Here is a 135450-nt window from a genome sequence, read left to right as displayed (position 1 = left end):
GGTGAGTCACACAGAGAGAGCTGCAGGTGAGACACACAGAGAGCTGCAGGTGAGACACACAGAGAGCTGCAGGTGAGACACACAGAGAGCTGCAGGTGAGACACACAGAGAGCTGCAGGTGAGACACAGAGAGCTGCAGGTGAGACACACAGAGAGAGCTGCAGGTGAGTCACACAGAGAGCTGCAGGTGAGTCACAGAGAGCTGCAGGTGAGACACACAGAGAGCTGCAGGTGAGTCACACAGAGAGAGCTGCAGGTGAGACACACAGAGAGCTGCAGGGTGAGACACACAGAGAGCTGCAGGGTGAGACACACAGAGAGAGCTGCAGGTGAGACACACAGAGAGCTGCAGGTGAGACACACAGAGAGCTGCAGGTGAGACACACAGAAGAGCTGCAGGTGAGACACACACAGAGAGCTGCAGGTGAGACCACACAGAGAGCTGCAGGTGAGACACACACGAGAGCTGCAGGTGAGTCACAGAGAGCTGCAGGTGAGACACACACAGAGAGCTGCAGGTGAGACACACAGAGAGAGCTGCAGGTGAGACACACAGAGAGCTGCAGGTGAGACACACAGAGAGCTGCAGGTGAGACACACAGAGAGCTGCAGGTGAGACACACAGAGAGAGCTGCAGGTGAGACACACAGAGAGCTGCAGGTGAGACACACAGAGAGCTGCAGGTGAGACACACAGAGAGCTGCAGGTGAGACACACAGAGAGCTGCAGGTGAGACACACAGAGAGCTGCAGGTGAGACACACACAGAGAGAGAGCTGCAGGTGAGACACACAGAGAGAGCTGCAGGTGAGACACACAGAGAGCTGCAGGTGAGACACACAGAGAGCTGCAGGTGAGACACAGAGAGAGAGCTGCAGGTGAGACCACAGAGAGCTGCAGGTGAGACACACAGAGAGAGCTGCAGGTGAGACACACAGAGAGCTGCAGGTGAGTCGCACAGAGAGCTGCAGGTGAGACACAGAGAGCTGCAGGTGAGTCGCACAGAGAGCTGCAGGTGAGACACACAGAGAGCTGCAGGTGAGACACACAGAGAGCTGCAGGTGAGACACACAGAGAGCTGCAGGTGAGTCACACAGAGAGCTGCAGGTGAGACACACAGAGAGCTGCAGGTGAGACACACAGAGAGCTGCAGGTGAGACACACAGAGAGCTGCAGGTGAGGCACACAGAGAGCTGCAGGTGAGACACACAGAGAGAGAGCTGCAGGTGAGACACAGAGAGAGAGCTGCAGGTGAGACACACAGAGAGCTGCAGGTGAGACACACAGAGAGCTGCAGGTGAGACACACAGAGAGAGAGCTGCAGGTGAGACACAGAGAGAGAGCTGCAGGTGAGACACACAGAGAGCTGCAGGTGAGACACACAGAGAGAGAGCTGCAGGTGAGACACACAGAGAGCTGCAGGTGAGACACACAGAGAGAGAGCTGCAGGTGAGACACACAGAGAGCTGCAGGTGAGACACAGAGAGAGAGCTGCAGGTGAGACACACAGAGAGCTGCAGGTGAGACACACAGAGAGCTGCAGGTGAGACACACAGAGAGAGAGCTGCAGGTGAGACACAGAGAGAGAGCTGCAGGTGAGACACAGAGAGAGCTGCAGGTGAGACACACAGAGAGCTGCAGGTGAGACACACAGAGAGCTGCAGGTGAGACACACAGAGAGCTGCAGGTGAGACACACAGAGAGAGAGCTGCAGGTGAGACACAGAGAGAGAGCTGCAGGTGAGACACACAGAGAGCTGCAGGTGAGACACACAGAGAGCTGCAGGTGAGTCACACAGAGAGAGCTGCAGGTGAGACACAGAGAGAGAGCTGCAGGTGAGACACACAGAGAGCTGCAGGTGAGACACAGAGAGAGCTGCAGGTGAGACACACAGAGAGAGAGCTGCAGGTGAGACACACAGAGAGCTGCAGGTGAGACACACAGAGAGAGAGCTGCAGGTGAGACACACAGAGAGAGCTGCAGGTGAGACACACAGAGAGAGCTGCAGGTGAGACACAGAGAGAGAGCTGCAGGTGAGACACAGAGAGAGAGCTGCAGGTGAGACACACAGAGAGCTGCAGGTGAGACACACAGAGAGCTGCAGGTGAGACACACAGAGAGAGCTGCAGGTGAGACACACAGAGAGCTGCAGGTGAGACACACAGAGAGCTGCAGGTGAGACACACAGAGAGCTGCAGGTGAGACACACAGAGAGCTGCAGGTGAGACACACAGAGAGCTGCAGGTGAGACACACAGAGAGCTGCAGGTGAGACACACAGAGAGCTGCAGGTGAGACACACAGAGAGCTGCAGGTGAGACACACAGAGAGCTGCAGGTGAGTCACAGAGAGCTGCAGGTGAGACACACAGAGAGCTGCAGGTGAGTCACACAGAGAGCTGCAGGTGAGTCACACAGAGAGCTGCAGGTGAGACACAGAGAGCTGCAGGTGAGACACACAGAGAGCTGCAGGTGAGACACACAGAGAGAGAGCTGCAGGTGAGACACAGAGAGAGCTGCAGGTGAGACACACAGAGAGAGCTGCAGGTGAGACACACAGAGAGCTGCAGGTGAGACACACACAGAGAGAGAGCTGCAGGTGAGACACACAGAGAGCTGCAGGTGAGACACACAGAGAGCTGCAGGTGAGACACACAGAGAGCTGCAGGTGAGACACACAGAGAGCTGCAGGTGAGGCGCACAGAGAGCTGCAGGTGAGACACACAGAGAGCTGCAGGTGAGACACACAGAGAGCTGCAGGTGAGACACACAGAGAGCTGCAGGTGAGACACACACAGAGAGAGAGCTGCAGGTGAGACACACAGAGAGCTGCAGGTGAGACACACAGAGAGCTGCAGGTGAGACACACAGAGAGCTGCAGGTGAGACACACAGAGAGCTGCAGGTGAGACACACAGAGAGCTGCAGGTGAGACACACAGAGAGCTGCAGGTGAGACACACAGAGAGCTGCAGGTGAGACACAGAGAGAGCTGCAGGTGAGGCGCACAGAGAGCTGCAGGTGAGACACACAGAGAGCTGCAGGTGAGACACACAGAGAGCTGCAGGTGAGACACACAGAGAGCTGCAGGTGAGACACACAGAGAGAGAGCTGCAGGTGAGACACAGAGAGAGCTGCAGGTGAGGCGCACAGAGAGCTGCAGGTGAGACACACAGAGAGCTGCAGGTGAGGCACACAGAGAGAGCTGCAGGTGAGACACAGAGAGCTGCAGGTGAGGCGCGATAGTGGAGGCAGAAGAACTCTCCCCCAGAGCTTTATCCACCCAATCAAACCACTGAAGTCAGCAGAGTTTAGGATCCAGAACATGAGCGAGGTGATGGATCCGTGATGCTGCTGTCGGTGAAAGACACGTCCAATATGAAACAACGTGGAGATAATCCTTCACTGTAAATATCCAACTCAAGGTCATGAACGGCTTCATTCACAATAAAGTTTATCCAAATGTTGGGAAACACAAAGCGAACGCTCCTCTGCTCAGGGACAGAAGGAAAGTCAAATTCCTGTTACTTTAGACCAGGGGTGCCCAAAGTGCCAGAGGGTGACCTACTTTTGCGCCGCATCTGGTCAATAACTCTCTCCCGTTCATTTTCAATGGCAAATATAAATGCAGTACACTTTTTGACCACGAGCGTCAAATTGGGGGCGCTGTTTCACTCCTTTCACAAAGTTAAGGAAACACTGTTCTGGTGTCTTGGTGTTTATCAATCACAGCGTCGTAGCATCAACTTTCCCATTTTTCCAACTTTTTTTTGCAAAAATCGTTGACATCTATGACTTATAAAATAATTTATGCTGAACTGACACTTTCAAAATGATCTAATCTGGCATTTTCTTTGACTTAAAGAAGTGAATGAGCTAAAGTCACTGCAGGTACAGGTGGTGCTGCTGTTTCCATTTTGCTCTATATTGCTACAATAATTGATTTTGTTCTACTAAAACTAGGCTTTTGTAGCATGTTTAACCCCTTAACTCCCACCTTAACCGAGCACATTTTCTCCAGTTTGGCTTTACCCCAATCCCAAAGCTTCTGGAAAAAAAAGCTGTGAAAATAGCAACAAAACTGAGACGAAAACAATGATGGAAATGTGACAAAAATGTGACAAAAAATGACAAAAATTTGATGAAAAATGGACCAAAAAATGACAAATAAGTTACAAAAATGAGTTGAATATCCAACAAAAAATGATGGAAAAAAAATCTGATGACATGAGAAAAAAGATCCTCTCGGTTCAGGCGGGAGTTAAGAGGTAAGTTGCATAGATAGAATTAAATGCAAATGTATACATATATATAAGAAAATAAAGTCACTTTTATTATTTGCAGTTATGTGTTTCACGCTTGACATCGCCGTGTTTGGCCCGCGACCCACAGGCACTTTTTCATTTTGGCCCTCGGAGACAAAAAGTTTGGGCCCCCCTGGTTTAAACCCATTGTCCAGAGACTAAAATTGCAACAAAAATTTTTTACAGAATGGGTTTTTTTTTTGTAGGTCGCAGGACCAAGTGGGTAAAACTCAAAAAATGGCTAAGCCCAAAAGCGGGAGCTGCCTTTGATTTCTCTTGAAGAGTTGGGCAAGTACAAAAAAGATGAATTAATTCAGTATGCTGAGTCGCACACAATTCCAATCGATAAAACTCAAAAGAAAGGTGAGCTGCAGGAAGTGATCGCTGCCTGGTCGGTGGGCCAGGTTCTCAGGGCGCGGTGGACGTTGAGGCTGCCGGCTCCACTGTGGAATAACCGGTCAGTAGCTCCGGGCTGGCCAGCTCCACTCCGAAAGCTGAGGAGCGGTTTCCAAGCCCTCCTCGGGCGGGAGGGGCTGTTGCTGAGGTTGGAGGACGGGAGGTTCCACCGTTCACCAGCTCTTTCTCCCCCGTCTCCTCCGGCTCGGTTAAGCCTCTTCTCGGCATCGAGTTACGCTTGGAACAGCTTCAAATGGAGGCCGCAGAGGAAGAGCAGGAGCGCAAGGCCCAACTGGAGTTACAACTAGACTTTAGGAAACTTGAAATTGAGGCCGAAACCAGTGTGAGAATTCGACGGCTTGAGCTGGAGGCCGAAAGTCGCCTCCTTCTCAACCCGCGGTCAGGTCTGCCTAAGCCCCGCCTTCCACCTCCCACAGGGCAAACTTCAGTCTGTTCATCAAAACATCTGACAAGTTTAGGAAACATCAAACCCAGACTAGACTCTGGACCAATAATAATATCATTAAAATAATTATGATGATAATTAGTTGTAAAGTTGACAGTGTTTTGTTCTTTGCAAACGAGTGGAAAAGCTGCTTTTATTTTTAGAAACAGTGAATGTTTAACCAGCTCAAGTTTTACAAAGCATTTTAAATACACAAACTAAACATCTGCTGTTTTCTTTCATTCAGTCGATCATTGTGAGTAATTATTCAATCTCAATATTCTTACTATGGGATTAGGTTAAAACTTGAATGGTTAAAATGCCTAATGTGAAAAATGAAGTTCTTACATTTGAACCACTGTGGAATCAGAAACAACAGTTTGACACTTGGATTCCTGTGACAGTGATTTTCTTTACAGTCCATTTATATATTGTTCAAAAACAGGTCTTATTTCTGAGATTCTGTGTCTTAAAAGTCTTTAAAGTCTTAAAAAGTCTTAAATGTGACTTAACTCTGCAGACCCTGGTCCGATCGTTCTCACCGTCTGATTTTCCCACCGTTTCTCGTTCCAGAATCTCAAATCCTGCATCGACGACTTGAACAATCTGCTGAGAATCGAACCGAAGAACGCGGCGGCGCTGAAGCTGCTCCAGGAAGTGCAGAAGAAGAAGTGACGCGGGAGCCGTCCAATCAGAGCGGCTCCTCACGGTCACACGGTCCGCTCTCTGACCCACGCCGCTGTCACGCAAAGGAAATGTTCGGTTTGACCTTTATTTAGACCATTTTTAACACGTTTCTGAGGCTTAACTTTCACTCCTTTGCAAAGGTCGTGGAAAGTTTAGGGAAGTTCTCAATCTGAGCGTTTAATCTGAAATCTGACCCTGAAGGTTGTGTCTGTTATACCGTACACACATATACGAGACGCTGCTGTGAAAGTATAGATTTAACATCTTTAAGCCCAGAATAAAGCACCTGTTTTCTATAAATGTTAGTCTTGTTCGTCATATTTGACCTAATGGGGCGTGTGGCTGATGAAATGTGAAAACACTGACACTGTTTTCAAGTACTTTATCACGTATTTGGTCTATGATCGGTGAATGAAAGGGTAGTACAGGGAAGTATTCTCCCCCCCCTCCATGTTCCTCCATGTCCTGATGTGTAGAAGCTCAGACCTGTTCATCACGACCGCCTCTGAAATCCTGCCCTGTCAGGAAGTGTTAACTCGGGTCTGAAGTGCCGTCATGCATGAGCTTAATACAGAAGCTGCAGTAACGCATTAGACCTGAGGGGGCAGCAGTGAGTATACAATGACTAACCTGCATCTGGCCCCTTTAATATTTCTTCAAAATTCTCTTGGGGCCAAAGGTTTTACACTGAAGCAGAGTTAATGTCGTCGACTAAAATCTTAAGTCTTAATAAGTTTGGATGATTTTAGTCGACAAAAATATCTGGACATTTTAGTCACAGTTTTAGTCTCATGAGAAACTTTTCATTTAGTTTTAGTCCAATTTTAGTCACACAAACATCAGGGACGGTCTGCTGTGAGTTTGTATAGATCTATGAGTCGGTTTGTCTAAAAATACAAATAATCCTAATCCCTTAACTCCCGCCTGAACCGAGCACAGTTTCTCCAGTTTGGCTTTACCCCAATCCAAAAGCTTCTGGAAAAAAAGGTGAGAAAATAGCGACAAAACAATGATGGAAATGTGAGAAAAAAGTGAGAAAACATTGACAAAAAGTGATGAAAAATTTATGAAAAAGTGGCAAAAATGTCACAAGGAATTGACGAAAAAAAAGACAAAAATGTGACAAAAAAAATCAAAATTTTGACAGAAAAATGTCAAAAATGTGACAAAAATGTGACAAAAAATTTATTAAAAATGGACGGAAAAAAAAAGACAAAAATGTGATAAATGACAAAGTTACACAAATGAGTTGAAAACCCAACAAAAAAATGTTGGAAGAAAAGAAGTGATGACGTGAGGAAAAAGCTCCTCTGGGTTCAGGTCAGATTCAGATTCAGATTCATTTATCGGCCATTTGCAGTTTGCACATTTTTTTCCAATGTGGTTTTTCAAAGAGCTCAAAGTGCGAGATGTAAAACAAGTAAAAAGACACAACATAAAAAACAGAACAAACAAACAATGCCACATTAAAAGGCGGGAGTTCAGAGGTTTAACCATTTCCCCTAAGCTTCATCTGTGTCCTGATATCTCACGTTTTCACAGCAGACTGTCCCTCCAGAGCAGAACATCTCGCACTGACCAAACCTTTAATGTTGTCCCTGGACTCACGGCATCAAAGCCAGTTCTTGTTTTCAGCGCCGGCTGTAGAATCAGTGGAACCGACACGATCCCAGACCGGTATCGTTTAAACGGTTTGGCCATAATCGTGTAACGCCAGCATTTGTAGAAAACGGTGCTTTACCGGAAAAATCAGTTTCGAGGGTTTAGACCGAAGACCGAACCGGAGAAAACGTGCTCGGTGGAAGAAGTTCTAACTGATTTTTTCACTTATTCAAAAACCAAAAGCATCGAAAATCCCCCAGAAACAATCTTTCTAATTAATATGTTGAGACAAAGAAACCCTGAACATTAACGACTCGTATCTGCAACAGCTCGGTCGTGTTTATGATGAACTTTAGGAAATATTCCACCTCAGGGATCTGCGTTCGGCCCTTTGCTCTTCAGCCTCTGTAACCGACACACTTTTAAAGGATCGACTCTGAACGGCTTTAATAGAAGTCACGATACATTCAAGTCCAAGAAACAGCAAATCCAGATATATTTTAAATCTAAGACATGGGAAAAGTTCACTCCTGCATCTGACGAATCCCTTAAACCCGCCGTGTCCGAGATCATCCGGGATTTGAGGCGAGATCTCGTGGGATTTGAGGCGAGATCTCGTGGGATTTGAGGCGAGATCTCGTGGGGTTTGAGGCGAGATCTCGTGTTATTTGAGGCGAGATCTTGTGTTATTTGAGGCGAGATCTTGTGTTATTTGAGGCGAGATCTTGTGTTATTTGAGGCGAGATCTCGTGTTATTTGAGGCGAGATCTCGTGGGATTTGAGGCGAGATCTCGTGTTCTTTGAGGCGAGATCTCGTGGGATTTGAGGCGAGATCTCGTGGGATTTGAGGCGAGATCTCGTGGGGTTTGAGGCGAGATCTCGTGGGGTTTGAGGCGAGATCTCGTGTTATTTGAGGCGAGATCTCGTGGGATTTGAGGCGAGATCTCGTGGGATTTGAGGCGAGATCTCGTGTTATTTGAGGCGAGATCTCGTGGGGTTTGAGGCGAGATCTCGTGGGATTTGAGGCGAGATCTCGTGGGATTTGAGGCGAGATCTCGTGTTATTTGCATTTCAGTGAAAGTTAAGCCAGTGTTTCATGGAGCCTTTTTCTCTGGTTAAAGTTTGATTTCGTGCATGTTTTCTAGCGTCTCCCATAAACGTGTTTTTTTTAAATACCTCTCTCAGAACCATCATGCTTTTATTTTGAAGGCTTGACGTCATTTCCCCTCGGTCTGTAAACGTTCACCCGCTCGCCGTCATAGGAGAAAATGGCCGCCTTCCTGTACAGAACGTCCTGCTCGGTGCCTCTGTCTTTGGACTTTCTTTGTTTTCATTTGGGCCACGACTAAAGAACCTCATGTTTTTATCTGTGTTTCACCGTGTTTGTTCAACCGTCCTGTTTTCAATGCAAATAAACATCTGGAAGAAACTCTGGCTTTTAGATTGTTTTGAATAGACTTTGTTCAAGGGTTTATAGAACCCTCGAACACCATCACTGACGCCGGGTGATTTTTACACCCGATAAAAAGTACAAAATCTATCCATACATGACACGTTTGAGCTGAGTTCTTTTATATTAAACTGTGTCATGTCTAATAAAAAGAAAAGTATTGTGTGGGGACCAGATCAAAATGCTCCAGAATCACTGGAAAATCAGGAATTTGGGAACAAATAAAATACTGAAGATGAAAACTTCCCCGTCCTGGAGCTGCCGCCGTAACGTGGTGGAGGGTTTGAGCCTGAATGATCCTGGAGCTCAGTGGTCGGGGCTTCGTGTCCCTGTAGGGTCTCCCATGGTGACGGGTCAGACGCCCCTTAGGAGAGCCCAACAGGCCCGGTTAGAACCACGAGGCCGTCCTTCCGTGGACCCACCACCTGCAGGGGGCGCCGCAGGGGCTGGTGCCATGTTTGCCCCCACGACCCGGAAACGTGGAAGAAGATGGATGGAAAGTTGTTTTTTGGTCCACCCGTTCCTGGGACATGATTGTTACTCCCTCACTGAGAGACCAGAGACGCCGAACTCTGCGACTGGAGCAAAGCTGTGGGTGAAGTCGGTAAAATAAATGTGGCCTGATTAAAGAACTAACCCGACCCGACCTTCTATCACTATCGCTGGGTGGAAATCCCCCAAACATGCGCCTGTAGGAAAAAGTGTGTTTTGGAGGAAAAACCCCCCCAGGCCGTCACAGATGTGAAAGACGAAGCTGAAGCTCAGAGACCACAGTCTCAACTCTGAGAGTTGATACGTCCCTGGTCTTTGTGCCCGTGGAGAGAAGAGCGAGGCATTAAAAACAGTGTGACCCACAGAGCACCTGAGGCACTGATAACACCAGACTGATCATATAAACGTCTGTGTCCATAGAGTCATTTTAACCATTTTGCATTCGCAGCGGCGGAGTGATCTGCTAGAAAATAGTTCCTCAAAATGCGCTCATTCATGTGATGCAGGTCAGTTATATTCCAAACATGACTCTATGGACACAGACATGTATATGGTCAGTCTGGTGTTATCAGTGCCTCAGGTGCTCTGTGGGTCACACTGTTTTTAATGCAGGCTAGCTGATACCATAGACATGCACTAGCCTCGCACTAGCCTAGCGCCACGAAACTCTTCAAACATAAGAACTGCATGAATTACAAAATAATAAATATCTCCAGAAATCAGCAACACTCTGGATAACGAGGAAATGAGGTCAAACATCCTGAAACATCCCTTTAAATATTTACTCACAGTGGAAACATTATTTTTTACTCAAGTGAGAGTCACAGATTCATCATTATAATGTTACTCAAGTACAACGTCTCACTTTCATTATGGGATCATTAACGAGCCGAGGCCGTTCAGAACTGATAAAACCTTTATTTCACTTAAATCGTCTCTTACATTTGTCCCGTTTGAACATGTCGTGGAGCGAGAGCCACTTTCACACAGACCGACTTCAATAACCAGGAGGAGGACGGCGTCGGGGAGTCTCTTTTTTTTTTCTCTTTTTTTTCTTCCCAAACAACTTTTTCGTTCGTTTTCTATGGGTGTCTGTTAGCTAAAGTCTAAATGTTCACAACCACGTGCGCGCTAAGCAAGAAAACCATCACATGAAGCTTTTTTTTTTTTTTGGGGGTGTTTTTTTTTTTTTTTTTTTTATGGTCCATTTTATGTGTTTTTTAAGTTATTTTAAGCAGAATACTGGTCAGTAAAAACAAAATGGTCGCTGATATACATATAGGTGCCACATTCACTACTGCATGGGGGGGGAAAAAAGCTTTGTTCGAAGAAAAAAACGTAGGACTTCGAGGAGTATTTTTTTTTTTGTAGGTTTTTTTCATTGTAAAACTTTTTAGTGCACGTGTTATTACGTCCCCAGCAAAAATGTAAGAAAGAAAACATAGAAAGACATGAGTCGTCTAAAACTAGAGTGGAATGTAAAATGGTTAAAATGGCAGAGGCGATTGTGACGCGGCTAATCGGGGTTAGCGGTTAGCATCGTCTTTAGCGATGGCGTTTCGAACCGGATTTTAGCGACGGCAAAACCAAGATTTGTTTTTTAGGCTGTGGATTTTTTTACACAGTGTAGCATCAGTACAGCTAATCACGAGCAGGGTTAGCGGTTAGCATCGCCGTTAGCATTAGCATTTTGAACCGGATTTCAGTTAAATTTGGCAACAAAACCAACAACTTTGGGCTGTGATTTTTTTACACAGTGTAACATCAGTACAGCTAATCATGAGCAGGGTTAGCGGTTAGCATTGTCTTTAGCATTAGCATTTTGAACCGGATTTCAATTAAATTTAGCGATCACAAAACCAAGATTTTTCTATTTAGGCGGTGGATTTTTACACAGTGTAACATCAGTAAAGTACAGAATTTCAACAGCTAATCATGAGCAGGGTTAGCGGTTAGCATCGTCGTTAGCATTAGCATTTTGAGCCGGATTTCAGTTAAATTTGGCGACAAAGCTACAGAACCAACTTCAGGTTGTGATTTATTTTACACAGCAAAACATCATCAGTAAAGTACGAATTGAGAATTTCAACAGCTAATCATGAGCAGGGTTAGCGGTTAGCATCGTCGTTAGCATTAGCATTTTGAACCGGATTTCAGTTAAATTTGGCGACAAAACCAACAACTTTGGGCTGTGATTTTTTTACACAGCAACACATCACTAGTCAAACATCATTAATTTCAACAGCTAATCATGAGCAGGGCTAGCGGTTAGCATTGTCATTAGCATTAGCATTTTGAACCGGATTTCAGTTAATTTTAGCGATCACAAAACCAAGATTTTTCTATTTAGGCTGTGGATTTTTTTACACAGTGTAACATCAGTAATATTTCACCAGCTAATCATGAGCAGGGTTAGCGGTTAGCATCGTCTTTAGCATTAGCATTTTCTGCCCTATTTCAATTAAATTTAGCAACATTTTTAGGCTGTGGATTTTTTCCACAGCAAAACATCATCACTAAAGCATATTTTCACATGATTACAGATTTAGAATTTAAACTGCCGATCATGAGCAGGGCTAGCGGTTAGCGTTTCCTTCAGCGCTAGCATCGGGAACTCGATATCAGTGAATCTTTTTGTGTTAGCGACAACAAAACCCTACATTTTGAGTGTTTTTACACAATATAATGTCATCTGTAAACTTCATTTTGACACAATTTAAAAATCAGTAAAAGTTGGTAAACAGCTAGTCATGAACAGGGTTAGCAGTTAGCATTGTCTTTAGCGTTAGCATGTCTAACCGGGCTTCTGTTGTCGTTTTTTGACAGCAACACCTACTTTTTAACACTGAATCACAAAATGTCATCAGTAAACTACATGTTGTCCTCTACTCTCTCGACCCGAGTGATCGACCATTTAAACTACATTAAGAACAAATGCTTTAAGCCTGGAGTTCACCCTCCGTTTTCTCACGTTTATTTGCAGTTAACTGACAGATTTTCAGAGACTTTGAGCCGAGTGTTTCACAATAAAGTCTTTATTTGAAGTGTGTTCGGGGTCAAACTAGTCACAAAACTGGCCTTTGTCCGAGTGTCCGGCGGCTCTGACCGAGTTCATTTAAACTTCGGGGGGAAATCAGGTCACGACAGATCCAGTTATTCTTGTTAAGAAGTCAATAATTATAAGGGAGGGAGGAGGGAGGTCATTGATTGAAACAAGGTATTGGCTAATAGTTTTGACGCTGTATCTCATAACATGGCGGCATCTTTTTTGAACAAATCCATTATTCCCTTTATATATCGTATAAGGAAAAGCTTTAAGGGTGTTTTTTTCCCCAGTCAGTTTAAATAATAACCAAACGCACCTGGACTTCCACTTCTGTCCACCGGGTTTTCATTTATTTTGCCGGTGCCGAGTCAAAAGCGAAACAGAGAGGGTTTATAGTGACACTCAAAATGGCCGCCGCTTCTTCCCGGTTCACGTTGGTTAGTGGTAGATGTTCTGCTCCGGAGGGACAGTCTGCTGTGAAAACGTGAGATATCATGACACAAATGAAGCTTAGGGGAAATGGTTTAACCTCTTAACTCCCGCCTGAACCCAGAGGAGCTTTTTCCTCACGTCATCACTTTTTTTCTTCCAACATTTTTTTGTTGGGTGTTCAACTCATTTTTGTCAATTTTTTGTCATTTTTAAATCACATTTTTGTCATTTTTTCGTCACTTTTTTCGTCCATTTTGAATCAATTTTTTGTCACATTTTTTGTCATTTTTTTTGTCACATTTTTGTCATTTTTCCGTCAATTTCTTGTGACATTTTTGTGACATTTTTGCCACTTTTTCATACATTTTTCCTTCACTTTTTTGTCAATGTTTTCGTCACTTTTTTCATCACATTTCCATCATTGTTTTGCTATTTTCACAGCTTTTTTTCCAGAAGCTTTTGGATTGGGGTAAAGTCAAACTGGAGAAAATGTGCTCGGTTCAGGTGGGAGTTAAGGATTAGGATTATTTGTATTTTCAGACAAACTGGCCGCAGACCGTCCCTCCGGAGCAGACGATCCAGCACTAACCATTCACGTTTTACTCGATTATTATTTCACTCGGAACTAACCGTGCACGTCGAGATTCAATTCATGGCGCCAACTCGGTCCCGTGACGGAGATTAACGAGGAACGTGAGTGTTTTATTCCCCCCCCGATATTAGCTTGGATTAAAGTCGCCGACGCCGCGGTTTTCCCAGATTCGCCGGCGTCACAATAGGCCTCGATGTACCTTCTGTATGAACCTCAGCACGTTATAAATACTTCTTTTTTTTTTTTGCATCAAAACATTAAAATTTGTGCCTTTTCGTCAGGTTTGAAATGTAGGAAAGAAAATTCACAGTGCTTGTTGAAAATAACCGGATAGTTTAATAATAATTTGTGGAATAAAATTGTTACACTAAGAAAAAAAAAAAAACTTAAAAGAGAAACAGGACAAGCTAAAAAAAAACAACGCTAGCTATGAAGGAGGAGGAGAAAAGTATGGCGGGAGAGGAGGGTCAAAAAGCCGAGAGAAGAGGAGGAACAGTTACAGATTTAAATAGGAATGTCGGGATTAAAATGGCGGATTTTGGGGGTTTTCTTCGTCGTCTTCTTTTCTTTTTTTTTTCTTACGTTTGCCTCGGGGGGATTGAACTCGAGGCGGGTTTAAAACGGTGCTGTGGATGCCGGAGGTTATACAGAAGGAGGGCATTGTGGGAAAATGTGCGTAAAGAGGGGGAGGGGCCGGGGCTGATGGCGAAAGTGTACAAAGAGGAGACAGGAAGTAGGGGCGTAGGACAGGAAGTAGGAAGAGCAGGAAGAAGGAAGGAAGGAAGGAGGAGGCAAAAGAGGAAGTGAAGGAAAAGGGGGAGGGGTCTAGTTCTCGCCGTCGCCGCCCTCGGTCTCGTCTGCCTGGTTTTCTGATGTCCACAGCTGGCGGGAAACAGAGAGAAGAGAACAGTGTGTGAGTAACAAAACAAAAGACGGTTTCCTTTGTGACACAAGTCGGGCTGCACGATTAACTTTAACTTCTGCGATGACCGAACCTCAAAATGCTGAGGTTTGTTCTTATACTTTTGTGAGTGACAGACATGTTGGCCAATCAGAATCATCGAGCCATCGCTGAGACGGCGGCCGATCAAAACCTACAAAATACAGCTGTGGAACATCGCAATAACGATATAACTGCGATGTTTCACTAAACTATTTCAACTTCAACACGACACGTTTCGTTCTGATCCAACACAAATGGAAGAACTAGTTTTTCAGCAAATTTAGTCAAAACAAGAATAAAAAAAACCACCACATCAGCAGGACTCGAATCCAAGTAAATTAGGAAATAATCTTCATATTGGCAAAACACGACACACACGATCCACACCTGCATTTAGAGGTTTCATTAGTGACTTTAATTTTAAGTTATGAAACTAAAAAAAGCAATAAGAGCTTCTAAGTCTAATACGACATTATAAATCAAAGATGTTTATATATTTCTTTACTTTATTGTTATTTCTTTGAGTTGATGTTGTGCCAATTAGTGTTATTTACTTATTATTTTGTACATTTCCTTTGATATTGTTTTGTGCCTCAGAGTTTGTTGTAAATGCTGAATAAGAAAAATAAAAACTAAATTAGGAAATGTTTAACTAACTATTTTTTATATTTTTAGAAATGTATAAATTCAGTCCATTCTTTGTCTGAATTTGTAAAATCTCATTCTACACATGAGGACATGGAGGAACATGAGGAAAATACTTAGTTTTAACTGTTTTAAACTCTGTATAGTCCCTTTAAATATGCATGTGCCATGTGTTTAATCGTTTTCTAAAATAATGAGCAATAAGCAGGTCTGAACCAGGACTAAAAGATACAGACACTATTTCATATCTCGATATTCATGCCAGATCTCTCGATATCGATACGAGACATATTTGAAAACCAAGCATTTTTCAGAAAAGTGCAGTTTTATTGATGAAAATCTGTATCGTTTATGTCTTGCTTTTCAGTTTTGATGTTTTGAATGTTCAAATCTCGATACGATAACGATCTCTCTTTCGGAATCTCAGTGTGAAGGACTGAGAAAAGCAGAGACTGGCAGCTTTGGTGATGTTGTAAATAATAAACAGACATTTTTCTGTTCAGGAGTAAAAACAAAACACAAGAAAAGTTCAATCAAATTCAATCAAAGTAAATATTAAGGGATTTATTAAAGGCTAAAAACAAATCCTCCACAGCAGTGTTAATGTTGACAACATATTTTAATTTAGTTTTTTACTTTTGACGAAAATGTGATTCGATTTTAGTCTAGTTTTAGTCTAAATTTGAGACTAATTGAGTGGACTTTGCATTGATAATATTGATTCTAATCATGTTTAATGTTGTTCCTCTGCTTCATGTTTCTGCTCCACATGAACAAAGCTCAGAGCTGATCCTTTAAACATGATCTGAGGCTCTTTCAGACGCTCAATACAAGTGTGGATGATTTTAGTCTCTCCTTTTCATTTTTATTTAGTCTGATTTTAGTCGACTCAAATATCTGGACATTTTAGTCACAGTTTTAGTCTCATGAGAAACTTTTACTTTAGTTTTAGTCCAATTTTAGTCACAAAAATATCACTTTGACTAAAATTAAGACTCAATGTTTCAGTCGAGGACATTAACAAACCCCCCACAGGCACATTAAAGGAGGCCCAGTATCTGCAGGCTCACTGATGGAGGCCCAGTATCTGCGGGCTCACTGATGGAGGCCCAGTATCTCCGGGCTCACTGATGGAGGCCCAGTATCTGCGGGCTCACTGATGGAGGCCCAGTATCTCCGGGCTCACTGATGGAGGCCCAGTATCTGCGGGCTCACTGATGGAGGCCCAGTATCTCCGGGCTCACTGATGGAGCCCCAGTATAAGCCTGTGTGGTGAAGCACTCACAGTGAGGTTGTCCCTTAGTAGCTGCATGATCAGCGTGCTGTCTTTGTACGAGTCCTCGTTCAAGGTGTCGAGCTCCGCGATGGCCTCGTCAAAAGCCTGCGGCGGAAACAACAGAGTTAAACCAAACCACTGAGCAGAGCTGTGGAAATAACAAGTATCCGTGTTGTTTTGTGCAGGAAAGTGTTGCAATACATCTCCACGTCTCCATCGCTCAGACACAGGGCGGACGTGGCTACGATCGTATCACCAACAAACCTCAGAACCGCTGCTCGTTCAGATTCACCAGGAAACACAAACCCCGACTTTGTTTGGTCAGTGAAACAAACGCTACAAATCAAATCAAAGCGACGTCACTTTGAGATAAAGTATTGGTCAAAGAGCAGCCGAGTAAACGACCTCATCACACATCCTGTACTGCAGTGGCTACTACATATATATCACATGTAACTTTAGGCTTATTCCCTTCATTATTACCATGAACTCCAGCAGGTTTTCCACATGCAGTATTTGTTTGGCTCGTCTGGGTGATTAAGGCGATTAAGAACATGTAAAAACACATAAAACTGAATGAAACCAGGCTGTAGTTTGAATGGGTAAAGCTGAGAGTTTTGCTTTGACTCTGTCGCTATAAGGGCTCAGGCTCTGCCCGAGTGCGGCTTCTCTCATTCAGAGAAAACCAGCCCTGAAGTTTTGTAGCGAGTGCGCATGCTCGGCCCGTTCTTCCACTTTTCCGCTCCAGCGTCTCGTAGGAGGAAAAACACCATATTTGGGTGAAAGCGTCATCACGGGGCCCCTTAGCAGGACACGTGGATGTCAAATCTGTCAATGTTTATGAATGAAAACCCGCGGGAAAGACGGCCTTTCTACTTCCGGGTCGCCCCCACCTCGCAGACAAAACATCATCAAATAAACATCAGCATTTTTATATCTGACATGAAAACTAAGATGTAAAGGAAGGAAAACAGATACAAATCTCCACTTCCACCACTGCGGGAAACATCAATACTTTCACCTAAAGTGTCTCGCCCTAAACAACTCATTGATTGATTTGATCTGCTTTCCTGTGTTTGTGATATCCCAGGGTTCCTTCACGCTTCAACGTTAAGACCTAAACCCACGTGTCCAGTACAGCCTTTTTCAGACCCTGTCACTGAACCTCTTCCACAGACTGTTCCGCGGTGTGTCCACCAGGGGGCGCTGTACCTGCTTGGCCAGGGTGCAGGCCTGCTCCGGGGAGTTGAGGATTTCGTAGTAGAAGACGGAGAAGTTGAGGGCCAGGCCGAGGCGGATGGGGTGCGTGGGCTGCATGTCCTTCTTACTGATGTCGAACGCTTCCTGGTAGGCTTTCTGAGAGTTCTCCACCGTCTCTGCACAAACACACACACACACACACACACAAACACACACACACACACGTCAGTCTGAGTCAGGACCACAGGGGGGCGCCAACACGTAAAGGCTGCTGTGAGAGAAGAGAGTTTTTATTTCATGTGCAGGGTTTACACAGGCAGAAGGGAGTCAAATGTAAAGCTTTTTAAACCCCAATACTATATTTTAATGATAAAGAAACACAGAAGAAAACAGCATATTTCATGTCTTAAAGAGGGGGTGTTCTGCTTTAAAGAGGGGGTGTTCTGCTTTGTTCAGTCCCATAGCACCAGTCTATATCACACTACAATGATGACAAACCTTCTGCTGGTCTGTAAATGCAGTAAATTAGAATAACTGCCTTGTATAAAATGAGACGAAAACAATGATGGAAATGTGACAAAAAAGTGGCGAAAAATTGAGGAAAAATTGAGGAAAAAATGACGGAATGTGACAAAAAAATTACAAAAAAATGACAAAACTGGGATAAAAATGTAACTAAAATAAAATAAAAAATTGACAAAAAATGACCAAAAAAATGGCAAAAATATGACAAAAAATGACAAAAAATTGATAAAAATTTGACAAAAAATTGACAAAAAAATACAAAAAAATGACAAAAAAATGACAAAACTGTGACAAAAATGGGACAAAAAATATATTAAAAATGTGACAAAAAAGACAAAAAAATGATAAAAATTTGACACAAATTTGACCAAAAAATGACAAAAAAATAACCAAAAAATGACAAAAATGGGATAAAAATGTAACCAAAAAATATTTAAAAAATTGACAAAAATGTGACAAGAAAGTAACAAAAATGAGTTGAATACCCAACAAAAAAATGATGGATAAAAAATCTGATGACGTGAGGAAAAAGATCCTCTCGGTTCAGGCGGGAGTAAAGAGATTAAAGAGGGGGTGTTCTGCTTTAAAGAGGGGGTGTTCTGCTTTAAAGAGGGGGTGTTCTGCTTTAAAGAGGGGGTGTTCTGCTTTAAAGAGGGGGTGTTCTGCTTTAAAGAGGGGGTGTTCTGCTTTAAAGAGGGGGTGTTCTGCTTTAAAGAGGGGGTGTTCTGCTTTAAAGAGGGCGTGTTCTGCTTTAAAGAGGGGGTGTTCTGCATTAAAGAGGGCGTGTTCTGCTTTAAAGAGGGGGTGTTCTGCTTTAAAGATGGGGTGTTCTGCTTTAAAGAGGGGGTGTTCTGCTTTAAAGAGGGGGTGTTCTGCTTTAAAGAGGGGGTGTTCTGCTTTAAAGAGGGGGTGTTCTGCTTTAAAGAGGGGGTGTTCTGCTTTAAAGATGGGGTGTTCTGCTTTAAAGAGGGGGTGTTCTGCTTTAAAGAGGGGGTGTTCTGCTTTTGTCAGTCCCATAGCACCAGTCTATATCTCACTACAATGATGACAAACCTTCTGTTGGTCTGTAAATGCAGTAAATTAGAATAACTGCCTTGTATAAAATGTCTCTCTCAAAATGGCTGTAGTGAATGTCTTGAAATTGGCCTCTGTCTCTTTAACCTCTTAACTCCCGCCTGAACCGAGAGGATCTTTTTCCGCACGTCATCAGATTTTTTTGCTGGTTATTCAACTCATTTGTGTAACAATTTAATCAAATTTTATCTTTTTCATTTTTAGTACATTTTTGTGATTTTTTTGTCACATTTCTGTCATTTTTTCTTAAATTTTTTGTCAATTTCTTGTGACATTGTTTGACATTTCAGCGCTAAAGTCTGCGCAACATCAGGCCCGTCATGTTCCAATGAATGTAGATTTATTTGCCAGTTTGAATCCACTTTTTAATGACATTTAAGGCCTGGATTCTGGACAAATTCACAATTGACTGACTTGTTTTTTAATGAGTTTATTTACAGGCAGCAGCACTAAGTCAACGGGAAAGTCCCACATTTCCTTTATTCAAAACTCAACTCAGAGCAAACCCGTCCTGAGACCATTAAGTGACTCTCACATTTCCTGTACTTTACTAACTTCGAATATTGTTTGTTGTATTTTCTGTATTTCTGCCACTGTCCTGTAGGAACATGTGTACATTAGCTTTGTAGCTTTAATCCGGCATGTGTTGTTTCAATGTTCATTAATGTGTCCCTGACAAACAGCAGGGCATTAAAAGTCAGTAAATTAACTGTGCCATAATCAAGGCCTGAACTGTCACTAAAACGCATTAACTTGGATTCAAACTGGCATTAAATAGAAATGTACATCAGTTTTTATATTCATTTATGCTAAATTATGACGCTCATCAATTTTATTCAGATTAAAGAAAATACCAAAATGATGGTCCAAAACATATTAAAGGGGCCAGATGCAAGTTTTATGCTCACTACTGCCACCGCAGGTCATACGTGTAACTGCAGCTTCTGTATTAAGACCTGAAGTAACACGTTTCTGACAGTGCAGGATTGTAGAGGCAGTCGTGGTGAACAGGTCTGAGCTCATTCTACACATGAGGACATGGAGGAACATGTAGGGGGAGGAAAATACTTAATTTGAACATGTTTAAACTCCGTATAGTCCCTTTAAGGTTGCAGTTCATGTTACTTTTGGTGAGCCGTCTTCCTGCTTTCATAAACCACCTTTAATCATGTCAAATGTAACTGTTTATAAATCATTACAGTAAAACAGTAAAACCAGTAAGTCCTCGTATACCCAGGATGTTGAAGCGATGACTAAACACCGCTCTGGAGTGACAGAAGATGGCCGCCTCTGCTCCGGCGTGGACACTCACCTTTCTTGGTGTCCCCTGACGCCACCTCTGACAGGTATCTGTAGTAGTCGCCCTTCATTTTGAGGTAGAACACCTTGCTCTCTGCAGCAGTGGCATTTTTGATGAGGTAACCGTCAAGCAGCTCCTGAAGAGAGGAGAGAAACCCGGAGGTTAGAGAAGATCTGGAACTACCACGGTTTACCAAAGAGAAACACCAGGACTAAAGAAAAAGAAGAAACCAAAACAAAACCAAAACAACCCTGAGACTCACGACCAGACCCAACACGTGTGGAGTCAGCAGATATTTACCACCACATCATTACTGCTCAAGGAAACCGGACCTCAGTCACTGTTAGGGACTGAACTAGGGCTGAAACAACTAATCCATTATTGAAATAGTTGTCAACTGTTTCAATAATCGATTTATCGTTTTCTAGTAAACACAGACTTAAGGGGAGACACTACAGGCAAAACTCAATTTTTTCAGTTTTCAGGTTTTGGACCAACTCTGTCTCTGAACATATAAACTTTCACACGGAAACAGAAAATATACCTAACCTTCACAATAACATGTCTAAATATTGCGCTGATTCAATGTTCCCCCATAGACTTATATGGGAGAACACAATTTCAAGGGCCTTTTTCTCCAAACACATGTTTCTGTCATTGTGGCGACACTATGTCCACGTCAGTCGGACCTAAAGACTTCACATTTTCCAGCCTTGGACTGAACAATATTTGGAAGATTTTTTCAGAGGGATTTTTTATAGTTTAATCCCTTAAGCCCCATTTATTGAGTTTTGAATGTCAAAAAATAAGGTGAAAATTACATTTTTACACATTTTCCACTAAAAAACAGCTTATTTTAAAACTAAAAAAGAAATCCTAAATCCCCTCTGAGAAAGTCTTGGAAACTCATTCATCAATAAAATGAAACCATACATTTGAATGTAGCTCTGTCCATTATTCAGATTTCGTCGCCGAATAGATGGGAAATTTGGGGCATTTTTAGGCATAAAACACCTTGTTCTTATATGAAAATAACAGAAACTTTCTCACATTTATGCCAGAGATCGACAGCAAACGTTTCACATTGATATACATTTTTTCCCTGCAGTGTCTCGCCTTAAAAAGAGCAAAAATTATTATTATTATTATTAATTTTTGATGGAAATCTACTTTGTTTTCCCCAGTTTGGGTCTTTAGTGTTTTGTACATTGAACATTTCATAATTGTCTGTCTGTGTCTCATCCAATCATGAAGCAGAATCAGCAGAAAGAGCCAAAAACACTCACGTTAAGTTTACTCCATCAACACGTCCTCAGGTGACGCCATTTTAGCTTCATGTGATTAAAAACAACGTTCATTCACCACTCACATTCAAGCGATTCATCCATTCATCGTAAACATAATCGTTAGAGTAATCGATTACCAAAATAATCTTTAGTTGCAGCCCTAGACTGAACTACGGAGGCACCGATCCGATCCTGGTACTGGATATCGGAGCCGATACTGGAGGAAACATGGTATCGATGCCAAATATCCGACACTCACCGTCTTCAAAACACAACTTTCACCAACTGCATGTACGTGGAGAGCCAAAGCAGTACAAGTACTCGCAGTAGCCCTAAGAAGTAGTAGTTAATAGGAGTAGAAGTAAAAGTAGTAGTAGTAGCAGTAGTAGAAAATAAGTAAAGTAAATAGTAGTTAATAAGAGTAGTGATACAAGTAGTAAGGGTGGCAGTTAGCGATAGCAGTAGTGGTAGTAGAAGTATACAACTAGTAGTTAATAGGAGCAGTAACAAGTAGTAGTGGTATAGGAGATATATGAGTAGTAGTTAATAGGAGTAGTAGTACATGCAGTAGTAGTATTAGTAGATACATGTACTGTAAGTAGTAATTAATAGGACTAGAAGAACATGTAGTAGTAGTAGTAGTAGCAGTGGTAGTATTTTAGTAGTAGTACATGCAGTAGTAGAAGCAGTAGTAGTAGAAATATAGGTGTGGTTGTAGTAGCAGTAGTAATTAATAGGAGTACTGTAGAAGCACATGCAGTGGCGGTAGTAGTGGTAGTAGATACATATACTGTAAGCAGTAATTAATAGGAGTAGAAGTACATGCAGTAGCAGTACAAGTCATGGTAGTGGTTAAATACATTCAGCCTGGTTTCCTCACATGTATGATGATATTCTCCACACGCAGTAGTGGTAGCAGTGGTAGTATCTTAGTAGTAGTACATGTAGTAGCAGTAGTAGCAGTAGTAGTAGTAGTAGTAGTAGCAGTAGCAGTAGTAGTAGTAGTAGATACATATACATGTATGATGATATTCTCCACACGCAGTAGTGGTAGCAGTGGTAGTATTTTAGTAGTAGTACATGCAGTAACAGTAGTAGTAGCAGTAGCAGTAGTAGTAGTAGTAGCAGTAGCAGTAGTAGTAGTAGTAGATACATATACATGTATGATGATATTCTCCACACGCAGTAGTGGTAGCAGTGGTAGTATTTTAGTAGTAGTACATGCAGTAGCAGTAGCAGTAGTAGTAGTAGTAGCAGTAGCAGTAGTAGTAGTAGTAGATACATATACATGTATGATGATATTCTCCACACACAGTAGTGGTAGCAGTGGTTGTATCTTAGTAGTAGTACATGCAGTAACAGTAGTAGTAGCAGTAGCAGTAGTAGCAGTAGATACATATACATGGATAATATTCTCCACACGCAGTAGTGGTAGCAGTGGTAGTATTTTAGTAGGAGTACATGCAGTAACAGTAGCAGTAGCAGTAGCAGTAGTAGTAGTAGTAGTAGTAGTAGCAGTAGTAGTAGTAGTACATGCAGTAACAGTAGTAGTAGCAGTAGCAGTAGTAGCAGTAGATACATATACATGGATAATATTCTCCACACGCAGTAGTGGTAGCAGTGGTAGTATTTTAGTAGGAGTACATGCAGTAACAGTAGCAGTAGCAGTAGCAGTAGTAGTAGTAGTAGTAGTAGTAGCAGTAGTAGTAGTAGTACATGCAGTAACAGTAGCAGTAGCAGTAGCAGTAGTAGTAGTAGTAGTAGTAGTAGCAGTAGTAGTAGTAGTACATGCAGTAACAGTAGCAGTAGCAGTAGCAGTAGTAGTAGTAGTAGTAGTAGTAGTAGATACATATACATGGATAATATTCTCCACACGCAGTAAAACAAATGTACTTTTGATCGCCCCACCCCTCCCCACTGTCCCTCTCTCTCTCGCTGCATCTGTTGCCGTAGTTTCAGCCTCCACTCTGTTTCCGTGGCAACAGCCTCCACCGACACACTCCTCCTCCTCCTCCTCCTCCTCCTTTATGCCCACCACACTGTACATGACAGATGAGCGGGGGATTCAGCCACCAGGGGGCGCAGGAGAGCGGAGTGAAGGCAGAGTTATACTGTAGGAGGAGGAGGAGGAGGAGTGCAGTATCGTTCACCAGCATGAAGAAGCCACGTGGTAACCTGCCCTGGGGCAATCTACAGTCACGCAGACACTTAACCCCTTAACTCCCACCTGAACCCAGCACATTTTCTCCAGCTTTACCCCAATCCAAAAGCTTCTGGAAAACAGTGTGAAAATAGCAACAAAACTGAGACGAAAACAAGGATGAAAATGTGAAAAAAGTGAGAAAACAAAAACTGTACAAAAAATGACAAAAATGGACAAAAATTTGATTAAAAAAATGAGAAAAAATTGACGAAAAAAAAGTGACAAAAAATTGACAAAAAAATGATAAGAATTTGACGAAAAAGTGACAAAAAAGTCACGAAAATGTGACAAAAATGAGACGACTGCCCGACAAAAAAAAGTGATGAAAAAAATCTGATGACGTGAGGAAAAAGATCAGTTTAGTTTTGTAGATCTTAGCTTTCAAATGAGGCGTTGAAAAGCTGAACTGGAGAAAATGCTCTGGGTTCAGGCGGGAGTTAAGAGGTTAAAGGTCAGAGAGAACTTCACGTGTGCTTCAGGTTGGCTGTTTGTTTGTGGTTGTTTAGATCTGCTTAAAAGCTTAAACCGACGACTGGACTGGGTTTGGTTGAGTTCAGGATGTTTCTTTTCACAGAAGCTTCTTCTTATGGTCAGACTCAACCAAAACCAGTCCAGTCGACGACAGATAGACTTCACCAGAATGAACACTTCCTGGACCAATCAGAGCCTTCAGGAAGATTTTCTTCAAAGTAAATTTGTCCTTGATTTGTGAAGCTAATTACAAAACAATCTGACTATGGGGCACGTTTTTTTAACATACTTTTTGAGGAGGAGCTCAGACCTGAGGAGGAGCTCAGACCTGAGGAGGAGCTCAGACCTGAGGAGGAGCTCAGACCTGAGGAGGAGCTCAGACCTGAGGAGGAGCTCAGGTCTGAGGAGGAGCTCAGGGCTGAGGAGGAGCTCAGACCTGAGGAGGAGCTCAGACCTGAGGAGGAGCTCAGACCTGAGGAGGAGCTCAGGGCTGAGGAGGAGCTCAGACCTGAGGAGGAGCTCAGACCTGAGGAGGAGCTCAGGTCTGAGGAGGAGCTCAGGGCTGAGGAGGAGCTCAGACCTGAGGAGGAGCTCAGGGCTGCAGAGAACGTTCATGTTTCTAAGAGCAGCTCAAGACCCGCCTTTTTAGCCCAGCCTTTAACTGACTAATCCATGTATTTAATCCTAATATATGAAATATGTCTATGGGAGGTTGTCCTAGGCGCATTGTTTTAGATGTTGTATCTGTAAAGCACTTTGTGAGACCTTTCGGTATGAAAAGTGCTTTATAAATAAAGTTTGATTGATTGATTGCCCCCCCTCATTGTTTCAGCGTTCAGAGTTTGGAGGCAGATGAGTGAGCTCCTCATACAGCAGCAGCAGCAGCAGCAGCAGCAGCAGCAGCAGTCGTAGTAGTAGCAATTAAAACATGATCCAAATGTTGGGAGAGAACGATGCAAAGCTGGAGTTGGGAGGCAGATAATGAGAGCTATTTCTGTTCTCACATGTGGGTCAAGGTCAGAGACTGGCTCACTGTCACTCGCCTCCATCTTTACTGCACAAACCTCTGAGCTCCATCCTGGGGCTCGTTCCTCCTCCTTACACGGGCTGTCACGACTCATGTAAACCCCCCCCATCACCCACACTGAGCAGCAGGTGGCGCTGCGCATGCGTTTCTCACCAACACGTCCTTGCAGATATCGTCCAGCTCCTTCTCGATCTTGAGGCGGTACTCGCGGGCCATCTGCTTCTTCTTCTCGTTCCCGGAGTCGGCCTTTCCCTCGATGCTGGAGATGACGCGCCAGGACGAGCGGCGGGCGCCGACCTGGAAGCAACGGCTCAGGTTAACCACGGACAGGAGAGGCAAACGGGAAACATTATGAGAGGCGCAACGGCTCAGGTTAACCACGGACAGGAGAGGCAAACGGGAAACATTATGAGAGGCGCAACGGCTCAGGTTAACCACGGACAGGAGAGGCAAACGGGAAACATTATGAGAGGCGCAACGGCTCAGGTTAACCACGGACAGGAGAGGCAAACGGGAAACATTATGAGAGGCTCAACGGCTCAGGTTAACCACGGACAGGAGAGGCAAACGGGAAACATTATGAGGAGCAACGGCTCAGGTTAACCACGGACAGGGGAGGCAAACGGGAAACATTATGAGAGGAGCAACGGCTCAGGTTAACCACGGACAGGAGAGGCAAACGGGAAACATTATGAGGAGCAACGGCTCAGGTTAACCACGGACAGGAGAGGCAAACGGGAAACATTATGAGGAGCAACGGCTCAGGTTAACCACGGACAGGGGAGGCAAACGGGAAACATTATGAGGAGCAACGGCTCAGGTTAACCACGGACAGGAGAGGCAAACGGGAAACGTTATGAGGAGCAACGGCTCAGGTTAACCACGGACAGGAGAGGCAAACGTTAGGAGAGGCTCAACGGCTCAGGTTAACCACGGACAGGAGAGGCAAACGGGAAACATTATGAGAGGAGCAACGGCTCAGGTTAACCACGGACAGGAGAGGCAAACGTTAGGAGAGGCTCAACGGCTCAGGTTAACCACGGACAGGAGAGGCAAACGGGAAACATTATGAGAGGAGCAACGGCTCAGGTTAACCACGGACAGGAGAGGCAAACGTTATGAGAGGCTCAGCGGCTCAGGTTAACCACGGACAGGAGAGGCAAACGTTATGAGAGGAGCAACGGCTCAGGTTAACCACGGACAGGAGAGGCAAACATTATGAGAGGCTCAACGGCTCAGGTTAACCACGGACAGGAGAGGCAAACGTTATGAGAGGAGCAACGGCTCAGGTTAACCACGGACAGGAGAGGCAAACATTATGAGAGGAGCAACGGCTCAGGTTAACCATGGACAGGAGAGGCAAACGGGAAACATTATGAGAGGAGCAACGGCTCAGGTTAACCATGGACAGGAGAGGCAAACGGGAAACATTATGAGAGGAGCAACGGCTCAGGTTAACCACGGACAGGAGAGGCAAACGGGAAACATTATGAGGAGCAACGGCTCAGGTTAACCACGGACAGGAGAGGCAAACGTTATGAGAGGCTCAGCATGAAGCAAACGTTACCTGCTTTAGAAACAGACTCAGAAACATTAATGACTCAGCAAAATCTGAAACTGCACGAAGGTTTAGAAATCCTGCTCCAGCTCCGTGTCTGACGAGGGAACTACGTTATAACGAGCTTTAAAGGGACGTTTCAGGGTTTTTGACATAGGGCCTCATGTCCTCGTTATCCAGAGTGTTTCTGGTACCTGGAGATTTTAGGCTACTGCTAGGCTAGTGCATGTCTATGGTATCAGCTAGCCTGCATTAAAAACAGTGTGACCCGCTCCACAGAGCACCTGAGGCAAATCACTGATACGTTTGTTAAGTGTGACGTCACGACTTCCGCTTCCGGGTGCTAGCATACCGGCTAATGTGCGAGAAAGAAAACTTTAAAAAAGTCTTTAATACAACCATCAATATTTCTGAAACTCAATTGGCACTCAGTCGGTGCTTCCGAGGTTAGCGCAGCTGCTGCGCCGTTAGCATTTATCTCTGCTAACCCGGAAGTACCGATTTTGGTAAATATGACTTTTATAGCAGCAGGTGCAGCATTTTTGGCTACTGGTTCTGATAAATAAGTCTGTTCAGTCACTCTCTGTTGAGGTTCAGAAATATTGATTGTGCTATTAAAGAGTTTCTCGCACATCTGCGAACATATAAATGTCTGTGTCCATAAAGTAATTTAAACCATTTTGCATTTGCAGCGGTGGAGTGATCTGCTAGAAAATAGTCCCTCAGGATGCGATCGTTCATGTGATGCAGGTCAGTTATATTCCAAACATGACTCTATGGACACAGACATGTATACGGTTAGTCTGGTGTTATCAGTGATTTGCCTCAGGTGCTCTGTGAGGCTAGCTGATACCATAGACTTGCACTAGCCTTGCATTAGCCTAGCACCACGAAACTCTTCAAACATAAGAACTGCATGAATTACAAAGAAATATCTCCATAAATCAGCAACACTCTGGATAACCAGGAAATGAGGCCCTATGTCAAACATCCTGAAACATCCCTTTAAAGCTAAATACACTGTACTGCAGGGGGAGGCAACGTCAGGCCCGGGGGGAAAGATGATTTTGAGAAACATTACGACACAAATCAGAAAGTACTTTAACAGTTTTAGGGTTAAATGGGAGGATTACTGTCAGTACACGCAATGAGGTCATACCTCTTAACTCCCGCCTGAACCGAGAGGATCTTTTTCCTCACGTCACCAGATTTTTTTACCATCATTTTTTTGTTGGATATTCAACTCATTTTTGGTCATTTTTTGTCACAGTTTTTTGTCCATTTTTTAATCAAAAATGTGTCATTTTTTGTAATTTTTTTGTCAATTTTTAGTCAATTTTTTGTCATTTTTTGGTCAATTTTTAGTCAATTTTTTGTTTTTTTTTGTCATTTTTCTGTCAATTTTTATTCAAATTTTTGTCATTTTTTGTCACATTTTTTGTCATTTTTTTCATTTTTTTATCAAATTTTTATCACATTTTTGTCAATTTCTTGTCCATTTTTTGTATGTACAACTCTGGCATTAGCAGAAAGTGCACTAGAAAAAATAATCATAATTTTAAGGAAGAAATGACAGAAACCTACTTGAATTAAGAGATTCAATCTAAGCTTCGAGTAGATTTGTTCTGGTCTTAGATCAGATAAAACATCTCATTGCCAAAGGAACAAGTCATTATTCTCTTAATTCAGATTATGTTGCATGATCTCAAGTGAAAAAGTGAATTAGTCTGATTTTGTGCTTGTTCCATTGGCATCAGCATTTGTGTCTCAACATCTTCAACATAAAGAACCCGTGTCTTTACTTTGGTCTGAAATTGGCGGCTTCGGCCTCTGTCTATTTACAATGAAAGTAATTGTCCCTCCCCCTGCTGCACTGCCTTTAGCGTTCCTATGGGAAACACATACATGCCTTTAGATCATGCACTCTTCCTTGACATGAATGCCATTTCGAGGGCACTTTTCTCCTCAAAGAATAGAATAGTTTGAGCTGAATTCTTAATTGCTGTGATGTTGTTTCTCTGTGAAATGTTGATTCCTCTGAACACGGGGTCGGTGCTTCTTCATTCTCCTTCTGAACACACGACTGCACGATGTAGATTTCACAGATAGAAACTGTTCAGAAAGCGTGGATGCAGATATGTCCACTTTAAGTCATAGTTCTGTTTGTCTCCGTCCTTTCAGAAGCTGCGTCTGCTCTGAGGAGTAAAACTTTATGATTCCTCAGGCCTGTGCGTATCATTAGTGTTTGACATGAGTGTATCCACAGCAGGGCAGATAAATATGTATATAAATATTAATATAAGACAAATTTGGGGGAGGTCACCAGATCATTTAGATAAAATAGCCATGTTTTCATTAGCGTATAATCTGATATTTTGTTGTTTTAACCCCTTAACTCCCACCTGAACCGAGCACATTTTCTCCAGTTTGGCTTTACCCCAATCCAGAAGCTTCTGGAAAAAAAGCAACAAAACTGAGTCAAAAACAATGATGGAAATGTGACAAAAAAAGGGACGGAAAATTGATGAAAAAGTGGCAAAAAGGTCACAAGAAATTGACAAAAATGGACAAAAAAATGACAAAAATTTGACTAAATGTGACAAAAAATGTGATAAAAATGTGACGAAAAAATGACCAAAAAAATGACCAAAAAAATGACAAAAATGTGACAAAAATTTGACAAAAATGTGATAAAAAAATGACCAAAAAATGACAAAAAAAATGACAAAAATGTGATAAAAATGTGACAAAAATGTGATAAAAATTTGACCAAAAAATGACAAAAATTTGACAAAAATGTGATAAAAATTTGACAAAAGAATGACCAAAAAATGACCAAAAAATGACAAAAAATTGATTAAAAAAAATTGACGAAAAAATGACAAAAAATTACAAAAATGTGATTAAAATGCCCAACAAAAGAACTATGTAAAAAAAATGTGCTGACGTGAGGAAAAAGATCCTCTCGGTTGAGGCGGGACTTAAGAGGTTCAGAATTATGTCGGTACTGTTTCTATTCCTCACGGTGTGACCCGGGCGGGGGTCACAAACCCCTTTACTGTTAAAATGGGGGTCGTGGCTCCAAAAGGCTGAGAACCACTGGTCTAAAGACACAGCGTCACCGGTTCCACAGTGGTTTCCGTGACCAGATCATAATCTTCAACTCGACCGAGGAACCTCTTTCTTTTTCAGGTCAGACTTCGGGACAAGGACGTGCAATTTGGATCCAAACAGTGGAAATGACATGTGATTAAGATGACTTTTCTGTGGCTGCGCCTAAACATTGGGAAAGACGTCCACAAACAAACGGGCCTTTCAGAACTCTCCTGGAAACGCACTGTTCCTGTGGGGTTTAGACACCAAGTGGTTCTCAACGGGCGGGGCGGGACACAGAGGTGGGTCGGAACTGAAGAAAAGTGAGTGTGCAGAAAAAATGAGTGTTTTCTGGGTGTTTTCTGTCAACATTGCAGCTTTTTTAGGTAATTCAAAGCTGATTTAACAGTTATTGGTGTGAAAAATGCAGTATTTTACTTTATATATGAGTAATCCCAGTCTTTGGGTGGTGGCTTTCGTCTCATGGTACACTGCAAAAAGTGCCCTCCTAAAAACAAGCAAAACAATCTTAAAATAAGACATTTTGTTTTGTTTTAATGAAAAGATTCTGCCAATGGGGTCAGTGTTTTTTTCTTGCTAAGAATTCTTGTTTCTAGAATATTTTTCTCTTCATAAAACAAGAAAGAAACACTAAATTTAAGCAAATAAACAGCTAGAATTAAGCAAAATGTCCTCAGAAAATGGAATATTTTAAGGAAAACATTCTTATTTAGTGAAACATTGTGGGTATTTTACTTAAATGTTGCTTGATTTAAGTAAAAGGTTCTAAATGACTCACATTTTTGAGCAAAATGTTGTTAATAAATACTAATATTTAAGGAAAGTATTGCTGCGCCCGGAGACCCGCCTCCATGAGGTGGAGCCAGGTTGATGGTCAGAATCACCTGCTGGAGGATTCACCTATTGTACATGTTTTTAGTGGCAGACACGGGGAGAACATGCTCCACACAGAAAGGCCCCGTCCTGGTGGGAATCGAACCCGGGACCTTTGAGCTGTGAAGCTGAGGCTCTAACCGCTGTGCCACCGAGCCGCCCACTTTAAAGAATGGAATTAGGGCTGCACGATTTTGAAGTGACTTGCGATATGCGATACGGCTGTGCAATATCGCGATAACGATATTATTGCGATGTTTCACCAAACACGATATGTTCCATTTTTTCAGCCAATTGTGTCAAAAGAAGACTTAAAAAACACCCAATCAGGACCAAAACAAGGGTTGCATTAAACAAAGCTAGTAAATGTTTAACTAAAACTGAACTTTTACACATGACTTCAGTGCATGAGTTTGAGTTTGCATAAAAAATGGGTCGATCTCAGTCAGATGAAGCTATGGTGACGTTGCGATATATTGTGGCTTCTCGCGATACAGATATTGCATCAGCTAATATCGCGATACGATATTTTTCGCGATATATTGTGCAGCCCTAAATGGAATGTTTTATCTCTCTGTGAGAAGCAGTTCTTACATTAAGAGTTGTTGATCTGAGTTTTTCTTTGTCTAAAACTGAAGAAGATTCAAAAAGTTTGTCTTTGTTACAAGAAAAATTATCATGTTTTTAGCAAATTTATCTGAACAAGAAATGACTAGATTTTATTTCCTAAAACAAGATTTTTTTTTCTCAAGAAAACTTTGCTCCACAAAACATTACTTTTTAGGGAAAAAATAAACTTATTTCTTAAAGACAGACATTTTTTACTTGCTTAGAATCCACTTTTTGCAGAGTAACTGTGGGTCCTGACGCCAAACCAATTGAGAACCACTGTACAAAATGATCCCCAACTGTTCTTTTAATTCGATATTTTAATGTTCACCTGTCAAAAGTTTGGAAACGCTTTGTTATGTACTGAAGCCCTGGCGTAAATCCAACCTGAAAGACTCATGTCAGCGTCACCGAGCTCCAGACACGGCCACGCCTCCCCCTCGGCCAATCAGAGCCTCACCTTCGTCAGAGCCAATCATCTCCCTCAGTGTTTAATTCTGAGATATTCAACCCTTTTGTGTCTCCTACATAACGCCATGTGTTCACTCATAGTTTCACGTCTTCAATAAGAATCACACAATGGAAACAGTGTTGAAAATAAAGAAAAGCGTTTCCAAACTTCTGACCATTTGCATTTTAATCTCGAGTGTGTGTTTAAACTGTGGTGTAGATTTGAAGCTTATCCTGACTTAGCATTTTTCATCTTCTCACACCTTTTATGAGGCCGTAAGAAAAGAGAAGACTGATCTGACCCTCTCACTCGTGCCTGATTTGCTCGGCGGCTCACGGACGTCCCTTAAAGAGCGCCACCCTGAGAACATTCCTGCCAAACGCTTCTTTTACAAAGTGAACAATTGTTTGCCTAACGTGCCCCGTTACTCTTTGGGAGAAAACAAACACTTTGCTATATTTGGAAACAGGCGACAGCTTTGTGGGCCAGTCCTCCGTGCGTTTGGATCCAGCCCACAGCGGGACGTCCAAAAGAAGAAGAACCGGATAATGAGAAGCATCGAATTACACATTTATTATCACATGACGAGACTCCTCCGCTGAACGCAGTTATGGAGAGACAAGAATGAGTGGATAACTAGAACATTTTGAGATTGACTGTGGAATCGTAGGCTAATAATGCAGAAATGGCAAAAATGGCATAAAAGTTGTGAAAAAATTCATAACTGCATAAGAGGGCTTTTATTCTGAAAATCCCTATTAAAGGAACAGGCCACCGTTTTTACATACTGAGATATGTTCTTCCCTAACCTTAGTCGAGTTAATATATCCCCGTCTGGTCTTTGTCCGTGCGCTCACACATACGCAGCCTCTCCCACATGTCACATAGCTCCAAAAAAGCTCACGATAGAAGCTACCAAGCTCTTCCACGTGTTCCCTATTTAAATAAAGTTACGTGAAGTGTTTTCATGCAAAGTATATTTACACAGAAATGTAACATGTGGATTTTATAAGCAGATAAAAAGGGGGACTATATTGTGAGGCGTAATGATACAGGAGCACAGCGTCCGCGTAGTAACTCCTAAAGGTTATTGACGGAAGTGAGCGGGGGGGAAGTCTTTAGGAGTTACTGCGCGGACGTTTTACTCCTCGTATCATTACGCCTCACAATATAGTTCCCCTTTTTATCTTATTATATCGTAACTTTATTTAAATAGGGAACACGTGGAAGAGCTTGGTAGCTTCTATCGTGAGCTTTTTCGGAGCTATATGACATGTGGGAGAGGCTGCGTATGTGTGAGCGCACGGACAAAGACCAGACGGGGATATATTAACTCGACTAAGGTTAGGTAAGAACATATCTCAGTGTGTAAAAACGGTGGCCTGTTCCTTTAAGTTGCATTATACTGCTTTTACTGTGAAAATCCCTATTAAGTTGCATAATAGTGTTGTAATTGCAAAAATCCCTATTTTGTTGCAGAAACTGTAAAAACTGTTGAAATTGCAGAAACTCTTAACATTGTATAAAGTCTTAACTTCGTATAAACTGTTTAAATCACTCACAGACTTCACTGTATCAGAAATCCTATTCAAATGAATGGCAGAATTCCCAAGCACAGAGAAAAAAAACTGGAAAACAGTAGAACTCGAATTTTTTTTCTGAAAACTGACAAGTTGTGGAACCTGAACCTGAAAAAGTTGCAGAAAAACCTCAATTTGTGGAAGCCCCATTATATGTCAATGGGAAAAATCGTCCAAATTCCCAAAAGTAATGGCAGGATTCTCTCCAACACGCGGAACGTTTTGATGTTTAACTTGTGGAAATCGCTGAAAGTCTGAAAGCTGCAGAAAATTTGGAAAAAAATATAATAATGGATAAAGAACGTGAAAACCAATTATTGACTGTGGAAGAACTCAATAATGAATGAAAGGTTGTGGTTAATTGTCCCCCATTTTAAAGACGGTTCACTGTAACCCCCCCCCCCATACTCCAGGACAGGTGTTTAATGACAGTAGACCCCACACAAACTCATGACTCTCTGATGTTAGTCCTCCAACAGTGTCCACACCCACCATCCCATCACCAGACCAGTCACCAGACCAGTGACCAGACCAGTGACCAGACCAGTCACCAGACCAGTGACCAGACCAGTCACCAGACCAGTCACCAGACCAGTCACCAGACCAGTCACTAGACCAGTCACCAGACCAGTCACCAGACCAGTCACCAGTACCAACCACAAGCACCAGTGACCAGACCAGTGACCAGACCAGTCACCAGTACCAACCACAAGCACCAGTGACCAGACCAGTGACCAGACCAGTCACCAGTACCAACCACAAGCACCAGTGACCAGACCAGTCACCAGACCAGTCACCAGACCAGTCACCAGACCAGTCACCAGACCAGTCACTAGACCAGTCACCAGACCAGTCACCAGACCAGTCACCAGACCAGTCACCAGACCAGTCACCAGACCAGTCACCAGACCAGTCACCAGACCAGTCACCAGACCAGTGACCAGACCAGTGACCAGACCAGTCACCAGTACCAACCACAAGCACCAGTGACCAGACCAGTCACCAGACCAGTCACCAGACCAGTCACCAGACCAGTCACCAGACCAGTCACCAGACCAGTCACCAGACCAGTCACCAGACCAGTGACCAGACCAGTGACCAGACCAGAGACCAGACCAGTCACCAGACCAGTGACCAGACCAGTGACCAGACCAGTGACCAGACCAGTGACCAGACCAGACCAGTCACCAGACCAGTCACCAGACCAGTGACCAGACCAGTGACCAGACCAGAGACCAGACCAGTCACCAGACCAGTGACCAGACCAGTGACCAGACCAGTGACCAGACCAGTGACCAGACCAGACCAGTCACCAGACCAGTCACCAGACCAGTCACCAGACCAGTCACCAGACCAGTCACCAGACCAGTCACCAGACCAGTCACTAGACCAGTCACCAGACCAGTCACCAGACCAGTCACTAGACCAGTCACCAGACCAGTCACCAGACCAGTCACCAGACCAGTCACCAGACCAGTGACCAGACCAGTCACCAGACCAGTGACCAGACCAGAGACCAGACCAGTCACCAGACCAGTCACCAGACCAGTGACCAGACCAGTGACCAGACCAGTGACCAGACCAGTGACCAGACCAGTGACCAGACCAGAGACCAGACCAGTCACCAGTACCAACCACAAGCACCAGTCACCAGACCAGTCACCAGACCAGTGACCAGACCAGTCACCAGACCAGTGACCAGACCAGTCACCAGTACCAACCACAAGCACCAGTGACCAGTCACCAGACCAGTCACCAGACCAGTCACCAGACCAGTGACCAGAACCAACCACAAGCACCAGTGACGTGGGACTTACTCTGCTCGCCGCTCCTCGTCTTCATCTGCTCAAAACAACAAGACAACGTTCAGAAGCGCCGGCAGTTCATTCTTTCCCCGGTTTCTTCCAACTACGTTTCTATGGTTAAAGAGTTTTGGCATTTCCGAGCTCTGACCAGGAAATAATGCGTGGAAGCAGCACCGACCCCGTAATTACGACCGGGAAACTCGAAGTGGAGGAGGAGCGTTTAAAGATGGCTGCCTGCTCAGTGACATGTAGCTCAGCAGAGAAAACAAACGTAAAGCTTCGGTGATCCGGCGAGTTTGGTGGATGTCGTCTCAAACATCTGCCTCAGTTACCGATTAAAGGGAAATATGAAACTAAGTGCTGAAATATCACTGGATTTACAACAATTATGATTTATAGCAGGGCTGGGGCACGATCCGATACGTGTTACCAACAGTGTTAATGTCGTCGACTGAAATATTTAGTCTTAATTAGGGCTGCGCAATTAATCGAAATTCGATGACGATTTCAATTACAATTACGATTTTGTCATTTTTTTAAGGATTTTTTGATGGATTTTTGTCATTTTTTTGATGGATTTTGTCATTTTTTTGATGGATTTTTGTCATTTTTTTGATGGATTTTGTCATTTTTTTGATGGATTTTGTCATTTTTTTGATGGATTTTTGTCATTTTTTTGTCATTTTTTTTTAATGGATTTTTGTCACTTTTTTGTCATTTTTTTGATGGATTTTTGTCATTTTTTTTAATGGATTTTTGTCTTTTTTTTTAATGGATTTTTGTCATTTTTTGATGGATTTTTGTCATTTTTTGATGGATTTTTGTCATTTTTTGATGGATTTTTGTCATTTTTTTGATGGATTTTTGTCATTTTTTTTAATGGATTTTTGTCTTTTTTTTTAATGGATTTTTGTCATTTTTTTGATGGATTTTTGTCATTTTTTTTAATGGATTTTTGTCATTTTTTGATGGATTTTTGTCATTTTTTGATGGATTTTTGTCATTTTTCTGATGGATTTTTTGATGAATTTTTGTCATTTTTTGATGGATTTTTGTCATTTTTTTGATGGATTTTTGTCACTTTTTTGATGGATTTTTGTCATTTTTCTGATGGATTTTTGTCATTTTTTGATGGATTTTTGTCATTTTTTGATGAATTTTTTGATGAATTTTTGTCATTTTTTTTGATGGATTTTTGTCTTTTTTTTGATGGATTTTTGTCATTTTTCTGATGGATTTTTTTAAAGGCAACAAATAATTGTTTGAATAATCGTGATTTCAATTATGACAAAAATAATCGTGATTATTATTTTTTCAATAATCGAGCAGCCCTAGTCTTAATTAATTAATATTAGTCTTAATTTTAGTCAAAGTGATATTTTTGTGACTAAAATTGGACTAAAACTAAATGCAAAGTTTCTCATGAGACTAAAACTGTGACTAAAATGTCCAGATATTTGAGTCGACTAAAATCAGACTAAATAAAAGTGAAAAGGAGAGACTAAAATCATCCAAACTTGTATTGAGCGTCTGAAAGAGCCTCAGATCATGTTTAAAGGATCAGCTCTGAGCTTTGTTCATGTGGAGCAGAAACATGAAGCAGAGGAACAACATTAAACATGATTAGAATCAATATTATCAATGCAAAGTCCACTCAATTAGTCTAACATTTAGTCGAGTAAAACTAGATTAAAATTGAAAAGTTTTTTTTGACTAAATCTCGACTAAAACTAAAATAAAACATGTCAAAAGTAACACTGGTTGCAACACAGTAAGTCGTGTGCTTACCTCAAAACTGAGATTAAAAGTTTATAAACCAAATGCCATTTCAGATTTATTCAAGTGTTGAGATTGAAAAGTGCATTAACACATAATACAGCCTCCAAAGACGAGTATTGAAAGTATCGCGATACTTGATAAAGTATCCATACTTGGTATTGCAGCAAAAATGGTCGCAATACGATACAATATTTTGTCCCAGCCCTGATAAATAACCAGCATTATTCTACCCTCATGTGAACAGTTCTAGTCTGACTTAAAGGAAGAGGCCACTGTTTTTACATACGGAGATATGTTCTTACCTTAGCTGAGAGGACTTCAGCGTCCGCACAGTAAAGTGAAGATATTACTGCGCGGATCGAAGTACTCCTGGTATTACTACGCCTTACAATATAGTTCCTTTGTATCCGCTGAGAACATCCACGTTGTTTAATGGTGTAACTATACTTTTGTAGTGTAAAACTCCACACACTGCAAAAAGTAATGAACTAGACCAGTATAAACATCTCAGTTTGAGCACAATAATCCACATTTTAGTTGTTGTGACTGGTTAAGAAGTTGTTGTGCATTTGTCCCAGATTATTTCACTTGTTCTGAGATGTTTCTGACTCGTTTCGATACATTTCGTTCTTATTTCAGGTCATTTTCTTTGCCAATGGGGAAAGAAAATTGGTCTTATCTCATTGGCAATTTTACTTTCTTATTTCAAGCGAGATTTACCCTAGAACTGGTGTGAAATGTCCTCAAACAAGCAAAGCAAACTCGGTCCGATCAGGAAAAGTGTCTGAATGAGTGAAAACCGCTCAAAACAAGAAACATTTCCTCAATTCAAGTCATTTAAGACAATGCTTGATATTTTGTAGTGATATTTAAATAGGGAAAATGTGGAAGAGCTCGGTAGCTTCTATCTTCACCTCATTAGGCTAAATGCTAACGCCGTCTGTGCTGTGTTTACGTGACTGAAGACCAGACAGGTACACATGAACTCATCTAAGCTCAGGTAAGAACAAATCTTAATATGTAAAAGCCTATTCCTTTAAAGCTCGTCCTGTATTTCTGACTCAATATTCCTATGAAGCATCTCTGTAAACTGGTTTTGTATCCGCCTCCTGAGCTCCGATGTCTCCGAGCTGAAACTGCAGCGCCGCAGCTCGGAGAAAACCTTTGATCCTGGGTGGATTTTTCCGACTTCCGACTGAACTGTTGCCTCAAACGTTTCCCCGTATTTTGAGACTCGGGCGCAGGTTTGTGTTGACATAATACAGGCGCAGGTGACGGGCGTGGCCTCCTGATTCACCCGGGACGGTCCCGGTTAAAGCCCTGTGTCCTGGCAGATTCCTCCTGAACTATTGTGTTGTTTGAAACCGACACGCCGGCTCCAGAGCGAGCTGACTGAGGGCGCATGAGCTTCTGCAAACAGAGACTCTTGTCCTTTGAGCACATTGTGATGCTCCTAAAACTGAGGGTGTTAATTAAATGTTGATGAAATGTTTGCCCCCTTTAAAGGAACAGGCCCTGGTTTTTCCACACTGAGATATGTTCTTACCTGAGCTGTGACGAGTTCTTTAGGACCTGTCTGATCTTCAGTCACGTAAACACAGCGCAGACGGCGTTAGCATTTAGCCTCTCCCTCTCTCCTCTATAGCTCCAAAACAGGTCAAGATAGAAGCTACCAAGCTCTTCCACGTTTCCCCTATTTAAATATGGTTACGTGAAGTGTTCCACTACAAAGTATAATTACACACACTTAAACAATGTGGATTTTCTAAGTGGATAAAAGGGGGAACTATATTGTAAGGCGTAATAATACCAGGAGTAGTTTGGCATCCGCACAGTAAAGTGAAGATTACTGTGCGGATTTCGAAAAATGTGTTTTTTGTCATTTTTTGTAATTTTTTTGTAATTTTTTAGTACATTTTTTGTCACTTTTTTGTCATTTTTTTGTAATTTTTTGTCACTTTTTTGTCATTTTTTTGTCATTTTTTTGTCATTTTTTTGTCATTTTTTGTCATTTTTTTGTCATTTTTTTGTCATTTTTTGTCATTTTTTTGTCATTTTTTTGTCATTTTTTGTCACTTTTTTGTCATTTTTTTGTCATTTTTTTGTCATTTTTTGTCATTTTTTGTTACTTTTTTGTCACTTTTTTGTCACTTTTTTGTCATTTTTTGTCATTTTTTGTCATTTTTTGTCATTTTTTGTCACTTTTTTGTCATTTTTTTGTCATTTTTTGTCATTTTTTGTCACTTTTTTGTCACTTTTTTGTCACTTTTTTGTCACTTTTTTGTCACTTTTTTGTCATTTTTTGTCATTTTTTGTCATTTTTTGTCATTTTTTGTCACTTTTTTGTCATTTTTTTGTCATTTTTTGTCATTTTTTGTCATTTTTTGTCACTTTTTTGTCACTTTTTTGTCATTTTTTGTCATTTTTTGTAATTTTTTGTCATTTTTTTGTAATTTTTTGTTACTTTTTTGTCACTTTTTTGTCCTTTTTTTGTCATTTTTTGTTACTTTTTTGTCACTTTTTTGTCACTTTTTTGTCACTTTTTTGTAATTTTTTGTTACTTTTGTCACTTTTTTGTCACTTTTTTGTAATTTTTTGTAATTTTTTGTAATTTTTTGTCACTTTTTTGTCACTTTTTTGTAATTTTTTGTTACTTTTTTGTTACTTTTTTGTCACTTTTTTGTAATTTTTTGTAATTTTTTGTAATTTTTTGTCATTTTTTGTCATTTTTTTGTCACTTTTTTGTAATTTTTTGTTACTTTTTTGTCACTTTTTTGTCACTTTTTTGTAATTTTTTTGTAATTTTTTGTAATTTTTTGTCATTTTTTGTCACTTTTTTGTCACTTTTTTGTAATTTTTTGTTACTTTTTTGTCACTTTTTTGTCACTTTTTTGTAATTTTTTTGTAATTTTTTGTAATTTTTTGTCATTTTTTGTCACTTTTTTGTAATTTTTTGTAATTTTTTGTCATTTTTTGTCATTTTTTTGTCATTTTTTTGTCATTTTTTGTCATTTTTTTTGTCATTTTTTTGTCATTTTTTTGTCATTTTTTGTTACTTTTTTGTCACTTTTTTGTCACTTTTTTGTCACTTTTTTGTCATTTTTTTTGTCATTTTTTTGTCATTTTTTTGTCATTTTTGGTTACTTTTTTGTCACTTTTTTGTCACTTTTTTGTCACTTTTTTGTAATTTTTTGTAATTTTTTGTTACTTTTGTCACTTTTTTGTCACTTTTTTGTCACTTTTTTGTAATTTTTTGTAATTTTTTGTCACTTTTTTGTCACTTTTTTGTAATTTTTTGTTACTTTTTTGTCACTTTTTTGTAATTTTTTGTAATTTTTTGTTACTTTTTTGTCACTTTTTTGTAATTTTTTGTAATTTTTTGTAATTTTTTTGTAATTTTTTGTCACTTTTTTGTCACTTTTTTGTCATTTTTTGTCATTTTTTGTCATTTTTTGTCATTTTTTGTAATTTTTTGTCACTTTTTTGTAATTTTTTTGTAATTTTTTTTAATTTTTTGTCACTTTTTTGTCACTTTTTTGTCATTTTTTTGTCATTTTTTGTCACTTTTTTGTCATTTTTTGTCATTTTTTGTAATTTTTTGTAATTTTTTGTCACTTTTTTGTAATTTTTAAGTAAATTTTTTGTCACTTTTTGTCTTTTTTTTTGTCATTTTTTGTCATTTTTTGTCATTTTTTTGTCCTTTTTTTGTCCTTTTTTTGTCATTTTTTGTTACTTTTTTGTCACTTTTTTGTCACTTTTTTGTCACTTTTTTGTAATTTTTTGTAATTTTTTGTTACTTTTGTCACTTTTTTGTCACTTTTTTGTAATTTTTTGTCACTTTTTGTTACTTTTTTGTCACTTTTTTGTCACTTTTTTGTCACTTTTTTGTAATTTTTTGTAATTTTTTGTTACTTTTGTCACTTTTTTGTCACTTTTTTGTAATTTTTTGTAATTTTTTGTTACTTTTTTGTCACTTTTTTGTAATTTTTTTGTCACTTTTTTGTAATTTTTTGTAATATTTTGTAATTTTTTGTTACTTTTGTCACTTTTTTGTCACTTTTTTGTCACTTTTTTGTAATTTTTTGTAATTTTTTGTCACTTTTTTGTCACTTTTTTGTAATTTTTTGTTACTTTTTTGTCACTTTTTTGTAATTTTTTGTAATTTTTTGTTACTTTTTTGTCACTTTTTTGTAATTTTTTGTAATTTTTTGTAATTTTTTTGTAATTTTTTGTCACTTTTTTGTCACTTTTTTGTCATTTTTTGTCATTTTTTGTCATTTTTTGTAATTTTTTGTAATTTTTTGTCACTTTTTTGTAATTTTTTTGTAATTTTTTTTAATTTTTTGTCACTTTTTTGTCACTTTTTTGTCATTTTTTTGTCATTTTTTGTCACTTTTTTGTCATTTTTTGTCATTTTTTGTAATTTTTTGTAATTTTTTGTCACTTTTTTGTAATTTTTAAGTAAATTTTTTGTCACTTTTTGTCTTTTTTTTTGTCATTTTTTGTCATTTTTTGTCATTTTTTTGTCCTTTTTTTGTCCTTTTTTTGTCATTTTTTGTTACTTTTTTGTCACTTTTTTGTCACTTTTTTGTCACTTTTTTGTAATTTTTTGTAATTTTTTGTTACTTTTGTCACTTTTTTGTCACTTTTTTGTAATTTTTTGTCACTTTTTGTTACTTTTTTGTCACTTTTTTGTCACTTTTTTGTCACTTTTTTGTAATTTTTTGTAATTTTTTGTTACTTTTGTCACTTTTTTGTCACTTTTTTGTAATTTTTTGTAATTTTTTGTTACTTTTTTGTCACTTTTTTGTAATTTTTTGTAATTTTTTGTTACTTTTTTGTAATTTTTTTGTAATTTTTTGTAATTTTTTGTCACTTTTTTGTCACTTTTTTGTCATTTTTTGTCACTTTTTTGTAATTTTTAAGTAAATTTTTTGTCTTTTTTTTTGTCATTTTTTTGTCATTTTTTGTCATTTTTTGTCACTTTTTTGTCATTTTTTTTGTCATTTTTTTTGTCATTTCTTGTCACTTTTTTGTCACTTTTTTGTAATTTTTTGTCACTTTTTTGTCACTTTTTTGTCATTTTTTTGTAATTTTTTGTCACTTTTTTGTCACTTTTTTGTCATTTTTTTTGTCATTTTTTGTCACTTTTTTGTCATTTTTTGTAATTTTTTTTAATTTTTTGTCAGCTTTTTTTGTAATTTGGCATCCGCACAGTAAAGTGAAGATTACTGCGCAGATTTCGAACTTCTATCTTGACCTGTTTTGGAGCTATAGAGGAGAGAGGGAGAGGCTAAATGCTAACGCCGTCTGCGCTGTGTTTACGTGACTGAAGATCAGACAGGTCCTAAAGAACTCGTCACAGCTCAGGTAAGAACATATCTCTGTTCCTTTAACAGCACCACTCTCGACACGTACCACGTTCTTGTAGGCGACCGACAGCAGGTTGCGCTCCTCGTTGCTCAGCTCGTTGTTCTGTTCGGTCACGGCCTTCATCGCGGCCGCCATGTCGTCGTAACGCTCGGCCTGCTCTGCCAGCTTGGCCTTCTGCACCAGGTCGCTCTTATCCATCTCGCCGCTAGAGGAGGACGACAGGAAGAACATGTGTTAGGACGACAGGAAGAACATGTGTTAGGACGACAGGGAGAACATGTGTTAGGACAACAGGAAGAACATGTGTTAGGACGACAGGAAGAACATGTGTTAGGACGACAGGGAGAACATGTGTTAGGACAACAGGAAGAACATGTGTTAGGACGACAGGAAGAACATGTGTTAGGACGACAGGGAGAACATGTGTTAGGACAGGGAGAACATGTGTGAGGACGACAGGGAGAACATGTGTTAGGACGACAGGGAGAACATGTGTTAGGACGACAGGGAGAACATGTGTTAGGACGACAGGGAGAACATGTGTTAGGACGACAGGGAGAACATGTGTTAGGACGACAGGAAGAACATGTGTTAGGACCAGTCATTTCAGAACGTCCTTTCACCACAAGATCGAGAGGAAAAAAAACACATTCTCATCTTTATTTCTCACACTGATGCCTCTTAACCCCCGGCTTTAACCGAGTGCGTTTCTCCAGTTTGCTCACAGCCTGTAGGCCATGGTAACGCCTCATTTGAAAGCTAATCTCATTTGAGCTGATCTAAATGGATCCTTTTCCTTAAAGATGTCGAAGTTTTTTTCATCGTTTGTTGGGTTTTCATCACATTTTCATCACGTTTTTGTTGCTCTTTAGATGCGTTTTCGTTGATCTTTTGTTGCGTTTTCGTCGTACATTTTTGTCACTTTTCCAGTGTTTTTTACCACGTTTTTGTTGCACTTAAATTGTGTTTATGTCACGCATTTCTGTCACGTTTTTGTTGCTCTTTAGATGCGTTTTCGTCAAGCATTTTTTCACGTTTCTGTCTCTCTCTTTTTGTCTGACATTTTGTCATGTTTTTGTCACGTTTTCATCGATCTTTTGTTGCGTTTTTGTCGTACATTTTTGTCACTTTTCCAGTGTTTTTTACCACGTTTTTGTTGCTCTTAAATTGTGTTTATGTCACGCATTTCTGTCACGTTTTTGTTGCTCTTTAGATGCGTTTTCGTTGATCTTTTGTCACACATTTTGTCATGATTTTGTTGCGTTTTCATCTGGCATTTTTGTCACTTTTTGGGCACGTTCTCCTCGATCTTTTGTCACGTTTTTGTTGCGTTTTTGTCGTACATTTTGTCACTTTTTCTGTGTTTTTAACCACATTTTTGTTGCTCTTAAATTGTGTTTATGTCACACATTTGCTTCACTTTGTCATTGTTTTTGTCACATTTTTGTTGCTCTTAAAAGGGGCTAGACGCAAGTTAGCCATTTTATACTCGCTACTGCCACCTCAGGTCATATGTGTAACTGCAGCTTCTATATTAAGCTCGTGACGTCACCTTTCTGAGCGACAGTGCAGGATTTCAGAGGCAGTTGTGGTGAACAGGTCTGAGCTCATTCTACACATTAGGACATGGAGGAACATGTAGGAAAATACTTAATTTCGCGTTTTCGTCTCGCATTTCTGTCTCTTTTCCAGCGCTTTCTGTCACGTTCTCGTTGCTCTTTTGTTGCATTTTTATTCTCGTTTTCGTCTCATACATACAGTAAGTAATCGTAAGCAACACGTGTACTTTAAAGTGCGTCCTATGACCAGTCGAGTCTTTTTGGAGCTTTGGTCAAGTAAGTCAAGTTCCGTAAACTGCGACTCGAGTCTCTCACCTCTGCTGATCGGGATCATTCAAGTATCAGTATCGTCAACCAAGTATAGGCCGAAAATCTGCATCATGATATATATTAAAATATCACCATAACGATATATTAAACTATATCATCGACAACAGATGAACTACTTCAAAATCCCAGCCTTACTGGGAAGATTAATTCAGTGAAATAGTTTTCAAGGAGTTGGAGCCGTTCTTCAATGGGTCAAAAACAACAACATGATTCTGAACGTCTCCAAAACTAGATGTCGCTTATTGGGAGTAAACACAAACTAAACAGTAAAACTCAGCTAATACTGAGAACTGAGAGCTCCATGTTGGAACAAGTGCTGCAGATGAAACTTCTGGGAGTCACAGTGGATCATGTGATCGGTAAAGTGGGTAAAGCTGGAGCTGTGGTCAGAAGGTGCTCGTATTACAGAACTCCAGCTGTTAAAAAACTAGTAGTTCAGTCTTTTGTGTTATCACATCTGGAATATTGCTCCGTTATATGGTCCGCTGCAAATAAAACTGCAAGGCTTCAGGTGGTTCAGAACAGAGCCCGCCTGGTGATCAGGTGTCCGGACTCCACCAGTGTTCTACCTTAAACTGGCCGTTGCTCCAAAATCTAAAGAAAATAATTTTGACTGGCAACCCTATGGCACTATTTGAAAACATTAAATATGTGAAGCAGAAACTCTGATTCCACGCGGCGCTCGCGGTGACGACGTGGCGATAAATGGACCTAGAACAAGTCGCTGCTAAAAACGGTTGAATCTAGATCGTCGTGATTGTGGAAGAAGCTGCCTGTGAATCTGAGAGATTCATCCAATTTACATGTTTTCAAAAACACACTAAAATCTGTGGTCTGGTTTCAGTCATTATATCTGGTCCTGTGTTACTGTTGTGCCTTGTTTTAATGAATGTTATTTTATTGTAAATGCTTTTTAATCCTGGACCCCACAAAGACTAGCAACCATTGAAAATATCAGGCATTGTCTTAAATGACTTGAATTGAGGAAATGTTTCTTGTTTTGAGCGGTTTTCTCTCATTTAGACACTTTTCCTGATCGGACCGAGTTTGCTTTGCTTGTTTGAGGACATTTCAGGCCAGTTCTAGGGTAAATCTCGCTTGAAATAAGAAAGTAAAGTTGCCAATGAGATAAGACCAATGGCAAATGGGGAAAGAACATTTTTGTCATTTTTTTGTTATTTTTTGTATTTTTTTTTGTCAGTTTTTTGTAATTTTTTCGTCAAATTTTCCATCACATTTTTGTCATTTTTTTGTCATTTTTTCGTCCATTTTTTATCAATTTTTTTGTCACATTTTTGTCATTTTTTGTATTTTTTTTTTCAGTTTTTTGTCATTTTTTCGTCAATTTTTCATCATTTTTTTGTATTTTTTTTGTCATATTTTTGTCAAATTTCAATGAGTTGAATTGAGGAAATGTTTCTTGTTTTGAGCGGTTTTCACTCATTTAGACACTTTTCCTGATCGGACCGAGTTTGCTTTGCTTGTTTGAGGACATTTCAGACCAGTTCTAGGGTAAATCTCGCTTGAAATAAGAAAGTAAAACTGCCAATGAGATAAGAACAATTTTCTTTCCCCTTTGGCAAAGAAAATGACCTGAAATAAGGACGAAATGTATCGAAACGAGTCAGAAACATCTCAGAACAAGTGAAATAATCTGGGACAAATGCCCAACAACTTCTTAACTCATCAGAACAACTAAAATCTGGATTATTGTGCTCAAACTGAGATGTTTATACTGATGTAGTTAGTTACTTTTTGCAGTGAACCAATAACCAATAAACAATTTTCTCTAATGGCGCACTAACATATCAAAAAATGATATAACGATACACGATACGATACGGCCCCCCCCTCCAACCAAGCATCATTACAGCCCCGGTATTAGAAGTGAACAGTACGCAGCTCGTTCATAGACATTCATGGAGGCGATCGTGTTGGCTTTAATCAGGCAATCACCGCCGCTGATCCGGGACTGGGATTATTTTCTGGACAATTTGTGCTGGATTTGGGATCGAGGACTAAAACCTAATTTCAGTCGTCAGCGTGTCGGGACGTCTGGACTCCGCCCCCACACATGACGAGCGTTTAATCCACGGGAAGAGGAGGGAAAAGCACCACGTCTGTCATCAATAATGTGTAAAGTTTGCCTCATTTCCTTTTACTTCAGGGTTTATTCAGGCAGAAACAAGATCATCTGATGCTTTTGAAGGCCCATATACTGTCATTTAATGCAGTGGTTCTCAACCTTTCAGAGCCGCGACCCCCATTATAACAGTTCATTAGGATTGTGACCCCCACCCGGGTCAGACCATGGGGACTTTAACCCCTTAACTCCCGCCTGAACCCAGCACAGTTTCTCCAGTTTGGCTTTACCCCAATCCAAAAGCTTCTGGAAAAAAGGTGAGAAAATAGCGACAAAACTGAGACGAAAACAATGATGGAAATGTGACCAAAAAATAACAAAATAAAAAAAAAAAAGACAAAAAATAACGAAAAAATGACCCAAAAAAATGACAAAAATTTGATAAAATGTGACAAAAATTGACAAAAAAATTGATGAAAAAGTTACAAAAATGAGTTGAATACCCAACTAAAAAATGAAAAAAATACAAAAAAATTACAAAAAAATAAAATAAAAAATGAAAAAATGGGAAAAAAAAAAAAAAAAAAAGACAAAAAAAATAAAAAAATATGAAAAAATTACTAAAAAAATTACAAAAAAAATGAAAAAAAATGAAAAAAAATTGAAAAAAAATGACAAAAAATGAAAAAATGACAAAAAAATGACAAAAAATAAATAAAACATTACAAAATTACAAAAAAATGACCAAAAAAATGACCAAAAAAATGACAAAAAAATGACAAAAAATTGACAAAATGTGACAAAAAATTATGAAAAATTATGAAAAAGTTACAAAAATGAGTTGAATACCCACAAAAAAATGATGGAAAACACATCTGGTGACGTGAGGAAAAAGATCCTCTGGGTTCAGGTGGGAGTTAAGAGGTTAACCTGTACAACTCGTAAAAGACAAAGAAAAAACAACGGCTGAAACAAAAATGAATTAAATTTAGAACAAATAACGCCCCCCCTGGTAAAACAGCATGTTTGCTACGACACCATAATAATAACATTCAAACATATATGTTATCTATATGCTCTGGCGACCCCCCCACATTTGTCTCGCGACCCCCACGTTGAGAAGCCCTGATTTAATGCCACAAACGCAGAGAGAAAGTCAGTTTGAGGCTAATTTGTTGCTTTTTAATGACGTTTAAGGCCTTACAAAAATGAGTTGAATACCCAACAAAAAAATGACAAAAAAAAGAAAAAAAAATGACAAAAAAAAATGACCAAAAAAAAAATTAAATAAAAAAAAAGACAAAATGTGACAAAAAAAATGACAAAAATTTGATTAAAAAAAGGACAAAAAAAAGACAAAATGTGACACAAAATGACAAAAAATGAGTGGAAAACCCAACAAAAAAAAACAAATGTGATAGAAAAAGAAAGATCCTCTGGGTTCAGGCAGGAGTTAAGAGGTTAAACTATACAACTCTTAAAAGTCAAAGTAAAAACAATGGCTAAAACAAAAATGACCTACATTTAGAACAAATAACGGCACCCTGGTAAAACAGCATGTTTGCTACGACACCATAATAATAACATTAAAACATATATTTTATCTATGTGCTCTGGCGACCCCCCAAATTTGTCTCGGAGAAAAAGTCTGTTTGAGGCTAATGTGTTGCTTTTTAAAGACGTTTAAAGGCCTTGACCTCCTACCAGGGTATTGTCGCTCACTAACTCAAACATAAATGATAGAAAATGCATCAGTGAGATCTGCATAACGTCGTTTAAAGGCCTTGACCTCCTACCAGGGTACTGTCGCTCACTAACTCAAACATACATGATAGAAAACGCATCAGTGAGATCTGCATGATGTCGTTTAAGGCCTTGACCTCCTACCAGGGTATTGTCGCTCACTAACTCAAACATAAATGATAGAAAACGCATCACTGAGATCTGCATGATGTCGTTTAAGGCCTTGACCTCCTACCAGGGTATTGTCGCTCACTAACTCAAACATAAATGATAAACGCATCAGTGAGATCTGCATGATGCCGTTTAAGGCCTTGACCTCCTACCAGGGTACTGTCGCTCACTAACTCAAACATACATGATAGAAAACGCATCAGTGAGATCTGCATGATGTCGTTTAAGGCCTTGACCTCCTACCAGGGTATTGTCGCTCACTAACTCAAACATAAATGATAAACGCATCAGTGAGATCTGCATGATGTCGTTTAAGGCCTTGACCTCCTACCAGGGTATTGTCGCTCACTAACTCAAACATAAATGATAAACGCATCAGTGAGATCTGCATGATGCCGTTTAAGGCCTTGACCTCCTACCGGGGTATTGTCGCTCACTAACTCAAACATAAATGATAGAAAATGCATCAGTGAGATCTGCATGATGCCGTTTAAGGCCTTGACCTCCTACCAGGGTATTGTCGCTCACTAACTCAAACATAAATGATAGAAAACGCATCAGTGAGATCTGCATGATGTCGTTTAAAGCCCGTCTCCGTGCCGATCGCTCCCTGCATTATTCACGAGCGGGCTTAATGTAAAAGCGCTGTACGTGGGAGTAGGTGGAGCGCCCGGTTTAGCTGCTCTTTAGTGGAGCGTGGCAGATCTAAATGAGTGCGAGGCAGTGTCCTACTTAAACCTCACAGATTCATCTGGAGCTGCGAACCCCGGGGGCCGGAGCCGGAGCCAGGTCGCTTCACTCAAACGGACAGCGTTTCGGAGACTATTACGGGGATTTGCATGTTATATTTACCATGCTGTGTTTGCATGTTGGGTAGAGTCGCAGATAAAGGTTTTTTAATGGACGCAATTCACTACAGTTTATGAGGAAAATGTGCCGGCGAATCGTGATCTGCTCATCGTCTGCTGATGTATCACAATACCTTTTTCCCATGATACAGATACTTACATAAAGTATCGATACTTTCAATTCTTTTCTGAAATATGGTGAGTTAAAAGGATGAACAAATCAGAACAGTCCTTGTCGATGCATTAAAGGGATATTTCAGGATGTTTGACACAGGGCCTCACTTCCTCGTTATCCAGAGTGTTGCTGGATTATGGAGATGTTTTTTTTGTAATTCATGCAGTTCTTATATTTTATTTATAAGAGTTTCGTGGCGCTAGGCTAATGCTAGGCTAATGCATGTCTATGGTAATAGCAGTATCTTGAGCCCCTTCCCAAAACGACAGCAGCACATAATACAAAACCATCTGCCTCTGAAGGCCTTTCCAAGTCTATCGCGTTATGTTTGGAAATCTAAAAGACACAAGGAGCACAAATGGACGAAAAAGTGACAAGAATTTGACCATAAAAAATGTGAATAATTTGACGAAAAAGTGACAAAAAAGTCACGAAACTTTGACAAAAATGAGTCGACTGCCCGACAAAAAAAGTGATGGAAAAAAATCTGCCATGAGGAAAAAGATCCATTTAGTTTTGTAGGTCTTTCAGATGAGGCGTTACACTGGCCGACAGGATTTGGGTAAAGCTGAACTGGAGAAAATGCTCTGGGTTCAGGCGGAGGTTAAGAGGTTAATAAACAGTATTTAAGCACAGGAACAGTACTTTGGGGGTACATTTTGTCCCTCAGCGCCCCCTAACTAAACTATCTCCCCACGGCTCTGCTGCCTTTACATCACTCCAGTACGTGGTGTATCATTGAGGAAAACTCCCGTAATCACACCGGCAGAACTGAACCCAGCGCCGTCAGAGGAAGAGTCTGCTCTCGCCGCACATTTAGACCAGGCTTTTTATTTGTATTATTCATGAGTTTACAGAGTGTGTTACATAATGCACTCGCCTTTGTAAATGAGAGGGAAAAAAGGTCAGTGATTAGATGACGGCGGTTTGAGTTTTTAAAGGCTGAAATCTGAATACGCTGATCTACTGCAGGGATCCACTAGGGGGTCGCGAGACTAATGTGGGGGGTCGCCAGAGCATATAGAGAAAATATATGTTTTAATGTTATTATTATGGTGTCGTAGCAAACATGCTTTTACCAGGGGGCCGTTATTTGTTCTAAATTTAGTTCATTTTTGTTTTTCTTTGTTTTTTCTTTGGTTTTTCAGAGTTGTATAGTTTAACCTCTTAACTCCCGCCTGAACCCAGAGGAGCTTTTTCCTCACGTCATCACATTTGTTTTCCATCATTTTTTGTTGGGTATTTTTGTAACTTTTTCATCATTTTTTTCATCATTTTTTGTCACATTTTTGTTAATTTTTTGTAATTTTTTGTTCACATTTTTATCAAATTTTTGTAATTTTTTGGTCACATTTTTTTTCATTTTTTTGTCAATTTTTATCAATTTTTAGTCATTTTTTGGTCACATTTTTGTCAATTTTTTGTAATTTTTTGGTCACATTTTTTTTCATTTTTTCGTCATTTTTTATCAAATTTTTGTCATTTTTTTGTCACATTTTTATCAAATTTTTGTGATTTTTTGGTCACATTTTTTTTCATTTTTTCGTCATTTTTTATCAAATTTTTGTCATTTTTTTGTCTCATTTTTGTCAATTTTTTGTAATTTTTGTGTCACATTTTTTTTCATTTTTTCGTCACATTTTTATCCCATTTTTGTCATTTTTTCGTCATTTTTTGTCAATTTCTTGTGACATTTTGCCACTTTTTCATCAATTTTTCGTCACTTTTTTCTCACATTTCCATCATTGTTTTCGTCTCAGTTCTGTCGCTATTTTCTCCCCTTTTTTCACAGAAGCTTTTGGATTGGGGTAAAGCCAAACTGGAGAAACTGTGCTCGGTTCAGGCGGGAGTTAAGGGGTTAATGTCCCTGTTTTTCCCACGGTCTGACCCGGGTGGGGGTCACGATCCTTATTAACTGTTATAATGGGGGTCGCGACTCTAAAGGGTTGAGAACCACCGATCTAATGTATCAGCTAATGGAGCCACTTTCAGGCACATTTTAATTGCTATTACGTATAACACATCAGTTTGTTTGCCGGGTATGAAGATTCTTTTTTCACATCGTCTTTAAAGTATGTTTTTGCTCCGTCTGTGCGAGGCCGAGCGCAGTGTTTGAACAGGCCTTAGGAGGATTTGAAGTGTTTTTCTGCTGGAGTTCGGGGAGGTGTCAGTGGGATTTGGGCGGGTTTTAGAAGGATTTGCTCAGGTATCCTCCACAGGCGCCGACACCTGGCTCTGCTCCCCGAGTCGTCCTCAGATCTATTTCTGAACGCACGGAGGAAGGAAGCAGCTTTTTGTACCCAATTAGAACCATTTCCAAACGTCCCCCACACGGCGGCAGGTTTAATGATCGTTTAAGGCCACAAACACGGAGAAAAACTTCATTTCGTAACATTTGTAAACATCCAAACAAACAGAGGAATGATATTCAAAACCAAAGGGAAGCTTCGGAGCCAGAGATTGTGTAAAATTTCATTCAAACTTGCAGCGGAATTTGTTTAAGACGATAGTTTTTGAAGAATGTGTGCAGTAAAAATAGTGATATATATTATAGAGGCTTTTTAATCACTTTTAAGTCCTTAATTTGTGCATAATGTTCTCTATCTATCAACATTATTACACTTTTCAATATTAATCAAGCAAAAGCACATAACAAAACGCAGACGTGAGCAGATAAATGTCCTCAAGTAAGTGCGACTTTGCTTAAAAAGTATGTTATTTGAACTTGGCTCTAAATTGAATTTATTTGCATTCGGATCATTTATTTGAGATTAAATGACCAACAAACATTGTTCAACTAAAAAAGGGCACAAAAAACACTTTTCAACTTTTATCCTAATTAATAATTAATAATTTCAAGCCTTTTTTTTCTGTTTTTTTTCCCTTTTTTTTCTCCATTTCCCAATTTGTCTTTTTTTTTGTTCAACTTTCCCCAATTACTCCCCCTCTTAATTATTATTTTTTTCACTTTTTTTTTTATTTTTCCCCTTTTTTTTCTTCTTTTTTTTTTCAAATTTCCCCATTTCCCAATTTGCCTTTTTTTCTCCATCATTTTATTTTTATTTTCCCCCAATTACTCCCCCTCTTAATTTGTTTTATTTTTTAATTTTCCACTTTTTTTTTTATTTTTCACCTTTTTTTTCTCCGTTATTTTCCATGTCTTTTTTTTTTTCAAATTTCCCCATTTCCCAATTTGCCTATTTTTCCATTTTTTTTTTTTTTATTTCTCTCTATTTTTTTTTTACTTTTCTTCCAATTATTCCCCATTTTTCCCCCAATGGTTTTTCTTATCTATTTATTTAATTATTAGTATTTGTTTTATTTATTTACAGAACATATTTCATTATTCTGTAAAAGAAAACTCACGTGACAAAGAACTGCTGGAATAAAAACTCTCAAAACTACAAATATATTGAGAATCGATGCTTTAGAAAATATAACTGTGACTCATTTAGCTGGAAAACATCTTTTGTAGCTTTGCTTACGGCACACGTTCCTTGTGGGGTTTTTTTTTTCGAGACAAAGCCGCGAGATTCGGTCCTTCATCGAGATCTTGCATGGATGATGGGAGAGTGTGACCACCGCCCACAGCCTCCTCCAACACACAGATCCTCAGTGGGGCTGAGATCTGGACCACCCTTTCTGAGCCGGATGAATCACGGCACCGCCAACGAGCCGTTCCCATAAACTACATTCCTGAACGTGCTCGTCAGCGCCCGTGCTCTCCGAAGTCATCGCCGCTTTGATCCCGCCCTCTCGCCCTCACAGCCCGAGCGGGACAGGATGACACGCTTTAGCACAGTCGCTCAAATACCGGAGCCCCGTGTTGCAGAGGCAAACTGAAGAACCACAGGATGAGCTCTCATTCTTAATAACCATCCATCACAAAGCAAGTAAGAGAAAACTCAACTGAAAACCCTTGTATAAAATGAGACGAAAACAATGATGGAAATGTGACAAAAAAGTGACGAAAAATTGATGAAAAATTGAGGAAAAAATGAGGAAAAGTTGAGGAAAAAATGACAAAATTTGACAAAAAATGACAAAAAAAATGACAAAAATGTGACAAGAAAGTAACAAAGATGACTTGAACACCCAACAAAAAAATGATGGGAAAAAAACCTGATGACGTGAGGAAAAAGATCCTCTCGGTTCAGGCGGGAGTTAAGAGGTTAAAGAGGGGGTGTCCTGCTTTAAAGAGGGGGTGTTCTGCTTTAAAGAGGGGGTGTTCTGCTTTAAAGAGGGGGTGTTCTGCTTTAAAGAGGGGGTGTTCTGCTTTAAAGAGGGGGTGTTCTGCTTTAAAGAGGGGGTGTTCTGCTTTAAAGAGGGGGTGTTCTGCTTTAAAGAGGGGGTGTTCTGCTTTTGTCAGTCCCATAGCACCAGTCTATATCTCACTACAATGATGACAAACCTTCTGTTGGTCTGTAAATGCAGTAAATTAGAATAACTGCCTTGTATTAAATGTCTCTCTCAAAATGGCTGTAGTGAATGTCTTGAAATAGGCCTCTGTCTCTTTAAGAACCTCTGAGCCTTTAGACACGCCCCCTCCACACGCTGTCTGTGGCATCAGTGGGGAGGGGGTTCTGCTGAGGAGCAGTGGTTGGTTACTCGGCTGGTGACCAAAGCTCGGAGGCGTCTCCAGGAGGTGGGGGCGTTCCTAGGAGGACTCAGGCAAACCTGTCCCTAAAATGGCCGCCATCAGAGTTTTTACAGATTACTCAGAAATACGTGAATGTGCCAAGGCAACACTTCAGCCATGTTTTTAATGAGGGAGTGACAGAATAACAGGATGGAAAGCTTGAAAAAGTCCATTTAACATAACACCCCCTTTAAAAGGAACAGGCCACCGTTTTTAAATACGGAGATATGTCCTTACTTCAGCTTAGACGAGTTGATGCGTAGCTGTCGAACATGCTAGCATTAGCCTCTCCTCGTCTCCTCTATGGACCCAAACCGGGGTGAAGTTAGGAGCGACCCAGCTCTTCCGTGTTTTCCCTCTTTAAATACGGCTACACGAGCGTTTACTCGATCCAAGGACTGTCACACAGAATTAACCATGTCAATTTTCTAAGCGGACATAAAGGGGAACTATACTGCAAGGCGTAGCAATATTACTACAATATAGTTCCCCTTTTGATCCGGTGAGAGTCGACATGGTTCATTTTGTGTGGCTGTCCTTGGATCGAGTCAACGCTCATGTAACCGTATTTAAAGAGGGAAAAAGCGGAAGCTGCTTCTAACTTCACCTCTGTTTGGATGCATAGATGAGAAGAGGAGAGGCTAACGGCTAATGTGCTAACGCCGTCTGTGCTCTGTTTACGTGAAGTTACACGATGCAAGCAGGGCTGAAGCAACTAATCGATTAATCGACGACTAATCGATTATTGAAATAGTTGACAACTATTTTAGTAATCGATTAATCGTTTTCGAGTTCACACAGACTCAAATAGAGTACAAATTACATGGAAATGTAGTATTTTTGATGAAAACCTGCTTTGTTTTTATAGTAAGTGTATGTAGTTCACTTTGTACATTGTAAATTTCATGAATATCTGTTTGTGTCTCATCCAATCAGAAGCAGAATCAGCACCAAGAGCCTCCAACAAACATTTACGTTACGTTTCCTCCATCAACACGTCCTCAAGCGGCTCCACTTTAGCTTCATGTGATAAAAAAATGGAAAAAAAATAATTTTCCTACACCTTTCACAGCCAAGCGACTAATCGATTAATCGTAAAAATAGTCGATGGATTAATTGATTACAAAATAATCGTTAGTTGCCGCCCTAGATGCAAGTCTAGTTACACAAATGTGGATTTTCTAAGCGGAAAACAAGGTGGAACTATATTGTGAGGCTTAATAACACCTGGAGTACTTCAACGTCCGCGCAGTAATATCCTCAAGTGTTATTACGGCGTACAGTATAGTTCCACCTTTTTATACACATAGAAAATCGGCATGTTTAATTGTGAACAGACAGAACATATCTCAGTATTTATAAACGGTGGCCTGTTCCTTTCAATGTGTACAGTTTATCCTCCAGGTAACTGTCTTTAGTGCTGTCTCTGGACCTAACAGACAGCGAAACTTTAAAGAATGACTCGATCACACCCAGAACTTTACCATCTTTCCCTAAATGTGTCTCTGAAGGCTCACCAGGTTGCCTATGCCTGTTTCCTTTACCCCACCACACCTTGCAGCTCCTCTCCTTCGCCAGCTCTGCTCAGATTGTCCTTCATAATCTGTGCTTTATAACCAGACTCTGAAAATGTGGCAGCACTTTGTGGAATGAGACGGTCAGTCCGAGCTTCTGTTCGCCTGGAGCCCGTCCAGCGTCGGCCTAATATAGTCATTTATCAGAGAAACGGAGCCGTTAGCTGGAAACCGCCTGAGAGCATTATTCTGTTTCTTAAATATCCAGGAGAAGACATGTTAGTGACTGTTAATTGGAGCTAATTTTGTGGGGAAAGGTTTAGCTGGCGCAGGGAAAGGCCGAGCAGAAAATCAATAAATCAATTTGCGATCTATCAACCTTTAGCCGTTTGCGCAGTGTAGCGTGGAATTAGCTCTAAATCCTGAAAGTATATTTTAAACAGCGTGGAATCAGTCATAGCAACACGTCACAGAACTGACTGAGGAAGACATGTTTTTACGCATGGCAACAGAAACATGTGGTCAGCTTTAGTCATGATTCCTGATTCAGTTCCTTTTGGTTTTGTTTTTGTCCCGACTGAGCAGATGTTTTAGGCCGACGTTTGTCACGATCCGATACATGAGCAGGGTTTGCCTTAAAGGACTATATTGTGAGGCGTAATAATACCAGGAGCAGTTCGGAATCCACGCAGTAATCTGAACTTTACTGTGCGGAGGCCAAACTACAAAAAAACACACAAAATGACAAAAAAACACACAAAAAATGACACAAAAAATGACAAAAAAATGACAAAAAAACACAAAAAATGACAAAAAAATGACAAAAAAACCCCACAAAAAATGACCAAAAAAAAACACAAAAAACACAAAAAAATGACAAAAAAACACACAAAAATGACAAAAAAATGACAAAAAAACCCCACAAAAAATGACCAAAAAAAAACACAAAAAACACAAAAAAATGACAAAAAAACACAAAAAATGACAAAAAAATGACAAAAAAACACACAAAAAATGACCAAAAAAACACACAAAAAACACAAAAAATTACAAAAAAATTGACAAAAAAACACAAAAAATGACAAAAAATAAACACAAAAAATGACCACAAAAAACACAAAAAAATGACAAAAAAATGACAAAAATACACAAAAAATGACAAAAAAATGACAAAAATACACAAAAAATGACCAAAAAAAAAACACAAAAAACACAAAAAAATGACAAAAAAAAAAACAAAATTACCAAAAAACCCGACAAAAAAAACCCGACAAAAAAAACCCGACAAAAAAATGACCAAAAAAATGACACAATTTTTTACAAAAAATGACAAAAAACACAAGTTCGAAATCCGCGCAGTAATCTTCACTTTACTGCGCGGACGCCAAACTACTCCTGGTATTATTACGCCTTACAATATAGTTCCCCTTTTATCCGCTTAGAAAATCCACATTGTTTAATTGTGTGTAATTATACTTTGTAGTGGAACACTTCACGTAACCATATTTAAATAGGGAAAACGTGGAAGAGCTTGGTAGCTTCTATCTTGACCTGTTTTGGAGCTATAGAGGAGAGAGGGAGAGGCTAAATGCTAACGCCGTCTGCGCTGTGTTTACGTGACTGAAGATCAGACAGGTCCTAAAGAACTCGTCACAGCTCAGGTAAGAACATATCTCAGTGTGGAGAAACGCTGGCCTGTTCCTTTAACATGTGCCATTATTTCGCATTTATTGAAGTGTTCAAATTGAAAAGAGCATTAAAGGAACAGGCCACAGTTTTTACACACTGAGATATGTTCTTACGTTAGACGAGTTGATGCGTAACTGTCGATGTTGTTGCATTTAGCCTCTCCCGGCAAAGCTCCAAACAGGGGTGATGTTAGAAGCTGCCAAGCTGGTCCACGTTCTCCTATTTAAATACAGTTACGTGAGAAGTTACACGATGCAAGTCTAGCTACACAAATGTGGATAACAAGGCGTCAAGCAGTGTTAATTTTGACAACATATTTTAGTTTTAGTCTTAGTCTTTTGACGAAAATGTAATTTGATTTTAGTTTAGTTTTAGTCGACTAAAATTGCAAGTAAATTGAGTGGACTTTGCATTGATAATATTGATTATAATCATGTTTAATGTTGCTCCACATGAACAAAGCTCAGAGCTGATCCTTTAAACATGATCTGAGGCTCTTTCAGACGCTCAATACAAGTTTGGATGATTTTAGTCTCTCCAAAAAAATGACAAAAAAATTGCCAAAAAAATGACAAAAAAAGACACACAAAAAAAAAAGACAAAAAAATTACAAAAATGTGACCAAAAAATGACTAAAAAAAGACAAAAAATGACAAAAAAATGACAAAAAAAATGACAAAAAAATTACAAAAAAAATTGCAAAAATGTGACAAAAAAATTACAAAAATGTGACAAAAAAATGACAAAAAAAGACAAAAAAAAAAAAAAATATGACAAAAAAATTACTAAAAATGTGACAAAAAAAGAAAATTTCATCCCCATTTTTACTCTAGTTTTAGTCGACTAAAATTGCAAGTAAATGTCAGACTAATTGAGTGGACTTTGCATTGATAATATTGATTCTAATCATGTTTAATGTTGTTCCTCTGCTTCATGTTTCTGCTCCACATGAACAAAGCTCAGAGCTGATCCTTTAAACATGATCTGAGGCTCTTTCAGACGCTCAATACAAGTTTGGATGATTTTAGTCTCTCCTTTTCATTTTTATTTAGTCTGATTTTAGTCGACTCAAATATCTGGACATTTTAGTCACAGTTTTAGTCTCATGAGGAACTTTTCATTTAGTTTTAGTCCAATTTTAGTCACAAAAATATCACTTTGACTCAAATTAAGACTAAATATTTCAGTCGACGACATTAACACCGGTGTCAAGTGTTTTTACGCCGTACGATATAGTTCACCTTTTTATCCACTTAGAAAATCGACATGTTTCATTGTGTGTAGACTTGGGTCATGTAAAGGCTCGTGGAACCGTGTTTAAAAAGGGAAAACATGGAACAGTTTGGTCGCTTCTAACTTCACCTCCGTTTGGAGCTACTGTACCTTTGCTGCGAGAGGCTAAATGCTAACAACATTTGACTGAGGGCACGCACAAACACCAGACAGTTACGCATCAACTCGTCTAAGCTCAGGTAAGAACACATCTCAGTATGGAACAACAGCCTTTTCCTTTAACACAAAACGTAACAAAGTGCTGAGTAGCTGTGTAACACTATATGTTTTAGGACTAGATGGTTATGGCAACATGACTGTACTCAGGAGAACCGGTTGTTTATGGAGTTTAGGGGAGTTTGGAAAAACGACAGACCAAGAAGGATTAAATAAAGAAAATATTAATCATGTGGACTTTAAACCACAAATAAAGTTCAGTTCAAATAATCAATAAGCAAAGAGCGACCAAGAAAATGTAGAGAATTGTAGTTCAAATGTTCAGTTTGTGATCCTTCGTTAAGGAAAACAAAGGCGTGTACTACGATACGTGGTATTAGCACAAGTATTACGAGCCGATATTTTGTCCCAATCCTACTATTGTAAAGAGCAGACCACACTAGGGCGGGAAAAACACTTTCCACATTTGTCCCTGTGCGGAAAACCTTACACAATGTTTGGGTGTCTTTGTAGAAGCGCTGACTCAAAACAAACTGGACTTTAGAAGAGCTTCTTTATCCACTCAATAAGATCTTTAGCAACGATCTGGGACAGCACTGCCCTATTGTGCAGGACAGGGAGGGAACGTGCACAGAAAACTCACGCTCAAAACTGCTCAAAGTATTTCTGTAATAAAGCGGCTTTAGCGACACACTCGTCGTCTGAGGACACAGAATGAAACAAACAAACGCACAAGAGGCGCAGGTGATTCACAGCCTGCGATCGTCGCTCCAGATACGATCTTTAATATCCTCCAGGACGCTGATAAAATACAATTTCCTATCCCACATTCATTTGTAACGTCTTAGAAGCTGGACCAGAGATAAGTTCTCATCAAAATCTGTCAGAATCTACATGTGGAGATTGTGACACAAGAAACTACGCTGTGAAGTTGAAGAGTAAATACTTAACCATAAAAGTCTGATGTTTTATGTGAAGCTAACTCTGCCCATTGACTAACATCAGGTAAGAACAATGTTATAAAAAGTAGAGTTATATCAATAGTGTTAAACAGGGACTGGAACTGAGAAACAGCCCTGGACTCTGACCAGCCTGGCCCAAATTAGTGTAAATGCGACACTTCCACAAATACATGTTTTAACCTCTGACCCCCCGACTAAACCAAATGCATTCTGTCCTCTTTTGAAAGCTAAGACCCACAAAACTGACCTTTTTCCTCGCGCTGCTGCTGTGTTGGGTCACCTTTTGCAGGTTTTTTTTCTTTCTTTTTTTTCATTTTTGTCACATTTTTGTTGAATTTTTGTCACATTTTTGTCACATTTTTGTCACATTTTTGTTGAGTTTTTGTTGAATTTTTGTCACATTTTTGTTGAGTTTTTGTAGAATTTTTGTCACAATTTTGTCGCATTTTTGTCGCATTTTTGTTGAATTTTTGTTACATTTTTGTCACATTTTTGTTGCATTTTTGTCACATTTTTGTCACATTTTTGTCACATTTTTGTCGCATTTTTGTCGCATTTTTGTTGCATTTTTGTTGAATTTTTGTCACATTTTTGTCACATTTTTATTGAATTTTTGTCACATTTTTGTCACATTTTTATTGAATTTTTGTCACATTTTTGTCACATTTTTGTCACATTTTTGTCACATTTTTGTCACATTTTTGTCACATTTTTATTGAATTTTTGTCACATTTTTGTTGAATTTTTGTTGAATTTTTGTCACATTTTTGTCACATTTTTGTCACATTTTTGTTGAATTTTTGTCACATTTTTGTCACATTTTTGTCACATTTTTGTCACATTTTTGTCACATTTTTGTTGAAATTTTGTTGAATTTTTGTCACATTTTTATTGAATTTTTGTCACATTTTTGTCACATTTTTGTCACATTTTTGTCACATTTTTGTTACATTTTTGTCATATTTTTGTTGAATTTTTGTCACATTTTTGTTGAATTTTTGTCACGTTTTTGTCACATTTTTGTCACATTTTTGTCGCATTTTTGTTGAATTTTTGTTACATTTTTGTCACATTTTTGTTGCATTTTTGTCACATTTTTGTCACATTTTTGTCACATTTTTGTCACATTTTTGTCACATTTTTGTCACATTTTTGTCACATTTTTGTCGCATTTTTGTTGCATTTTTGTCACATTTTTGTCACATTTTTGTCGCATTTTTGTTGCATTTTTGTTGCATTTTTGTTGCATTTTTGTTGCATTTTTGTCACATTTTTGTCACATTTTTGTCGCATTTTTGTCACATTTTTGTCACATTTTTATTGAATTTTTGTCACATTTTTGTCACATTTTTGTCACATTTTTGTCACATTTTTATTGAATTTTTGTCACATTTTTGTCACATTTTTGTCACATTTTTATAGAATTTTTGTCACATTTTTGTTGAATTTTTGTTGAATTTTTGTTGAATTTTTGTCACATTTTTGTCACATTTTTATTGAATTTTTGTCACATTTTTGTCACATTTTTGTCACATTTTTGTCACATTTTTATTGAATTTTTGTCACATTTTTGTCACATTTTTGTCACATTTTTATAGAATTTTTGTCACATTTTTGTTGAATTTTTGTTGAATTTTTGTTGAATTTTTGTTGGATTTTTGTCACATTTTTCTTGAATTTTTGTCACATTTTTGTCACATTTTTGTCACATTTTTGTCACATTTTTGTCACATTTTTGTCACATTTTTGTCACATTTTTGTCGCATTTTTGTCGCATTTTTGTCGAATTTTTGTTGAATTTTTGTCACATTTTTGTTGAATTTTTGTCACATTTTTGTCACATTTTTGTCACATTTTTGTCACATTTTTGTCGCATTTTTGTCGCATTTTTGTCACATTTTTAATCATTTTTTCTATCATTTTTTGTTGTGTTTTTCTCTTTCTCGCTATTTCGATGCTTTTCTTTTCAGCTTTTAGATTTGGGTAAAGCTCTGTTGAGGCGGGACCGGGGGCCCTCACAGCCAGTGGCCCTTCTGTGCTGTTCAGTCCGCCCCTGGTGTTAAATAAGTAACGTTCATCATGATAATAACAAGCACTTGCTTCACCTCATGAACTCTCCTTGGTTTGCATTGGACTACTAAATATTTGCATAGGGCGTACTTTCCCTAACTTACATTTAAACTATTCTGCACCGGACGTTGATCACATGACACTCCCTTCATTATTTGCTCTAAAAAAGGCCCGGCTACCAAACTTCCTCAGATAATGACTAACTCTTCCCTGTGGGCGGGATTGGGATAGACTTCCCTCAAAACTCCCGCAACTTCAAACCTCGTTTCAACCTAGTATATTTCTGGTTCAATATTTCCATATTATTGCATTTACACCAAGAGGAACATGTGGCCGACAGGAGAGTGCCGATATCTACAGGCATTACGTCACTGGAAAAGCACAGATAGGCAAATGGAGCCCAACGGTCCCGCCCTCCTCCCAGTTTTTTTTAACAATAAAGCATTTCAAGGCATGGTGACTACGAACTAACCAGCTGTGTGGTGACTAGGGCTGAAACAACTAATCGATAACTGAAATTAATCGTTTTCTAGCGAACACAGGCTAAAATAGAGCAAAAGTGACATGTCAGTTATGTGTTTTGGATGAAAACCTACTTTGTTTTTAAAGTGAGGGTCTGCAGTGTTTTGTACGTTGTAAATTTCATAAATATCTGTCTTTGTCTCGTCCAATCAGGAAGCAGAATCAGCACGAAGAGCCTCCTACAAACGTTTACTTTAAGTTTACTCCATCAACACGTCCTCAAGCGGCGCCACTTTAGCTCAAAAAAATCTAAAAAATACAATTTCCTGCACCTTTCTCAGCCAAGCGATTCATCGATTATCAAAATAATCGTTAGCTGCAGCCCTGACTGACAATCAAAACACACAATTTACATGATTTATTTGGTCATTTCTTCCCTGCTCACCACATTGTAAACTCTTCATAGCCAGTTTGATGCTTAGAAAAAAAAGTCTATGAAGATTTTCAATGGGATTTTCACGTCCAGCACTGGGAGAAGGCGGGATTGAGGAGCAACATAAAAAAAATGCGCTAAAAAGATTATGATTTGGATAATTTAATACGTTTATTAAAGTCCCACTGAGATTAAGGCGAGACACTGCAGGTGAACAGGAAACATGTATATTTACAGATATCAATTTGAAACTGTTGCTGTCGATCACTGGCATAAATGTGAGAAACAAATACATGGCAAGTTTTCTGTCATTTTATCTTTTCATATAAGAACAAGGTGTTTTATGCCCAAAAATGCCCCAAATTGATAGAGCTACATTCAAATGTATGGTTTCATTTATCGATGAATGAGTTACCAAGACTTTCTCAGAGGGGATTTAGGATTTCTTGTCTCGTTTTAAAATAAGCCGTTTTTCGCCTCATTTTTTGACATTCAAAACTCAATAAATGGGGCTTAAGGGATTAAATAATAAAAAATCCCTCTGAAAAAATCTTCCAAATCTTGTTCAGTCCAAGGCTGGAAAATGTGAAGTCTTTAGGTCCGACTGACGTGGACATAGTGTCGCCACAATGACAGAAACATGTGTTTGGAGAAAAAGGCCCTTGAAATTGTGTTCTCCCATATAAGTCTATGGGGGAACATTGAATCAGCGCAATATTTAAACATGTTATTGTGAAGATTAGGCATGTTTTCTGTTTCCGGGTGAAAGCTTATATGTTCAGAGACAGATTTGGCCCAAAACCTGAAGACTGAAAAAAATTGAGTTTTGCCTGTAGTGTCTCCCCTTAAGGTGGGAATCTATTGTACATGTTTTTAGTGGTAGGGGAAACCGGAGGAGCAGTTACCCGGAGGACGGGGGGGGGGGGGGGGGGGGGGGGGGGGGGGGGGGGGGGGACATGCAAACTCCACACAGAAAGGACCTTCTAGCTGTGAAGCACAAGCGCTAACCACTGCGCAACATGAATCTGTTCTTTCCTTTGCTACGTCTCTTTGGTTTTATTATCGTATAATTACTTTACTTACTGTCTAATTGACAAATAACTCACACATGAAAGCAAAATAAATACATGAGAGTGTGAGAACGCAGAGAACAGGCTCGTGAGTAGGAAATGTGTGAGTGTGGAGCTCACGCTGTGCTGCCATGGCAACCTGCAGCTACGCTTTCACATGGCATCGCACCTGCACCCCCCCACATTTACATATCTATAACGGCATTAATGACGCAAAAACACTGATGCATATTCTGTTTTGTTTCACTAAAATATACAGCCTAGATTGTACGTAGAGATTATAACGTCATGCTGAACGCCATCCTCGCAGGGACATCGTCGTTTTGGCTTAGCCCGTTTCTCCTCCATTTTCTTTGGCCGCACAACCTGCAGTCGCCTCGGGGCAAAGCGGAACAGGTGCACTTTCCCCGGCTCTCCATTCCCCTCTCATTACCCCCTCTCATTACCCCCTTCCAACACACGCACATACACCCACCCAGTGATCACGGACAGATTATTACCCAGAGCTAATGCGGCTAATGCTAGCTCCAACGGCCGCTGTCAGACCGCGAGCCTGCCCCTGCCGTCCCCTCCCCTCCCCTCCCGCTGAACCCCGTTAAACCACCTGCCTTTACAGCCCTTTAAACCCCCCCCCCTCTTTACGAGACAGGTGTTAGAATTACCCCACAACAACACGGTTAGTCATTCCTAGCCTCGCTTCGGTGCGAGGGTACGATCTCGTCAGGGGGGCAGATTCGGCCGCGACACCGGGCCGTTGGATTTGATATGATTTAGTCCGCTGCTAGCCGCTAAAGCTAACGGGCTCTGACCCAGTTCGACCGGAGTAAACCCGCGGCTTTGACTGGGGGGAAAAAACGCGTGACAAACGACCGAAACACGAACACACACGGACGTTTGTGAACACGCGCCGCCGTTACCGTCGAAGAATGACATTACAGCGGCGCGAATCCGAGGTTTGATGCGAAAGGAAGCGAGCGGGGGGAAATGGGGAGGGTCTGCTAGCTTCCATCTCCGCCATGACAGAGCCCAGCTAAGGACAACCGACATCATCCTGCAGCAGCCCGTTAAACCAACAACGAAGCCAAATGTGTCTTCCCACCGCGGTGTAGCGGAGGCACACGGACAATTATTAATCCAGTAATCTCTATTTTAGCTCGCAAAGCCAGTTTGAGTGGGAATATTAACCACGCTCGGGTTGATTTGAGGGCAGGAGCGCATCCACAGACAATGCAGTGCACCTATTTCGGGGCCCGTTATGTCAAAGGCAAGCGAGAAGAGCCCCCCAGTACTCACATATGAGAAAACATCCGCTTTTACTAGGATAAATCTCCGGTTATGATCTCTAGGAGTGGACTTTGTGTGACACTAGGCGTGTTTTCCGCATAATTGTGTGCAAAATTATAGCGTACATACATCGGGCATTGTCTTGAACGAGGATACTGCCATTTTGTCCCGATACATTTCTAGTAAAATCGCAGGGATGAGATAATTCCGAGCTGTCAAAATGGCCTGGCTTGCCTGAAACCCTGCCCTCCTCACGCGCCTGTCATCGCGCTCGCGGGGCAGCGGATTAGTCGGGGCCTTTTAAACGAACGAGGTGTGAATTACAAGCGTGATTAATCGTTGTAAGCGATGCTAAATCAGGCACCGTCGCCGCCGCAGCAGCATCGCGGACTCGCCCTGAAATCCTCTCTATCCATCCCACCCCAGCCCCGCGAACCACAATGGGGCTCCTCCGCCACCGCCGCCGCCGCCGCCGCCTTCCCCATCCGTGCGCTGCTGCAGTGGATGCGAGCGAGGGGGGGGAAGGCCGAGCCATCCCCGCTCCCCAGTCCCCGCACCCTCGCCCTGCAAACCCCGCGCGCCGTGACCGACATGAGAGCGTACACACCGGGGTGAGCTTACGTTTGGAGCGTCGAAGCGTCCGCGGTCTGTGCTGTGAGCGATGGGAGAGTTTATCCGGTCGTCCTCCGCTGCTCGCTCTGCTCCGCTGGGCTGGCTCGGGGTATTCAGGGCAGTACCACTTCCTCCGCCCGCTGCTCCTCGGACACTTCCGCTTCCTCCGAACACCCCCCCCCCCGCGGGAGGCGCTATAGTCCAGGCGTTTCGACCCCCGCGAGGATGTGGGGTTTAGGGAGGTTTACAGCGCGGGTTACGGGTTTGCGCCGGGATTCTTGTAAGGTTTATGCGGAGTTTGTGTGTAAGAGTTTGTTTGTGAAGTGAGCTGGGTTTTGTGGAGAACAGGATAAAGGGTGCAGTTCAGATGGCAGGTGCGGATCACCGTTTTCTTTTTAGATTTATTACACAAACATGTGCAGAGCCGTGGGAAGATGTTTTAGTTAGGGGGCGCTATTTATTAACCTCTTAACTCCCGCCATGTTTGTCAAATTTTCGTGACTTTTTCGTGACTTTTTCGTCATTTTTTAGTACATTTTTTGTCAAATTTTTGTCACTTTTTCCTCAATTTTTCGTCCATTTTTAGTTAAATTTTTCGTCACTTTTTTGTGAATTTTTCCTCCATTTTTCCTCCATTTTTCGTCACTTTTTTGTCACTTTTTCGTCACTTTTTTGTCACTTTTTCGTCAATTTTTCGTCACTTTTTTGTCACTTTTTCGTCAATTTTTCGTCACTTTTTTGTCAATTTTTCCTCCATTTTTCGTCACTTTTTTCTCACTTTTTTGTCAATTTTTTGTCACTTTTTTGTGAATTTTTCCTCCATTTTTCCTCCATTTTTCGTCACTTTTTTGTCACTTTTTCGTCAATTTTTTGTCACTTTTTCGTCAATTTTTCGTCACTTTTTTGTCACTTTTTCGTCAATTTTTCGTCACTTTTTTGTCAATTTTTCGTCACTTTTTTGTCACTTTTTCGTCAATTTTTCGTCACTTTTTTGTCAATTTTTCGTCACTTTTTTGTCACTTTTTCGTCAATTTTTTGTCACTTTTTTGTCACTTTTTCGTCAATTTTTCGTCACTTTTTTGTCACTTTTTTTGTCACTTTTTCGTCAATTTTTCGTCACTTTTTTGTCACTTTTTCGTCAATTTTTCGTCACTTTTTTGTCACTTTTTCGTCAATTTTTCGTCACTTTTTTGTCAATTTTTCCTCCATTTTTCGTCACTTTTTTCTCACTTTTTTGTCACTTTTTCGTCAATTTTTTGTCACTTTTTTGTCAATTTTTCGTCCATTTTTCGTCACTTTTTTCTCACTTTTTTGTCCATTTTTTCCTCAATTTTTCGTCAAATTTTTCTCACTTTTTTGTCACTTTTTCGTCCATTTTTCCTCAATTTTTCGTCAATGTTTTCTCACTTTTTCCACATTTCCATCCTCATTTTCGTCTCACTTTTGTTGCTATTTTCACCTTTTTCCCAGAAGCTTTTGGATTGGGGTAAAGCTGGAGAAAATGTGCTCGGTTCAGGTGGGAGTTAAGGGGTTAATATTGCCTGCGGTTCACAAACTATCCACCAGGGGGTGCTGCAGCGCCCTCAGCACCCTGGGTTCCCACGGCCTTGAACATTCGTAAACATAAAACACAATAATAATAAAATCTTGAATGTCGTCCTGGCCATTACAGCTGCTACACCTGATATACCGCATGTGTTTATCACAATATCATGAGCATCTGCGTGACGTGCACAGGCGTGTGGGCCAGCGTTTCCAGGGCGGGAGGCTTTAAATATGTGCAAATGAAACGGCACCGTTCCCGTTTGACCAGGGTGTAATATTACACCGCCATGCAAAATGATGTAGGACCTTTAACATGTACGTATGTGACCGGTGGACTTCTGCGTTGTGTAGTTTATGCAGTTTGTGATGTGTTAAGAAGCCACGAGACACAGCGGTAACTTTTGGAGGCAGTCTCCGTTTACTCTGGCGAAAATATATACAAAAATACAGTCAACATGTGCCGCTAACAAGATCCAGCCCAAACTCTTCCCAATATCAGATTTGCAAAGGGCTACAAAACAACATACCTGGCGAAAATATATACAAAAATACAGTCAACATGTGCCGCTAACAAGATCCAGCCCAAACTAAAGGAGAGAAGACAATGGACAATATTAGCATCTCCCCGCATTACTTCACATGAATAAATTAAAAACATCGGGGTATGGACGAAGCTCAATATCAAAGTAAATACAAATGAAATATGTTTCAAGAAGAAAATAAATGCAAAATACTGACAAAAGGACTCTTAAAACATAGGATTACAATAGATGACTGACCTCTTCCCAATATCAGATTTGCAAAGGGAAGAGGCAGGGGTCAAACCCCGAATATATATAAAGGGGCATCTCAAAAGTCAACGAAGAAGAAACAAAAACATAGAAGAAGTGGCTGGAGGACCAAGTCTGCACAGTGTATCAAATGCCAGGTATGGACAAAATTCAAGTAAACAAAAGGACAATTTTGTGTAATTATACCGTTATTACTTATGAACGGGTTACATTCACCCCCCTAGAATTACACAAAATACCAACAGCACATAACATTGGTTGCCAAAAGGAAGACAAAAAGTGGTGCCCTTTACACCACATGAAAACAACCATTCACAATGTGCATAACATGAGTACTACTGTATAGAATCCAGTAGCAAGTGGCTCAATACGAAGTTACCAGGTAATAACCAGGAAAATGTGGAGCCAAATTAAATAGTTATAACAGGAGAACGAACTCTGTCTGGGCCAAACAGAGATTCTATCTGAGTCATAGATTCAATCAATCTACAGACTGGCCTGACAATTCTTCCAAATCGGGTGGTAAGGTTGTGACCCAAATCAGTGGCCCGAGGGTCGTCAGGGGGATTGTCAGTCTCATCACAGGGGGCCAAGGGGGAATCAGCCAACTCAGCGGACGAATCACAGGACGTTACATCAGTTTCCATTCCGTCATCGGGTGACTGCTGCTGTACCCAGGATGTGGTGCGATCAACACTGGAGTCACTGACACTTGGAGGGGCACTGAGTAGAGCGGACTCAACTTCCCCATTGATCACAGATACTTCAGGCTCTTCTGGTGCAATGGCAAAGCTAGTGGCAGACTGGGCGTCAGCCACATCCATTGAAACATCCAATGGCAGGAAGTTGACCTGAAGGAGTAAGTTACGGTGCACGGTCTTTTCTCTGCCTGCTCGGTCCCTGATCTTGTAGATGTGCAGGTCTGGCTTAGAAGCGACAACATCGTAAACAACCGGCTCCCATTTGTCCGACAGCTTCCTTTTTCCTTTGACCCCTTTATTCGCCAACAGCACCCGATCTCCAACTGACAGAGGTAAGCCTTTGACGCGCTTATTGTACTGGTCAGACTGATGTTTCTGCTCAACAGCGCTGTTCCCATGAGCTAAGACCATGGCAGAATGAAGATCGTCCATGAGAGACTTGACATAGGCGTTGTAATCGCAAACAGAGTCATCATGGAGAACGTTTTTGAAGAGGAGATCGACAGGTAACCGAGGAACTCTCCCAAACATCAGGTAGAAGGGCGCGAATCCTGTCGTTTCATGCGCCGTACAGTTGTACGCAAACGTTAAGGACTGAATCATCTGTGGCCACTTCTGCTTTGTTCTTGGGGGTAAAGATCTCAACATGCTCCCCAGTGTCCTGTTGAACCTCTCCGTAACGCCATTGCCCATGGGGTGGTATGGAGTGGTATGAGACTTGATGACACCACCCATTTCCAACAACTCTGCCACCAACTCACTCTCAAAACTTGCACCCTGGTCGGAGTGGATGCGTTGGGGAAAGCCATAGATGCAGAAGAACCCCTCCCAGAGCTTCTTAGCCACAGTCTTTGCAGATTGGTCGCGACAAGGGAACGCATGCGCCATCTTAGTAAAATGGTCGGTGACCACAAGGACGTCCACTGACTTGTTGTTACCGTCCTCGGCAGACCAAAAGTCAATGCACACAAGCTCCAACGGCGCACAGGTCCTAATGCTCTCCAGTGGGGCTCTGGCGGATGGGTCAGGGGTCTTACTGAGAACACACCTTGGACACTGCCTCACATAGTTGCGCACATCCTTCTCCATATCATACCAGAAGAAACGTTGACGAGCCAACGATAGAGTGCGTGGCTGCCCTTGATGACCAGCGTTGTCATGGATGCCGGAGAGCACAGATGACTTGAGGGACTCTGGGACAACAAACTGGACACGTTTGTGCTTGGTCAAAGGGTCCTTCGTGACACGATACAGAATCCCGTCCAACATCGCCAGCCTATCCCACTGCTTCAAAATCCTTATGGTTTGCTGACTTTCATGGCCACGTTCACGCCTGGAAGGCCTTTGTTTCCTGTTCACATAGAAGGCAACCCTGGAGACCACAGCGTCACTCTCCTGGTGGGATTGGAGCTCAGGTTTGGACAACACAGTGGACAGGCAAGGTTCAGGCCCAACGACTGCACTAAGATTGTCAGCCAGAGAAGTGGCGCGGTGTCTGGATGCAACTTCCCAATCACTGGACGCTGACAGGACAGTGGAGACCTCATTCTCGGACATGGAGACATTGACGGCAGTGGAGAGCGGCGGATCGGTCAATGACTGAGGTTGGCAGGTCAGATGGAAAGCATCCTGCACTGAATCTTCCTTCACTTCACAAGCCTGCTTCAACAGATCAACGTAGGGCTCAGAAAGAAGACGTTCGGCCAATGGTCTGGCAAAAGGTTTCCTGCTCAATGCATCTGCAACAACGTTCAGCCTGCCAGGGACGTATTTGATGTCGAAATTATACGGAGCCAACTTTGAGACCCAGCGTTGTTCACAGGCATCCAGCTTCGGCTTGGTCAAGATGTACGTGAGTGGGTTATTATCAGTCCAAACGGTGAACTGATGACCTTTGAGCCAATGACTGAATTTGTCACAAGCTGCCCACTTAAGAGCCAGGAACTCAAGTCTGTGTGCAGGGTACTTAGCCTGGCTTCGGCTCAGAGACTTGCTGGCAAAAGCAACTGGCCTTGCCCTCACACCACCTGCAGGCACCTGAGAGAGGACAGCCCCAAGTCCGTCAGAGGAGGCATCAGTAGAAAGGATAAAAGGTTTATCAAAATCCGGGTGGGCCAGAACCACACATTCGAGGAGCGCCGTCTTTAGCTGTTCAAAGGCTCTCTCGCACTCAGGGGTCCAATCCTGAGGCGTTAACTGCCGGTATGTTCCAGGTCTTCCTCTGCCTTGACCACTCTTAATCCTCCTTTTCTGTCCCGCAGTTAAAGCATAAAGTGGCTTGGCAATACGGGAGCACGCCGGAATGAAGTGCTGGTAGAACAGGACCATGCCAAGGAAAGATCTGACCTTCTGCTGGGATGGAGTACGGCCATCAGATTCCATGAGGTCCTCTCTTTTAAACCCAGAGATGGCGCTCACCTTCTCCTGATCCACAGAGACACCGCTGGCACTCACAACATGTCCAAGGAATCTCACTGATCTCCTGAGAAAATGGCACTTCTTCTGTGAGAGCTTTAGGTTATTGGACCTTAACCGGGTGAAAACAACGCTGAGGCGCCTCAAAGACTCTTCCTCGGAGGGCGCAAACACCAACAAGTCATCCAAGTAGCATAGAAGGCTGGAGAAGTTCAGGTCACCGAATATGCTGAGCATCATGCGCATGAAGGAGGCAGGACTGTTGCAAAGGCCTTGGGGCAAGCGGTTGTACTCATACAGGCCAAGGGGTGTTGTAAAGGCCGTATAACGCCTGTCAGACTCATGGAGAGGGACGTTGTAGAACCCCGAGGTCAGATCCATGGTGTTAAAAAAAGCGTTCCCTCCAAGGGCAGCAAGGCAGTCCGACTGGTGGGGCAATGGATGGGCATCTTTAACAGTCCTTGCGTTAAGCCAGCGAAAGTCAGTACATATCCGCAAGTCTCCTGACTTCTTCCATACCAACACTAGAGGAGAGGCATATTCACTGATGGACTTGGTGATTATGCCCTTCATCTCCATCTCAGACAGAACTTCTCTCAGTTTCTGATAATGAGCAGGTGGTACTCTTCGGAAAGGCAGCCTGAAGGGACGGTCATCAGTAAGATGAATCCGATGGACAAACTCTTTTGCCTCCCCACAATCCAGACCATCCCTGGAGAACACATCCTGGAAACTCAACAACAGGTCAGCCAGCTTGTTCTTCCACATGTCCGACACTCCACAACCCTCCATGTCAATGTCACCAAGGCCACAGTCCTTCAGCATCTGCACGGGGTCAGGCTGGGTACCTTGAAGGCCAGAAGGGGCAGCGGGCGGGCACGCCTGGGTTTCACACAGACCCTGGGAGATGGGAAAATCTTCCAAGGCCACACAGGGGAACACATCGGCCAGCTTGGCATTGCGTCGCAGGGTAACGGCAGTTGGTGTGGGATTGAGGACCTTCATGGGGACCCAACGATCTCCCCACATCGGCGTTATCACTCGACCAACCAAGATGTTTTTAGGCGTAGAGCGTGCAGATGTGGGCTCCACAATGACGGTGCTTCCGGGTGACACAGGAGAAGAGGCCGGCAGTTTACCCCAAACTATGTATTCCTTCTGCGGCAGCAAAGTAACAGCCCGCTGCAGTCTCACTGTTCCAACCTTGTCAGGAACGTCTGGGCCCAGCCATCGCGAGGTGCAACACAACAACTGGAGGAACTGCTCATGGTCAGGGTTGGATGTACGGGAGGATATCATTTCCCAGAACTTCTCCTCAGATTTCATCTTCTGGATAATAGGACGGATCACATTTGTGCCAATAATAAACTCATCCCTCTGCCCGGGAACCAGGAACGTTGGCACCAGGAATTTGAAGCCATAGATCTCAATGTCCATCTCATAGATACATTTAGGTCGAGTGACAAGACCACCACAACCGACGAGAACCACCTGATCAGGGACAGGTTGCGGAGTTAAGACCACACCAGCAGCTCTCAACTTAGCTTCTGCTGAATCACTAAGTGTACATGACATGCTTCCTGAGTCCAGCATCCCTCTCAAAGACATCTGATGGCTCACCGACACAGGAGTATAAAACAGTTCACTGGCTCCTTCAATCTTTTGAGACCCAACCATAATTACAGTCTTGTCCTCAGGGTAACTTTTACAACAGCTGACATACACAGAGTGAGGATCAACTGGTATAGTGAGGGTATCTTTAACACGGCCTATGCTGCCCCTCTCATCACACAGGCTGTCTAGTTTAAAGCAACAGTAGAGGAGGGGGCGGTGGTCGCTGGCCTGGTTTGTGTACATTCATTTCTCATATGTCCAGACTCGAAACAGTTGAGACATAGCCGGTACAATCTACAATGCGAATGAGTGGTGTGCTCACTGGAACCACAAACTTGGCATGCTTGCTGCTGTGAACGTGGCTGTGGGCGCTGAGAGAACCGACCACGACCTGCTCCCAGTTGGTTGTTGGTTACTGAAGCAGTGCACAGAGAGAGGACCTTGTCAAACATGGCCGCCATTTGCAGGGCGACAGGTTCTTGTGTGGCGATACTGGAGGCTGCATGCGATGGAGAGACAATAGGCAGAGGGGTGGCAGGGGCTGAAGAGTGCGGCTGGGCTCCCGCTCCAGACAGCAGCTGTGAGGACCCATGGGCATTACCCGTCGGCAGAGTCTCACTTACTGAAGGTGAGCGCTCAGCAGAATTTGTTGTGGTAGATGGTAGAGACGACAAAGCACTGGCCACCATGTGAGTGTTAGCAGCTACACCCCTCACTTGTCTTACACGGCTGTCTAAGCGGCGCTGGACCTCAGCAGCGGTCCACTCCTCTGGAGCCTTCATTTGAAAAGACAGGGATAGAGCAGGGTCAGGACAGTGACTAACGAACATCATCACAACCTCAGCGCTGGGGTCCTCCACAGATTTACCACGTCTCCTGAGGTATTCATCCACAACATCGATAGATTTGTTTAAACGAATCCAATAGTCCATTGCATCCTCGCCAGCTCTCGGCACAGTATTGTAAAAGTCACTCATTGGCATGTTGGAGCATGTAAGCTCACTGAAGTGGCGCTTCAGGATGTCAAATACAGCAGCAATCAACTCACTTCCACTCAGGCCAGGGCAGCAGCGGACCGACACCTTTACCACATCACGAGCCTTGCCTGTCAGTCTGGACATGATCAGCTCATATTTTTCCCCAGCTGTCTCACAGTTAGCTCTTGACAGATAACACCTCATCATCCCCTCCCACTCTTGAATGGAGAAAGTGTCAGTGTGGTCGCCTCTGAAGAACGGTGGGGCTTTAGCCTCAGACTGCACCACAACTTTCAGCTGGGAAGACTCCAAGGGACTAGGGGACGCACCGTTAGTAGCAGACGGCTGGGTTTGGTAGAGCTGATGCTGTTGCATGGTTTTCAGACTGTCAGTAATACTCTCCCCTATTTGTTTCGCGAAATCAGTTAAGATACCACTGAGTGCAGCATGTGTTACAACACGTGTGGGGTCGGCATGCATATTAGCAACAGGAGTAGAAGTGGTGACAGGTGGAGTGAACACAGTCATATCAATCACAGTATCATCAACATTAAAGGCCATGCCACTCCCAATACAAGGTGGATTATTGGGGTCAAACATTTCAACAAGACACAAATAAAAGCAGTATATATATATTTTTTTCTTTTCTTTTTTTTTTTATTCCCTCTCCTTTTTAACCCAAACAAAAGAAAGTCCACTCCTAAAAGTGTCCCCTCCGAAGAACAGTCAATATACGCAAACCACTTGAACTCTACTGCCAGCCAAAACCTGACAGGTTGTACTCAGGGCGGCAATCGACGGCGACGAGGTGACGTCAGGGGCGCCAGCACGCAGCGCGCCGATGGTGCGAGGCGGGAGGGGCAGCAGGGCAGCAGACACACCGGGGAAGAGACGACAGCAGCACGGAGGACAGCCAGGGAACCGCTGAATGGCGATGTCACGGGTCGAACGGCACCAAGTGTGACCGGTGGACTTCTGCGTTGTGTAGTTTATGCAGTTTGTGATGTGTTAAGAAGCCACGAGACACAGCGGTCACTTTTGGAGGCAGTCTCCGTTTACTCTGGCGAAAATATATACAAAAATACAGTCAACATGTGCCGCTAACAAGATCCAGCCCAAACTCTTCCCAATATCAGATTTGCAAAGGGCTACAAAACAACATACCTGGCGAAAATATATACAAAAATACAGTCAACATGTGCCGCTAACAAGATCCAGCCCAAACTAAAGGAGAGAAGACAATGGACAATATTAGCATCTCCCCGCATTACTTCACATGAATAAATTAAAAACATCGGGGTATGGACGAAGCTCAATATCAAAGTAAATACAAATGAAATATGTTTCAAGAAGAAAATAAATGCAAAATACTGACAAAAGGACTCTTAAAACATAGGATTACAATAGATGACTGACCTCTTCCCAATATCAGATTTGCAAAGGGAAGAGGCAGGGGTCAAACCCCGAATATATATAAAGGGGCATCTCAAAAGTCAACGAAGAAGAAACAAAAACATAGAAGAAGTGGCTGGAGGACCAAGTCTGCACAGTGTATCAAATGCCAGGTATGGACAAAATTCAAGTAAACAAAAGGACAATTTTGTGTAATTATACCGTTATTACTTATGAACGGGTTACACGTAAAGCAAAGCAAAACCACCACAGAGCAGCAGGTCAGTCTGTGAGTGCCCAGAAGAGCCCGAGGGTCAGTCTGTGAGTGCCCAGTCTGTGAGTGAAGAGCCCGAGGGTCAGTCTGTGAGTGAAGAGCCCGAGGGTCAGTCTGTGAGTGCCCAGAAGAGCCCGAGGGTCAGTCTGTGAGTGAAGAGCCCGAGGGTCAGTCTGTGAGGGCCCAGAAGAGCCCGAGGGTCAGTCTGTGAGTGAAGAGCCCGAGGGTCAGTCTGTGAGTGAAGAGCCCGAGGGTCAGTCTGTGAGTGAAGAGCCCGAGGGTCAGTCAGTGAGGGCCCAGGAGAGCCCGAGGGTCAGTCTGTGAGTGAAGAGCCCGAGGGTCAGTCTGTGAGTGAAGAGCCCGAGGGTCAGTCTGTGAGTGAAGAGCCCGAGGGTCAGTCTGTGAGTGAAGAGCCCGAGGGTCAGTCAGTGAGGGCCCAGGAGAGCCCGAGGGTCAGTCTGTGAGGGCCCAGGAGAGCCCGAGGGTCAGTCTGTGAGGGGTCAGTCTGTGAGTGAAGAGCCCGAGGGTCAGTCTGTGAGGGCCCAGAAGAGCCCGAGGGTCAGTCTGTGAGGGCCCAGAAGAGCCCTTTTATTAAATCATTCTTATTATTAGACCATCATTAGCGAACCAGTGTTAATTGTGACAACATATTTCATTTTAGTTTTAATCTTTTGACTAAAATTTAATTTAATTTTAGTCAAAATTTAGTCGACTAAAATTAAGTAGAAGAAGAAAAAGACTAAAGACTAAATTCAAGACTAATTGAGTGGACTTTGCATTGATAATATTGATTCTAATCATGTTTAATGTTGTTCCTCTGCTTCATGTTTCTGCTCCACATGAACAAAGCTCAGAGCTGATCCTTTAAACATGATCTGAGGCTCTTTCAGACGCTCAATACAAGTTTGGATGATTTTAGTCTCTCCTTTTCACTTTTATTTAGTCTGATTTTAGTCGACTCAAATATCTGGACATTTTAGTCACAGTTTTAGTCTCATGAGAAACTTTTCATTTAGTTTTAGTCCAGTTTTAGTCACAAAAATATCACTTTGACTAAAATTAAGACTAAATATTTTAGTCGACGAAATCAACACTGTAGCGAACACACATAGAATCTGATCTCATGTTCAGAAATACAGAATAGTATAGTGTGCTTATAGAGTTTGGGAAATTCCACAGTTACCATGGAGATCCGCCATCTTTGCAGCTCTTAGCATACATTAGCATTGACTAGCATGAGCTAAAAACAGTATAAAGAGTGGAGAAGCCGTGGAACAGCTCCGTTACTGCTGAGGTACTGCTGGTAAATACATCACGGTGGTGTCCAAGTGTTTTAATGTGAACAAGAACTCCAGTGTTTTAACTGTTAAAATCTCCATTGGTTTCAGTACAATCGCTGCTAATCCCATAATGCTCAGCGATATGACGTCACCTTCCCCAACTCTCTGAGTGTGTGATGAAAAATGAGAAGCTTTATTGTGACAGGTTTGAGTTCTGCAGTTTGTTAATATAACTATTACCAGGCTCCTCCCCCTCCACAGTTCTAACAGTTCAAATCAAATATCAACTCTTACACACGACTGTAAACATTAGATTTTAACTTTAAAAACAGTCGTACCCGTGTTGTTTATTCTAGCTCATGGCTTAAAGTGTAAGACCTGCGAATCAGACCATTTATGTTTTGTTTTTTTCTCTACCTTTTGTATCTGAAGAAAGGGGCAGTTCTTCATCGTGCTCCTTTTCAATCATGGATATATAAAAAAAAAAAAAAAAAAATCATGTATAGTTGTTGAAATGTGAAAACATGTAACTAACATGACTGAAATACATAAATACATAAATACAGTTTGGTGGGACAGGTCATGATGTCGTAGTTTGTCACATGAATAAAAACAATAACGTTCCCTCCCTTTATTTTTAATCTCAAATGAATTACTTTTATTTTGTTTTAATATTATATTGAGATCATTGAAACATCTGTAAGGCGAGACGCTGCAGGTGAACAGGGGAAACATGTATATTTACAGATATCAATGTGAAGCTGTTGCTGTCGATCACTGGCATAAATGTGAGAAAAAATACATCTGTTATTTTATCTTTTCATATAAGAACAAGGTGTTTTATGCCTAAAAATGCCCCAAATTTCACATCTTTTCAGTGACGAAATGTGAATAACAGATAGAGCTACATTCAAATGTCTGGTTTCATTTTATTGATAAATGAGTTGCCAAGACTTTCTCAGAGCGGATTCAGGATTTCTTGTTTAGTTTTAAAATAAGCTGTTTTTTAGTGGAAAAAATATGTGTAAAAATGTAATTTTCGCCTCATTTTTTGACATTGAAAACTCAATAAATGGGGTTTAAGGGATTAAATAATAAAAAATCCCTCTGAAAAAATCTTCCAAATCTTGTTCAGTCCAAGGCTGGAAAATGTGACGTCTTTAGGTCCGACTGACGTGGACATAGTGTCGCCACAATGACAGAAACATGTGTTTGGAGAAAAAGGGCTTGAAATTGTGTTCTCCCATATAAGTCTATGGGGGAACATTGAATCAGCGCAATATTTAAACATGTTATTGTGAAGATTAGGCATATTTTCTGTTTCCGGGTGAAAGCTTGTATGTTCAGAGACAGATTTGGCCCAAAACCTGAAAACTGAAAAAATTGAGTTTTTCCTGTAGTGTCTCCCCTTAAGGATAATCAAATGTAAAGGATGTAAATGTAGAGCTTTTGTGTCGGAGGGAAAAGTTACAAAGCAAAACAGTTTTATTAAGAAGCGTAAATATATTGGATCCTAAGATCGTAGCATAAGTATAATTCTGCGAGGCTAACATGTTGTGAGGGTAAATATATGTCTGTTGCCCTAAGAGGTTGTTTTTTCTCTCCATTTTCTGTTCCCGTTAAACTGTAATCGCGTTCAGCGTCACGCGCAGCTCAGCTCTCAGGTCCCGCCCCGATCCAAACGCCTGGGCTTAAGACGAACCCGAAACCCCGCCCCTCCCCCCTACGCCCGTCTCCCGGGCAACCGAGGCAGGGGGTTTCCTAAGCACCTTGCGAGGGGCTTTGACGTAAGCACGACCATGGCAACCACTGCGGGGATGACGTCAGCCCGAGCGTCGCCCCGGCAACTGTCTCCAGGAGCACGAGGCGGCGGCGGAGTCAGCTGACGGCGCGTGGGCAACGCGGATTTTTGGACCAGAATGAAAAAGAGTGATTTTTTCTGTAATAATTAGAGGCTGAATGTGAGAAGAAACGGAGATGTTTGAATATTGTGATCATTAAAGTGTCGCGATGCTGAATGAAGCCATTTCCTCACGTACGTCCATTCAGAGCAGAGGGAGGATGTTTTAGTTAGGGGGCGCTGAGGGGCAACATGTACCCCCAAAATCCTGTTTATTAACCTCTTAACTCCCGCCTGAACCCAGAGCATTTTCTCCAGTTCAGCTTTACCCAAATCCTGTAGGCCAGTGTAACGCCTCATCTGAAAGACCTACAAAACTAAATGGATCTTTTTCCTCACGGCAGATTTTTTTTCATCACTTTTTTTGTCGGGCAGTCGACTCATTTTTGTCAAAGTTTCGTGACTTTTTTGTCACTTTTTCGTCAAATTATTCACATTTTTTTGTTAAATTCTTATCACTTTTTCGTCCATTTTTTTCGTAATTTTTTGTCAATTTTTTGTCAAATTTTTTAAAGTTTTCGTATTTTTTTTGTAAATTTTTAGTACATTTTTTGTAAAGTTTTTGTAATTTTTTTTCTCAATTTTTCGTCAAATTTTTGTCAATTTTTGTAATTTTTTTGTCACTTTTTCGTCCTTTTTTTCCGCAATTTTTTATCAAATTTTTCTCTTTTTTTTTCACATTTTCCTCCTTGTTTTCGTCTCAGTTTTGTTGCTATTTTCACACCTTTTTCCCAGAAGCTTTTGGATTGGGGTAAAGCTGGAGAAAATGTGCTCGGTTCAGGTGGGAGTTAAGGGGTTAATATTGCCTGCAGTTCACAAACTGTCCACCAGGGGAGTGCTGCAGCGCCCTCAGCACCCTGGGTTCCCACGGCCTTGGGTCCATTGAATAAATGCGAAAATCTTAACCCCTTAACCCTCAACCAAATCTAAAAGGTAAAACAAAACATCAATGAGCTCCACAGCCCCGCCCACTCCCGGTCACGTGTCGGGTCCGACATCAAAAATCACATGTATTTTTAGCATTGACTTTTCGAAAAAAAAAAGTAAATTATTAAGAGTTTAATGCAAGGCCCAGGGTGCTGAGGGCGCCGCAGCACTCCCCTGGTGGATAGTTTGTGAACTGCAGGCAATGTTAACCCCTTAACTCCCACCTGAACCGAGCACATTTTCTCCAGCTTTACCCCAATCCAAAAGCTTCTGGAGAAAAGGTGTGAAAATAGCGACAAAACTGAGACGAAAATGAGGATGGGAATGTGGAAAAAGTGAGAAAACATTGACGAGAAAGTGACAAAAAATTTGATGAAAAAATGCGAAAAAGAAGGACGAAAAAATGCGATAATTTTGACGAGAAAGTGACAAAAAATTTACCAAAAATTGAGAAAAAATGGAAAAAAAAAGTGACAAAAAATGTACAAAAATGTACAGAAATTTGATGAAAAATTTAGAAAAAATGGACGAAAAAGTGATATGAATTTGACCAAAAAAAGCGAATAATTTGATGAAAAAGTGACAAAAAAAGTGATGAATAAAAATCTGCCGTGAGGAAAAAGATCAGTTTAGTTTTGTAGGTCTTTCAGATGAGGCGTTACACTGGCCTACAGGATTTGGGTAAAGCTGAACTGGAGAAAATGCTCTCGGTTCAGGCGGGAGTTAAGAGGTTAATAAACTAAAACATCTTCCCACGGCTCTGGTTTAATGGCACGCAGCCGGGTAATCCGCGATGTGCTAACTATTGACACGCGGGTATTTTACAAGAAAGAAACAAACGATACTTGAAAATACGACAAAATTACTTTTATAATGTTGCAGTTTCTAATGTTTAAGACAAATCTTCAGTTCTGTGTGTTTCATGTCCGTGAGTGAAACGTCCAGATGCTCTGACAGTATCAGCGCTCACGTCTTTGTCTCTCATTAAAAACGAGTCATTCACAGCTGCTAAACTTTGTCTTGCATAATATTACGTCACTAAAGAGCAGACGACTCTTTCCTCAGACACTTTTATTACATTTAAACGCTCATGCTTCATGATTATTGACAAAACTTGTACTTTTTTTTGTTTTTAAAGCCTATATTTTCAACAGACAGATGTTTAAAGGCAAATTGTTTCAGCAGCTTCGTTATTTACTAATTACATGTAGAATAAACGGCCTGATTCAACAGTAACATTTATGAAATCCTGTTATTTGCTGAAAAAGCTGCGGAGCTCTGTGGCCATGAGGAGGAAAACAAAGCAAAAACGTTACAAAAGAGCGACACAAAACGTGCGGGAAAAGCAACAATAAAGCTACAAAAACATGACAAAAAATGCAACCAAAAAAATATTCAAAAGTGATAAAAAAAGAGATGAAGACACGACGAAAACGAGCCAACAATGTGACCACAAAGTTACGATCACTTTTGTAGGTCTTAGCTTTCAAATGAGGCGTAAGCTTTTAGATTTGGGTAAAGCCAAACCAGTAAGTTAGCAAGCGTTTGTGTTTTAAGCTGTGAAAAAGTGAGTACATCACAGTCTAGTGGTTGATTTTGTGCCATATCAGTGGTTCCCAAAGTGGGGGTCGCGAGGCTTTGGGTGGGGGGGATTTCAGGATGAAATAAAAAGAAGTCATGTAAAGTGTTTCCGGTCTTTTAGCTCAGGTTCACTTTGGTAATAGATTAGTCTTCTATGACCTGGTTTAGTCCCGGTTTAGTCCTGGTTTGGACCTGGTTTGGACCTGGTTTGGACCTGGTTTAGACCTGGTTTTGTCCTGGTTTAGACCTGGTTTAGACCTGGTTTGGACCTGGTTTGGACCTGGTTTGGACCTGGTTTAGACCTGGTTTAGACCCGGTTTAGTCCTGGTTTGGACCTGGTTTGGACCTGGTTTAGACCTGGTTTAGACCTGGTTTTGTCCTGGTTTAGTCCTGGTTTAGACCTGGTTTAGTCCTGGTTTAGACCTGGTTTAGTCCTGGTTTAGTCCTGGTTTAGACCTGGTTTAGTCCTGGTTTAGACCTGGTTTAGACCTGGTTTTGTCCTGGTTTGGACCTGGTTTAGACCTGGTTTAGTCCTGGTTTAGACCTGGTTTAGTCCTGGTTTAGTCCTGGTTTAGACCTGGTTTGGACCTGGTTTGGCCCTGGTTTAGTCCTGGTTTAGACCTGGTTTAGTCCTGGTTTAGTCCTGGTTTAGACCTGGTTTGGACCTGGTTTAGTCCTGGTTGAGACCTTTGGCTGGGCACGTGGAGCCTCATTCATAAACCTGCACTTCCTGGTTTTAGAGGAAGTCTATAAACGGACCGAGGCCTCACTTCCTCCTTTGGGACCAGGGTTTACTTTATTGCACCAAACACACCCACGAGTCAGATACTTTTACAAAACATAAATACCCAGCCCTCATAAGTACTCTCAGTATCTTGTTGTATTTACTTATTAGACTTCCTCATAACAATCCTCTGAGCTCTGGGATCTAAATCCACATCAGGGATACACTGGCCTGAACTGTTATAAAGAGGAAACATTATTTTGTTTGTGATGACATGTTTGGTCTTGTACAGAGAGATCCTGGACCCAGTGACTGATATTAATGATCTTTTTTTAAATTCATATTATTATTTTTTGCTACTTGTGAAAGTGTAATGCTGTAAATAGGAAAAACTGGCTCCTCCCCCTCGCTGGGTCCGATGACATCATCACATTCTAGAACCTGCAACCCAGCAACAGATACAGACGCATCTCTGGAATGGCCCATATATGGTCGTGTTTGAAAACAGTTTAAACGGGAAAACAAGTTGGAGAAAAATCTAAACTTTAATTATTCAAAAACTACTTCAACAAACGCTGAATTATGAATATAGTTTCTACTAAATAAAGATACAAAGACATGGGGAGGAGCAAAGTGGTTCAACAGCCCATAAATACATGAATAACGCCTGCTACATCTGCCGTTTTTTCACTTCTACTGAACAATCTGCTGTGAGAAAACATCCACATGGGCCCGATTTACACCTGACTTTATTTATGTGATAAATAAGTTGATATTCCACCAGAAAATGGCTAAAAAGAGGGAAAATTGTGTTTCTCTAAAGATTCTATTTTTCCCCTCGGCGAGGCCACGCCCCCTTCTATGACGAGATTCGTCTGTATCTGTACTACCTACTGATCAACATCTGGTTTACAGCACAACAGCTGGACATGAAAATTAACCCCTTCACCTCCACCTGCACATGTTCCCCTTGTTCTTTGGCTTTACCCAAATCTAAAAGCTTCAAAATCGTTCAAAATAGCGATGACGACGAGGATGAAAACGGAACAAAAATGTGCTGGAAAAGCAACAAAAAAGCGACAACAAAAAAAACGTGGCAATAAACATGAAAAAAATGATGAAATACCAACAAAAACATGACCAAAAATCGAAAAGACAGAAAAGAGACAAAAACACGACAGCAAAGCAAAGGTAAAAACCAGTGTTAATGTCGTCGACTAAAATATTTAGTCTTAATTTTAGTCAAAGTGATATTTTTGTGACTAAAATTGGACTAAAACTAAATTAAAAGTTTCTCATGAGACTAAAACTGTGACTAAAATGTCCAGATGTTTGAGTCGACTAAAATCAGACTAAATAAAAATGAAAAGGAGAGACTAAAATCATCCAAACTTGTATTGAGCGTCTGAAAGAGCCTCAGATCATGTTTAAAGGATCAGCTCTGAGCTTTGTTCATGTGGAGCAGAAACATGAAGCAGAGGAACAACATTAAACATTATTAGAATCAATATTATCAATGCAAAGTCCACTACATTAGTCTTCATTTTAGTCGACTAAAACTAGACTAAAATTGAAAGTTTTTTTTGACTAAATCTCGACTAAAATTAAATTACATTTTAGTCAAAAGACTAAAACTAAAAGTAAATCAAAATATGTCCAAATTAACACTGTCTCCCACATGAACAAACCAACCATTTGTGGCTCTTTCAAACTGTCAGTTGTGATGATATTTCAGTCAGTATCAGTCTCATAAATAAACTTTGAATATAGTTTGAGTCTGCAAAAAATGCCCTATTACCTAAAACTCAATATTTCAGTCAATGAAACAAACACTGTGTGAGACAGAGCTGAAGGTTTCACGGTGGTGCAGCGGTGAACCCTCGTTCTTCACAGCTGGAGGTCCCGGGTTCGATTCCCACCTGGACGGCCTTTCTGTGTGGAGTCTGCGCAGGCTTCCTGGGTCCGGTTTCCCCAACACTAAAAACAGCCTGGCTAAAGTGTTAGTATAAAGCAGTGGTTCTCAACCTTTCAGAGCCGCGACCCCCATTATAACAGTTCATTAGGATCGTGACCCCCACCCGGGTCAGACCATGGGAAAAACGGGGACATTAACCCCTTAACTCCCACCTGAACCCAGCACAGTTTCTCCAGTTTGGCTTTACCCCAATCCAAAAGCTTCGGGAAAAAAGGGGAGAAAATAGCGACAGAACAAGGTTGGAAATGTGACAAGAAGTGACAAGAATTTGATAAAAAATTGAAGAAAAAATGAAAAAAATGTGACAAAAAAATGACAAAAAATTGATTAAAAAATGAAAAAAATGTGACAAAAAATGTATGAAAAAGAGGCAGAAATGTCATAAGAAATTGACTAAAAAAATTACTAAAATATGACAAAAATGTTATAAAAAATTGACAAAAAAATGAAAAAAATGTGACAAAAAAATGACCAAAATGACATTTAAAAAATGACAAAAAATTGATAAAAAATTGAAGAAAAAATGAAAAAAATGTGAAAAAAATGTGACACAAAAATTACTAAAATTTGACAAAAAAATTATGAAAAAATCCGATGACGTGAGGAAAAAGATCCTCTGGGTTCAGGCGGGAGTTAAGAGGTTAAACTATACAACTCTTAAAAAACAAATAAAAAACAATGGCTAAAACAAAAATGAACTAAATTTAGAACAAATAACGGCCCCCTGGTAAAACAGCACGTTTGCTACGACACCCTAATAATAATATTAAAATACATATTTTATCTACATGCTCTGGCGACCCCCCACATTTGTCTCGCGACCCCCAGGTTGAGAAGCCCTGGTATAAAGTATAAAGTATAAAGTATAGCTTAACTGAACCTTCCATGTTGTTCACACTTGGAGAAAAGAAGTAAGTTTGGAAAACCCTGGTATAAAGACTCGAGACTAATCAGGAGAAACCGACTAAAGTGATATCACCTTTTCATCTTTCCTTCTTTATTTTTCTACCCCTGATTAAATGTTGTATGATGTGTATTTTTTTAAATATATATTCTGAAAGTTAATGGGAAAAATGAATGAGAGATTTAGCAGATTTTCAACCAACATCAGGTCATTTCAAATAATGTGCTCCGTTATTTACTTTTTTATTTAGTCGAGAGCAAGAAAGTGTTGCATTGTCAAGATCATGCAATTTCCCATCTGTGAGATCAATAAAGTATCTTATCTTATCTTATCTTATCTTATCTTATCTTATCTTATCTTATCTTATCTTATCTTATCTTATCTTATCTTATCTTATCTTATCTTATCTTATCTTATCTTATCTTATCTTATCTTATCTTATCTTATCTTATCATTCTCCACCAAGTGAGTAAATAAACTGTCCCAAATCAAGGGCAGAAAACATGAATCACTTCTCAAGAAAAAGGTAAAAACAACTCACACACGATGATTTTCCCACTGACTTTTTATTGTTTTGACCCCAGACTTTGCCGCTTCATCAACAACATTGAAAAGCTGTTTGTGAACTGAACGTTTCCGTCACAAAGTTAATGAATCAGAAGTGCCGTTAACCCCGATCCGAAGGTAAAATGACTGTGTGCAGCTGTTTGGACGAGCGTTTTCAGAGCAGGTTGGATTTTTTCACCACGACGGGGACGCTTTTCTTGATGTCCCTGAAGACGGAGCAGTTGAAGTCGGCCATCAGAGTCTTCTTTCCAGCTTTACGGGGGTAGAAACAAACCTTCACCCGAATCCTCCTCTTGGGACCGAGGTCTGGCAGGCTGAGAAACACCAGAGCAAAGGTGTCAGGGATTCAGCACGTTTTCTTTCAGATATACAGTCATGAGGTTGATCTTTAAGGCGAGACACTTTAAGTATTGATGTTTCCCGCAGTGGTGGAAGTGGAGATTTGTATCTGTTTTCCTCCCTTTACATCTTAGTTTTCATGTCAGATATAAAAATGATGATGTTTATTTGATGATGTTTTGTCTGCGAGGTGGGGGCGACCCGGAAGTAGAAAGGCCGTCTTTCCCGCGGGTTTTCATTCATAAATATTGACAGATTTGACATCCACGTGTCCTGCTAAGGGGCCCCGTGATGACGCTTTCACCCAAATATGGTGTTTTTCCTCCTACGAGACGCCGGAGCGGAAAAGTGGAAGAACGGGCCGAGCATGAGCACTCGCTACAAAACTTCAGGGCTGGTTTTCTCTGAATGAGAGAAGCCGCACTCGGGCAGAGCCTGAGCCCTTATAGAAGCTCCCACAGACTCCACACTTTACAGGCTGAGACACAACAACATTCTGAAGGTTTTTTCAGAGGGATTTTTTAATATCTAATTCCTAGCCTGATTTATTCAGCTTTGAAACCAAAAAAACAGGCGGAATTTGAGTTTTTACAGATTTTTTCACTGATGATTAGTTTATTGAAAAACTAAACAAAATATCCAAAATCCCTCTGAGAAAACCTTAGTTTCTAATATGTCAATAAAATAAAACCATAACATTTAATCAGGATCAATTCATTATTTTGATTTTCGTCTGCAATTTTGGCCATTTTAATGCTCAAAATGCCTTATTTTTATGTGAAAACATAAAATGACAGAAAAAATGCATCATATTTATATCTGTGATGTTCAGCAAAAGTTTCAAATTGACGTCTCTACATTTATGTTTTTTCCCTGTTCACCTGCAGCGTCTCGCCTTAATGACTACACTTTTGGCCAACCTCGAATGTTTTGTCCACTTGTTTACACGTTTGATGGTGACATGTGTTCGTGCTGGTGAATGTTTGTAAAATGTGAGTAAGATCCCAGCAGGTTCTGGTGGGAAAGTGCCCTGACCTGATTTCCTCCTCCTCCTTCATGAGCCCACTGCCCGACAGAGTGATGCTGCAGCTCTTCAGAGTCTCAGACACAGGGTTCGCGAAGGACATCTCCAGATACAACGGCTGTCGGACAAGCGCCTCCCCCAACACCTGCAACACAGACATCCAGCTCAGAGAAACTATCACACTGTAACATCCAGCTCAGAGAAACTGTCACACTGTCACAGGGTTTCAATGGGGAAATGTTTTCATTTAAACTCGGGTGTTACTTTATACAAACAGCTCTAATAATCTGATCATAATCTGATTTCTGAAGTTCCCAGATTGTTGACGTGTAAACTCATATAATCTGATTTCTTTCAGATCTGTCGAACACTAACCAGGAAATACACACAAGAGGCTAACTTAGAGTAAAGTATTTCTGATTTAAATGATATTAAAGAAGGTTTACTTCGCACATCTCTATGTTTTGAACAGGTGCGTAAGAGAAGGCAAAGAGGCCAAATGTAGAAAAGGAAAAATCTCTCACACACTGTGTACTTGCAACACCAGTGTTCTTTTATTAATGCAACGCTTGGGCCAGTGGCTTCGTCAGGCAAAATGTTTTTTGTGAATGAGAAGCCGTCCTTAAATAGGGTGTGGCCTGCTGCATCACAGGAAGCTGTCATAACGGCCTATGGCTAAACATAGGCAGCATACAACATCCAATCACAGAAAAAACAAAATTATATTTATGATTTAAATTATTTGATATAAAAAAAACACAAAGGTTGTCCATGAAATAAATCTATAATTAGAGAAAATACAATGAGTGGATTGGTTTAGGTGCACATAGAATATAAGATGACTGAGTTTGAACCCCAGCTCTTTGGGTTACTACATCATCAGTAAACGCCACGCGGGTACAGGGAGAGTGACTTTTTCTTTTTCTTGTAGCCTCCGTTCTTTTCACCATAGAACAGTTTTTTGATAATAATTCAAAACATGATGAATAACATTATATTGAAGGATGTGATCAACTTCCCTGGTGCAGTGGTTTAAAGTTTTATCATGAGCTGCACCTCTCCACTGGGGGGCGCCATCGCTGTTTTTCTGAACTCAGACCATGTTGTAATTACAAGTTTGGGCCACAGTTTTCTAAGCATCATTTACAGTCGCCTAAAAACTCAATATTACATGCGCTGGATCTGCTCGTTTGTTAATCTTACCGACACCTAAGTTTGTGTAGAAAATACAAGTATTGAAAGTAGAAACACAAAGCAGTTTGAATAAGTTGCCTATAATGGAAAACAAGACAAACATTGGACCTGAACTCTCCTCTACGGCAACACAACAGGAACAAACCTTTGTCCTCGTCATGAGCTTTGACAGAACTACAGAAGACCTACAAAACTAAACTGATCTTTTTCCTCACAGCACATTTTTTTTCAGCACTTTTTTTGTTGGGCAGTCGTCACTTTTTTGTCAAATTTTTGTGACTTTTTTGTGACTTTTTCGTCAAATTCTTATCATTTTTTTGTCAAATTTTTGTCAATTTTTGTAATTTTTTGTAATTTTTTTGTCACTTTTTCATCACATTTTCGTTATATTTTTGCCAATTTTTTATCAGTTTTTTGTCCATTTTTTGTCAAATTTTTGTCTCTTTTTTGTCAATGTTTTCTCACTTTTTTCACATTTTCATCCTTGTTTTCGTCTCAGTTTTGTTGCTATTTTCACACCTTTTTCCCAGAAGCTTTTGGATTGGGGTAAAGCTGGAGAAAATGTGCTCGGTTCAGGTGGGAGTTAAGGAGTTAATATTGCCTGCCGTTCACAAACTATCCACCAGGGGGTGCTGCAGCGCCCTCAGCACCCTGGGTTCCCACGGCCTTGCTCTGGAGTTAAGGCTCTTAAAAAGCACAAAACACACATGGCCAAATTTACTTTTACTTTGGTGCATTTGTAGAAAGTTAGTGGAGTTGAAAGTATTATATATTTCTCTTTCAAATGTCGTGGGTAATAAGTTCTCAACACAAAGTAAAGTAAAGCACGGATCCACAGAAGCTGCTAAAGTAGACTTCCACGTTGTGACTGATATCTCTCGGGTCGCACCTGAGTATAAGTCGCTGCCAAACTATGAAAAAAAGTGCCACTTATAGTCCGGAAAATACGGCAAGAACAAACTCATATTAATCAGCAGTTAGTTCAAAATAAAACTTAAACACGCCTAAATTCAATGGCTTCTTCTTCTACAATTGTAACAAAATACTTTTCAGTTTCATCTTCTTTTTGACCTGAAATCATTCCTACGACCCCGTACTTATGTGTGGACCCCGTAACCCTGGTTAGGAAACAGGGGCCGGACTGAGACTGAAAACCAGCCCTGGACTCTGGTCGGCCTGGTCCAAATCAGCGTAAATGTGACACTTCCACAAATACATGTGAACCTCTGACCCCCCGCCTTCACCCAGAGCATTTTCTCCAGTTCGGCTTTACCCAAATCTAAAAGCTTCTTGACTGGAGAGCAACACTGTGACGCCTCATTTGAAGCTCAAATCTAGAAAAGTGATGGTAACTTTTTGTCACGTTGTCGCTGCATTTTTGTTGCTGTTTCATTACTTTTCTGTGGCTTTTTGGCCTGTTTTCGTCACTTTTTCGTCACTTTTTTGTTGCTTTTCCAGCACTTCTTTTAACCCCCCACCTAAACCGAGCACATTTTCTCCAGTTTGGCTTTACCCCAATCCAAAAGCTTCTGGAAAATAGCAACAAAACTGAGACGAAAACAATGATGGAAATGTGACAAAAAAGTGACGAAAAATTGATGAAAAAGTGGCAAAAATGTCACAAAAATGACCCAAAAAAAATGACAAAAAAATTACAAAAATCTGACTAATTTGATAAAAATTTGACCAAAAAATAAAAAAAAAATAAAAAAAATAAAAATCACAAAAATGTGATAAAAATTTGACAAAAAAATGACAAAAATGTGGCAAAAAAAATGAATGCCAAAAATGAGTTGAATACCCGACAAAAAAATGATGGAAAAAAAATGTGATGACGTGAGGAAAAAGATCCTCTGGGTTCAGGCGGGAGTTAAGAGGTTAAGCTTTTAGATTTGGGTAAAGCTGGGTTTCGCCCGGGGGTGAGGGTCAGGGACAGTGAGAGCCAGTCCTTCTGTGCTCTTCCAGAATACAGGACATGTGGCCAGTCCGCCCCTGTTAGGAAACACTGTCTCACACTAAAAACTACATTTCTCCATTGCTTAACTCTAACTGGGGCGGGTTTGCTGATGCTCCATGAGGTCATGAGGCGCGTGATCTTTCCCGGGAGGTGCAGGAGGCTTCACCTCAGGCACAAACACAGACTCACCTTGACCTTGAAGGGCGGGTCCTCCAGCACCACGTCGTCCTCCGCCAGATACTTCTCCTTGTTGTCGCCGGTGTCTTTGACGATGGCGGTGACCTTCATCACATCATTGTCCAGCATCTTCGGCCAGTACTTGCTGAAGGGCACGAGCACCGGGACACGCAGGTCTGCACGGGACAGACAAGAGGAGGTCAAAGCTCAGTATAGAAGCTGAAGGTACGCGTAAGACCTGAGGTGGCAGTAGTGAGTATGAAAAAGACGTGGGAAAAGAGCCGACCTGATACTGAGGTAGATTGTTATCGACACCATTTTCCCCCAAAAAAACATAGTGACATTTTGCAGTTTCAACAAGCTCTATTTTACCCCCGACATCCTGTCATGTATGTTATGTCCTCTGTCTTACGTCTGACACTTGTTCCGAGTTTCTGAATGTTCTTCATTTTATGGACTTCACACGACAGGACACGGTCTGGACCTGGTCCTGGTCCTCACGTATGTCCTGTTTAATGTCACCGGTTTGATTCAGAGAAAGTCCGCGGTAAAAACTGTGAGGAAGCGTAATCTCACCCCAGAAGTGGCTCTGAAATAAACTGATGCTTTACAACAAACTCCTCCAGTGACTTTACTGCAAACTGTGATTTCATTGTTGACTTTAACAGTAACTCACTGCCCTCGATACAGCTGCACCGTTCAAACTTAAACAGATTAATCCTAAACCCCCCCCCTCGGAGAAACGAGGAGCTAAAACAACTGAAGAGAAACTGCAGGAATAAATATTCCGTGCCCAACAAAAGACCTACAATACAGCGATAAGAACTGCAAGAATCTTTTTATAATCCTAATATATAAAATATATATATGGGAGGTTGTGCAGGCGTATTGTTTTAAATGTTGTATCTGTAAAGCACTTTGTGAGACCTTTCGGTTTGAAAAGCGCTTCATAAATAAAGTTTGATTGATTGACTTGTTGGGGGTTATTTGCATCATTATTATTTATGTATTTATGTTTTGTTTAGCGATCGCTAATGCTACTCGGTCACAGCCAACGACACTTCACTTTTAATTAATATCAAATCTTGTTATGTTACCCTCCCCTAAGGCTGTTTCCTCACTACAGAAAAAACACATGTGTTGGATCCACCTGTCGCATGAACAGGCCTGTTAGAACAAGGCGGAGGCTGAACATGTCGTCCATATTTAAATAAGAGTGTTTTAAAGGATTAGGCCACCGTTTTTACATACTGAGATATGCTCTTACCTAACCTTAGTCGTGTTAATATATCCCCGTCTGGTCTTTGTCCGTGCGCTCACACATACGCAGCCTCTCCCACATGTCACATAGCTCCGAAAAAGCTCACGATAGAAGCTACCAAGCTCTTCCACGTGTTCCCTATTTAAATAAAGTTACGTGAAGTGTTTTCATGCCAAGTATATTTACACAGAAATGTAACATGTGGATTTTATAAGCAGATAAAAAGGGGGAACTATATTGTGAGGCGTAATGATACGAGCAGTAAAACGTCCGCGCAGTAACTCCTAAAGGTTATTGACGGAAGTGAGCGGGGAAGTCTTTAGGAGTTACTGCTCCTGTATCATTACGCCTCACAATATAGCCCCCCTTTTTATTTGCTTATAAAATCCACATGCTACATTTCTGTGTAAATATACTTGGCATGAAAACACTTGACGTAACTTTATTTAAATAGGGAACACGTGGAAGAGCTTGGTAGCTTCTATCGTGAGCTTTTTTGGAGCTATGTGACATGTGGGAGAGGCTGCGTATGTGTGAGCGCACGGACAAAGACCAGACGGGGATATATTAACACGTCTAAAGTGAGGTAAGAACATATCTTAGTATGTAAAAATGGTGGCCTATTCCTTTAAGAAAGTCGGCCTGTGGAGAACTGTAGTAGAACTGGTCTTTTGGACGCCATCGTTCATTTATCCCTCTGGGTTTTTGGCTTCGTGAAACGACTAAAGAAAACCTCCTTCACATGTGGCCGGTCAGAGTGTCTGGAGTGGTTTCTGCAGCAGCAGTGTTTACTCGGCACGTTCTGATCTGAGCCATAACCGGCAGAAAACCAGCAGCTCCAGCACGAGTCGTAACCGAGCGCTTCTACGTCGACCACGTCACGCGGTCTAAAAATAGCACTGGTGTAATGACTCATATATTACTGTGTTTTGTTTACTTGAGTGCATTTGACTTGTAAAAGAGACTAGATGTAAGTTGTTCATTTTACACTCAGTACCTCAGGTCGTAACTGCAGCTTCTGTATTCAGCTCGTGCATGACGGCGCTTACAGTAACTCCTTTCTGAGTGACAGGATTTCAGAGGCAGTTGTGGTGAACAGGTCTGGGCTCATTCTACACATGAGGACATGGAGGAACATGTAGGGCAGGACATGGAGGGACATGTAGGGCAGGACATGGAGGGACATGTGGGGCAGGACATGGAGGGACATGTAGGGCAGGGTACTTCCTCACACTATCCAACCCAGCATGTGATGATGGGTCATATAAAGATTCAGTTGCCAAAATATTAGCAAATTTAAAGAATATTTAGAACTCGCTCAATGCGATTAATTGTTCAAAATACAAAACAAGGCATGTTTTTTACTATTTTTATCAATGACCTGATAGAATGGGAAGTGACACAGTATTAGCGCTGTATTAGTCTGTAACTTTGCACACACATTAAGGAGAAAACTTTTGTTTGTTCCTTTCGTTCTCAACCTGGGGGTCGGGCCATTGTTTTTTTCTTTGATTTTTAAGAATGATGTCGGCTAATGTTCCGATTTCTCACGGTGTGACCCGGGCGGGGGGTCCCGAACCCCTCGAGCCCCTTTAACTGTTATAACGGGGGTCGCGGCTCCAAAAGGTTGAGAACCACTGGCCTAGACCATGTGTAGTTGAGATTGTTTGGATTTAATTGAAAGTATAAAAGTCTCTGAACCTTGGGTCGGCGCTGTGTGACTTTCCAGAGGTGAAAAGGTCAATAGAGTTGAGCAAGTCCTAAATATCAATATTTTCAGCTAAAACTACAGCTTATCTATGACAAGCATCATGTAATGGAGGCTTGGAGAACACTGACCTGAAGCACCTACTGTAGGGGGAGGAAATATATCCCTTTAACACTCCGTCCCTTTAACGCTCACCTGAACTGAGCACATTATCTCCAGTTTGGCTTTACCCAAAACTAAAAGCTTGAGATCTGCAGTTGCACTCACAGCTTCTGCAGCTGCTTTACACTAACCCCAGAGTCGTTCGTACCTTTGCCCGGCTTCAGCGTCTGTTCGTACCTTTGCCCGGCTTCAGCGTCTGTACCTTTGCCCGGCTTCAGCGTCTGTTCGTACCTTTGCCCGGCTTCAGCATCTGTTCGTACCTTTGCCCGGCTTCAGCGTCTGTACCTTTGCCCGGCTTCAGCGTCTGTTCGTACCTTTGCCCGGCTTCAGCGTCTGTACCTTTGCCCGGCTTCAGCGTCTGTTCGTACCTTTGCCCGGCTTCAGCGTCTGTTCGTACCTTTGCCCGGCTTCAGCGTCTGTTCGTACCTTTGCCCGGCTTCAGCGTCTGTTTGTACCTTTGCCCGGCTTCAGCGTCTGTTCGTACCTTTGCCCGGCTTCAGCGTCTGTACCTTTGCCCGGCTTCAGCGTCTGTTTGTACCTTTGCCCGGCTTCAGCGTCTGTTCGTACCTTTGCCCGGCTTCAGCGTCTGTTCGTACCTTTGCCCGGCTTCAGCGTCTGTACCTTTGCCCGGCTTCAGCGTCTGTTCGTACCTTTGCCCGGCTTCAGCGTCTGTTTGTACCTTTGCCCGGCTTCAGCGTCTGTTCGTACCTTTGCCCGGCTTCAGCGTCTGTACCTTTGCCCGGCTTCAGCGTCTGTTTGTACCTTTGCCCGGCTTCAGCGTCTGTTCGTACCTTTGCCCGGCTTCAGCGTCTGTACCTTTGCCCGGCTTCAGCGTCTGTTCGTACCTTTGCCCGGCTTCAGCGTCTGTACCTTTGCCCGGCTTCAGCGTCTGTTTGTACCTTTGCCCGGCTTCAGCGTCTGTTCGTACCTTTGCCCGGCTTCAGCGTCTGTACCTTTGCCCGGCTTCAGCGTCTGTTCGTACCTTTGCCCGGCTTCAGCGTCTGTTCGTACCTTTGCCCGGCTTCAGCGTCTGTTCGTACCTTTGCCCGGCTTCAGCGTCTGTTCGTACCTTTGCCCGGCTTCAGCGTCTGTTCGTACCTTTGCCCGGCTTCAGCGTCTGTACCTTTGCCAGGCTTCAGCGTCTGTTTGTACCTTTGCCCGGCTTCAGCGTCTGTACCTTTGCCCGGCTTCAGCGTCTGTTCGTACCTTTGCCCGGCTTCAGCGTCTGTACCTTTGCCCGGCTTCAGCATCTGTACCTTTGCCCGGCTTCAGCGTCTGTTCGTACCTTTGCCCGGCTTCAGCGTCTGTACCTTTGCCCGGCTTCAGCATCTGTACCTTTGCCCGGCTTCAGCGTCTGTTCGTACCTTTGCCCGGCTTCAGCGTCTGTTTGTACCTTTGCCCGGCTTCAGCGTCTGTTCGTACCTTTGCCCGGCTTCAGCGTCTGTTCGTACCTTTGCCCGGCTTCAGCGTCTGTTTGTACCTTTGCCCGGCTTCAGCGTCTGTTCGTACCTTTGCCCGGCTTCAGCGTCTGTTCGTACCTTTGCCCGGCTTCAGCGTCTGTTTGTACCTTTGCCCGGCTTCAGCGTCTGTACCTTTGCCCGGCTTCAGCGTCTGTTTGTACCTTTGCCCGGCTTCAGCGTCTGTACCTTTGCCCGGCTTCAGCGTCTGTTTGTACCTTTGCCCGGCTTCAGCATCTGTACCTTTGCCCGGCTTCAGCATCTGTTCGTACCTTTGCCCGGCTTCAGCGTCTGTACCTTTGCCCGGCTTCAGCGTCTGTTCGTACCTTTGCCCGGCTTCAGCATCTGTTCGTACCTTTCCCCGGCTTCAGCATCTGTACCTTTCCCCGGCTTCAGCATCTGTTCGTACCTTTGCCCGGCTTCAGCATCTGTACCTTTGCCCGGCTTCAGCGTCTGTTCGTACCTTTGCCCGGCTTCAGCGTCTGTTTGTACCTTTGCCCGGCTTCAGCGTCTGTTCGTACCTTTGCCCGGCTTCAGCGTCTGTTCGTACCTTTGCCCGGCTTCAGCGTCTGTTCGTACCTTTGCCCGGCTTCAGCGTCTGTTTGTACCTTTGCCCGGCTTCAGCGTCTGTTCGTACCTTTGCCCGGCTTCAGCGTCTGTTCGTACCTTTGCCCGGCTTCAGCGTCTGTTTGTACCTTTGCCCGGCTTCAGCGTCTGTACCTTTGCCCGGCTTCAGCGTCTGTTCGTACCTTTCCCCGGCTTCAGCATCTGTTCGTACCTTTGCCCGGCTTCAGCGTCTGTTTGTACCTTTGCCCGGCTTCAGCGTCTGTTCGTACCTTTGCCCGGCTTCAGCGTCTGTACCTTTGCCCGGCTTCAGTGTCTGTTCGTACCTTTGCCCGGCTTCAGCGTCTGTTCGTACCTTTGCCCGGCTTCAGCGTCTGTACCTTTGCCCGGCTTCAGCGTCTGTTCGTACCTTTGCCCGGCTTCAGCATCTGTTCGTACCTTTGCCCGGCTTCAGCGTCTGTTTGTACCTTTGCCCGGCTTCAGCGTCTGTTCGTACCTTTGCCCGGCTTCAGCGTCTGTACCTTTGCCCGGCTTCAGTGTCTGTTCGTACCTTTGCCCGGCTTCAGCGTCTGTTCGTACCTTTGCCCGGCTTCAGCGTCTGTTCGTACCTTTCCCCGGCTTCAGCGTCTGTACCTTTCCCCGGCTTCAGCATCTGTACCTTTCCCCGGCTTCAGCATCTGTTCGTACCTTTCCCCGGCTTCAGCGTCTGTTCGTACCTTTCCCCGGCTTCAGCATCTGTACCTTTCCCCGGCTTCAGCATCTGTTCGTACCTTTGCCCGGCTTCAGCGTCTGTACCTTTGCCCGGCTTCAGCGTCTGTTCGTACCTTTGCCCGGCTTCAGCGTCTGTTCGTACCTTTGCCCGGCTTCAGCGTCTGTACCTTTGCCCGGCTTCAGCGTCTGTACCTTTGCCCGGCTTCAGCGTCTGTACCTTTGCCCGGCTTCAGCGTCTGTTCGTACCTTTCCCCGGCTTCAGCGTCTTCTCCTTCTTGTCAGACAGGATCTTGTAGCGGGCGGTTCCGTTGATGCTCTTGGCCTCCACGTTGATGTTGACGGACAGGGTTCTGGGCTCAGAGGCTTCGCTGTGGAGCACGAGGTTCAGCTCCACGTCTTTCCCGTTCACCGGCTTTGACACCTGCGGATACGGAATAAAAATGAAACATTTATAAAGAAGTATTGACAGATGTGCGCCTGCAAATCCAGAACAAACCAATGGAGAAGAATCCACCAGGCTGTGAAAGAGATCCTTCTGTATCTTTACTGTATCGACTGCTGTGTGTTTGGCTCAACAAGGATCTGGACAGGGCCTTTCCTGCAGTCTTTCACACATTGATGGAGCTAAATATTATATGAGTCGGCCCCGAGAGCATTTTCTCCAGTTCAGCCCAAATCTAAAAGGTTTCCGCCTATAGGCCAGTGTAACGCTGCATTTGAAAGCTAAGACCAACAAAACTGAGATAGAAGGATCTTGTTCCTTGCGTTATCGTCACTTCTTTGACATTTTTTGCGTTTTCATCAAACAAAAGTTACGTATCCAAATCACTGAGTTAATATTTTGTCATTTTCCTTCATAAAAAACACATTTCTTTCTTTTTAACAGGTCCTTATTCCGAGTCTGTGTCAGCGCTGTTGATTTTACTCTATAAAGTGCCAAAAACGGAAAAAATATTGTTTTTTTCACTCTAATACACTTTATGTGTGACTTTGGTAGCTCAAAAACGTGTGAAAAGTCACGACATTTCATATATTATTGCGTTTCTTTTCTTTCTTTCAGTCTGAGGAGGCGTGGCGTTGTAGCAAACAGCTGTAAACCCGACACTTCTCACAAGATCGAAACAGTGAGATTTTAACGTTTCTCTGAGTTTTAAAATGGTCAAAATCGGTCTAAGGACGACTGAGAAACATCCTGTTAAAGTCTTCAATCTGAGAACCAGGCTGTTTAAAAGCACACGCCATCGATAACACGCGTGTTTCAAAACGTGTCAACAATGCTGTCCTTGAAAATGTACTTGAAGCAAAGATATTTAGGCATTTTCCTTTTCCCATAACGTCAGTGTCCGTCCAGAGAGGAGTGAATCAGAAAGGAGAGAGTTTCATAAAACACTATTTATCTCAGAATCTAGGAAAAAATCTGTGATTTTGATCAAAACTTGCCTCTGTTTAGCTTAGATTTCTCAGGAATCGAGGCTCGTATAATGAAACTGTTTCCACCTACAGAGAGCTGAGAGTCTCGCCTTTCAAACGGCTCACAGCCTGTGTCCACAGCTATAACACAGAACACGCTGTGGTGCAACAAATATCAGGAAAAATGGTCTGGATTGTTGACACTCAACAGCGAAATCCCTAAAACAGCGCGGCCTCAATGTGTTAAAGAGGGGGTGTTCTGCTTTAAAGAGGGGGTGTTCTGCTTTAAAGAGGGGGTGTTCTGCTTTAAAGAGGGGGTGTTCTGCTTTAAAGAGGGGGTGTTCTGCTTTAAAGAGGGGGTGTTCTGCTTTAAAGAGGGGGTGTTCTGCTTTAAAGAGGGGGTGTTCTGCTTTTGTCAGTCCCATAGCACCAGTCTATATCTCACTACAATGATGACAAACCTTCTGTTGGTCTGTAAATGCTGTAAATTAGAATAACTGCCTTGTATAAAATGTCTCTCTCAAAATGGCTGTAGTGAATGTCTTGAAATAGGCCTCTGTCTCTTTAAGAACCTGAGCCTTTAGACACGCCCCCTCCACACGCTGTCTGTGGCATCAGTGGGGAGGGGGTTCTGCTGAGGAGCAGTGGTTGGTTACTCGGCTGGTGACCAAAGCTCGGAGGCGTCTCCAGGAGGTGGGGGCGTTCCTAGGAGGACTCAGGCAAACCTATCCCTAAAATGGCCGCCATCAGAGTTTTTACAGATTACTCAGAAATACGTGAATGTGCCAAGGCAACACTTCAGCCGTGTTTTTAATGAGTCCTTTAAAATGCACTTCCACTAAAGCGAGCGTTGGTTAAAATGGTGGTGCTGTCGGGAGCCTCTGAATGTAACTAGTAAAGTAACTTGCAATCTAATTTAGTTACTTTTAAAATCAATAAATCAGTGAATCTGTGGCACCAGTGGCAGTAAGTGTTCGAATTGCCTTGTGTGTGAATTGTGCTCCACATATGAACCTGCTTTTCCCCCTCTGCACATCATAACACATGACAACACAGAAACAAGTCTGAACGAGCCTGATTTGCATTTTACCTGATGCCACAAATGTCGTCTCACGCCTACGGGAACTGTTGCATTGTTGCCTTTGCCAAGAAGTGCTAAACAAACAGTGATGAGCTTTAAAGCAACTGGGCCGTACCTTTAAACTCCCACGTGCATTTCTGAACCGGGCGGGACAGAAATACTTTGTGGGTCACCCATGGAGAACACAAAGGTGGCCTAAGGTAAAGCTGATGCGACTTTAATCTCCTGCTACGCCCACACACGGTGACATGCCCTGCGGGGAACAGGTAAAACCAGGCCAAACGGGGAGCGGTGGACTCGGTGAACTTATGGGGCTGGTAAATCTGGATCCAGAACTGATACAGAGATGAGAGAAAGTGTGATCCACTGATACAGAAGTGGATCATTTTGACAAAAGGAATAAACGTCCTGCATTCAGTGAGCGGCTCTTTGTTTGCATGGATGTGTGGTGTTTCTCTCCTGTTCATAGTGTTTCTACTGCATTATTATTCACTTGTATTTTGTGTCTAATCAGGGTTTGTACAGGCACATTTCCATGTTTAATGCCCAAACACCATATTTGAATGCAGCAAATGCAGAAGAACATCAGTGCATGTTTGATTTCTTGACATTTCCAAACATTTGATCCAACAGAGGAAAGAGTATTGGACAAAACTGGCAACTTTTGAGTCAATTTTAGCCAAAACTGCAGCTGAATGTTTTGAACCATTGTTTTGGTTTTGTTTATCAACTAAAACACAGGATTAATCAAAGGACTATGGGCCAGATCTTGTGGTTCATAGCGCAGGCTGTAGAGCAGACGACTGCGCAGACGGTGGCGCTCCTGCAATCTTCAGTGTCAAACCTGCCGCAAAAAGTGGGCAGGACAGAGGGGGGACAGACTCGCATCGCGATGTTGTGGTGCCGCCCCCTCCCCATGCTTTCCCCAGACCTGCGGAAGGCGGTGGTTTGCAGGGGTGGTGAGGGGGGGGGGGTTCTCTTGTACATGCGTAACATGATGCAGCGCAATGTTTAATAAAGATTAAACTGTCCCTCCGCTGCTGCAGATCCAGGTGAGTGGGCGGGACAGAGAGGCCTCGCGCTGGACACCGTTCAATACGCAAAGTTACGAAATGTACAGGATTTAACTGATCAGAAACTGTCATATCGGCTGCGGAGGAGTTACAGAGCTATGCAGCAGCTGCAAGAAAACTGTAGTATTGGAACATTTGAGCTTCAGCTGCAGGATTCAGGAGCGGCTGAATTGGAAAAGAAAAAAAAAGTTGCTCTGCGCCCTGAGCTGTGGCTCCACAAGGAGCATCATCAGGAGGTAAAGACTGACACACGATGGAAACGTCTCCTTAAAACTCAGATCAGACCTGGTGTTGTGGCACTTGAGGCACGTGTGGTTTATTTATGGAAATCTGTTGTTGTTTTGGTGTGAGGGGTGTGTGTGTTGATCTACTGTAGAAAGTAAACCCGTGCGTAACTTACGCTCAAACAGACTTTTCAAGGCAATTTCGCTTTTGTTTTCAATTTGACGTTGATTCTAAGGAAGAAGACGAGGCAGTGGGATGTAAAGAGGAACATAATGTGAACGCTGCCATAGAAGTGTAGCACAAGTGCTGCTTGTAATGAACCAGCCTCAGTCGCCTCTTTTCCTTAAATAACGCCCTCTCATAGCAGCGCAGCCTTTAGCGCAAAACCTGCGCCACATGCAAGATCGCACGTGCACCACGTTGCGTTTAGAGCTGCGCACGGACTGCACCAGTCACAAGATCTGGCCCTAGATGTTTAAAGGGACCATACAGAGTTAAAAAATGTTAAAACCATGTATTTTCCTCCCCCTACATGTTGCCTCTAAAATCCTGCACTGTCACTCAGAAAGGTGTTGATTTGGGTCTGAAGTGCCGTCATGCACGAGCTTAATATAGAAGCTGCAGTTACACGTAAGACCTGAGGTGGCAGTAGCGAGTATAACATTAAATCCCAGGTGATTCAGCTCTGCTTTGAATTGGGAGAACCTCTTGCAGCGCGTCGTCAGCTGAGAACCTCAACACCTCAGGCTGATCACACCTGGGCGTGTGCTGCATAATAATAATAATAAGTCATATGTCATATTCTTTTCAGTAAATTGAGATTAATGTCAGTTTAGTCTGATTTAATGCTTCTTTTATCACGCCTTGAGCTGTCACTGCTTTGAACTGGTTTGATTCATATTCAAAACATAGAAGTTTCTCAGTTAAGGTTGGCCCGTGCTTCTAATCTGAGTCACCTCTTCATTGTGGAGTGCCTCAAGGGTCCATTTTATTTTATTTTCACTTTGATAGATCTCTATTTTCTAGATCTATATGCCACTAAAGTCCAGTTCTTGTTGCATCGTCTCCAAGAAGTTAAGACATGGAGGCCATGTCATATAACATATAAACCATGCTGCCAAATCAAGCTTTGTCCACCTTAAAACTCTAAGCGAGGTCAAAAACTATCACCTTCCTGTGACCTCAAGAAATCCATTCATGCCTTTGTAACTTCGCAACTTGATTCTGTACATTGGTCTTGATCGGAGTTCAGTTTGTCGCCTCCGGGGGAACAAAATGCAGCTGCTCGTCTCCTTACAGGGACCAAACGGCTGCTCTACAGTGGCTTCCTGAACATTACAGGGTCAGGTTTAAAGCAGGGGTGCCCAAAGTGGGGACCGCGGGCCACAGTTCTGTTGGCCCACCAGAGGGTGACCTACTTTTGTGCTGCATGTGGTTAATACTAACTCTCTTCCATTCATTCTCAATGGGAAATATGGATGCAGTTCACTTTTTGGCCACCAGCGTGAAATTGGGGGCGCTGTTTCACTCCTTTCACAAAGTTAAGGAAACACTGTTGTGGCGTCTTGGTGTTTCTCACAGAGCGTTGCACATTTTGCACTATATTGTTACAATTGGTGATTTTGTTCAACTAAAACTGGGCGTTTGCCATAGTTAACATTTGTCTTACTGTAGCATGTTATTTGCATAGATAGAATCAAAAACAAATGTATACCAATAAAGTAACTATTGGCTTGTTGCACGGTGTGGCTATGCTAGTTCCTCTGACCTGAAGTTGTGAGCGCCGGTACTTCCTGTCTGTTTTCTTTTCCTGGAATAATAATCATATTGTGTAAAGATTATGTTGTGGGCGGTGAGTTCCCGGTCGATGATCATTTTCTGTGTTCGAATCATGATGTAACGAGTTCATAAAGGATCGATAGTTTGTTTTGAAGCTAAAGGCTAACATGCTATGAAAAAATATATAAAGGCACTATTTCAAATTGTGTAATGCATTAACCCCTTAACTCCCGCCTGAACCGAGCACATTCTCTCCAGTTTGGCTTTACCCCAATCCAAAAGCTTCTGGAAAAAAGGGGAGAAAATAGCAACAAAACTGAGACGAAAACAATGATGGAAATGTGACAAAAAAGTGAGAAAACATTGACAAAAAAGGGACGAAAAATTGATGAAAAAGTGGCAAAAATGTGACACAAATGTGACAAAAAATGACAAAAATTTGATTAAAAAAATGACCAAAATGTGACAAAAATGCAATAAAACATTGACGAAAAAAAGGACAAAAATGTGATACAAATTTGACCAAAAAAATGACAAAAAAATTGACAGAAAAGGAAAAAAAATTTGACAAAAAAATTACAAAAATGTGACTAAAAAAGACAAACATTTGCTAAAAAAATTGACGGAAAAAATTAAATAAAATGTGACTAAAAAAATGACAAAAAAGCAACAAAGATGAGTTGAACACCCAACAAAAAAATGATGGAAAAAAAAATGTGAGAAAAAAGATCCTCTGGGTTCAGGCGGGAGTTAAGAGGTTAAATTAACTTCAAGACAAACTCCCTGATCCTCACAAACATAAACGTCTCGTCTATGGAAATATTTCTACAGGAACTCACTGGTCTGAGCTCATCTTAATGGAAATGAACACGAACAGGAAGTACTAGCGCCCACAGCTTCAGCTCAGAGGAACTAGCGTAGCCACATTGTGCAACAAGCCGACTACTAAATGCAGTTATGTGTTTCACGCTGGACATCGCCGTATTTGGCCCGCGACCCACAGGCACTTTTTCATTTTGGCCCTCGGAGACAAACAGTTCAGGCACCCCTGGTTTAAAGGGACTATGTGGAGTTTAAAAATGTTAAAATGAAGTACTTTCCTCCCCCTACATGTTGCAGCCATGTCCTAATGTGTCGAATGAGCTCAGACTTTGGGTCACTTCGTGTCTGACCTCCTTTGTTTCATCAGTCTAATATTGGTACCGGATACTTGAAGAGCACCAGCCCTCATTTGTCGGACCCGACCATGCACTCACCTTTCAAGACTTTTTAAATTAAAGAAAGGTCTAAAATCTTTAACAAAAAAAGGAACAGGTCTGGAAGGCTACGTATTTTTTCCTAGGATGATGCCTGTTGTCGTAAGTTTACACTTGTCTGCCATTTTATAAAGACATTTTGAAATCAAGCTTAATCTTTATCACGAATGCACTCTCCCTCCTCCTGCTCCCCTTCACTGCACAGCTGTTTCAATGAAGAGGATGTGGTGAAGCTATGGCGAGTGCTTTTACTTCCCGGTGAAAGGAAACACACACACACACTCACCTCCTCAAATTTCAGAGAGACTTTTGGGAGATTGACCGGAGGCTTTTCGGGTTCGGGTTGAGGTTCTTCTCCTTCGTCCTCACTGTCTTCAAACTCCTCCTCTTCCCAGTCTTCATCGTCGTCTTTCGTGTACTCTCGGGTGATGGCGTATTTGAAGACAGACCTCTCCTTTTCGCTTCCTGTAGGAAAAAAAAGTTTGTGTTTATGTTACAGCTACATTGCCTCAAACGTTCCCACATGACTCCAAAGAGGACACATGTGGTTTCCTCACTGCAAATGACTTTGTTTCAGAACTGCTGAGGCTTGTCTCTGTGCTGTTTGGCATATTGTGAGCGGATACTCTGTGACGTAATGGCTTTGTTCAGTCGACTCGATCAACAAAGTGTTTCACATCAGTCACTGAAGTGAGCCAGTGTTCATTTAGACAACATATTTTAGTTTAGTTCTAGTCGTCTGACTAAAATGTAATTTTAGTCAGACTGATAAAACAAAGGAGGTCAGACACGAAGTGACCCAAAGTCTGAGCTCATTCGACACATTAGGACATGGCTGGAACATGTAGGGGGAGGAAAATACTTCATTTTAACATTTTTAAACCCAAACTTTTTATCTCCGAGGGCCAAAATGAAAAAGTGCCAGTGGGTCGCGGGCCAAATACGGCGATGTCCAGCGTGAAACATATAACTGCATTTAGTAATAGTTACTTTATTGGTATACATTTGTTTTTGATTCTATCTATGCAAAAAACATGCTACAGTAAAACAAATGTTAACTATGGCAAAAGCCCAGTTTTAGTTGAACAAAATCACCAATTGTAACAATATAGTGCAAAATGTGCAACGCTCTGTGAGAAACACCAAGACTCCACCACAGCGTTTCCTTAACTTTGCGAAAGGAGTGAAACAGCGCCCCCATCTTGACTAAAATGTAATTTAATTTTAGTCAAGATTTAGTCAAAAAACCTTTTCAATTTTAGTCTAGTTTTAGTCGACTAAAATTGCATGTCAATTTAGTCGACTAAATTTAAGACTAATTTAGTCGACTTATATTTATAATATTGATTATAATCATGTTTAATGTTGTTCCTCTGCTTCATGGAGCTGCTCCACATGAACTAAGCTCAGAGCTGATGCAGTAAACTCTGGTTCCAGCCTTCAGAGCCGTGCACGGTCAGGCTCCCTCTTATCTCAGTGCTCTGGTCCAGCCTTACACCCTGTGAGGCTCTGAGGTCTGAGGATCAGAATCTACTAAAGGTTCCATGTACGAGTTTTGGTACCAGAGGCGACCGATCCTTCCAGGCTCTGGAATGATCTTCCGCCCTCTTTGCGCTGTATTGACTCTGTTGATTCTTTCAAAAGCTTAACTTAAGACACATTTATTTGTTCAAGCTTTTAATGAGCTACTTTTGGGCGGCTATGATTTCTGTGCTGTTTTGACCCTTTTTATATTGTATGTAATTTCTGCTTTTACTGTGTTGTGAAGCACTTTGTGGCCTTTGTCTGTGAAAGGAGCTATAGAAATAAAGATTACTTACTTACTTACTAGTGAATTTACATGATCTGAGGCTCTTTCAGACGCTCAATACAAGTTTGGATGATTTTAGTCTCTCCTTTTCATTTTTATTTGTCTTGTTTTAGTCGACTCAAATATCTGGACATTTTAGTCACAGTTTTAGTCTCATAAGAAACTTTTCATTTAGTTTTAGTCCAATTTTAGTCACAAAAATATCACTTTGACTAAAATTAAGACTAAATATTTTAGTCGACGACATTAACTCTGAAGTGAGCTCTGATGTTGTAAGTCCTTACGCTGATTGTGGTTCCTCTTGTTTTATGCAGAACAACCTACCGTATGTTCCCGACTATAAATCGCACTTTTTTTCATAGTTTGGCTGAGGGTGCGTCTTATACTCCAGAGCGACTAATGTGTGATTTTTCCCCCGCTGCAGGCTAATCGAGCCGTTTGGAGAGAGCGAGGTCACTGCAGTGAAGTAAACAAAACAAGCTCACCACGGGCTTAAAGCCACAGCTGGAGGAGCGAGTCCCCACGTCTGTCCCCAGGGAGTTTCCAAGGCAGTTGATTTGGGTTTTCGCTATAGTTTTCTGAACTGTTTATGTGACGTTAAAGGGATGTTTCAGGATGTTTGACATAGGGCCTCATTTCCTCGTTATCCAGAGTGTTGCTGAATTCTGAAGGTATTTTTTTTTGTAATAGGCTATAGGCACAGTTTCCTCACGTGACGTCTTCCTGGACAGTCAGACCTGGACTTCCTGTCGCTGATCGTTTACATTCAGCAGGTTCCCACAAACATAGAGAAGCTCAGGATCTGGTGAAGGACGAGTCACTGATGGAGTCACAGAAACGTGTTACAAACATCATGTTCTCTGTGAATCTGCCCCAAAGGAAACGCCAGCGCTCGTGAGGGGCGGAGCTTTATCTCAGAGCTAAAGGCTAGTGTTAAAAAATGATAATATAACATGTAAACAAGTCAATATTATTTAAACTAACAGGACGATCCTTTTTCGCGCAGGCTCGTTCAAAACTTTGCGCTAGTTTTATTTTTTATTTTGTGTTAGCCGCGTTAGCTGCGTTAGCTGCGTTAGCTGCGTTAGCCGCGTTAGCCGCGTTAGCCGCGTTAGCTTCAAGACAAAAACATCCACCGTTATGAACACGCAGTTTCCTCCAGTGAAGTCGTTACGTCTCATGTAATATTTTCTAACCTGCTCCGTCACATCTGAGCTTTTACTCGCTGTCCTTTACCAGATCTTAAGCTATCGCTTCATTTCTGTGGGACCTGCTCATTTCAATGGGAAGAGAGAGCGGACAGGAAGGACAGCGTCTGGCTGACTGTCCAGGCGGAAACACGTGTGCATATAGCCCATTCATGCAGTTCTTTATTTGAAGAGTTTCGTGGTGCTAGGCTAGTGCAAGGCTAGTGCATGTCTATGGTATCAGCTAGCCTGCATTAAAAACAGTGTGACCCGCTCCACAGAGCACCTGAGGCAGATCACCTATAACACCAGACTAACCATACAAAAGCTTTATTCCTTGTGCCTGACCTTCTTTGTGCTTGTAGCGCGAGGTGATGGTCCTGCGTTTGTTTGAGCCCACAGACTTGGTGGAGATGTTCTGACCCACTCGCTTCGGGTCCGACCAAAACAACTCCTTGGAACCATCGGCTTTCACCTTAAAAACAAACAAAACGCAAATATTAATGAATGTAGTATAAAGTCATTTATTCAAGTCACTTACAGCAAAACCTCTGCAGTAAATACATTTTCTGTGTCACCAGAGCCGACTCAACCGTCCCACAGGCCCCTGGGCAAACCATGAAAGATAAGCCCCCCCCCCACCCACACCCACTAACTCTAACCCGAGATGGCTCCACTGCACACTCAGCTGACTCATTAATGTGAGCCAAACCTTTCTCATGGGGGGCCACATATTGGAGCGTACACGGGGTAAAGGGCCGGGGGCGGGGGTTAGTTAAACCTTCGAGTAGCAGAGGTTTAAATTGTGCCTCATGCCTTTATTTATGCTTAAAACCTTCATGCAGCTCAGTCTCACAACAACATGCTGGTTTTTAGGTTAGAATTATTACATATTAGATAAAACGGACCGTCTTTGATGATGTGAACCGATTCAGCAAGAGCCCGAGGGCCACCAAACATTGGTCTGAGGGCCACATTTGGCCCGCGGGCCACACTGGATTTAACCAGAGCTTAATGTTGTTCGTGCTGCAGCGTCTGCAGTGTTTACAACATACAGGCTAATGATGCTAAGCTAGCAGCTAACTCAAGGCTAACAGTTCTGGCGATTCTTATTCATCTGAAAAACTGACCCAGCGACTAAAAAGTCCTCAGAAAATCCAGATTAAAGACATACAGCATGTTTATAAAGAGCCCAAATGAGCTGCAGCAGAACAATGAAAACACTGGATAAGATACAATAAACACACGAGAAAATCCACACAGAGGCAAAAAGACAATTCAGCTGCAATAATAAATGCCTTCTCACATCAGTATTCAGGGTAGAAATCGTGGCAAAAATAAGGGGAAATTATGGGGGAAAAAAGGCATAAATGAAGGGGACATGGGGAAAATTTGGGAAAACAAGATAAAACTGGGGCAAAAATAAGAAGACATTTGTAAAAAAAACAAAAAAAATGGGACAAATGGGGCAAACATTTGGCAAAACATTAAAAAAATATTGGGAAATCAGGGGGGGAACATTTATTTCAGCTGAAACAACCAAGTCACTTTTTTAATGCTGTTTCTGGACCAACAGAATCAGCACCTGCTTTCGTTTATTTTCTCAATACCTGTTGTGCTCCGGTTCGCAGCCCCACAGTCTCTCCCACAAACACCGAGTTCCTCCTCAGAAACATAACGAGATGATCCGTACCAGATAGTCGTGGCAGTCGGCGTTGACCTCAGCAAACACAAATGGAACGTCATAATCCTTATCCGTGTTACCGTCAAGAATGGCTCTGACCGCCGCGGGGCCACACTGGTACGTTCCTGAGGGGGAAGGACAGAAGTCGTTGTCAGTGATGGATTTAGAAACATCTGGATCTGGGTCTCATGACACATTTCCCCACAGGGACGATAAAGATAAAGCTCGTATTGGCGAGCTGTACCTCCGCTTAGCTCCTGAGGCGTCGGGTCCAGGACTTGCCATCCGTCAAACTTGACATCTGCCAGATCCGGCCTCTTCATCCAGCCCTCGCACCACACATGGAAGTTCCTGCACACACGTCAGTCTGTGTGATTTTACAGCCTCTGGCCGTCAGAAGCATCAGATCTACAGCGCTGGTCATCTCGCGTCCAGGGTTTAGACAAGTCAAGTTTAATGCTGGGAAACTGCAGCTGTTTTACATCATCATTTTGGTATTTTCAATGAACTTGTCCAGTAAAAATATTGAGTGACGTCATCATTTATCAGAACATTTAGATTTAATGTTTTGAATCCAATACGAGCGATGGCGATGTCGTCACATCCGGGGCCGTGGTCGGCGTTTTATCTAAGAATCCTGTGATCGAACAAAAACAATGTCCATAAACGTCCATTAAATGTTATATTCTACCTCACTTTGAACACGCATCACCTGCCTGGGCCGCCTTAAATGTCACACAGACTAACCGCTTGGAAAAACTCCAACGCCGAGCCATTAGGATCACACATAACACTACACTACACTACATTACTCCTAAACACAACCAGTTACAGATGAGGACGATGAAGAACTCCTCTAAAACACAGGAGAAGCTTTGCAGTTCTGTGCTGTTACGAGGATTACTACCAAAGGCTCTCCAGTCCCTGTGTCCAACCATTAAAAGAACTCCTACTGAAACACGGAATAAAACACTTGTCCATCTGGGATAGAGTTCCCCACGAGTCGAGCGCTGGACCGATCACTGGACTGATCACTGGACCGATCTCCATTTCTATTTTCCACAAAGCTACTACACAAAATTCCAGAACTGTGGGACTGTCCTGCTTTGGACTGTTTTAAAAACAAATGATGGGACATTGATAAGAGGCTGATCTTTGATGCTATGTTTTAATGAACCCAGCCGTCAATGCCTTTGGGCACCACGTTTCTACTTTAAAGTTGTAATAAAAATAAATAAATAAATAAAAACAGGGCATTGCTTCTCTTGTGCTGTAACAGATCTATCATTTATAAAACCGTGTCAGAGGCCTGGAGGCTTCAGCTGCTGCCGAACATTCACCAAAACATCCAATAACAGCGATCGCTCGTATGCCTTGATTTGGATAAATGAATTGAATGACTTAATGCTTGTCGATCCCCAGCAGAAACCCTGACATCCTCTGTCCTGACTATTGGATGAGGACGTTTGGGGCGTCTCTGCTCAGACTGCTGCGTCTGTGACCCGGGCTCGGATAAAGCAGAAGAACATGGGTGGATGGACGTTCGTGGAGGAGAAGGAGGAACATGTAACATATGGAGGGCCTCAGCATAAGATAAGATAATACATAATACATAAGATAATACATGCACAATTACAGGCGTGTTTTCAACATCTGAACATGGTAAAAACTGATCAAAGTCAGACTAAAAGCTAAAGGTCTGTGAAGTTTCCTCACCAGACGCTGTCCGGAGACGGGATCTCCTCCACTCCGTAGTCTGCGTGGTACTGGTCGATGATCAGGTTCTTGTCGCAGTCGTGGGCAGACTCATAGTTAGTGATCACTCGACACGGGATGCCCAGAGTTCGCAGCACTGGAACAAAGACAAGACGTCAGGACCAGAGCGAGGACAGAGAGGAGCGTCCCTGAACCAAGAGCACAGAGAGTCCAGAGAGAAAGATGGTTTTCACTTTCAAAAATGTATGTCACGTTTAATGTAACTTATAATATCAAGAAACAAGCCTTTTATGTGCAGTAATCTACAGCCTGTGTCAGCGACATGTGTAATTTAGTAAAAGATGCAACATTATGTCATACACTATGCACACAGTGATAAACAGTGGTGCAGAACGTGAGCTGTGGCCATAATGCTGAGGTCAGGGCTGCCACAGGACAAATATATCCATAGATACAAAGATACTGACCTGAGAACATTTTAAATTTACAATATAATCCTAATTTATGCACACATGGTTGTGCTGTTTAAACAAAATTAATTCAAAAACTACATGTCTCAAGGCGCCTGAATCGTGATATGTAAATACGTTTGTCTAACCATTGTCTTCATTCAGAACGTATCACAACATGCTCTAACTGCTCCTATAAAAGGCTTAAACTACACACTGAGCTTATCCAGTTAAAGAAAACCCTCATCTGTGCACCTATAAGATTCTTTCTTCTTAAAATTCAGAATATATCTTTCAGAATGGAAACTCTATCACGATACTCTCGTGATTTCGTATGTGAAGTTGTCGGCCCCGGCCTTTTCTCGTGTCACTCTCGACTCTTCGCTTTAACTTGGATCTGTTGTCTGGAGCTAAAGAGATCCATAACTGGAGCTAAAGAGATCCATAACTGGAGCTAAAGAGATCCATAACTGGAGCTAAAGAGGTCCATAACTGGAGCTAAAGAGGTCCATAACTGGAGCTAAAGAGATCCATAACTGGAGCTAAAGAGGTCCATAACTGGAGCTAAAGAGGTCCATAACTGGAGCTAAAGAGATCCATAACTGGAGCTAAAGAGGTCCATAACTGGAGCTAAAGAGATCCTTAACTGGAGCTAAAGAGATCCATAACTGGAGCTAAAGAGATCCATAACTGGAGCTGAAGAGGTCCATAACTGGAGCTAAAGAGGTCCATAACTGGAGCTAAAGAGATCCATAACTGGAGCTAAAGAGGTCCATAACTGGAGCTAAAGAGGTCCATAACTGGAGCTAAAGAGGTCCATAACTGGAGCTAAAGAGGTCCATAACTGGAGCTAAAGAGATCCATAACTGGAGCTAAAGAGATCCATAACTGGAGCTAAAGAGATCCATAACTGGAGCTAAAGAGGTCCATAACTGGAGCTAAAGAGATCCATAACTGGAGCTAAAGAGATCCATAACTGGAGCTAAAGAGGTCCATAACTGGAGCTAAAGAGATCCATAACTGGAGCTAAAGAGGTCCATAACTGGAGCTAAAGAGATCCATAACTGGAGCTAAAGAGATCCATAACTGGAGCTAAAGAGGTCCATAACTGGAGCTAAAGAGATCCATAACTGGAGCTAAAGAGATCCATAACTGGAGCTAAAGAGATCCATAACTGGAGCTAAAGAGATCCATAACTGGAGCTAAAGAGATCCATAACTGGAGCTAAAGAGATCCATAACTGGAGCTAAAGAGGTCCATAACTGGAGCTAAAGAGATCCATAACTGGAGCTAAAGAGATCCATAACTGGAGCTAAAGAGATCCATAACTGGAGCTAAAGAGATCCATAACTGGAGCTAAAGAGATCCATAACTGGAGCTAAAGAGATCCATAACTGGAGCTAAAGAGATCCATAACTGGAGCTAAAGAGATCCATAACTGGAGCTAAAGAGATCCATAACTGGAGCTAAAGAGGTCCATAACTGGAGCTAAAGAGGTCCATAACTGGAGCTAAAGAGGTCCATAACTGGAGCTAAAGAGGTCCATAACTGGAGCTAAAGAGATCCATAACTGGAGCTAAAGAGATCCATAACTGGAGCTAAAGAGGTCCATAACTGGAGCTAAAGAGGTCCATAACTGGAGCTAAAGAGATCCATAACTGGAGCTAAAGAGATCCATAACTGGAGCTAAAGAGATCCATAACTGGAGCTAAAGAGATCCATAACTGGAGCTAAAGAGATCCATAACTGGAGCTAAAGAGGTCCATAACTGGAGCTAAAGAGGTCCATAACTGGAGCTAAAGAGATCCATAACTGGAGCTAAAGAGATCCATAACTGGAGCTAAAGAGATCCATAACTGGAGCTAAAGAGATCCATAACTGGAGCTAAAGAGGTCCATAACTGGAGCTAAAGAGATCCATAACTGGAGCTAAAGAGATCCATAACTGGAGCTAAAGAGATCCATAACTGGAGCTAAAGAGATCCATAACTGGAGCTAAAGAGATCCATAACTGGAGCTAAAGAGGTCCATAACTGGAGCTAAAGAGGTCCATAACTGGAGCTAAAGAGATCCATAACTGGAGCTAAAGAGATCCATAACTGGAGCTAAAGAGGTCCATAACTGGAGCTAAAGAGGTCCATAACTGGAGCTAAAGAGGTCCATAACTGGAGCTAAAGAGGTCCATAACTGGAGCTAAAGAGATCCATAACTGGAGCTAAAGAGATCCATAACTGGAGCTAAAGAGGTCCATAACTGGAGCTAAAGAGATCCATAACTGGAGCTAAAGAGATCCATAACTGGAGCTAAAGAGGTCCATAACTGGAGCTAAAGAGATCCATAACTGGAGCTAAAGAGATCCATAACTGGAGCTAAAGAGACCCATAACTGGAGCTAAAGAGATCCATAACTGGAGCTAAAGAGGTCCATAACTGGAGCTAAAGAGATCCATAACTGGAGCTAAAGAGATCCATAACTGGAGCTAAAGAGATCCATAACTGGAGCTAAAGAGGTCCATAACTGGAGCTAAAGAGATCCATAACTGGAGCTAAAGAGATCCATAACTGGAGCTGAAGAGATCCATAACTGGAGCTAAAGAGGTCCATAACTGGAGCTAAAGAGATCCATAACTGGAGCTAAAGAGATCCATAACTGGAGCTAAAGAGATCCATAACTGGAGCTAAAGAGATCCATAACTGGAGCTAAAGAGATCCATAACTGGAGCTAAAGAGATCCATAACTGGAGCTAAAGAGATCCATAACTGGAGCTAAAGAGATCCATAACTGGAGCTAAAGAGATCCATAACTGGAGCTAAAGAGATCCATAACTGGAGCTAAAGAGATCCATAACTGGAGCTAAAGAGGTCCATAACTGGAGCTAAAGAGATCCATAACTGGAGCTAAAGAGATCCATAACTGGAGCTAAAGAGATCCATAACTGGAGCTAAAGAGATCCATAACTGGAGCTAAAGAGATCCATAACTGGAGCTAAAGAGATCCATAACTGGAGCTAAAGAGATCCATAACTGGAGCTAAAGAGATCCATAACTGGAGCTAAAGAGATCCATAACTGGAGCTAAAGAGGTCCATAACTGGAGCTAAAGAGGTCCATAACTGGAGCTAAAGAGGTCCATAACTGGAGCTAAAGAGGTCCATAACTGGAGCTAAAGAGATCCATAACTGGAGCTAAAGAGATCCATAACTGGAGCTAAAGAGGTCCATAACTGGAGCTAAAGAGGTCCATAACTGGAGCTAAAGAGATCCATAACTGGAGCTAAAGAGATCCATAACTGGAGCTAAAGAGATCCATAACTGGAGCTAAAGAGATCCATAACTGGAGCTAAAGAGATCCATAACTGGAGCTAAAGAGGTCCATAACTGGAGCTAAAGAGGTCCATAACTGGAGCTAAAGAGATCCATAACTGGAGCTAAAGAGATCCATAACTGGAGCTAAAGAGATCCATAACTGGAGCTAAAGAGATCCATAACTGGAGCTAAAGAGGTCCATAACTGGAGCTAAAGAGATCCATAACTGGAGCTAAAGAGATCCATAACTGGAGCTAAAGAGATCCATAACTGGAGCTAAAGAGATCCATAACTGGAGCTAAAGAGATCCATAACTGGAGCTAAAGAGGTCCATAACTGGAGCTAAAGAGGTCCATAACTGGAGCTAAAGAGATCCATAACTGGAGCTAAAGAGATCCATAACTGGAGCTAAAGAGGTCCATAACTGGAGCTAAAGAGGTCCATAACTGGAGCTAAAGAGGTCCATAACTGGAGCTAAAGAGGTCCATAACTGGAGCTAAAGAGATCCATAACTGGAGCTAAAGAGATCCATAACTGGAGCTAAAGAGGTCCATAACTGGAGCTAAAGAGATCCATAACTGGAGCTAAAGAGATCCATAACTGGAGCTAAAGAGGTCCATAACTGGAGCTAAAGAGATCCATAACTGGAGCTAAAGAGATCCATAACTGGAGCTAAAGAGACCCATAACTGGAGCTAAAGAGATCCATAACTGGAGCTAAAGAGGTCCATAACTGGAGCTAAAGAGATCCATAACTGGAGCTAAAGAGATCCATAACTGGAGCTAAAGAGATCCATAACTGGAGCTAAAGAGGTCCATAACTGGAGCTAAAGAGATCCATAACTGGAGCTAAAGAGATCCATAACTGGAGCTAAAGAGGTCCATAACTGGAGCTAAAGAGATCCATAACTGGAGCTAAAGAGATCCATAACTGGAGCTAAAGAGATCCATAACTGGAGCTAAAGAGATCCATAACTGGAGCTGAAGAGATCCATAACTGGAGCTAAAGAGATCCATAACTGGAGCTAAAGAGATCCATAACTGGAGCTGAAGAGGTCCATAACTGGAGCTAAAGAGATCCATAACTGGAGCTAAAGAGGTCCATAACTGGAGCTGAAGAGGTCCATAACTGGAGCTAAAGAGGTCCATAACTGGAGCTAAAGAGATCCATAACTGGAGCTAAAGAGATCCATAACTGGAGCTAAAGAGGTCCATAACTGGAGCTAAAGAGGTCCATAACTGGAGCTAAAGAGGTCCATAACTGGAGCTAAAGAGGTCCATAACTGGAGCTAAAGAGGTCCATAACTGGAGCTAAAGAGGTCCATAACTGGAGCTAAAGAGGTCCATAACTGGAGCTAAAGAGGTCCATAACTGGAGCTAAAGAGATCCATAACTGGAGCTAAAGAGGTCCATAACTGGAGCTAAAGAGATCCATAACTGGAGCTAAAGAGGTCCATAACTGGAGCTAAAGAGATCCATAACTGGAGCTAAAGAGATCCATAACTGGAGCTAAAGAGGTCCATAACTGGAGCTAAAGAGATCCATAACTGGAGCTGAAGAGATCCATAACTGGAGCTAAAGAGATCCATAACTGGAGCTAAAGAGGTCCATAACTGGAGCTAAAGAGGTCCATAACTGGAGCTAAAGAGGTCCATAACTGGAGCTAAAGAGATCCATAACTGGAGCTAAAGAGATCCATAACTGGAGCTAAAGAGATCCATAACTGGAGCTAAAGAGGTCCATAACTGGAGCTAAAGAGGTCCATAACTGGAGCTGAAGAGGTCCATAACTGGAGCTAAAGAGGTCCATAACTGGAGCTAAAGAGATCCATAACTGGAGCTAAAGAGGTCCATAACGGTGAAACCCTGATGAAAGTACGGCAGATCACGTTTCTCACCAGAGCACATGACGGCGGCGAACACCCAGCACTGGCCGAACTTGACCGGGTGGCAGCCGATGTTGTACCAGCGCTTCAGGATGGGGTACGAGCCGCTCCAGTGAGAGGGGGCCATTCCGCCGATGTAAGGCCCTCCCCATCGACCCTCCAGAACCCCCCTGTCTCCCTCACTGTTGATCTGCATGGAGCGACACAAACACACACAATGGCGATTTACACGATGACTAAATGTCTGCTACGCTTTGAGAGCAGGACAAAAGAAAAACACTCAAGTATCTGCAAAAGGAAAGCTTGATTCTGAATTGTGCGTGCTCTTTAATGCACTTCCTTATTGGACAGTGACAGGAAGTGACATAGCTAGAGGTAAACCTAGAGGGAAACACAATGCTTCACTTTTTTTCACACTGCAAAAAGTATTTAACTAGATCAGTATAAACATCTCAGTTTCAGCACAATAATCCAAATGTTAGTTGTTGTGACTGGTTAAGAAGTTGTTGGGCATTTGTCCCAGATTATTTCACTTGTTCTGAGATGTTTCTGACTCGTTTCGATACATTTCGTCCTTATTTCAGGTCATTTTCTTTGCCAATGGGGAAAGAAAACTGGTCTTATCTCATTGACAATTTTACTTTCTTATTTCAAGCGAGATTTACCCTAGAACTGGTCTGAAATGTCCTCAAACAAGCAAAGCAAACTCGGTCCGATCAGGAAAAGTGTCTAAATGACAAGAAACATTTCCTCAATTCAAGTCATTTAAGACAATGCTTGATATTCACTTTTTGTAGTGCAGAAAATAAACTTATTTATCACACACAAAGAAAGTCAAGTCTAAGTCCAATGTCCCCAGGTAATTCTAATGAATGAATAAAAGGCTTGTTGTCGTTCATCCATCATTTCCAGAAAAAAGTCTGTAAAAATGAAAGCATTACTGATATTGCTGATCCTGTTCCAACGCACATGAAACTTACCAAAGTCTTGAGGTCATTTCTGTTTCTGTCCCGGGAAATTCTAATCTGGTGTGAATAGGGCCATAAGTCATAACTATAAAAATGATTTAAAACCTTTCATATTCACTACAGTACAGGTGGAAATGTGCATATCTGCTGACCCCGTTTAAACACCACAGCATGCTGTACCAAACCAAAGAGACGTCGTTACCATGCGGCTGATGATTCTGCCCACGTAGATGGGATCACATCGAGCAGCTTCATCCGCCATGGGGTCAGTGAGGTACTCGGGGCTCACGTACAGAAGAGCGAGAGCGATGTCCACCATGTCGTCCTCAAACTGCAACACAAAACACATCTGTGACCGACCCATCTGTGACCGACCCGTCTGTGACCGACCCGTCTGTGACCGACCCGTCTGTGACCGACACGTCTGTGACCGACACGTCTGTGACCGACACGTCTGTGACCGACACGTCTGTGACCGACCCATCTGTGACCGACACATCTGTGACCGACACATCTGTGACCGACACATCTGTGACCGACCCATCTGTGACCAACACATCCATGTCGTCCTCAAACTGCAACACAAAACACATCTGTGACCGACACATCTGTGACCGACACATCTGTGACCGACACATCTGTGACCGACCCATCTGTGACCAACACATCCATGTCGTCCTCAAACTGCAACACAAAACACATCTGTGACCGACACATCTGTGACCGACACATCTGTGACCAACACATCTCAAAGTCTGCGTGTGACTGTCCCCAAGGCAACATCTGCTCCTCATCCCGACTCACTACTACAGAGACTCCATCTTGACGGGACACATGCTACATGCTACATGCTAATGAACTCCAGATAAACTCACCAACGTTTCATTTCAAATCTACATTTCAAAACCGCTGAAATGCCTGAAACCTGTTGCGCAGTTTGATGCAAATCAGTGGTGTCAGAATCTCTCATGTCTTTACCAGTGTTAATTTCGTCGACTAAATTATTTAGTCTTAATTTTAGTCAAAGTGATATTTTTGTGACTAAAATTGGACTAAAACTAAATTAAAAGTTTTTCATGAGACTAAAACTGTGACTAAAATGTCCAGATATTTGAGTCGACTAAAATCAGACTAAATAAAAATGAAAAGGAGAGACTAAAATCATCCACACTTCTATTGAGCGTCTGAAAGAGCCTCATATCATGTAAATTCTTTGCCAAAAGAGCAACTCTGAGCTTTGTTCATGTGGAGCAGCTCCATGAAGCAGAGGAACCAGATTAAATATGATTATAATGAATATGATCAATGCATTGTCGACTAAATTAGTCTTTAATTTAGTCGACTATATTGACATGCAATTTTAGTCGACTAAAACTAGACTAAAATTGAAAAGATTTTTTCGACTAAATCTCGACTAAAATTAAATTACATTTTAGTCAAAAGACTAAGACTAAAACTAAATTAAAATATGTTGACAAAATTAACACTGGTCTTTACTCTTTTAATGGCGTCTCATTGTACTTTCCAATCAGCCAATGAAAAGTGCTGTAGCGTAGAAGGATTTACTGTCAATGTGAGATTTACTGTTGGTTAATCTGTGAAAGAGCGATCGATACAACGAGCTGGGTGTGTTTGACAGTATTATTAGCCGCTGGTTTAGCAAAGTGTCAGTAACTTACCTTACTCACGACAATGAGAATATCCTTTCTTTTTGGTTCATACAGATGTATTCGATGCCCATCCTGACTCAAACATCTGTACGCAGAAAGGCTTTTATGCTTTTAATGATTCTCCTGTGTATGAAGACGGAAACTCTGTACTATGTAAATATCGCCAAATCCAGTGAAGGTATGACCGAGAACTTCACGTCAGTAATAACTGGGCCGAAGCGTGTCTGGGTCTGTAATGTCCAACAGTGACCGTTTGTTTGCATCGAAGCGCTGCATTTCCTTGTAAGTGAGTTGTAACAGATGTAGGTGAAAAAACGCTGCATAACTGTGTGGAATCGCGATTGTTTTCTGTTGCATTCGCCATTTTTGTTTCCCTTCAAAATGTCGCGCGCTTGCATTTCTAGTCATGTGACTGGGAGACGCCTATACTGGGAGTTTGAGAATCTGCCGATATCCGATATTAACCGATACACCAGGAGACTTTCCTAAAAGTAGCTTTTCCTTTAGGTGTTTCTATCTCCCGGTCGACACACGTGAAACAGATCGATCATATTTATAAACTGGTTCCGTACCTGTCCGTAGTCCCAGTGCATGGGGAAGATGTAGTTTCCGCTGCCTTTGAAGATGACTCCATGTTCATTCAGCACATACTCCTGCACTTTCTTCTCGTTTTTCATGTACACAGAGTCCTCTATTTAGCAAAAAAGAAAGAAAAAACACACAGATTAACACAAAAACACGTTACATTTTCTGTTGCCAGAGTAAAGAGCGCGGGCTCGGGATGCACCGATCTGATGTTGGCAGGACGGCTGGGATCTGTGGGCTAGTTCGGCTACGCCTTGTCATTTTTAGAAAGAAAGAAATAGTAAATGGTATTTTTCAAATTGTATAGTAAATTTTATATCTTAAAGGGACTATACAGAGTTTAAAATTATGTATTTTCCTCTCCCTACATGTTCCTCCATGTCCTCATGTGTAGAATGAGCCCAGACCTGTTCACCACAACTGACTCTAAAATCCGTCAGAAAGGTGTCACTTCGGGTCTGAAGTGCCGTCATGCACGAGCTTAATATAGAAGCTGCAGCTACACGTATGACCTGAGGTGGCAGTAGTGAGTATAAAACGGATTACTTGCATCTAGCCCCTTTAACTAATAACCTAATGGCATTACTGTGTATTATCATTGTAGTTTTATACGTCTGATCAGATTCATAAATCTTTTTAAAAAAAAGGGCTCGTTATGATTAGTCCCGAGACACCCGTGAATATGTGATGGAGAGATGGCAGTCCCGCCTCCAGCACACACACACACACACACACACACACACACACACACACACACACACACACACACACACACACACACTTGGCTCCGGGACGGTCCGGGCCTATCACAGACTGAAGACCCCTCATCGGTCACGTACACTCGCACGCGGTCTCTGTAAACACTACGGAAAACTATCAGACACACAAACCAATCCCTGTTTTGGCTCTTACTGTTCCCTCAGTTCAAAGCTCTGAACTTGGAGAATCGAATTGTTTGAAACCAAAAACGTACATTTTATCGCAGTGCAAAACGCCGCAGCTAGCAACAGCATGCTAAAGCTAACGGCAGCTAATCAAGGCTGAGACAGAAACTATGATTGGATCACCTGAAACAGCCGAATGAAATAAACTCGGTGTTTGTATTTTAGTTTATGAAATGCTGTTTAAGAAAAGCATATTTCTCATGCATAAGCTGTAGTGATGCTAATGTAAGCTAACTAATGCTAATGTAAGCTAACTAATGCTAATGTAAGCTAACTAATGCTAATGTAAGCTAACCTGTCATATACCCATAAGCTGTAGTGATGCTAATGTAAGCTAACTAATACTAATGTAAGCTAACCTGTCATATACCCATAAGCTGTAGTGATGCTAATGTAAGCTAACCTGTCATATACCCATAAGCTGTAGTGATGCTAATGTAAGCTAACTAATGCTAATGTAAGCTAACCTGTCATATACCCATAAGCTGTAGTGATGCTAATGTAAGCTAACCTGTCATAGACCCAAACATAAAGAAAGTCTCTCTTAGTGTCGGTTAACATCGGACATTGCCAGATACTCACATCTTTAGTAGCGATTGGTTTCGGAAGCAAAACAGCTGGATCGGTGCATCTCTAGTACGAGTCTTTCCCAAGGACAAAGCGTGCGCATGTGGACAGTTTGCAAACTGAACTCGGCTCGTTTGCCTTTTGTTTTGGGCTGTTTTACCCAGAAAAAATCACACATCTCAGATTCGACACCTCAGTTATTTCCCAGGACATCGTAGCTTGTAACAATATGGATATTGCATCACCTAAACGGCTCATCAGCAGGAGCCCCGCCCTGAGTAAAAACAGGACCAGGCAGTCATTTGTGCCACAAGCTATTTTACAATGAAACAAACCAACAATACGAAGTAACCAACAGTGATTTTTGTTTTATTATTCTGCACAGCTGGTCTGTCAGAGAAGGTTTTTTAAGGAATGTAGATCACGATTTTAACATAATTTAAACTGAGGTTGACGGGCCGTGGTTTGTTCTTTGTGTGTTGTCAGTGTTTGGATCTGTCTGCTGTGTCACTGTTGTCTTTGTGTATCTCCACTCACTGCAAATGAATTTCCCCACGGGGACAATACATTTTTCTACTACAATAAATTTCTCTACTACAACAAGACCAGACGTCCCAGTTTACCCCGGGACAGCACCAGTTTACCCCGGGACAGCACCAGTTTACCCCGGGACAGCACCAGTGAACCCCGGGACAGCACCAGTTTCCCCCGGGACAGCACCAGTTTCCCCCGGGACAGCACCAGTTTACCCCGGGACAGCACCAGTTTACCCCGGGACAGCACCAGTTTACCCCGGGACAGCACCAGTTTACCCCGGGACAGCACCAGTTTCCCCCGGGACAGCACCAGTTTACCCCGGGACAGCACCAGTTTACCCCGGGACAGCACCAGTTTACCCCGGGACAGCACCAGTTTACCCCGGGACAGCACCAGTTTACCCCGGGACAGCACCAGTTTACCCCGGGACAGCACCAGTTTACCCCGGGACAGCACCAGTTTACCCCGGGACAGCACCAGTTTACCCCGGGACAGCACCAGTTTGCCCCGGGACAGCACCAGTTTACCCCGGGACAGCACCAGTTCTGAGCGCTCTGTCCCAGGTCCCCATGTCTTTCTCTGAAGAACCTACTCCATAAAACTAGAGGCTGTTAGAGACAAAATAAAGGAGTGGTCCATTGGATTGACATTACAGTTCCACGAACAAACAGCTCTACCATTCAAGAAAAGTCACAGTTTGGCTTCCCCAACAAACACCCACTGTGTTCAGTTTTTATTTGGTCACTCAACCTGTTAGAAAAGATATATTTATCCAACAAGAGGGAAACTTGTTACTTGTTAAGGATCAAGTAGAAAAAAGGGCAATCGTAACTATAGACCAATACGGAAATCTGGAATTTAAATGTTCAATAAAGTAAGCGTCCCTGAAACAAAAAGGAAGGTTCCTCAGACGTTCTTACCAGGGCACCAGGGGTTGAAGATTAACGCCAAAAATCCCAGCTTTTTCTCTTCTCCTAAATAGTTGACGGTCAGGGTGTAAATCCCTATGGGAGCGTCGGCCGGGGGAGTGATCTTCACCACCACGTTACGGCTTTTCTTCTGATCCAGGGTCAGCTCCGCTTTCCAAATGGCTTTAGCGTTGGGCGCTCGCCTTACAGTGTCCGGGATCCCGAACACGGACCTGGTGCCTCTGACCTCATCCGGGATGTTTCCTGAAAAGAAAATAAGGTTTAAAACGACGTTTAAGAGCCCTTTGCACTTTATTTCCTCACGCAGCATTCCCTCATGTATGTCAGGGTTAGGGTCAGTAATGCCATTTCAAAGGAGGACCAGCATGTCCACAAACAGCTATTTAGCACTTTTTGATCAATTAGATGTCATTGCTTCAGCGCTATGAAGAGCTAGCTACAGAACTTTTCTTAAATGTACTCAATAACGGACAATATAACTTGATCAGTGGTTCCTAATTGCTTTTCCCTGAAGTCCTTTGTTCATAATGACGGAGCCTCCCTGTCCATGAAAACGCCTCTCACAGAAGCTTATGAGACTCAAAACTAGGTGTACAGTGATATAGGGCTGTGGAATAATCGTGATTTCAATTATGCCAAACATAATCGTGATTATTATTATTTCAATAATGGAGCCGCCCGACAGTGACACATTAATTCTGTCTCTAATCCGTTAAGACTTTCTTCATTTGTTTTGACGGTGTAGATTTCTGAGCTCAGAGGCGTCGCCAACAAACAGATTAACAGCTGTTCTTCTGAGGCGCGGCCGTCGAAACATGACCGTCTATCTGACAGCCGTTGGTGTCCTTGCCAATTTCCTGATTTCAACAGGACTAACCCTCAGGTCCAAACAGGACCGACCCACAGGTCCCACAGGTCCAGGACTAACCCTCAGGTCCAAACGGGACCGACCCACAGGTCCAGGTAGGACTAACCCACTGACCCTCAGGTCCAAACAGGACCGACCCACAGGTCCAGGTAGGACTAACCCACAAACCCTCAGGTCCAACCAGGACTGACCCTCAGGTCCAGGTAGGACTGACCCACAGGCACTGACCCACAGGTCCAAACAGGACTGACCCACAGGTCCAGGTAGGACTAACCCACTGACCCACAGGTCCAGGACTAACCCACTGACCCACAGGTCCAAACAGGACTGACCCTCAGGTCCAAACAGGACTGACCCTCAGGTCCAGGTAGGACTGACCCACAGGCACTGACCGAGCGTGGCGGTGAACAGCAGGCTGTTGACGGCCGGGTTGAACGACTCTTTGAACCTCAGGCCGACGCTGAAGCTCTGGCCCCTCCTCACGATGAGCTGGGAGGTGGACATCTGGTCCGTGTGGTGCTTGGCATTGTTTTCCTCCAGCTTCGGATCCACCTTCACGACTGAAAACAGAGACAGAAGAACATTAAAACATGGGCCTGAATGGCAGCAGAACGTGTGCTCAGTGGTTTAACCTCTGACCCCAAATCTAAAAGCTTCAGGACTGGAGAACTACAGTTGAGAAGCAAACCTGCAACACTGATGGAGCTTATCTGTCACCGCGTTTCTGTCACATGTTTGAAGCGTTTCTGTCACATGTTTGAAGCGTTTCTGTCACATGTTTGAAGCGTTTCTGTCACATGTTTGAAGCGTTTCTGTCACATGTTTGAAGCGTTTCTGTCTTTTTTCATGTTTTTGTTTCTTTTTTGTCCTGGTTTCGCCAAATGTTTCTCCCTTTTTTGTGGTATTGGTGGCATGTTTTTGTAGCTTCTTTGCAGCTTTTTCATTCGTCGGTTTTCGTCACTATTTTGATGCTTTTTTTCAGGAAGATTTTATATTTGGGTAATTAACACTGCTGTGAGTCAGACTGTTTTTAATGCAGGCTAGCTGATACCATAGAAATGCACTAGCCTAGCGTCACGTAACTCTTCAAACATAAGAACTGCATTAATTACAAAAAAAAAAATATCTCCAGAAATCACCAACACTTCGACTCAGTGCTAATGTCGCCGACTAAAATATTTAGTCTTAATTTTAGTCAAAGTGATATTTTTGTGACTAAAATTGGACTAAAACTAAATTAAAAGTTTCTCATGAGACTAAAACTGTGACTAAAATGTCCAGATATTTGAGTCGACTAAAATCAGACTAAATAAAAATGAAAAGGAGAGACTAAAATCATCCAAACTTGTATTGAGCGTCTGAAAGAGCCTCAGATCATGTTTAAAGGATCAGCTCTGAGCTTTGTTCATGTGGAGCAGAAACATGAAGCAGAGGAACAACATTAAATATGATTAGAATCAATATTATCAATGCAAAGTCCACTCAATCAGTCTCAAATTTACTTACAATTTTAGTCGACTAAAACTAGAGTAAAAATGGGGATGAAATTTTCTTTTTTTGTCAAATTTTTTAGTCATTTTTTTCTTTTTTTTGTCATTTTTTTGTCACATTTTTGTAATTTATAATTTTTTTTTTCTTTTTTTTTTTGTCATTTTTTGTCATTTTTTTTGTCTTTTTTGTCATTTTTTTGTCATTTTTTTTTTTGTCTTTTTTTTGGTCATTTTTGGTCATTTTTTTGTCTTTTTTTTGTCACATTTTTGTAATTTTTTTGTAATTTTTTTGTAATTTTTTGTCTTTTTTTAGTCATTTTTTTGTCACATTTTTGTCATTTTTTTGGAGAGACTAAAATCATCCACACTTGTATTGAGCGTCTGAAAGAGCCTCAGATCATGTTTAAAGGATCAGCTCTGAGCTTTGTTCATGTGGAGCAGAAACATGAAGCAGAGGAACAACATTAAACATGATTAGAATCAATATTATCAATGCAAAGTCCACTCAATTAGTCTGAAATTTAGTCGACTAAATTTACTTGCAATTTTAGTCGAGTAAAACTAGACTCAAATCGAATTACATTTTAGTCAAAAAACTAAAACTAAATTAAAATATGTTGTCAAAATTAACACTGCTCTGGATAACGAGGAAATGAGGCCCTTTGTCAAACATCCTGAAACATCCCTTTAAATATGTTAAATTGGTGTTAGTGAAATAAACACATCAGGCATTTATTGGTGAGAATTATAAACATATTCCACCAATAACACCATTAATAACAACAGGTACGAGTGGCTCATTGTGCACATCGGGCTCTGTCCATTTCCCGCCCTTTGTCGGTTAATAAATCCAGTGCAATGAGAAGAGCTGCCACTTTCAGCCTGAGGGTTTAAGCTGTCATTTATGCAGGTGTGGCTCTGGCTGGATGTTAATGAGCTCCGGGCTCCACAACAAACGTGTGACGACCAGCCCCCCCACCGGCCGTCTGCATTTCTACAGTTGAACAAACGTCTCAGCTATTTCTGTTATGTAAGAACCAGGTCACAGTGTAACTAGATCCACAAATGATCCGATAATTGATCGTTCTGACAGCTTGTTGATCTATAAAAAGCTAGAGGTGAATAATTGCGTCTAATAAATTAAACCAGGATTAGAGCGAAGAGTCGACACGCCTTCAAAACCGGATCGACGTGAAAGAATCTGGCCTGAGTTCAGGAATGCACCATCTGTGCTGCCAACTTTAGCAACTGATAAAATCTATACATAACTCTTTTCAATTAAATAGATTTAAAGTCTTGTAAGCAAGATTTTTTATTTCATCTTTTAACAAGACTTGCCAACTGTATAATGCTTTTGTGGATGTGTAACTACAGGAACTTTGAGGAAAACTGGGTCAGTGAAGCCGAGCAGACGAAAAGTAAGATTACAAGTAAAAAGTAGAGTTTACAGAGTCCGGGCTTCTCTGCAGAGACTGAAGCCTCCGCGCCCCGGCCTAAGATAAAGTGGGAGAAAATGGATGGATGGAAAAAGGACAGTTTTAATTGATCGCAGTTTACATCTATTCGCCCTCTAATGCAGTGGTTCTCAACCGGGGGGTCGGGAGACAAATCTGGGGGGTCGCCATATCATGTAGATAAAATATACATCCTTCTTTTAGCACATAATATCATGTTTCATTGTCGCTTGTGTGTGCTATTTCACCTGAGTGCCATTATATGTTTTTATATGTTTTATTCTAGCCATTTGTTTTTATTTTGTTTTTTAAGAATCTTGTAGGCTAATGATCTGATTCCTCACGGTGTGACCAGAGCAGGGGGTCAAGAACCCCTTTAACTGTTATAATGGGGGTCGCGGCTCCAAAAGGTTGAGAACCACTGATGCAGCCAAGCTTTATGTGATGATATTGATATATGTACCTGGTCTCTGTCAGCCAACACTGAGTCAGAGCCAGAGCCTGAACAAACAGGCTCTCAGGTCATCTGATAAAAGACCTGATTAGTACCACGACTACTGTAACATCGTGAAGAAGAAATGTAAATTATTAAAAGGTGCCCTATGCAACTTTTGAAGTGAAAAAAAAAAAAAGTTAAAGGGGGGTATTCTGCAAAATGGACTTTTTCCAGCTTTCCATCCTGTTATTCTGTCACTCCCTCATTAAAAACATGGCTGAAGTGTTGCCTTGGCACATTCACGTATTTCTGAGTAATCTGTCAAAACTCTGATTGTCATGGTCTGCTTTCTGTGGCCCTGTTTTAGTTTGTTTTCTTGTGGTGTTTTATTTTGACATGTCTTTTTGGTCTGTTGTGATTTTCTGTTTGACTTCCCTCTCGTTCTCGCCTGCCCCGCCCTAATGTGCCTCACCTGTGCCCCGCCCTAATGGAGCCTCATGAAGGCCCCTGTGAGGGACAGCACTGGAGCCACGCTGCCCCCACAACGCCACAACATGTCGCTCCCTTTTCCAATGTCAGTTTAGTCACTCATGTATAAAATTCTTCATGATTCCTCATTCCTTCCTGAGAATGTTTGTGAAAACCTGTGAAAAGGCAGGACGTAGAACAATGCAAGCCTGTGGTGAACTTTACGCCTCAGCATTTCGACAGTTGTTTCTCTGTCAAAGCTGCAGCGATGTGTCATTAGCGCTGCCCTCGGTTAAACTCCTGGATCTGATCGTTGTCAGTAGATGCCACTGAACCCTGCTCTGCCCCTCCCCTCACCTTGCTTACCCTCTCACACACCCTCCTCCACACACCCTCCTCCACACACCCTCCTCCTCCACACACCCTCCTCCACACCCTTGTGATGCGTTCACAGACAGACGGGAAATACCAACATCAGCAGAATGAATGTAACAAAGGAAACATTTTGATACTTTTTGCTGAGCTGCAACTTTCATAAATCTGTGTTTCTTTTCCATTTAAACTCACAATGCAGAGTTTTTAATTCCCGCAGCCCTCCGACGCCTCACACACTTCCCGGCTCCGTTACACAAACAGACCTGGAAGCTCCCGGAGAACAGAGCCTCTGAAGCAACTTTAACTTGAAGAAATGGTTGTTCAGACTCACAAACCTGATATAATAATAAGTTACTGTAAATATTGTGTTTGTTGTTGAGGTGAACCTGGTGCTGGTGCTTCCTGCAGGTGCATCTTGTAATGTGTATAAACCTGCTGAACCTGCCTCTGCCCTGGGATGACAGGTGGAAACGAGCTCGCAGCTGTTTGTGCAATGTCCCTGTCAGGGTGATGAATAAAATACACTTTGGTGCTTTTGCTTGACCTCAAATCTAATCATCAGAGGAGCTTTAATTCCTTCTTCTTGGTGGACCATGGTTTCTATATGAATTTCATGTTCACTTACAAATCTGATAGTCTTTAAGTTCAGATTTTCATTGGTGAATAAATGTACTGTAAAAGCTGACAGGTTATTGCTGAAAATGGGATAACATGATGGTTCAACAGGTGCACCCGGTTTTCACTCATTCAGACACTTTTCCTGATCGGACCGAGTTTGCTTTGTTTGTTTGAGGACATTTCACACCAGTTCTAGGGTAAATCTCACTTGAAATAAGAAAGTAAAATTGCCAATGAGATGAGACCAATGTTCTTTCCCCATTGGCAAAGAAAATGACCTGAAATAAGGACGAAATGTATCGAAACGAGTCAGAAACATCTCAGAACAAGTGAAATAATCTGGGACAAATGCCCAACAACTTCTTAACCAGTCAAAACAACTAAAATGTGGATTATTGTGCTCAAATTGAGATGTTTATACTGGTCTTTTTGCAGATATTTCTGTAAAGTGAGGACATTTTGGGTGCTCCTCACTTATTTGAAGGACTTTTTTTTAGGGTCAAGGTGTGGTTTTATGGTTAGGGTTAGAATTGGGTTTAGGGTTAAGGTTAGGGTTAGAATTCAAGGCACTAACATTAGGGTTAGGGTTAGGGTAATACATTATGCCTATGAGTGTCCTCACTAAGATCGAAGTACAAGATAGAAGCACACATTGAGTTTTTAACCAACAGAGAGAGGACATTTTTGTAAAGTGAGGACATTTTGGGTGGTCCTCACTTATTTGAATGATTGTTTGAGGGTCAAAATGTGGTTTTAGGGTTAGGGTTAGAGTAAGGTTAAGATTAAGGTTCGGGTTAAGGCTCATTCATACTTCACAAGACACGAGCACTTCTTGTTCTTGCGCCCTGAGCTGCAGAACAAATGGAAACATTTTGTAACTGACGACAGTTCCAGGGCGACAAGGCAAAAGTGACTTCATTTTGCTCTGCAGCTCAGGACGCAAGAACAAGAAGTTCTTGCGTCTTGTGAAGTATGAATGAGGCTTTAGGGTCTGGGTAATAACTTATGACTATGAGAGTCTTCACTAAGATAAAAGTACAAGATTGTGTGTGTGTGTGTGTGTGTGTGTGTGTGTGTGTGTGCGTGTGTGTGTGTGTGTGTGTGTGTGTGTGTGTGTGTGTGTGCGTATGGAGAACATTTCCTCTCTTTGCCCCTTAAACAGGCACTTGCACACTCCAACTGTGTAGGTGTTTTGTGAGTTCTGACAATACTTGGGCAATACCATAATGCACTGCGCCTTGGGGGGGGGGGAGCTGTCATCGAAGAGTCTAATATTAATCTTCCAAATATCCAATTCCACTAAACCAAAGCTTAAGAAAATCTGCACCTTTTTATCTATTGATTTTGAAAAGTCGATGGAGAAAAGCTCCGGTGAACCTGGTGTGCAGAGCTCTGTAGTTCCGGATTACCTTTGATTGTTGAGCAATTACGAGCACGGCAGAAGTTCATCATTGTTTGGCTGTAGCTTCACTCGCACTCAAAGGCACATGATGGGTTATGTGCAAAACTATGAAGTGTCAAACTCTGAATCTGCTCGCAGTCGCACACATGCCCTCCAGTCACGCACATTCTCAGTGCTGTGAACGCTCTTTGAGGATTCCTTTCTACAAAAATGATTGACAGGTATTTCCTATTAAAACTTGATTGGCAGTGACCTCCCACATCCAAGACTTGGAGGCGTGTATGTCGGATCACAGCTGACCCTTCTCACCCTGGACACGGACCATTCACCCCCTCCCCTCAGGCAGGAGGCTACGGTCCATCCAGACCTTCATCAGACTCATGAACAAGAAAGACCCAGTTCCTCTGTATCAGCCTCATAATAACCTGCTCTATCGCACTATGTGACACGTCCACACTGAGACCCGCTGCTGTTACATCACCTGCACATCTGTAAAGACACTCCCGCTGCTGTTACATCACCTGCACATCTGTAAAGACGCTCACGCTGCTGTTACATCACCTGCACATCTGTAAAGACGCTCCCACTGCTGTTACATCACCTGCACATCTGTAAAGACGCTCACGCTGCTGTTACATCACCTGCACATCTGTAAAGACACTCACGCTGCTGTTGCACATCTGTAAAGACGCTCCCACTGCTGTTCTGTGTCTCTTTCATAGTTTACTTTACCCTCCACTTACTGCACGCCCTCATGGTCTTATAGTTTCAAAAGTTGTTATAGTTTTGTGGCCACACCCCCTTTGCTCTGCCCGATCCCGTCAGACCTGAGGCTCAGCAGGGAGGGGCCCGGCAGGACAGGGATGGGAGACGGTTTGGTAACACCAGGAAGCCTGGGGCGAATGTAGTGAGTGAGTGGTTGTCAGAGGGGCCGATGGCGCAGACTGCTTGCCTCGCTTCCATCAGTCTACCCCAGGGCAGCTGTGGCTACAATAGTAACGAATAGTGCAATGTAAAGCGTCTTTGAGTGTCCAGAAAAGTGCTATATAAAACTGATGCATTATTATTATTATTATTATTATTATTATTATTATTATGTGTTGATAATAAAACAATTGTGATTGTGAGAGCCAATGCAGTTGAAGTGCTAAAAAGCGTTTTAAGTTAAAGTTAAAAATATTAAGTAGTTTTTTGGTTAAAAAGCAGCAAAGGTTTAAAAGTCTAAAAGCTAAGCTTAAAAACTACAGTTTAAAAGACTAATGCTAAAAGGTAAAAGCGTTAAAAGAGGTAAAAAAGCCCTCAATCTAAGTCCCTCCCATTACTTAGACACCTCTGATGTCATCAGTGTTGAGCTGAGTTCAGGTGTGGGAGCAAACAGATTTTCTACCTGTTGCTACTAAGAGAATGTAATGTTCATTATTTATTTTTGTCTAATAAATGGACTTCACTGGATTACGTCTCCCTGGTCTTCAGTGTAAGAAACCTTTCGCATCTGGCTCACTGTGGCTGTTGAAATGAGCCACTACATTGATTCTGCACAAATGTGAACATGGAGGAGGCACTGAAAGGCGTGTGTACGAAAAGCTGCTCAATAAATGCCTACTGTATAATTGTTTGCACTGAGCAGGTGTTTGGGGCCGGTCCCTGCACACGACCCCCCCCCCCCAGTCTGAGGCCCTCACAGCTCACAGTAAGAGTGGTTCAGGGAGCGTGAGGCAGCTTTTTCATGCACACATTGGGCAGATCTCAACCCCATTGAGAATCTTTAGGATGTGCCGGAGAACAGTGGTCACACTCCCCCAACATCAAACAAGATCGCGGTGAGAAAGTAAAGCAACACTGGATCTTTTGAGAAGAACGTGTGCCGTAAACAAAGCTAAAGGAGCTCCAGCTGACCATATCACCATATGAGTGGACTTTCTTAGTGAGGGTGATGTGTCGTTGTTGGTCAGCCCGTGTTTCTGTGATGGGGGACCAGTGTGAAAACAATACAATACAACTTAGAGAATGGATGAATTCATGGTCCACTATACGCAGAGCTGTAGTATCTGTCTGGTGATGCAGTACTGCCCCTGCCAGTGTAAATGCACCTGCCAGTGTAAATGCACCTGCCAGTGTAAATGCACCTGCCAGTGTAAATGCACCTGCCAGTGTAAATGCACCTGCCAGTGTAAATGTTGAAGAGTGTGGATGTGGTACTCACTGTAGTACTTTCAGTCTGTCTGGTGATGCAGTACTAGTGCAGTACTAGTGCGGATGTGGTACTCACTGTAGTACTCTCAGCCTGTCTGGTGATGCAGTACTAGTGCAGTACTAGTGCAGTACTAGTGCGGATGTGGTACTCACTGTGGGACTCCTCGGGCTGAGGCTCCAGGGGCTGAGGCTCCGCGGTCGACATGTTCAGCTCTCGTCAGGGCACTGTCAGAGGCAGCACTGCAGGAGTCCCGGCTCTGAGGTGAGGATATAAGGACGGACGGGGACACACCCACTGTCCCCAAACACACTCAAGTTAACGCTTTCACCACCACAGGTACTTTCATGTATTAATACGCAAATGAGTACGACATTGAGGTGTTGAGGTTGACTCAAAGTGAAAAACTATTGGAGCGTTTGGTTATTAAGACCAACTCATGAATAACTCTTATTAATAATGCAAGTCAAAGTTCGTTCCTAACGTCATGTTAAAGCCTAAATATGACATTTCAAAGGCCACAAACGCAAAAGAACAAAGGTGCTTAATTTAACAACTTTTAAGCAAAAATGTGTAGAATTTCAGCCAAACTGCTTGAATGTGTTTGAATTTGATGCTTTTAAAGTGACTTAGACGGATTTCATCTGTTGTGATAATTATAGTTTTATTTCCATGAGGCAGCAACGTAATAAAGAAAAAATGTGAAGTTTGTTTTATTTGTCTTCTCTGAGGGAAAGTTCTATAGAATTCAGACTCACTGATTTCCCATTGGTCGGCACGGCAACAGTTTAAAAAACGTTTACCTCGACATATGTGACTGTCAGTGTAGATACAGACGCATCTCTGGAATCGCCCATGTACGATCAACAACTGTGAGAAAAATCTAAACTTTCTCTCATTATTCAAAAACTACTTTAACAAACGCTGAATTATGAAAATAGTTTATACTAAATAAAGATACAAAGACATGGGGAGGAGCAAAGTGGTTCAACAGCCCATAAATACATAAATAACGGAGAATGCTAACAGGAAGCTACATGTTAGCATCGGGCTAATGCTAACGGCTAGCTCGCGCTTGCTATGACTGCCATTTTTTTCACTTCTACTGAACAATCTGCTCTGAGAAAATATCCACATGGGCCCGATTTACACTGGACTTTATTCATGTGATGAATAAGTTCATATTCCGACAGAAAATGGCTAAAAACAGTGAAAAACTGTGTTTCCCAAAAGATTCTATTTCCCCCTCGGCGAAGCCACGCCCCCTTCTATGACAAGATGCGTCTGGATCTATCCAATAAGGAAGTGAAGCAAAAAAAACCCCATAAAAATCAAAAAATCAAAAAAAGGCAAACTAATGAAAACTGGAGCAGAATCTTGTGTTGCTTTAGCCATGTTGTGTCTTGTGTCTAATGTGTCTTTAATGCTTTTTAATGCCCCACTGTGACAACGTGGGTTTGTCCCAATATGTGTTTTGTTTACTTTGCTTTGTTTGTCTCATTTGCAACAATAATGTTTAAGTTAATAATTATATCACATTGTCCATTTAAAACTTTGTTTATATTTACCTGAACCACCTGGTGAGAAAGGAAGGGCCGTGGTCTGTGTCGGCCATTTTAAAATCTTAGGCTGGACCATGAGGCATGTGGGGGGAATCCGGTTTAACTTTGCTTTGTGTTTCCTTTTGTGTATGATGTTTGATTTGTCTTTGTTTTTGTTTTTGATTTGAACACAAATCATTTCATGTTATGTAAAATGTTAATAACTTACCTGCTGAACTTGCATGTGGAACTTACCCACTGAGCTAATGGTACTTTCCGGTGGGAGGTCCTTTCCCATTAGGGGGAAGTATAAAGCCTGACTGCTTCTAGTCATGGGGGCCATTTTGTATGTGTAGGCCTGCCCATTTCGACCCCTCGTGGCCGGCCTCCTCACACCCACGAAAACCCTTTACTGCTACTCATTCTGACCAAGCCATACACTCTATTTTCAGTAGAAATCATTACCATAGACGTCTTGGTTTATTGTCTATTGTGTGTGTTTTTGTTGTTGTTTTTTTAACTCTATTTTTATATTGTTATGTCAGGGATAATGTATAGAACGCTGGTCATTATCGGGAAAATAAGCACCTTCAGGGCGAACCGTCGCTTATTATTCGTCCATTTGCAACTGAACACACACAACATAAACTTCGTACACTTTCATGAAGGTCGAAAGGTTTATTTAATGACTTCCGCGACAAATAGTTCCCAAAAGTTTGCGCGTTGCTCGGCAGCGTTTAGCTAGGCTAGAAGCAGCAAGGCTAGCAGTTAGCCTAGCTACTTAGCTGAAGGTGCAGTTGGAGGAGGTGGTGAATCTCTGGGTAAGTTGAAAGTCAGACTCACGATTCCCCGACTTCTCTCTCAGTGACGGGACAGATAGTGTCGCTGCTACGTACGGAGGAGTGATATGAAAGCACCAACTCAGACGTCCTTTATCAGGAAATAATGACCGGGAGAAGGTTGGGAAATCCCATTCAAATCAGCGGAGCTTCTGCTGACGCTGTGAAGAGCCGTGTAATAAATCGTGTATAATGAATGACCTGTATGTGAAGCACAACACAGTGTTGTTGTAAATGTTCTAGACAACGTTGACATTTTACCTCTTCGCTTTGTGGGAGCTGTGCCGTCTCTGTTGCCCCAGAGCTGTGGAACCAGTTACCTGCAGAAGTGAAGACAGGCTCAGTCTCGACCTGAGCTCAGATCACTTCTAAAACACACTTTCCTCTGCTTTGTCTCTACTGTAAAAGGGTTTGATTTTATTGGCTCTGTGTGAGACTCCAGTCGAACTAAAGCCGAGTCGACTCGATCAAGAAGGAATGACTGATGATCTTTGATACGTTAAAATAGATCCGCCCATGACTCACAGTTACACAAAGAGGAGATTAACTGCATACAGTGAACCTTCTCAATAGCACTCATTGTTTTTTGCAATACACAGATCCTTGTGCTTCAAATACATGATGATGCAACGAAAACATGTCAGTGTCAGTTGCACCGACCGGGCCCACAATGCAACAGTTAGAGGTGAAACTCCACTCTCCATTAAGACATGCCGTCATCTTTACTGAGGCTGAGGTGGAGGTGTGGCCTCTCGGAAGTGATCATTGGCTGGAGGTTTGTGATGCTGAAAATCGTCTCCCAGGTTGAATTAACGCCTAGGCTTCATTCAGTAGAAAACTTTATTCATAATTCAGCGTTTGTTAAATTAGTTTTGGAATAATTAGAGAAAGTTTAGATTTTTCTCCTAATTGTTTTCCCCTTAACTGTTTTCAAACATGACCATATATGGGCGATAGAGCAATTTTAACCATTTTGCATTTAAAGGACCTTATATTTGAGCAGCATCAGCTTCGTGGTTGTATAAGCTACGCGGCGGCGGAGTGATCTGCTAGAAAATAGTCCCTCAGAATGCGATCGTTCATGTGATGCAGGTCAGTTATATTCCAAACATGACTCTATGGACACAGACATGTATACGGTTAGTCTGGTGTTATCAGTGATTTGCCTCAGGTGCTCTGTGGAGCGGGTCACACTGTTTTTAATACAGGCTAGCTGATACCATAGACATGCACTAGCCTAGCACTAGCCTAGCGCCATGAAACTCTTCAAACATAAGAACTGCATGAATTACAAAAAAAAAAATCTCCATAAATCAGCAACACTCTGGATAACGAGGAAATGAGGCCCTGTGTCAAACATCCTGAAACATCCCTTTAAGGAAGAACACAAGCACGATGTAAACGAGGAAATGGCTCAAGGTCGGGCCCTCTTTCTCTGAACACATTTTCACCGGGACGTTTCTCAGCTTGTCTCAGGTCGAGGAGGTTGAGTGAGGCTCATTTTGAGGCTCTGACTGAGCTCTTTCCGATTCACGAAACAGGAAGTCTGTACACGAGCGATCGCTGTTATTGTTACCAGTGTTAATTTTGTCGACTAAAATATTTAGTCTTAATTTTAGTCAAAGTGATATTTTTGTGACTAAAATTGGACTAAAACTAAATGAAAAGTTCCTCATGAGACTAAAACTGTGACTAAAATGTCCAGATATTTGAGTCGACTAAAACAAGACTAAATAAAAATGAAAAGGAGAGACTAAAATCATCCAAACTTGTATTGAGCGTCTGAAAGAGCCTCAGATCATGTTTAAAGGATCAGCTCTGAGCTTTGTTCATGTGGAGCAGAAACATGAAGCAGAGGAACAACATTAAACATGATTAGAATCAATATTATCAATGCAAAGTCCACTACATTAGTCTTAAATTTAGTCGACTAAAACTAGACTAAAATTGAACTACATGTTCGTCAAAAGACTAAAACTAAATTAAAATATGTTGTCAAAACTAACACTGATTGTTACTTCCGCATTTTTGGCCGGATGTTTTGGTGAATGGTCGGCAGCAGCTGATGCAGACTCTGTTTTATGAAACGATAGATCTGCTACAGCGTAAGAGAAGCAATGCCCTGTTTATGGACATTGTTTTTGCCGATCATAGGATTTTAATAACATTTTTATCAAATATGAAAATGCAGAAACACATCACACATCTTAGTCCAGAAAAGAGCAGTTGTAGGAGCAGCAAAGAACCTTCAACCTCCCAGGACCTGAGCTTCATGGAGGGTGTGGGAGGTGCTCTTTAATAATATATGTATAATTAAAATAAACGGAGACGGCAGCCCTACCTTTTACTGCCGGTTTAATAATTAAAACCCGAAGAACATTTCATTGTGAGACCGAGCCGTCATGAAGGTCCCAAACCTTCATAAAGGTGTGGACGTCGATGATTAAGTGTGTGGGTTATTCTGGCAAAGACCTGGTGATAAGGTTTGGCAGCTGCTTTGCAAAAGAATGTTGTGTCATCGCCCAAATGACATCAACTGCAAGTACACACTGTGCGCTAACGGCGCCGACAGTGCCATTGAGGCGGTTGGATTGGTGTGAGTTTCATGCTTTGTTTTTCAGTTTAAGTCACAGGTGAATCATCAACAGAAAAGTGGTGCTGCTACTTATTATTACCAAAGCACTTTGTTCATCTTCACCATGAGACAAGCAACATTAACATTACATAATTACTGCTTCTTTTTCCTGACTTTGATGCAGAAAGTCCAGTGACCAGCCAGAGACCAGCTAGAGACCAACCAGTGACCAGCCAGAGACCAACCAGTGACCAGCCAGAGACCAGCCAGAGACCAGCCAGAGACCAGCCAGAGACCAGCCAGTGACCAGCCAGAGACCAGCCAGTGACCAGCCAGAGACCAGCCAGTGACCAACCAGAGACCAGCCAGAGACCAGCCAGAGACCAACCA

General features: G+C 41.9%; 3 protein-coding genes across 3 annotated transcripts in view; all 3 read right to left on the bottom strand.

Annotated features, from left to right (window-relative positions):
* LOC306979488 (14-3-3 protein beta/alpha-1-like) overlaps positions 1-4923 on the bottom strand; it is a gene marked incomplete at its 5' end in the record, with an annotated part of 39370 nt that extends 34447 nt beyond the window's left edge. Inside the window, one exon of the mRNA XM_079578441.1 lies at positions 4724-4923. Within this exon, the coding sequence (XP_079434567.1) occupies positions 4724-4923 (200 nt within the window). The remainder of the gene's footprint in view (positions 1-4723) is intronic.
* A 9077-nt stretch (positions 4924-14000) lies between these two features.
* Positions 14001-65796, bottom strand: LOC306979279 (14-3-3 protein beta/alpha-1). The gene is made up of 7 exons (XM_079578158.1): positions 65636-65796; positions 42579-42738; positions 25545-25688; positions 20417-20540; positions 17518-17681; positions 16315-16410; positions 14001-14323 (listed from the first exon to the last, which is right to left on the bottom strand). Exons 2-7 carry the CDS (start codon positions 42729-42731, stop codon positions 14267-14269), a joined length of 738 nt encoding a protein of 245 aa, XP_079434284.1. The 5' UTR covers positions 42732-42738; positions 65636-65796; the 3' UTR covers positions 14001-14266.
* A 19390-nt stretch (positions 65797-85186) lies between these two features.
* LOC306979819 (protein-glutamine gamma-glutamyltransferase E-like) lies at positions 85187-130344 on the bottom strand. The gene is made up of 15 exons (XM_079578945.1): positions 130261-130344; positions 122064-122231; positions 120795-121046; positions 117814-117932; positions 115774-115902; positions 114616-114793; positions 108969-109104; positions 107497-107603; positions 107262-107377; positions 105917-106043; positions 102858-103036; positions 95994-96168; positions 89897-90060; positions 86568-86701; positions 85187-85507 (listed from the first exon to the last, which is right to left on the bottom strand). The coding sequence occupies exons 1-15, from the start codon at positions 130310-130312 to the stop codon at positions 85348-85350; spliced, it is 2196 nt and encodes a 731-aa protein (XP_079435071.1). The 5' UTR covers positions 130313-130344; the 3' UTR covers positions 85187-85347.
* Positions 130345-135450: the final 5106 nt, after the last annotated feature.

This window comes from Gobius niger (genome assembly GCF_951799975.1).
Source record: "Gobius niger genome assembly, chromosome: 20".
NCBI lineage: Eukaryota > Metazoa > Chordata > Actinopteri > Gobiiformes > Gobiidae > Gobius > Gobius niger.
The sequence above is the reverse complement of the archived record's forward strand: the minus strand, read 5'-3'. Positions and strand labels throughout refer to the sequence as shown.

Excerpts from the sequence above, each read along its gene's own strand:
- LOC306979279 (XM_079578158.1), bottom strand. The coding sequence starts at position 42,731 with ATGGATAAGAGCGACCTGGTGCAGAAGGCCAAGCTGGCAGAGCAGGCC. Across the intron at positions 17,682-20,416 it reads GTCAGGGGACACCAAGAAAG|AGACGGTGGAGAACTCTCAG; the intron begins GTGAGTGTCCAC and ends GTGTTTGTGCAG. Across the intron at positions 14,324-16,314 it reads TACTAAGGGACAACCTCACT|CTGTGGACATCAGAAAACCA; the intron begins GTGAGTGCTTCA and ends GTTTCCCGCCAG.
- LOC306979819 (XM_079578945.1), bottom strand. The coding sequence starts at position 130,312 with ATGTCGACCGCGGAGCCTCAGCCCCTGGAGCCTCAGCCCGAGGAGTCC. Across the intron at positions 121,047-122,063 it reads GCTGTTCACCGCCACGCTCG|GAAACATCCCGGATGAGGTC; the intron begins GTCAGTGCCTGT and ends TTTTCTTTTCAG. Across the intron at positions 109,105-114,615 it reads CGCCGCCGTCATGTGCTCTG|TGCTGCGAACTCTGGGCATC; the intron begins GTGAGAAACGTG and ends TCTTTGTTCCAG.